The 144,179-nt window shown below is 36.2% G+C and overlaps 1 protein-coding gene across 1 annotated transcript; it reads right to left on the reverse strand.

The window, feature by feature from the left end:
- Positions 1-13,051: 13,051 nt before the first annotated feature.
- TUSC3 (tumor suppressor candidate 3) lies at positions 13,052-99,833 on the reverse strand. The gene is made up of 9 exons (XM_065633881.1): positions 99,679-99,833; positions 89,083-89,200; positions 86,672-86,812; positions 85,920-86,060; positions 76,240-76,329; positions 36,345-36,408; positions 23,591-23,665; positions 21,160-21,250; positions 13,052-13,101 (listed from the first exon to the last, which is right to left on the reverse strand). Exons 1-9 carry the CDS (start codon positions 99,816-99,818, stop codon positions 13,086-13,088), a joined length of 876 nt encoding a protein of 291 aa, XP_065489953.1. The 5' UTR covers positions 99,819-99,833; the 3' UTR covers positions 13,052-13,085.
- Between the last annotated feature and the right edge of the window lie 44,346 nt (positions 99,834-144,179).

Here is a 144,179-nt window from a genome sequence, read left to right on the forward strand (position 1 = left end):
TTTTTTTTCGTTCCCACAAATTTTCCAGTCCTTTCCAATTCAAGAAGTATACAAAAGCTTAATATTCAGAGTGGTGAGGACATTAGCATTCTGCATTCCTTAACGTTGTCAGTATTTTTTCTTATAGAATCATTTAGGTTGGAAAAGTCCTTTAGGATCGAGTCCAACCATTAACCTAACAGTGCCAAGTCCCGCTAAACCATCTCCCTAAGTGCCACATTTACATGTCTTTTAAATATTCCCAGGGATGGTAACTCAACCACTTCCCTGGGCAGCCTGTTCAAATGCTTTTCTCTGTTACTGTAAAGGAAGAAGAAGGAAATGGATTCAGTCACAGTGCTGTTCAACAGTGTACTACATCTCTCAACCTGGCAGTGAGGACCAGTACAACATACCTTATAAACAGTTACTTTGATGGACTGTACCCCGTGACACTGGCCAAGAGCAGCAATGGCAGGCAGTAAGTCCATCAAATGGCTTCACATTGAAAAAGCTGCAGACATTGTCAGAGATGCCCTAAGTGTAACAGTCTGACCATTAATTTCCTTTTCCTTTTCATTAGCAAAGATTAGTTGTAATTAAAGACTACCTGTTAGATCAAAGGGAATTAGATCAAAGAAGGAAAAAACTCAACACATTAATGATAAAGTATTTGACATAATACTTTCCCAACATGAAACATATATTGGTAGCCAGAGCACAAAAAACAGAAGCCTTGTGAAGCTAGAGTCCTGTAGACAGTCACCTATTATTTTTCCAAGTCATATAAATGCGTTTCAGATAAAAGTATCTGGTTATTGACAATCAACCTGGAAGTGGTGCCCAGCTTCAGTAATAAATACAAAATAGTCTCACCTTTGCTACAAATAAGCATCTCCAGTTTAGGAGGCAAGTGAATTTGAAGATGATTAAGTGGAAATCTGCTCATAGTTTTAAGAAGGATTTGACAAGAGAAGCAATTTTCCTTTGAGCTGGTATTCAGCTTTGAATTTCACTAGAACAGAGTTTTCAATTCACAGGCAGTCACTTACTGCACATCTGAGCTTTAAAATTTAATGAATGCACCCTTTGCAGGAGACTCTGGCAATAGCTCAAATACACTAGTAAAGGCATTGATGTCAATCCAAAAAAATCCCTAACCAAAATTAAAAAAAAAACCCAAACAAACAAAAACCAAAAGGAAGTGCAAGTAATGTCTTTCATTTTTATAATCATATTGATAGTTTCAAAGCTTCTGTGCTTTGAATTCTGGAACCATTCTGTATTTTGAATAGAATAGAACCACAGAAAAATAATATGAAAAATAGTAAGATTACATCTATTCTTTTCTTAATTATATTAGTTATATTAATATGCATATTCTAGAGGAAGTGTTTCCAATTTTAAAAAGCCAATGACAGTTTTCATTTGCCTACTCTAAGAGGTACCCACACCTCACATGTGTAACAATTTCACCTAGTGTTAGGGCATCAACTAATATATATATACATTGCACCAGTAGGATTTACAAATGTGCTGTGGCAAGGCTGGGGTTAACCTCACGAATAAGGCCAGGCTGAAGGAAATGGGCTCAAATGCTGAGAATAAAAGAGCAAGAGGAGGCAGCTAAATCTTTGCAGGTGTGTGGAAGCCTTGGGAATGTGAAGGGTATGGATTTAATGAACTTAATGGACTTAACCTCTCAATGTTGAAGAGGTTCTTCTGGAGGGTGGAGGCTGTCCTAGGTATAATCATAGGATCTCAGCCCACAGCTGGGACTGTACTGTCCTGTTGCCTTCTGAAAATTTTTCCGCTGTGAATATGCAGGTAAACCTCACCTCTAACTTAGCCTTGCTGTCAAAGCACTTATTGTATGTCTTGTGCACTCCGGGCTTTTTGTGTTGTTCTAGAAACAGATAGGAAGAAATACAAGTTTCCTTTGTGAGAATTGCTGTGTGTGGCACCATTTGAAGTGCTGTGTTTATCTGAGATTCCTGATTTTCTTGAGCTGATCAGAGATAGCCAAAATTGAGCTGTTTCTATCTTCTCCTTGAAGTTAGGATGCTAAAGGCCTTGCAGTTTTTAAAAGCTGAGTTTTATTAAGGTGCTCCAAATAAGAATGCAGAGCTGCTATGTAAAATGGAACAAAATATTAGTTATTGAACCTTGAGTTATCTTGCCCATTATATCATTTTACAATGGGTGCTCCTTGGACAGGAATGATCTCTATCATATCTGAGTTTTAGGTGTGGATCTGCTCTCTTTTTAAGAGTGCTTTAAACCTCAAGTCCATGCTGTAAATACCCTGCTTGCTTGGTTTTCCCCCACAGCCTGCCACCTGACCCTGTGCCCTAAGAAGCCTGTGCCAACAGAAGAGGCACAGCACCCTTGGGGAGGAGGTTGTGTCTGACTGGGAGAAAATTTACCTTTTTGTCTGTATTCACCTTGAACAAAAACATAGGGGTATTTAATATTTAGTAAATTGGGCAAATGATCTGTACCTTACCTTACAATATTCATGACGACTATGTCCAGATGAAGGGAAAACCAGTATTGCATTGGTTCTTTTTTATTTTCATTTTGATCAATTGATTTTATTTACAGAATCACAGAATGGTTCACATGCTGAGTACCTTTACCATTTTCTTGAGCTCACATCTGCTTGGAAATAATGGAAAATCATAAATTGCATTTATAAGTGGAAATGTTCCATGTTTTTTTTGTTTCATGTTTCGTGTTCTCTTTTGCTTGTATAGTCATGGCTTACTGTGTTGAAAGTAATAATGGAAATAATAGGTATAGGAGCTATAACTTGTAAAGTTGCTTTTTAGTATTAACTTCTGAACTTGATTTCATCTCTTTATCAGGAATACTATGCGCTTTTGTGCTTGCCGTGTAATTTTTTATTGGGACTTCGAAGTGTGGAAACAAGGAAAGCTTGCCTGTATATACGTACCTGTTAGTATACTACAGCAATTGCATGATAACTGAGAGCCTGGCGTGTATCAAGAGTACATTTTGTAGCTGTAATTTATCTATAAATCCACTGACATAATACTATAAATCTGCATATTGAGCAGTACTTCAGCTTTTAGACTTCTGACACTCATGGGAGTATTGCTGCTTGCTTTGCCCCATCTGCAAATTGTGCTGAAAGCTATTCTGTATCAAGGCATTCTATTATACATCTTCATTTATCTCTATTATCTTGCCCAGTTTTTTGTCTTTATTAATGCATGGCACACTAGAGCACCCTTCAGTGCTGATTTATATTAGTGGCACAAAAATTGCAACCTGCAAAAAGGAAATTCCCTCCCTCAAAACGATGATAAATATCTACTTAAGCCTGTAATGACATTAAATGTTAATGTCTTCCTGAAATGAATCAGACAGAAGAGGTGTTTGAAGGAAGAGTAACCCAGAAAGCATGACCAATTGAAACCAAAGTCTCTTAATGCACTTCTTCAGGTATCCCTCAGTGTGAATGACACTTGAAAGTACTAAGCCACTTCAGAAAAAATAAGTTGTTATACTTGTGCACTAATAGCAGTACAGAAACTTTTAAAGGAAAAGTGAATGTTGAGGGTTTTTAAATATGCCTGAGATTCAGCAATAAAGGAAGCTGAAAGAAAGACCATGAAATGGGGGTTTTATCAGAAGACAGGTCTAATATGGCATATTGGACACCTTGACTTATTGTGCACTGGTTATATATTATGCCCTTCTTATGTGCTGGTGCTGAAGAGCTCTTAGTGATCAAAATGTTTTTCATGCAACTTTATTTCATAACAAACAGAAACTCCAGAGGCATTCAGATGTCCTGGAATATATAGGGAAAGAGGTGTAGGTTGTTTGGGATTGCTTTGAAGAAGCAATTTCTGGCGAGAGATTTACAAGAAAAAGAAATATCAATGTTAATTTATCTCAATAGTTCTTGTGTTGTATCAGCTGGTTGGCCTGTTGATGGTAAATGATATATCCCTGAAGAGCATAAGCATCTAAGTGGTGGTGTTGTTTTTAATGGATAGGAACACTAGGCTGTGAGTGACTATGACTTGTCTGTCAGAGGACATTGATGTCATGAGCATCCCTGAGAAACCATGCAGATTTGAGATTTCTCCTAGCAGGAGTCTGTGTGGGGACAGAGGTCTTGGACCTTATGACACTTGGATAACTAAGTATGTAGCCATGTAAGAGTAATTTTCTTGACTCCTTGAGAACTGCCTCACCTGGCAACAGTTTAAAACATGACAAACCCTGTATCCAAAGCTGTGGTGGCTAGATTTTTTCCGTGCTGCCTGTCTACCTTAATTATAAATTATAGTGGCTTCACTTACTACTGTGCTGCACTGGCATGAATGCTTTCACTGTTTTTATTCTGTGAACTAAAATGTAGTCTTAGGACTTGCTGTGATGTGTGTGCCTGTGGCTTACACACTTTTTTGTGTGTGTGGAACCAGTCTGGGGAAGGAGCTATATGCCCAGCAGGAAATCTTGTCTTCCTTTGAGAAAATTCCTCTGAGATTGTTCTTATATGAGAACTGGGCAGTGCTCGGCTAAGGCTTTTGACAGATATGATTACCAAAAGAGATGTAGGATGAAGTTGTACTGTTACTATCTTCAATTTCTTAACTCAAGGCATTTTAAATGCTCATTAAAATTCTCAGAACTTATAAAAATTCCTGAGTAACTGAGCTGTGAGGGTAAGTTTGACATCAACCTACAATGGCTTCAGGATAGAGGCAGCATTATAAAGCCAATGAACTGTGACTATATCCTGCTCTCACTGAATGAGAAGTGCTGGAGAAATGCTTACTCTGCTCTTTCTACATGTTCTCTGTAGTCCAGTATTTGTCACATGATATGCTAATTGAAGAGCTTAGATGCAAGTAATTGCAGTGTTTGCATGAAAAATACTATTTGTCAACTTGATTTATCTATTTATATATTTCAAATCTGTATCTGTTTTTCTGTTGTGCTTTCAGCCTGTCCCTTGGAAACAAAGAGGCCACTAACTCAGAAGGCCTCTCTGGACTGATGTGATACTGTACAGCAGAGGCTGATTTTTAGCTTTGTTTCTTCTCGTGGTTCTATAATATATAAGCTGTGAAAAGGCAAAGACCATTCTGCTTCAAAGGGCAGGGACACCAGGCAAGCCAAGCCCTCTGCGCTGGTGCGGCCTCACCTGGAGCACTGTGTGCAGTTCTGGGCGCCACAGGATAAAAAAAGATATTAAGCTACTGGATAATGTCCAGAAGAGGGCTACGAAGTTGGTGAAGGGTTTGGAGAGGAAGCCGTATGAGGGGCAGCTAAAGTCGCTTGGCTTCTTCAGCCTGGAGAAGAGGAGACTGAGAGGAGATGTCATCACGGTCTACAGCTTCTTCACAAGGGGAGAAGGAGGCGCAGGTGCTGATCTCTTCTCTTTGGTGACCAATGACAGAACCCAAAAGAATGGCAGGAAGATGTGCCAGGGGAGGTTTAGGTAGAACATTAGGAAAAGGTTCTTCACCCAGAGGCTGGTGGAGCACTGGAACAGGCTCCCCAGGGAGGTGTCACAGCCCCAAGCCTGACAGTGTTCAAGAAGAGACTGGACAACTCCCTCAGACACATGGTGTGACCTGTGGGGTTGCCATATGCAGGGACAACAGTTGGACTCCATGGTCCTCGTGGGTCCCTTCCAACTCAGGACACTCTATGATTCTTCTGAGAGATTATCATCTTAGGAGGACACCAGCAGGGAAGCTGGAAAATGTGAGAGGCTGCTTGGGTCAAGTGGCCATGGGAAATGCTGTGTGTGAGGGCAGGGAGCTTTGGCCTGTGGTTGGATGCCTCTGGGGTTAATGAAATTCTCTGAGAAAAGTCACAGTCCAGTTGAGCTCTGTGGCTCTGGCTTAAAAGTGGCAAGTTAGAGATGCAAGAGGAGAGCCTGGAGAAAACAGGGCATCTGAGCAGCAATTAGCTGAGGAGGATTTTAAGTGCTACGGTAGTAGGGACCACCAACCTGCCATGACCCTAACCAAGAGGGAGGAGGGGTAAAGCATTGGTTAAACACAGCTGAGGAAAGTGAGTAATTATAGAAAAGGAAGGGCAAAAGTCTGTTCTGCACCAGGTACAATTATTCTTAGCTCTAAATACCTTGACTAGGGAGGACTTTCTATTGACAGAGATGGACGGCCAAATCCAGCCTCAGTACCGAGGTGATTCATTACTTGCCATCAGATGTGCTAGTGGTAGATAGCCCTCTTGAGGGCAAAAACTGGCTACAAGCTTCCTCTGATCCTAACAATAACTTCCACTAGCTTTGACCAATAAAAATGTTTTCAGATAAGAAGTGAACAGTTCTGTTTGCCTCCATTCTGCAAAATGACTCCATTGCTAGTGAAAATACATATGACTATAAAACAAATTAAAACTGAATAGAACTTGAACAGCTCTTCTTAAACATAATGTATACCTTCCTGTTTTCCATCCTTAAACCCAGAGAATGAAACTACTGCACCAAGTGCTACTGGAGGGGAAACAAATACTTACAGAGACATGTGCGCTACAGCCTAGATAAACTTTTTCCACTGTTTTTGCCTTAAGTACTCCTCAGTAAAGACTCACCTTGAGGCTTTTTGTTTCTCTCGAGTAAGACTCCTAAGGCAAAAATGTAACTATTAGAAGATAAAACAAAGCTTTCCAACTTGGGAACTTCTGAGACTTCTTCGTTACTGTTTATACTTGTGAAACATTTTTAAAATGCAAGGCAGAAAGACTAAATACAAACCAGAGAAATATTTCCTATTTATTTCAAGTAGTTTTAGAGGAACCAGCACACAGCCTAGTGTTATGGAAGTTACTAGTCTCAAAAGTGTACTGATCTATGTTAGTGCACAATACAAACCTCCCTTGGAAATATCAGAAGGTGCTTCTTCAGCATCATACACTTACTGTGATGCAAAAAACCATTTTGTTTTGCTTACTTGTGTTAGCTATATCTTGCATAATAGTATAGCTCACTGAGGTAAATGGAGGACATGGAAATTAATTTTTTAGCATAGGTAACATAAAATTAAAAACCGTTCTATAAAGGTTTGTTCCCCTGCAAATACTGGTTTTATATGACAATATCAGAGAAAGCAAAAGACTTCAGTTGTTTGACTTAACCTTCCTCTGTGGATGGTATTGGGTTTGGTTTGCCACACAGCAGACAATGAGCTCTGAACCTGAGTAGCTCTTAGTGTAGCACATACTGTAGTATACAGTACGCCTGTTCATAAATGGACTGTGCATAAGTGAATGTCTACTTTTGGATTTTAGAGGTTCTAATAAGAAGTCAGAGCTCCAAATCTTTTTAATTAAGAACTCCTAACAAGGTGTTCTTGTGCATGTGTCTGGGATAGATACGGGGGTGAAATTATTTTAGGATAGAAAATAAAGTGATGTTAAAAAAACCCAACCAAACAAAAAAACCCAACCAAACTCAAAGCCTCAACAAGTGTATAAAATCTTCAGCTCGTATTAGAACAGACAGGAATAATCTATATCACATTTTCATCACAGGCATAAAATATAAGCTATTTTTCTCATGAATATTGTTATTCAATACTATCAAACACAAAGAGGAAAATCATATTCACTTGTTCATTATATTACAAAGAATTGGAAGAACAACTACCAGAGTTTTCAACTTGGTCTAAAGGCATCTTAAATATTATAAGGATGAGGTCCTAAGTTTGTGTATGACTCTGCCTGACCAGACCCCTGAATCCATGTGGAGGTCTGTTCTATATCCTTAAGAGGACACTGAGCCTTGTTAATGTCATTTACACAACTGTGGAGAGTTTTATTTGGCTGTTCTGAAGAGCATCTGGAGTTGAATTTGATTGGAAAGAGAATGGTGTGTTGTGTTTTGTTGTGTGTGGTGGTTTTTTGTTGTTGTTTTTGTGTGTGTGTTTTTTTTCCTCCAATTTCTTCACAACTTCGGTTGCAAGGTTTTGCTGCTTTAAATCTTTGTTTTGATCCTCAAGTATGGATTTTTTTTTTTATAAGTTTATTGGTCCCTACAGCTGCAAACACAAACTAGTGAAAAATGCCATCAAGCTTTTTAGTACCACACTCTTGCTTATTTAGAATCTGGGTACTTTGAAGAGACACTGCTTGCTTATCTTCACCTTCAGATTTATACATAATTTAATTTTCATCTAAATGATCTCTTTAATGACAACACATATGCTATTCCTGTTATATCAAAGTTAAAGTAACTAACAAACTGTAACAAAACAAATCTGGAATTAGGGTTCCCCAAACAACAGTTGGATATGTGTAAAAAAAAGTTTTTAAGGCCTGTGTTATAGAAACAGAACATGAGGAAGAAACTGCTGGTACACAAGGATGGAAGAAAATGGAGCTAAGGTGTTTGAAAGTGCTTGCTAAGGTCTATAGAAAAATATCTTAACCTGGGTGTGGGGAGGAAGCATATGTGCCAGGTCGCACGCAGCAGAGCAAGCATAAGAAATGGAGGGCACTGTGGTGCCTGCTGCCTGTAGACTTGCAGCTCTTATTGCCTCTGATATGGCTGTGTTGTTTCTCACTGCTTCAGTTTGTTCTTTAACCGAAACTCCAATGTGTACCAATACTACTGTGAATGCTGTAGTGAGGGTGGTACATTCAGAGCACTGGCAGTGATCACCTATGGAATATGACAGGAACTGAGTTATCAGCTCTTTATGAACATAACAGGCAGGAAAGACTTACAACAAATAGCATTCACCCTAGCACTTCATAAAATGTTGTGCATTAGCATCAAAAGAAGATCCCAAGATTTTTGCTGCATCACACGTGATGAAAGTGTCTTGAAGTTGTTAATGATACATTTCTGTATATATTAAAAATGTAGTTGTACGTGATCTTGTTGCTCAGCACTTGAGATCTAAATACATTACTCTGTGCATTTTTGTTCTGCTAAATTTTGTACTTTTTTTCCTACAGGGTTTGCCTGACCACACACTTTGTGATTGGGGTCTTTTGAAATGCTTTTTCTCCTCCTCAGCTCTGCCAATACCTGTTTCTGCCTCTCCTTTAGAATTTCTTGTGACCATGAATTTTCTGACCCTATTCTGAACCTGCTGATATTATCTAGCTCCACAAACTCCTATGGCAGAGAATTTGAAAAATTAGTAAGGATGTACTTCCTTTTACTTTGTTTTAAATCAGCTGCATACTGGTTCTAGTATTGTAGGATTCAGTGAATGTTTCGTAATCAGCTTATCTAATGCGTTTATATACTTGTAAGCCACAATCGTAGCCATTCCTCAGTTTGTTTTTTTTTTTCCAGGTGAAGAGTTCCAGTCTTCTTAGTGTCCCTTCATAAGGAGAGACACTATGTCCCTGATAAGTTCTCAGTGCCTTTTCTGTACCTTGGACTGTCCTGTGTCTTTGAGATGTGTAGATCAGAACTACAGGCAGCACTCATTCAACAGGAGTGCATAGAGATTTTGTGTAGTTGTGGGGTGTTGTCCTCTGTCTTGTAACCTGTACCCCTACTGATGACACCAAGCATCTTTTCTTTGGCTGCCATTACACACTGACAATTCTGTTAAAATCTGTTCAGTTATAAGTTTCCTGCCTCTTTGCTGAGTTTTAGCTGATTATGGCATTTATTTTTCCCTACTTGTGTTGATGCTTACCTGTCAGCTCTTTACCCATTTGTTGAGTTTTGTGAAGTTTTTGCGGACTTTTCTCCCTATCAGCACAGCACCATACGAACTTATCTGTAATGCAGGTTGCACTGCATATGCCCTTCTATAGGTCACTGAATATGTATGCAAGTGGTCCCAGCACCAGCCTTCAGGAAGGTCCCATTCCTGACTCTCTTTTATCATGAGAAGTGACCAATAAGCCCTATCCTTTGCTTGATACCTTTTAGTTGGTTTTCAAGAAGACATTTCTCTCAATTCCAGATTAGGTTCTTTAATAAAGCCTTGCCAAAGAATTTTTATCCATGTGCACTTTATGACACTATTTTAGCCCTCTCCAAGGTTTGTGAGCTTAAATTCTTGTTTATGCAAGTCCTACAGCTTTCTTAGATGACTATGTTTACCCTTGCTCTCAGTAAACTTACTCTTTATTGCAGACTTGACCATCCTGTCAGGATTGGAAATTGTTCATTGGTCTGTAGCTCAGTCTTCCCTCTAGACTCTCCTTTTTATAGGTGACAGCTGTGTAGGCAATCCATCAGTCCTCTGATACAGAGGCAATCTATAATGATAGGTAAAGGCACCTTGCTTAGCAGTTCTGCAACCTCACATCTGACTTCTTTCAAAGCTCTTTGATAAATGCCACAGGATCTAGCTTATCTCTTTCAAGCAATTACACAGAAGATGCTAGACCATGTTGATCTAGATCTTCTGGCCTAGCTGCTACAGAGAATTTGGTGTCTCTGTCAGTGTTTTTATTAGTGAGTGCACCTTCTTAAACTTTTGTCACCAGTGCTCTCACTACGCTCCCTATATGGTCCCCTAATTTTGACGTATTTAAAGAATTCTGTGCTACCATGCTACCACCTTGAGCATCAACTTCAGATTCTTTTTTTTGACCTGTCATGTTTACAGTTGACTTGTGATGTGTTGTGAGTTTTCCTGTTCCTCTTGCCAGCATTCGAAACACAGAACTCCCTCTAAGTAAATTTCCTATCATGCAAGTAATTTTTCTTTCTTTTTTTTTTTTTGAATTGCAGCACATCTTTTACTTGGGCTTCTAACATAGTATTTAACAGCCCCCAGGCTGGTTGTATGCATCTTGCTATTTGGACTGTTACTTTTTTTGTTGTTGTTTTGTGGGTTTTGTGTGTGGTGGTTTTTTATTCACTGCATTTGTTTCTACATTGCTGTAACTTATTTGTTCAGATTTCACTTCTGACTCCTCTCTTGCAACAGTATTAACCCTACTGTATTGTGGCAGTCCTTCTCCCATTAATAAATCTTATTTTAGTACCCATGCACTACTCAAGCTGTTACTTTTTATTTGGTTATTATTTGAGACTTACTAGATGTTCCAGGAAGCAGTCATGTATCACTGGAATACTTTACACCTCATCACAAGCTGAAATACTTAATCCCATTAAGATGTGGTCTTGATCTCTCACTACTACTACCTGTCTGAAACTTCTAGTTTCTCTAGTCTCACTTCCTGATCCCTATTGTCATCCTGATCAGGGGTTAGTAGCACAGTTCTAATTCTCTTTTAGAATCAGATTTTTTTTTTTTTTTTTTTTTTTAACTAGGTCAGTATAGACTTCCAAACATGGAGACCTACTGCGATGGTTTTTTTGTGTGTGGTTTTATTTTGTTTTGGTTTTTTTTCTCCCCTGTAAGATGTCCATGCCATTGCACTCTATGTAATCTTTCACATATGGTACCACTTTGTCACCCACATGTCCTTCTGGGCCATTCTCAAGTCAATAGCCTGGCAACAGTATAATACTGATTATTTTTTTCCCCGCCAGGTCTCTGAATACCTATTATACCAAGGCTGTTGTTAGATATCACACTTTCTAATTCCTCCATCCATTTCATAAGCTTCTAGCACTGACACAAAGATCTTGCAAATTCTGCCCTAGCTTCACCATTCTGTCATGTGCCAGTCAACTGGCATCATGGGCGGTCTGATCTGCCTTCTCCAGACAATGTGATATGCCCTCCTAGCTAACAGCCAAAGCACCTCTGCAAAGCCCGCAACTCCCTTCACAGTCCCTATCAGTCTGTGAAACAGGTGTTTTGAGTTTGTCAGTTTAAAAGCAGTCTTGCTCTTTTTTTTCTTTTTTTTTTTTTTTGGTGTGTGTGTGTGTAAGATAAAATAGGAAGGACAGGTTATTTCTTGTTTTAAAATGCTTTCCAGTTCTTAACATACTGGTATTTTCTGGAGAAGAAACAGCTAGAGCATTAGATGAAGTGAGTTTTGTAAAATCTAGTCAATCTTATCCTCATATTTAGAGGCATTCCAATATAATGAATGAAGAAATTCCAACTTGTTTTCATTCCTGGAACAGCAGTGACTGTGAACTGATGCTTGGAAAAGTACCAGCAGAGAAGAAAAGAAGAAGCAGGACTGAGGTAAGAGTTTCATGTAATTCTTCTTGTTTTCTGAGCCACAGAGAATACACTATGTAGGCTTATGCAAAGGTTTACAAGCAATTCATGTAATATGAAATGTGAGTAGACACAAAAATGGCATTTTAAATGGCATTAAAAATTCCTACATAAGCTTTTCAGAAAGCTGGGTGAACATAGAAAACTGGCAACTGCTGTAACTCTGGTTCAAGCAGACTCATCTGTACTGCTTTATAAAGATAATTTTGGATAGTACATTCCTTCCGCAGCTACTTATGAAAATAAAAAAGCATGTTGTGGATTATGAAATATTGGTGCCCTTCCATCCTCCCATTTTGACCCCAAAGAGTCAGCTTAAAAGGATCTGAGTTCAGACTGATCTAAGCCTTCATGCCTTCAAGATTCCACAAACCATTTTGAATTGCATCCTTTGGCATGTGAGATGAACTGGCAATGTATGTACTCGGATTACTGCTGAGTCAAGAAAAGAAGAAATCCAGGATGAAAATATGTAGAATATAATTTTATATTAATAGCTCAACATGATACTGTTTCAAAGCAAAGTGCATGTAGTCATTGAATTACAGTTTCCACTATGGTATTTCTCTTAACAGTAGTTGAAGAATCAATGAGATTTTGTTCAGTTCTAAACCACATCTCAAAACCTTATATAAAACTTCAGGTGAAAAATCTTGGCAATACCATTTGGATTTATGTACTAAAATTAATGAGGAACCGCTAAACAGAAGCTCATTATAATGAAATTTATTTAAATTCTTGAGCACACTATATTCATAACTTTTTAGCGCTTCCCAATGAGGTGTTTACTGTAAGTTTCTATAAATTATGCATTCATTGCATGAAACTGCATTCACTATCAGCATAATATATAAATTATCACAAAAACAGATGAACCAACAAAAGATTCTTGAATACATGTAACATTGGTGGGCAGGTTCTATCAGTTATAGCTTATCTTCATGGTAAGCAGCTCTAAATGAATCTCTCTTGAATTCATTTAATTAAGAAGCTGAAAAGAAAGAAAACATGATTAAATGCTAAAAAAATGCATAAAAACCATAGCATCATAATTATTTGAAATGAATAAGCAAAGGTTTCAAAACATTCATTTGAAAAGTCATTTGACATTTGTGTAATAATCTCTTAAGTTTTTATATCCCATTTAGTAATTACTAAGCAAGCATGAAAGTTATCAAATAAAACTTAAGTGACTGAAACTTTAATTTGCCTATTTAAAAAAATTAAAAAGGAAAACGCACTTCAAACATCTGTTCTCTTTAATCAAGTTCTGCATCTGCTCTTACTACTTAAACTGAGAACTACCTTTCCCAGGAGATGTTTCAGATTTATTTAAAACATTCTTCTTTTCCCGTTGAAGTGTTCCCAGAGTGGGGAGGGTATAGAGGACTTCACAAGCTTCTGTAGGGTTGCAGACTCTTGAGCTTCTTGTTTTGTTAAAATATGAATATTTTCAGATTACACTGATGTTTCTTTAACCCTGGAGTGAAGCTTTGTATTTTTTAAAAAGTAGATATATATTGTGTGTTGTATTTTTCTGAGTACTTTACCAAAGGCTTATCTCATAAATTGGGAAATGGGAACACAGAAAGACTTGTGCATGCTTATAGACCAAGTTAACTGTATGAACACAAAAGCAATAAACTACTGAATGGAAAGGTTTCTTCACTGCCTCTAGCTTTGCATGAAAGATCTCTCATCTCCTTATAGGTATGCAGTGTGCTCTAGTGTACACATTGTAGTACTTTCATCAGTTTTCCATTCATGGCATAATTAATTAATCATTACAAAACATAAACACAAGTGCCATAAGCTTAAAAGACTGTACCAATATAAAGATGTTCCCTGCTGCAAAAAGTTGACAAGCTCATTAGGCAAGACATACAAACCAAGGCAAAACAGATGGCAACTGGCTGGGTGCTGGAGAGTGACGTGATTGTCAAAGGGGAAAGGCTAGCAAGAGCAACTGCAGGAAGAGGTGCAAGTAGGGTGCCGAGTGGAGAAGAGAATGCTGAGCACGAGACTAAAGAGAGAACTCAGGTCAAGGACAGCTGTGTGAGGTGATGTATGGGAAAGAAGGAATTAACGGGAGAAGAGAATAGAGAGGATGAACACTGGTAGTGAAAAAGTTTGGGGGGCAGAGTGTGAAGGGTTGAAAATTACAATAATCAGGAAAGGTAGCACTGATAGGCTCAGGAGGGGTAGAAGAATGAATGATATAACTGTAGCAAATACAAATACAGCAAAGTCACTTAAGTTAATACATCTATTGTTCCTTACTGTCTGTCTGCAAGCGAACTGCATCTTTAGCAGCTAAGAGATATACTATGGAATAAAGGTAATGTAAACACTGATAGTTACATCAAAGTTATAAAACAAGTTTAGGAGGCTAGATACACATAGAAGGAAAAAGTCCAAGGTGGAAAACCCACAAAAAGCCAAAACACCATAAAAACTAATGACCTAGAGAACACCCAAAACAAATGGTGTGTGGGTGGGCAGAGTTTCTGAAAAATCTGGACTAACAAATTGGACAACATCTATTGGGATAGATCTGCAAAAAGAAAAAAAGAAAGTAAGTTCCCTTACACAAAGCAGGGGGAAATAGAAGAGGGAAGGATGGTCAAACTGACATCAACTAACCGGAAAGGGTAAAATAGGTAGGAGTAAATTGTAAACTAGAAGACTTTCAGGAAAGCCACAAAAGCAATGAGACATGCTTAATGGTGCCAGCCAGATAAGGTAGGTCCTGCTCATAGAAGAGCATGCAAACTGTTTGCCACAGAAGAAGTGCACCCTTGTTAAGACATCTGCTATGGGGCCAGAACACCTAGTATTCAGATTTCCCATTCTTTAAAGGACAAGAAACCAGCACTGAACATGGACACTTTATGTAGATGTTCATGAATTCAGTGTCCTGTTGGATGGTTTGGATGAACAGAGGAGACTGAGCTGTTTTGTCTTCCATTTGAATGAGCTCTGGACGTGGTGTCTAGCCACATTAAGAGAAGTAGTATAGAAAATGATAAATGTAAGATGTTTTGACAACTGTGTATTATCATTTTCTTGTCTTTTAAAATAACCCTGATTTCTTCCATTTAGAAGAAAGTAGCTTATTTTGCTGAGCACTAAGACCTGAATGTGAATCTTGGTGTTTATCAGATGTAGATTTACCAGTTCATAAACTTCAGGTGAATCAATTTGATTATGCATGAAATCAACATAGAAGACCTGAACAGTTGTTAGTAGTGCTCACGTTTATTAATAAACTTAATTTTATATGTCTGCAAATATTATAGTATTCTACTTACTATATTTTACCAGCATATTTTGAAGAAATAACTATTCCATCTCATTCACTTGCATTTAATTTCAATTGCTCAGTGTTATACCAGATTTCTTTACTGAAACTAATTCCATTACAATGAGGACAGACATCTCTTGTATGGTGTATACCATGAATGAGAGGAATTTTCAAGCTCTGGGGCATCTTGCAATTTGTTCTTGTTGCATTGACTGTTTTTCTGTAAGCAATGAATGAATACTTCATGTCTGACTTAACATTTATGTTTTTTTGATGAAAATAAGGCATCTTCTATCATGCTTTCTTGCAGTTTAGTTCATTTTCTCTTCCCATCAATGCAGAATATGTATTTTCCATTCTACCAATACATAGTTCAGAAGGCTGATTATTACTATTATTTTTTTTTTTTTTAATGGTTTAACTAAAAAGTCTTCACATTTTTCTTTCCAATACCCAAATACAATGACTACAAGGGTTAATCTGATAATGAAACACTCAACCGCAGGCACCAAAAATTCTTTAATAAGCTATTTCATGTAAGCTAGTTAATGAAAAAAAAGGGGGAAATTTTTTTTAACATCAGTAAACAGTGGATAAGACTTGGGTCTGTCTGTCCTCTCAAAGAAACCAGTGTTACAAATATTTACAGTCCTAACATTCCCTATAATACAATACTGTGCTAGTGTACTGATGTCTTCTGATTTGCTCTTACTATCCTTCTCATTCTTTTTAATATTCATTGTGGTTTTTGGACTGAAATTGCCTAAAGCGAGGTTTCCAGAGAGTCCTCCAAGCTCTTCCCTGACTAGCAAAGCTAAATCGGAGTTCATGCTTTTGGCTTATAGTTAAGAAGAGTCTCTGTATTTCCCATGTGTATTAGTTGACAGATAAAATTCTGTGTTGATATAAAGAAATTTTATTGCTCAATCACTGAGTATCTGATACTTAATATATCACTTATTCACTTCAAATATCGAGGTGAGAATGCTTCCAGAAAAGATTCTCTCAGATATATCAACAATCTTATCCAGAAAGCATTATAAAGGGGAAAATGTTCTACAGTATAAAATAAAATTATTGCATTATCTTTCAACAGTTAATGACAGCAATTAAAATGAAAGTTTTAGCAAAATGAAAAATTTCATCTAGTTCCCATAAAAAGGTGGATTAGTGCAGGCATGAAAAAGCCCTGCCATCATAAAAATGACTCTAGCAGAGAGATTTGTTACATGTTAGCTCATCCATCACAATTGTGTTTGCTCAGTAAGTAACCTTCATGATGACCTCCGTTTTACATCACCTCTCCCATTCCAATGCTTTATTGTATAAGGGTATTTTACCAGCATTTTAATTAAATCATTTTTTTCCTAACCCTAGCCTTCAAGAAGAAAATTCTATGGAAGTAGGAATCAAAACCTTAATTGGAAAATGTCTGAAGTGGATGAAAAAAATGTAGACAAAATTACTCTCCCTTCCCACATACATGCCCTCTAAAGAGCATGCTGATAGACCTGTGCGCTTATCTAGCAGTCCTCTGGACACTATTCTGTTTGTCACAGATATTAACAATGACAATGGCATTACCAGGGTCAAAGAAATAACAGCATTCCCAGTACTTTAATTTATACACACTAGAAAAGGAAATAACAGTCTTTGTTCTGTTTTTGACTTCTGCTTTATGTTTATCCACCTCTGTTTTGGTTTATCTTCAGTACGTAGAGGTCACTGGAGAGAAAGAGGATGCACAGCAGGTTGTGCTACTGCTTCACTTTCTATTGATGCATGCTGCTTCACAAAGGACTTATTTGGTTGTTCAGTGCCAGAGAACAGAAACGATTTAGCATATTTGACTTTTTAAAAGTAGAACAGTGAAGTTGATGCTTGAGATAGGGCATACAGCATTAAAACAATTTCAGTTCTCTTTAACTGTTGCTTTAGGCAAGCCAACATAAACATTCTTTTTTAAGACAGATCATTAGTATGCATTGTTGTTAGTATTGTTAAAGGCAAAGCTTTACTAGCCTGAGGACAATTTGTCACATAAAGACTGATAGTTTCAAGGTGAAATCTACAACCAGTGAAAGTAAAAAGACAGACATATTTCACATCTTAAGATATATCTACACTGGGATTGATTGATGGGACATGGAACTCCTTGGAAGATCCTAAGGAATTGAGACAGATTACTATATACCAGCATAGATGACTGAAGTTAAAATGCAGGATATTAAATTAAAAGGGGAAAGAGAAAATAACAAAGATTATATACTTGGTCCTCCTTAGTGTTTTGCAGGTTCACTTCATTAAAAATCATAAGAACTATGCACATAAACCAAAGAGGCTTCTCCTAGGAAACAGTATGGCATTGCCATGAAGATGATATGGATAAGATCACTGAAGTGTCGAAGAATCAACAGTATATTTCTTCAAAATAACAGGAAATGGGGTCAGAACTACCCAAAAGACCAACAGAAACCTGAAAGATTTAACACTGGAAAGGACCAGATAAGTAAATTACACATTTGGGAAACTAGCAAATGAAATTTGATAATAGCAAAGCAAAAGGATCAGTTCTAGTGATGGTTTCCAGTAATTCTGCATTGAGTAAGGATTTAAGATTGAATGATTAATTTATACCGATGAAAACATGAAGAATCTAGGACAGTCTAAGCAAACCTGTAAGATCTTGCTTAATTCTGCAGGATCAGTAACAATATCGAAAAAAAAAAAAAAAGCTGTGATATTGAATCTACTTAGCTCCTTAAGGTGGGATTTGGTTTATGGATCTAATAATTCCTTCACAGTAACAACACGATGCAGCACTATCTATTTTAGCAGGATTGTAATGTGTGATGAATCATTAATTTCAGCAATATCCTGGATTTCTTTTCTTTCTTTCTTCACCAGCTTTAACATACTAATAGGTGTACTTCTTTTCTACATGCATTGCATTTAAACTAAATTTCTTTAAACTTTTATTAGAATTCAGAATTCTCTTCCTCTTCCCCCCCCAAAGCCCTGATGTTCTCCATATCATTTTTTCTCAGATTGGATACTAACAGAGGAGTATGAAATCTACACAGGGCTCCAACTTCTGCTAGACACTCTAAGAAAAGACGTCTGATATTTCACTAAATACAGGTTCAGTTGTAAGGGGGGGCGGGGAGTGGAAAGAAAAAGATCCATCCCACCCAAAATTTAAAGCAAACAAATTAGTGAGAAATGAAGGAAAACCCCTACATTACTTCAACTAAGATTCTTAAATCTTACTATACATGATACTACAAGATATGTAGTAGAACTGAGCAATTAGGTCTGCAAGAACATCAATGGTACTGTGTACATATGCCAACTCACAGAGGATACTAATGCTCACAAGGTACTGTTCAACCTCAGACATCCTTGGTATCATACAGCAGTCAAAAAACCTAGTGCAAACATTCACAAAAGACATGCAAGGTCTGGAAATTGGCACAGTCATATAAACATGCTGTTAACAGGTGATAAGAATACTCCTAAGATGAAAGAACTAAAAATGAAACTAGTATGACTGTCAGATTTCTTTAGTGGCTGTTAAATTGCATGGCAACGAACACGACAACTGCTTTTTCCTTTTAGTAAACTTGCTATGAGAAGATGCAAGTGAGCTCAGACTGTGGGTTGACATTCTTTGGCAGTGCAAATCAAGTGAGCTTATGAGCTGCACATCAAGCTACTAATGCCTCCTTCTTTTAAGTTCAAGACTTAAGCACTTAACGAGAAGGATGAATAACTCATGCTTAGGAAAACTGGATCCTGTCTTTCACCCCAAGTCAGTTGAGTTAGAAGGCGGTCTCCAGAGAGGATGCTGAGAAGCCATACAGATTATCCTAGATGACAAACTACTAACTCCATACTGATGAAGTCTTGCAATATGATACTATTGGGCCCTTTACAGACTTCTTTCCTTAGCAGAAAGGAGTAAAAAGCAGGAACACACCTTCTGTGCATATTGCAAGAAGAGTTCCTTTGTCTTGAGAATGATGTTATTAAATGCTAAAACTGAGGTGATCCAAACTAAATGTCAATTCAGCTGCATAAATTTACCAAGCTCAGTAAAGAAAATAGTTCTAAAGTCTCACAGGAAAAAGTAATAGAAAAATTTTATGTATTAGCTCAAATGTTACAACTAAATTGGCTTTGCAAGTTGGAGTCTTTACCAACATAACATTAAGTGGGCTGCTGCACTAATCACAAGACCTGATAATAGAAATCAATAATAAGTAGTAGCTGTGAAAAACTGTAGAAGTATTCCTCATATGATTCTTTAACAGTGGCTATAAAAATAATAGAACTGTTAACATTAATAGATAGTTCTTTTGTTCTCTACTTCAAAATATAACTTTCTGAATCTGCTGTACTAATGTTTCTCTTACATATATATTAGTTGATATTTCATCATGGCAGATCTTTCAGTAAAATGTTACTGTATCTACATTGCAACACGTCATCCACTTACTCTTCCAAACATGGTAATAGTAATGTGGAGTAATATTCTGTGAAGGACTAGTCTACTAGTTCATAGAAACCAATTTAACTGGAAATAAGGAGAAACTAATCTTTTTAAATGCACTGTGGCCAACTAGAGGGGAGGAAACAGCAGTCATGCATATAATCTCTATTGTAAAGCCTAGTATTGCATGTTAAGGCTATGTCAACTGTATACATATATTTATGTACATAAGTATATATAGAGAACTCTACAGGAAAAAAAAGTTTAAAAGGAGGAAAGACTGAAGCAATGGGAAGAACAACAAAATTTCAAATAGAATCAAAAGTCAATCAAACAAAATTCCTGGAGAATAGTGCAATAGAAAAAGCGCTCTTCATTAAATTATTTAGCCATCCTACAACACAAAGCTTTGGGAGAGAAAAATCAACAGGTCTCTGTCTTGTTCCACAAACTTGATGACTCAGGAAATGTCACTGTATTGCTTTTAACCCAGTAGCCTGGTTTGTCGTTACTATAGTACTGCAGATTTCCTTAACCGCACCTTTTCTTTTCATCTAGCCAGGGTTTTTCATGTACATCTGAAAATGGTACCAGGATCACAATAAAATGGTATGGGCCATCTGTGGGCCATAGATAAAAATATATATAACAGATCAGCAAGAAGATGTGAATCAGAAGTCTAGACTACCTCTGTAGGTGACCTCCCAGCTGAAAGCATCCACCTACAAAAGGCAAGAACTGTGTTTTCTTTACAATTTTTCTACTTTTTCTGCTTCTCAGACAAATTGTAACTGTTTAATTGACAGTTGTCCCTATAACTCAGAAATCCTACAATGCTTTATTTCCCCTCTGGTGTGACTGACAATAAAAGAAGGTACTTTTAGTGATTTAGCACTGTACACTGGTTTGGTGTTTTTGTGCCTTATGTATATCTTAGTTATAAAGATATGCAAATAAATACCTAATAAAGGTTTATAAACTCAAGCACATTTTATTTTGTATTTTTCATGGGGCAGTGTGTATGCCACACGTGTGTGCTTAAACTCATTTAACTGATCTGCCTTATCAGTCATCTTAACAACATTATCTTTCCAGTCCTTTTTGGTTTGCTTGAATTAATCATTATTCTTCCTGCTTCTTCCAGCTCTCATAGACTGCAGTGGTAAAAATTAAAGACTGTTTACCTGAAAGCTATTCTTAAACTTATACAAAGCTATTAAAATCTATAAGATGAGAATCTAATCAGAGATTACCTGTATGGGTAGCCATGGTATTTGGAGCGAAATATCGACAACAAGAAACTGAAGAAAAAGACGACCAGGCCCAGGCCTACCAGACATATTACTGGAAAGAAAATAACTTTGTTTATTAGCATACAAAAGATCTAAAACTGGAATATCTACACAGAATATTATTTATGTCAATCATTCATGGAGAATTTTGACGCAGTTAAATAAAAACATGTTACTGCATTGACTACTGATGCCCACTATCTTTTGACAGGATTTCAAACACATATGGAAATAATATTTATGGTTATAAAGAAAAAAATTACTTGACAGTGTAAATGTATTTTCGAGAAAAAAGAGTAGCAATTTGCAACTCAAATGTATTTGGATGCAAACACCTTACTGCTGATAATGGATTTAATAACCCTGTAAATTATATGTATCAAACAATGTAATTTCAGGTATTTGCTTGTTCTTTTTGGAAAACAATTTTATCTTTAGAAAAATGCCCCTTCACTAATGGAATCATGTTATCTCTAATCAACCACCTAAGGCTGAAGCAACAGCAAAGGCGGTTTAGCTACTACTTTATCTAGTTCTTAGTAGCTAAAACATTTCACTGTTTAAAGTTCCAAAGCTGGTAGCAAAATCACTTTTAACTTGATAGGTATATAATTTTTTAGGTTTTGAAGATAAATAACAATGATGCAGACCTTCTGATAGCATCCAGATGCAAGAGCTTTGAGCCTTTCCTGGCAAAAAATGAATTAGCAAAGTAAATGCTTAAATTAGCAAATAAAATTTGGAACACCAGTTGGCACTCTGTGTAAAACCTTTTTGATCATGACAGCTTGCTCAATTGCATGTAAATAAATTTAAAAAAAAGGCAACACGTTACAAGCTGATGCATATAATTGAGATGCAGCTCATCTACATTCAGTAATGTTTTGGTTCTAGTGAGCTACTTTGATTTTAAAACCTTTTCTTCTTATACTATTCCCACTTTAGCCAAACCTTTGCTATTTATGGTAATATTCATGCTTCAAAAGTGTGCTGGCTTTGAGAGAAGGACGAGCAACCATGAAGCCAGGGAAGCCGACAATGACGCACTTTTTCATTAAAACTGACCATGTGGAAACTGACACATGTCAATTGAAATATAAAATTTCTGCAGCTATTTTGAGAAAACTAGCCATGTACAAATCTTATAAACACACTTCATTATAAAGAAATTACCATTCACAAATATGATTTCAAAGCATGGATGAATAGATTGCAAAGCACGACCAGTGCAAGGCAGGTACATGCAAAGCATTCACATAATTGCCACAGCAGAGAGTCTGAATTTGTACTGCAACGCTTTCTCATTTTGCTATGTCCAAGTTCACAGACCCAGATCTCAATCGTGATCTAAGATCATATTCCAATTAAACTCATGTCACAGTCTCTTTTGACATCAGTATTAAAGCTAGACACTGTAGAAGATACTCAGTATTAAATTATACATCTACAGCTCAATAAAGTAGACTCGCAAATCCCTATAGATTAGAGACCTCCAGCTAACATTCAACCAGCTATTATGAAGAATTACATAATGCTTTTATAGAAAATAGTTGGCCAGCCCAATTTGCAATACTGTGTATTACATAGAAGCAGCTAAAGAACTGATCTAGAAAGGAAGAGGAAGCAGCGTGCAATGTCTGGTGGCTTTCAAAATCTTCAACACCTTATGTGACAAAGAGGCAGGGGATATGAAAAAAACATAAAAGGTACAAAGGCAGATGGGCATATTTGTTTCAACCTATGTCATACTCAGGAAAAAGTTGGTTAACATAAGTTAGGAAGTTTAAATCTGGATGAAATATTTTCATACTGTATGTTTATGCAACTCATTGCCAAAAATTCTTGCAAATATTCTGAATGACAATAACATTCAGAAAAATGTAAAACTCGCACTTCAGGCTAAGAATCTTTATGTTGCAGATTAGGATATGTTCTGTATTACATCTTCTGTTGGGCTTTCACCTTCTTTTGGAAACATGATACTGGTGAAGCGTACCAAGTAAAAGAATTTTCACATTCCTTTGGATGTTGTCATCTTAAGCATCTTAAATGTCTAAATTAATTTTGAAAACAATGTTTTGAAACTCATGTTCTTTATGCCACTGAATTTCAATATAAATCAAAAGTCAAAAAGCATTTATACAGTACTATGTGGCGGAGATATTGTGCCAAGCTGTACTATGCTTAAAACATTTATTTTTACTGTTACAACTTCATCTGAATGCAGCTTTATCAACAGATATTTTTTTTTAACTTTCATCTTCTCCACCCCAAAATAAGTAAAAATTGGCTTAAGGTAGAGACCTTCTACAAACTTAATGAGGTATTCATTTGTAATTCTCAATGTCTTCTAATTGTCTAAGAATTGCCTTAGTTGTACTAAATAACTTACTTCTCCTTTTTCCAACATCCCCTTTGGAGGTAGCAGCTTCATTCAGGAGTACCATTCCCATGGTGATAGCAGCATCTGTATCACCATCGTCAAGGAAAACAGCAGATGTGTGGATACCTCAGAAAGCCACAAAGGTACATCTACGAACTAAAGCTTTGAAATTCATAAGATGAAAAACTGTACTTATATATAAAACTGTGTATTGCACTCTGTACTGTACCAATACACTCACCTGTGGCAAAAATGTGTAGTAAGGTTTTCCTTTGTGTGTTCTACATAGAAGAGGAAAGAATATTCAAAAAGCTTTAAAGGACGAGTTGTCAAGAAGCGCACACAAATTTTGGACAGTTATGGGAATAGCTATTCCCCAATATCTTACAATATTCTGTAAATTGGTAGTAAAGGATTTTTTAAAATGAAAACTATAAGAATCAGAAATCATTCGATGTTATTGCACACAATTCATTGGTTATTTATTTGATGCAAACTGAAGCAGTTGGACTGCTTTATCTTTCTCTGCTTTTAGATAAGACATTAGCTTTCTCTTTAGTGTCATATTGCTTAATAGTTTAGCAGAAAAACTTCTCAGAGGCAAAGTCCAAGTCACTTTCAGTGTTTTATTGTCTCATTATAACTGTTACAGATGTGAAAAAGTACTTAATGATAAAACAATTTCACTAATTTAGCAAGATCTTAAACCATTCACTTAACTGTTTAGCTGAAACTGTATAAACAAAAAGAGATGGTTACTACTGTGCGTAACATCTGTTCTGAAGAGGAGACTCGCCTGAATGCCGTACTGAAGCAGGAGTGTATCATGGGAGCACAATTTCAGGAAATACAAACTTCACCAGAGTTAACTGATTCTTGAATAGGGTTGTTTTTTTAAGCATTACTCACCCCAGAGATGATTACAAACTTTAAGAACTGTAAGATGTTTCTATTTACGCACACAGATAATTCATGGGAGATACTTCAAACATGTTACATCCATAAATAATATCTGCACCCTGTAACAATATATTTGCATTAATCCTATCAATGTTCATATTAACATTTTTATGTTAGAAATGTTCAAAATTAGACCCAAAATACTCAGACATCTGAAATTTCAGTTATACAATTTCAATTAACCTGAGCATGAGTAAAAGGATTTAGAAATGTCAATGCTAACATCATCACACTTCATTAGAGATTAGCAGCCTGATTCAGGTTTGAGAGTTCCAAACTTCTTATATATACAATGATAAAAGTCAAATGAAGAAAAACAGGATTAAAGAAAGGAAAGACTGATGGTGAAAGGAGGCAGATTCCAATAGGCAATGTCAAGGAAATACAAGTTTCAACACCACCTCTTTGATATAGACATCTCCCTACAGTCCTAAATTAGACACTGGTTAGAAACACACTAGTAGCCCAAATTACTTTCCTACACATGCACAAGGTATAAGGCACAGGGTCAGTCTTATGAATAAATGGCTATATTCAAGTCTTCCAGAAGCTTATCAAAAGCTTGTACTTGTACTTGACAAAATACATTAAGAAATTTGCAAAATATGAAAAAAAAAACCCAACCCTGAAATCCACTAGACTGCAAATTGGAAGGGAAGGCAAAGATTACTTTCTAAAAGTCTTGCTTGTTAAGATGCAGATTCATGAGCATAAGAGACTGGAAATCTCCTGTGCTACTGCTATGCTTGAAGTAGGAAAAATAATTGGAAAGAATCATTCAGTTCTCTGCTTTCAAAAGTTACATAAAAATGAATTGAGGAAGCTGCAACAAGAAAGGCTGAGAAAAAAAATTCCATATGTATTTCTACTCTATTAAGAAAAACCTCTAATGTAGTATTATCTAATAACTTTATTTTACCAATACCTTACTTAGATTTATAGTAGCGTTTTTCTTCTTAGTTTAAAAAAAAATCCAGCCCCAAGATGTGAGGGTAAACCCACCAGACCCTCTCATGGAAGTGTTACTTTTTGCAAAAGTTTTTGACTACTTTGTAAATTTATGTGCTTGATTACCCCATGCAATATTGGACATAATGTGGTCCTTTGCTATTTCCCTTACCTGGCTGCATCTCAAAAACAAACCAACCAAGCAACTACACACTAAAAAGCCATTTGACGAGACAACTCTTCTGTAATGTAATTATTATTTTCTTACCAGATCATAAGTTTAATTCACATTTCTTACCATTAGGAATAACAGTGTCATGAAAGTAACTGTTTGCTCTGCAACAGAGAATTTTAGATCTGTAACCAGCTGAACTGTGCTGTAGTGTTGTTTTGTGGGGTTTTTTTCTTTTCTTTTTTTTTTCTCTTTTAAACTCTCACATCATTACCCCTAAAGCTTCCCTCACATTGTCACTATTTTTGCTTCAGTTGTTGCTTTCTAACTTTGGTCATCATTGTTGAGCTTTCGGCATCACTGCCTTTTAGCTTCAACATCAGCTTTGTATCTTCGCACTCCAAGCATGTCACTTGCCTCAGCTCTGTGATGTTGAAGTAAAAATTCAGTCTTACTGACCTGTGATTTCAATGCAATAATTAGCTTGTTACCACAGAATATACAGAATACGTAGTTATATATAGAATATATATCTATAATACATAGATTATATCATTATTTTTTGCTCCTGTTTATAACACAGGATGTAATGTCTTTACATTATTTTGATACTCTAAAAAAGAAAGCAACAGTTCTAGCTCTGAAAATAATCTTTTACAGTATCATATTTCTCTAGCAGTGCAGAACGCAAAATTTTAGCAAGTGGTTATTTGGACAGTTTTCTATCTGCAAAAAATGAGATGGCATGAAAAGATGTACTTATTTTCTAATTTCTCTATCCCTCTCATTATTCATTAAGAAATATTCTGAAAAGATGGGTGGAATGTGGCGCTCAGACAGACCATTGCTAGCATATGATTTAAATTTAGATGATCATGTTTTCTGATGAATGTATTTCTCTGTAGCATTTTTTCCTGTGTAAATCCAGCTATATGTCTTCTCAAAGTTGGAATTATTTCACTTTAGATATTAAACTTCTGCTGCTCCTTTTCGCAGCTGGTACATGTTTTTCACAGAAATTGACAACATATATCATTTAGGTAGTGCTTTTGAAAAGGTTCTGAATGTTTTAATACATAAAGAAGAGTTTTAAAGCAGGATAAAAAAGACAGTTATCAAAATTAATGAGATTATTCAGAAAATAGCAATAATAGCAATAATATTCAGCCCTGCAAAAAAACAAGATGCCTGATTGGAAGTATTAAAAAACTCACAACACCGAACTCAAACAAAACAAAAAAGATTGGATCAATAAACTCCAGAATGATAGATACCCTACGAAATGAAAGCAATTACTAGTAAATTCTGGACACTTTTTATCAGCATACTTAAACAGAAAATTTAATCGCTGTTAATTCCAGCCAGAACGTCCAAAAAGAAGAAAACCTGATAGTTCGTAAGTTTATTAATGTGATATATGATTTATATTTTTACTTTACAAATTTAGTAGTGAACGAGAAATAAAAGTAGGAAAGAAAATAGGTTGACTAACACTTGGTTACTTTTGTGAAAACAGTTTGGTGGTCTCATTCTTATTCTGCTGTGTTTCTACCAAGAGTACAAAATGTGGCATTATACACATAAAGAAACAACTACCTTTTAGTTGCAGATCACGCAGTTGTTTAATAAGACATGAGCAAGAAAAACTAAAGAACAAAATATTCATCCACTGAAGTCTGTGCTCAGTTTACTGTTAATTAAAATGGGGAGAAATTATCACACAAACTTTAAAAACTTCTGGTTCACTTTATCACACACAGAACAAAGAAAAGCACATACATGTTTTGTGAAGGAATAATATATATAATATATATAATATATATTATATATATAATAACAGGAAAATCTATGGTGGTTTTTCTTCTTTTTTTTTTTTTTAGGGTTTTTTTGGGGGGTGGGGGTTGGGAAGTGATGATTAGAACATGAGAAAATCTTTACTGGCTCCTTATGAGAGGGCCGCATTTTGCTGTCTTAACTTTTTTCCTACTAATACTTAAACCTCTAAAATACCTGCTATAATTTCAGAAATACCGACCACATTACAGGTTCTTTACCTGAACCATTTCCATGTGAATCTAACTTTCCACTTACATTTGAAAAATCCAAACATAACATGCATTCCAGCAATTCTACTTAGGAAATATTCTTCAGCTACATGCAGTTCTTGAAAACAAGGTGTTAGCCACTTTTCCCAGATCGAGAATCTGAGTTTTTTATCATAGGTTCACAAAACCAACGAAGACAAAAAGTATGGTTCTGTAATGAAACTAGTCTCATGGTTTCTTTCAAGACACTGCTCCAGTTCAGGAAGCAATGAGCAATGATTCTAATATTCCACTTACCCTATTCAATGTGCAATCATTTCTCAATTAAACCATAACCATCCCAGTGGATGATTCAACAGGCCTTGAGGGCTGAGGAAGGAGGCACATTTAAGATACCAATCACTGTATGTCTCATCTCAGTGAAGACAGATGATTCCTAACTAAGAAGTTGAAAAAATGGAGCATAGTCTGAAAATTATTTATTTGAATATTAATTTAATTTAAGCATGAATTGTACACAATCAAAATGTACTTCAGTATTTTTTTATGGCCTGAAATCTCATTGTACTGATACAATAACCCTGAACATGCTTTCAGCTTAAAACCTTCCGGCTTCAGCTACACCAAATGGCTTTTCAAGAATTTTAGGAAATATTACGTAAGTCTTGGCACTGGAGTTCCCCTCAACTCTTTGGAATACACAACTCACAACAGTGAAGTAGCTGGAAGTTTGCATTTCAACCATTTAAATGCCAACCAAACGATACCACTTTCCTTTTTTATGCCTTTTCATCATTTTAACAGAGCAGAGAATCAACCTGCTACTAACACAGGATTTCCAGAGTGAAGAAGTTTGTTATTCATCCGATTAGTTTCAGCTTCAATTTATGAGACTGTCTTTCTAGTCCATGGACAATCTGATGGAACCATTCCTCTTGTGATGCTCTTAGACACTTGAGAAGGGAAAGGCCATTTAAAAGCTTCAGGAGAAGAGAAAGACACTGGAATCCACTTTAACTCAACTGCAACAAGACAGCATATAGATACCTAAGTTTGTGCTAAATCACTAATCAAACATTGAGGGATTTTCAGCCTGTTTTACATCCTAATTATTCATATTGCTGTCATCTTTTAGGATCACCTAAAACTAACTCTGGGGAGATGCGGTTTACATTTATTATTGATGACATTTTTGACTTTGTAAATTACATCTGATAGAGTTTCAAGGTGAGTCCTGTCCATCTCACAAATTCTTATAGTGTGGTTTGCCACTGTACAAAATAAATATTTTTTTCTAACCTTATTTACATTTTATAATTCGTCTCTACAATTTTTCTTGCCTACATACATAAAAATCACAGAAGTATAGACATCTCCAGAACAGGTAGATATATAACAGTAGTTTAGTTTCCTTAATGTTAAGTATATTAGAGATTAAAATAATCGAAGGATTTTTATTAACAGCTTCATTTCTTAAACTTTAGACACGGATGCATTGCCTAAAATAAACTCTATCCGAGCTTATGATACTCCAGAAAAGTCAGAAGAGCCTACAAGGTTAACAGACAGTAGTGGTGGATAACCCAAGTAAAGAATAGAAAACATGCAGAATGTTTTGCTGCTTTGGATATTGATTTTCACAGTTAATTAAGAAACATGCTTAAATATGCTATAATTTTGTACTTTTAGTACTATCTATTTGTCCACTGTGGTGTTCTTCCCTTTTTTCTTATCCTGAAGATCAAGCATATAAAAACCTCATCTCACTGCTTTAGTTGTCATCATCTCTCTCTCTTACGTAATCTCTGGGGAACACAATTTGATTCCATTATGCATGACTGATAGTGTCTTACTACCGAGAGCTAAATTAGTATTGTTCTACAGACTTTGACTCAAAATTTCAGGTTCTTACGCTCAGTAACTTCGCATGCGTCCTGATGATGCACAGAAAGACATCTCCCATTTAAACTCATTCTATGGTTTAGTTTCCTTACACCAAAGAGGCACTTAATACGCTTCATTTAAATTCACTCTGTAGGACAGGAAATGTCTTTCATAATAGGTGTAATTTTAATGCTACCGATTTTTCTTTGTAACCAATCAAATTTCTTTTTCCTACTCAATCAACATCTCGTCTCCACCCACACAGCTGTCACATTAAACTCTGCCTTAGGTATCCAAATTAATAAACTGAAAAGACATTTCCATGTTTACTTACGTGCATGTGTTTTATTAGCATCAAAGTTAACTAAGTTTAATAACAATAATGAGAAAGGTTATCAGGTTAATATTAACTGCTAATTCCTATAATAATGTTTTAGATTCATCTCCGATACAACAAGTAATTTGCTTAATAACTGAAACTCTTTTTATAATGAAAATATTCACTGGAACTTTCAAACTTACTCCATATAAAAAAGATTTACTGTTATGGCAAAAGGAAAGAAACAGCACATTACATTCAACTCAGTTTTATTTATAAAGGGAATGACATAATAACCTGATGAAAATGGATGCTCATTACAAGTATTGGTTATTGTCTACCAAAGGGAGAAATGAAAGAATCGCAGAAATCTTTCAACTTAAGTACAGACTCTCCAATCTTACTATTCCTTACCTTTCTTACTGCATCTTCACAGCCAAAGCCATATTTACAGCTCAACACTGCATACTCCAATGGATGTTCAGTTCACAACAGTCAACATACTCTATCTGTATTAAAATATATACAACAGTAGTACTGATCGTACAGATTACTTCACATTTTTCCTCTCAGAAAATGACAGATCTTAATTCCACTGTTATATCTCTTCTGTCTCTGTGTCTTAATAACTATCCTCCCTAACTCTAGCAATAGGAGTGACTTATTAAATAAAGTTACACATACAGTTATCGTGCAAATTATAGGCTAAAAAACACCAAACCAAACCAAACCAAACCAAACCAATGTAAAGGAATAACTTCTGCATACTATGTGAAGTTAACACTGAAAATTCATTGCTACAGAATGTTGTGTCATAATTAATTCAAATAAGGATTTAAAAGAAATAAGAATGTATTCATCAGTGGCTAGGAGCTATAATATTCTGTATGCTAGACCTGGCTCAAAAATCCCTAAATCATTGATTATGGTTGGATGTTTTGTTTTGCACAATCATTCTCTAACTATCTGCTTAACAGTCATTGCTACAGTTATACACATGGATGTAAACTGTGATGATAATTTGAGAAGATGCTACACTCTATTGCTAAACCATAATGTATTTAGATATGTGCTCTTTTTTCTGTGGTGGAATTAGACATCTAGCCAACAAATAGATTGTCTTACCAGGATTACTCATGCGAACAAAGTTATTCCTCTGTGTAAATTATGCAGTCCTATGGTCCTCAGAGATATTCAAGCTTTTCAGAAGCAAAAACCTAGCACTGCAGGCTGCACAAAGTCTAGCATGTTGATATCTCCACATAAGTTACTGCTTTCATATCCATTTAACAAAACTGATTTCTATTTAAATAAAATCTATACCATGCTCTTATTTAAATAATTTTTGTTTGTGCAGTCTAACATATAATATGTATTCCACAGCAGGTATATATCCATTTCTGTGATGACTTACTGATAACACTTCTACTTCACAGGACAGTCCAATATTGACATAATTCTACATAACCCGCAAATTATAATGTGTGTAAATTATACCCAGTTGCTTGAAACAGTGATCATCTGCCTGATGTGGGTATAAACACCGTTATGTATTACATAAAATTTCCTTCTCAATTGCAAATGATAATAAGGTTCTGTTGCTCCTGGGAAGGAAAATCAAAGTTGGTCAATTTCAAAGAAAACTGAAAGCAGACATTTAAAAGACCAGCATATTTTTATGGGTGATTAAATGCAACCTCAAACTTACACCTAACTGCTATTCAGTATTACTTTTTCTCTGGAAATAATTATTACAGCATTCTGTCTGCACCAAAACAAAAAAATATGTACCTGCCAATCTGTGGGTAGGAATGAGCTGTAAAGTAGCATGAACAAAAGCAAACATTGCCTTTTGCTTTCTTCCTAGGCAATAAAAAACCTAAAACATAATTGATCTCATTATTCTCCCCCCTAGAATGTTCCGTTCATTTTTGAATGAAAACATTACTGAAGACTCCACTAATTCCACAAGGCTGGCAAAAGATCCAAAGAGAAGCCAAAATCTCATGACTGACAGACAAGACTGTTATAGACAGCAGCACGAGATATGAATTGCAGTTTGGGAGGTTCAGACTGGACATTAGGAACAACTTCATTTCTGTAACTGCCCTGAGAGCTTACGCAATCTCCATCCTTGGAGTTTTTAAACACTCACACTAGACAGAGCCATGGAAGACCAGATCCAGTGTTGGTGATAATCCTGCTTTAAGAAGAAGATTGGAGTATATGATCTTCAGAGGTCACCAGCATTTATATGATTTCCATAATTATTTCTTGAACTTAATTCTCCAAGACAAGAGGAAAGGGGAGCTAAATCATGACAAAAATGAATAACAGTCATATTGTCAGCATAACATAAACCCCTCAAAGCTTCTGATTAGTAATAGCCTGAAAGTCACAGAAGTGTGTAATATAACAAGCACCATCATATCCACGTGTGTTCTTTCACTGTTCTCTGCTAGGTGTTTACCCGCAAGGACTTTTACTAGCTCAGACACAGTTTTGGATGTCAGTTCTATGTATTTCCTCCATACTTGAGATAACAGCCTGCTCCAAAGTGCCTTCTGAGTGACTGAGCAGGCATCGGTATGTGTGCAGCAAAGCTTATCAACTCTGGATCAGTTTCAGCATGGGCAACCAGGTACTTTGTATTGCATTCCTACTAATGGGAAAATTGCATTGGGATGCCAAGCCAACTCTCTGGATTTGGATATATCACAGTTTAGATAGATGAGATCTCTGTCTTGGCAGGGTACAGCTAAACTGTTGTGGACTAAAATGGTCCTGGAACAAGAACAAAGGCAGTGATGCCATGCTCTGCTGGAGTTTGACTGGAGCTGCCTCTGTAGTCAGCCAGCCCATTGTAGCCCAGTGGCTCCACATGCTCTGGACCACAGAAAAAAATCACCTCAAACAATGCAGTCGAAAACTAGCTTGGGCAAGTGATTCTGAAAGATATAAATCCTCATTTAATAAGGTAAAAAGAATATCAGAATCACAGAGGTGACTTCTTACATGAAGGGCTGTTTCTCAGTTTTTAAAAGTCTACTCAAATTTGTATTCACTATTTTGCAGCCTGGAATTCAACCAGGTTTTTGTCAAAATATGGTGATATTTTTCTTCAATTTCTACAAGGTAACTTTACTCAAGGTATAAGACACTATGGACTTGGTAAGATGGCTCCCATCAACCACTTCTACGTTTGGGACTTTGGAAATGAAATAATGCCTCCTTGTTCTGAGGAGCTTGCTTATTGCGAGTTTTTAATCTCTTCAGAAAGTGTCACATCTAATCCATTTCAGTTACTCTGATCTTCTGCTAAATGTAATACCAGTATTTTGGCTGTTAGAACACATTTCACAAAAATAAAATCAAGTAAAAAAATAATCAAAATGTTTTTTAAATTTTTTTAGGATTGTTTTACTGATGTAATGTTGTACCTGCTGTATTGTTACAGTGATTTCCATTATGTTACTACTAATAACCATCTGTTAGGACTAAAACTACTTGTTTAAAATATTACAAAACTTTTGGGCATACACCTGGTAGGTAAGCAGTAACATTGTATAGGTTTTACTGAATTTAATTTTGTAAAATTATGTATAATTGAAAAAGACTATCTGACATTTTCACAAGTCCTCCTCACCCATATCCTAATTATGTAGCTACAGGTTGGGAAAAAACAGCAGATCTTCATATGGAAATCATCTAGCAGACTGGATAGAATCACTATCTAAAAGCAAGTATAGAAATGCAATGGAAATTCATATTTTCTCATCAGAGGTGTTAAAAATACACTTTATAGAGAAACACAACGTTGCATTTCAACATCTAGTATGAAGTGACAACCTTGTCCTTGTTCTTACTATTACAAAGTGAAAAGAAGCAAACAAATGAAGCCTGTACATTACCAGCATAGTAACGTGTTGGTTTAAAATTGAGTGCATCTTTTAAACTTTAAAGGATAAAGAGAATGTATGACTATTTATCAATCTGGCATACTTTTTTCTAATTCCCACATTTTCTATCAACATTTCCTGAATAAACAAATAATGAAGAAGCAATGAAGCAGCTAATAATTCCTATCAACATTGAAAGGATAAAGAAATAGTAATTCTTTCATGCATAACTTAAAATCTGTCAAAATTTCATGTCACTTGTGAAACTTCTGTGTGGCTAAAAACTCAGCTTAACAGTATTGAGCCATGAAATGAAACCTTAAGAGAATTCATTTTGCAAGTGGCAATGAACAACCTCACTGAAAGGATTCTTTCAGCCAGCTGCTTCAATGTAGTTAGCCAACTTCCCAGTTTAAAGATTGTCTCTGCCAACAAAAATATATCACTTTCATGCCTGAGTCAGACAAACAAAGTATGTCATGAACAAAAGTTTTGTTTATTTTTAATCATAGCTGGTTTTTGCATTTACTTTTCCCATTCTCAAGGAGCCAACTGGATTTTTTTTTTTAGATAACAAATTTGTTTAAATTGTGGCAGTTTGGGAAAACCAAAAAAAATTTAAAAAATAAATGGTGGCTATACAAAAAGAAAACAAAGATTATACTAATAAGATGCATACTATCTATTATACAAGAAACTTTTCATCTGAAACATAATAGCTGTCTCTGTGTACTTTTCAGAAAATGTAGCAATTAAATTAACAATCACTTGGCAGTTTTCAGGTAAGACTATTTATCTTTAACTCTCTCTTCCCAGGAAAAGGAGCCCAAATTTAGAACTAATGAACATAAAAATATGCTTCCAAAACTTTTAACAAATACAATGTGATTTTGACACAACATTAACTAGGGCATGATACCAAACCTGGAGAACTGACAGAATCACAGAATGGTTAAGATTGGAAGGGACCTCTTGAGATCACCTGATCCAACCCCCTCTGCTCAAGCAACCTGCATGAGCAGGTTGCGCAGAACCATGTCCAGTCAGCTTTTGAATTCTTCACAGATGGAGACTCTACATACGGTCTTTCTGGGCAACCTGTTCCAGAGTTTGGTCACCCTTACGCTAAGAAGCATCTTCTTGTCTTCAGACTGAATTTCCTGTTTTTCAATTTGTCCCACTGCCTCTTGTCTTGTCAGAGGGCACTACTGTCTCCTCCTTCATTTCCTCCTGTCAGGTATCTATACACATTGATTAGATCCCCCTGAGAGCCTTCTCCTCTCTAGGCTAAACAGTTCCAGCTTTCTCAGCCTTTCCTCATAGGAGAGCTGCTCCAGTCTCTTAATCGTCTTTGTGGCCCTTTGCTGGACTTGCTCAAGTCAATCTGCATCTTTCCTGTGCTGGAGGACCCAGAACTGGACACAGAATTCCAGGTCAATTGTGAATATTGCATTTACTCTGCAAAATATGACAACTTTGCAATTAAATTTGTAATGGCTATTTACAGAGCAAATGAGGTTTCACAGGAAGCAAAATTCATGCCAGGGAAATTAATGTCATGAAGCAAAAAGACATCATTATGGCGTTCTCTTTGGATACTAAATGCCAAAGATGAAGGCAGACAGGGAAGCCAGAGGAAGCACAGGACTGAAGCCAACATAACTTCAGGGAATGAACAAGACAATAGCTATGATCATCGGACTCTAAGGTCTGGTTATTACTTCGAATCGGGAATGTTATTTCCTTCCTCTTGCTCTCCTTAGAGGAAGGTATTTATGAAGGAACAACTGTATTTTAATAGTGGTTAATGGTGAATGGAGTTTTCACTCAATGAACAAAGGTGATTAGAAGCAGGATTTAAAGAAACCAGATAGTATATGAGTTTTTCTTACAGATTTTTAAGATATATTCAAAAAAACCCAAACCAACCAAACAAAAAAACCAACCAACCAATAACCCAAACAAAAAACTTGCTCTTATTCATTAAGAATGGAAGAGTAAAAGTAGGTCTGAGTCCTTCTGTGAGGAGACAATGTCAGAACAAATGGTATTGGGTTATTTGTTTCAAGAAATAGTAGTAAACTGTTCAGATTAGGTGGGAAAAAAACCTCAAACCAAAGACTACTGGAGAACAAATTATCTTCATGCATAATTAGTAAATTGCAGTACACTTTCCTTATCAGTTAAAATAAATTTTAAAAATTTAATATAAATTTTTAAACTTTTACTATAAAGAGTGAAATAGAGAATAAAATTAGTTTCTGCTACTGAAAACACTGAAAGGAAAAACATTCTGATTAGCAAACAGGCATAAGAGTAACAAACGAGATAATAAGGTACACATAAGTGAAAAGCAACGCCAGCTTCAGTTGGCAGTAAATAGCAATGACATTGACTATCTATTTAAACATACAGTAAGCCAAAATACAATACCTGCTCAAAAGTTCAGTGATATTATCTGTCAGAGCAATTTTATTTAACAGCATACTGTGCTTCAGCTTGCTTTTTTTCTATTCATCACCAGTTTGAAGGATACTCAGCAGAAGAATAATATGTGATTCTGCAACAAACTGAGCTTGACTGCTTCCATGTATGTAACTCTGTAAAATAAAAATGAAGAACAACCCTCTTTAAAACAAAGAAATCCATTGAAAATGGCACAATTGGATATGTAAGAATCAAAATAAAACTTGTTTTGCAGAAAAATACAGACAGCAACAGCCACAATTTAACAGCACAGTTTATGCATGTATAGTGAAAAGGAGTGTTAGAAATAGTGTATTTAGGCAAAGCACAAGTATACAGTAAATGTAATGTTTCATAAACAAGTGCACTATGCTGGACTCTTTTTCACACTGCTTCTAGTGTGGAATAAAGAACATGCATTTATTTGCTCAGGAGAGGGAGGTGATGAAATCAAGGACATGCCTCAGCACAGTTTTTACAGAAGTGAAAACTGAACCTTGCCTTAAAAAAATCATTCTACTTTAGTCTTACTCAGATTGAGTGAAGTTTCCTCAAACAAAATCTACTCTGTGTTTCTCCAGGAAGGCACAAATGTGTCCATAAAAAATCCTAATTCATAAAATGCCTTGATTATACGGAATTGTAGTAAAAGCAATCACAGATGTTAATACTAAATGCAAACCTAACATAGTCTACTTTTTTCCCCTAAAATAATTATTCTTAATGGGCTCATTTTGTACCTCTATTATTAAGAACATATGGCATATTATTCAGTTGTTGTTGTGTTCATTGTTAACTAGCTATGATAGCAAAAAAGGAAGCAAAAATTTGAAGGGCTGCAAGCATGCACAAAATGAGGGAGATTCTCTCTTTTCATCTACTATAACCATTACAAACATTGAGTATATCTTGTCATACTATTCTATGTGAAATTAAATACATCCATGTTCTCAAAGTATTATTTTCATATATCCTTTTTAGGCATATATACAATTTTCGCCCCAATTAAATAGAAAGAAAAATGCTCACTCCTGTTAACGTAAAGAAAAAGGAAAATTTTTTCCCTCCTTATAGATTCAGGGTTTTGTTTGTTTATTTTTTTAAACTCGTATGCTTTGCTTTAATTCATTTTACTCTGAATAATTCTGCCTGAATACCAGCCTTGTCAAGATTCAGATTTGAAATAACCTGATACTTCAGCATATAAAAGAGCACCTTCATCCACACTGGTTAAATTCTGGTTGATGCACTGTCAAAACATGCAGTTTGTAAGATATTATAGAAGTTTTTACCCAGTAGATGATTATCTGTTGTTTTCAAAATTCAATTATATTGTGCTCATTCAAACAACCAATTCAAAGCTAAACCAGGCAAGAACTTCATGTATCTAAATATTCCATCTCTCAAAGACGACATCTTTTTTATTTAACAAGATAAAAACCACTGATCTCATAAGAATGTCTCATTGCAGTATGACATGATGATGAGCCAATCTGTATTTCCTGATTTTTTTCAGGGCCCACTAAAAATCTCACTAAGGCTATATGCATATATATATATATACACACACACACACACACACATATAAAACAAAGAAAGGAAATAGGAATATTACAGGTTAACAAAAACAATGATGAAGTTAAAATGCTTAATAGATTGTGTACTCTAACTCAGTTGTGACCACAAACTGCAAATATTGACCCTCCGTCATTATTTCTCATGCAGCTAAAGCAATACATATATACACATAGGCACACATATACACTTGCAGGATCTGGATTCAAGTGTGCCTAACAAATGGCGAACATCTATTTCTTCTTACAATCATAGTACCAGCTTACGATTACAAGACATACTGTATTTCTTAATACGATACAATAAGAACTGAAATTAAAACTGTGCATTTAAATATAATGCCTACTACTCTTTCTCTACACGCATTGTATAAAACCACACGTTGTATAAAAATGCACATTGGGAACTAAAGAAATGCATTTAACATTGAGACCACATTATTATAACTGATTAATAAAACTGGTTGTCACATGACTCTTAAGACTGTAAATGCCTTCTGTATTTGTAAAATGTTTAGATGAAAGTTAAGATTTTTATTGATGTGCTTTCTACTTTGTTACAGTAAATTACATTTCTTTTTATGGTAGCAATTTAATTCCTCATAAAACCATTGAAGGAACAGAATCCAAAGTATGTACACAAACACATACAAATGCAGAGACTACATAGAGAAATCATTCCTTTCCTCAAAATAGTTTACTAACAATTAATTGTGTAGCTTTCATCCTAATTGGGAGGAAGAGTCTTACCTCCAAAAAACCACAAAATCTTATGTTACCACTTCTGGTCACAGAAATCTGTTCCACACTGGGGAGGAATAATATTTTAGGTGCTAGTCATCATCACCCAGCATGGTAACTTTGTTTAAAAATATCACTAAAGTTTGTGTGACTTCTGGTTTCACTTGAAAATATCAAATAATTACAAATGTTTTTTTTAGTGAAACGAGACAGTTTCACAACTATCTAGCCATCAAACCCGTACATTAATGATGTTATTAAAAATGTCAGCAAATGTGCTCTCAATTCTGAAAATTTCAAGTATGATTTTTCATTAGTTATTCACACTTGAAAAACAGACTGAAAAATTCTCTCTCAATCTGAGGATGATTAGAGTTCACAACAGGCAAACTCAGTTTGCAGTGCTGTACATGTAGACTGCTTACAATGCGGAGTTGAAACACCACGAAGACTAAAAGCTATAAAAACTGAGTAGATTGTTTATGTTTTTTTAATAATATTCTGATTAAAAAAGACTTAAGTCCACCTGAGAAGGCAAGTTTTTATACATTCCAGCAGCTGTACGGTGATTTGATCTAATCTGCTAGCAGGGCTGGTATCGCAATGATATCACAAGGATATGGCTATTGGAAAGACATTCTCAGTCAGAAATCTTTGCCTCCCTGTTCCTTAAATTCCCAAAGTAATCAGTTTTATTGCGTGATGTAAAATATGTATATTCGTCTCAAGATTTTTTCATTTGAGGCTTTTCTAGGAGCTCTTTGAGAAGCTTTCAAGGTACAAAATGAATCATCAGACCAGTCTCTCAGAAGATTAAGTCCTTAATAAGCCCAAATCATGAAAACAAAGATATTCTCATTATTGCTATTAATTAAGTGATAGAGTCCTAGCTACCACCTGATATTCAGTATAAAGAAAAAAAACCATGGAGTAGATACAGTTTATTTGCAAATGCTGAAACTTGAACCAACCAAAACCAAACAAACCGAAACCTGAAACAAACAAAACCTGCCTGGAAGACCTGAATCAGAGACTGTAACTTGAAAACTAGCGGATGAATATGAATTTCTGGTTAAATGTCTCATAAGGATTCATGTTGTAACTATATTTCTTCAAATGTGAGTTGCTAAAGGCATAGCCTTGCTTGCAAGGAAGTGGAAGTTCTTTAATTTAGTTCTGGAAACATTATGTGTATATTAAAAAACTAGTAAGAGACAATTGTTAACTACTGCTCTGTCTCCAGAGAGGGGGCAGAAATGGATAAAAGCAAAGTGAGTAGCCACATTAAAGGAAAAAAACAAATCTCATCTTTATTTGAGAAGGCAAGAGATTTCAGTTTAACTTAGAGAGACAGTGTGCTAGTTGAAAGCCAGTTGGTTAAAATGTTAAATAAGGCAGATGTTTACTGTCCCATACAAACTTAAAAAAAAAATCATTTTAACTGTTAACTTCTTTGTTTTATCACAAATGTCCTTAGGTAGATTATTCTTTAAAGTTACCTAGTAACAAATCTGTATGTGATCAATAGGTTCCTCAAACGGCTTCCCCAGACATTGTTCTCCAAATACTCAAAATAGCAGCATGGTGCATCTCCTTCATAGCTGTGGGCGAGTCAGAGCAATGGTAGCGAAGAAGTGAAGAAAGTGAGAGACTGTTCCAGTGATGAAGAATAACCAAAATAATTTGCATTCAACTATATAATGTGAATCGCCTGAGTTTACAACAGTACCTCACCCCATTTCTAATGAGAAATGGATCATAACCCCTTCATGAAGGAATTACAGGGTGCGTTTTTTTCACAATGAATTTTCAAACCTATGTTCTAAACAACAGAAAATAATCAGAGTACAAGGTTTGAGAAGACAGAAAACCAGTACTTAATGCAAAAATGATGGCAAACCGCTTTTCTTGAAGACAGAATAGTGAGAACTGTGGGACATTTGTCCTTGTGTTTTTCCCTAGAGGAATGCGACAACACCATGAGGCTACTTGAAGCACAGATTATATTTGTATGGATACATATTTATGCAAATGTACCACACACAGCAGTTTTGTATGCTGCAACGGTCAATGACTCATCAAATTTTGAAATTCATAGCCATCTGTGGCTCATTCTTACTTAAACAGAATACATTTAAAGATCGTATGTTTTTAAGGAATTTTGACAAATTTGGTTTTCAACAGTTCGCGACCAGTTTTCTCCATACTTTTTTGTGGTTCCACAGCAGATTTTATTTGGGTAAGGTTCTTGAAATTATATCCATATAAACAAAACAAAGGATCTGGTCACATGTGAGGTTTCTTTATTTTCAGACTTCTTTCCCTCTATAAGAAGATTGCCGAATGATGTACACGCAAGGTGCATATTCTAATGAAATTTTATTTGAGATTACAAACTATTAAGGGACTGAGAAGTAAGATTTCTGGTTTTGCTATCTTTCCTACATTTTGACACTGAAACCATTTAATATCTGGAAGCTCTATGAAGTCTGGTTGCAAATGATCTAGGCAAATGCTTTAAATACACTTATGCATAAATCAGTACTTCCCTTTCATTTCAGAGGCATCAAGAGGGTGTGCCATATAAGATGCAAAGCTAAAGTCCATCAGAGAGATGCAACCGTGGTTGGAGCAGAAGAGCTGTGCAGCCACACAATGGATGCAACAGCAAATGCTACACGGGTAGGACTAATAGGGGGAACCAAAGCATGAGTGATCGACACTTTGAAAGACTGGTCCTTTTCCAACTTTAACATTCTCCTTTCTCAGGTCTGATTCCACAGAAGCGATTTGAATTCCTAACTGAAACAATCATGTCCCCAATTCAGGCCATTTTCTTTAGCAGTGACGAACAATTGTTCAATGCATGCAAATTTCTACAAAGCTGTGTTAAATATTTATCTACTACTCGTAAACTCGTTAAATATTTAGTGTTACTGAACTGCAGATGGCCCATGTATATAATCCCTCACTAGGATAGTCAAAGATAACAACAATGTAATACATTTTCAAATTTCCCTAAATACAGCATATGCTTGTGATTTCCCTTCAAGAGTGATAGCTGTCATGGTTCAGTAAAGTACTTGAGTTAAGTGTAATCTGTGCTTTTTGCTTCCTTTCAGTTAATGTAATGTAAATAAAACAGAAATGAAGTAAATGGAAATATGGCCTCTGTGAGTTATATGCTAATTCTTAAGGCAATACAATTAACTTGTGGAGCACCCAAGATCAAGACTGAAAGATGATTTCAGTTGCTCCAGTACTATTCTCTAAAATAAACATCGTGATGTTTATTTTTTATGACTATGTGAACAATGGATGCTGAGGCAGAGGGACTGGGTTAAACTGTTGCATTTGGTAATAGCATAGCATAGAAAGCTACTTCATGAAGTAGCTGGGTAACTAAGAAATAACTTGTCCTGTCTTTACAGGACACTCATCTAATAAAGTGTATTAGAAACCAATCAAAAGCAGACAATTTTAATAATAATTACCCTTTTTAGTGATAAGCTGAATTTGGATTTTATGCTGAAGAAACCTCCACATGTAGACTAGCCCTTGGAGGAGACAACAGGAGAAATTCAAGCTAATATATGTGGAAAGAGGTGAAGCAACACACTGGTTAACTGCCCCCAAAGACAGCGAGTTACGAATTCCACACAAATAAGACAAACACTATTAATTTGTCTTCCTTCACTACATTAACATTCAAGATGAAATTCATCAGAGAGAGGAACATTACAGAAGGCCATGGATTGTTTTATTACGATTCAGCCTTCAGAATGGTCTATTTCAATTAAAGTCCATCAATTTTGCCAACAACATATATTAGCTATAAGAATTTGTTCTTTTCTCTTAACTTAGAGGGGATAAAAAGAGAATCTCACAACATTTTTCATTACATCAGTGTTTTATATGTTTTCAAATTAGTTTCCAGGACTAGAATGACTTTCATCAGTGTTTAAGTGTTTAAGGAGCAAAAGTTCTAAAACATTTTCTCACAATACCACTTTACACACCTTATCATTGTAAGTGTGAATACAGAAAAGCATTAAATATGTTACGGAGAACAAATATTTCTTTCAGTAAAGCAAGCACTTCGAGACCAAACATCAAAGTATATTAATTTAATGTTTTATTGTGTGCTTTCATGATCATATTGATACTTCTCCAGACAAGTACTTTTTCCATGTTAACTACGTAACACTTCTTGCCCAGCAAGATTAGGCTAAAATTTTATGCAGCTCAAAAAACCCCTAGCTTTCAGACCCTTTACACTCTTAGACTTGTTTAAATACTATGTTTTCTAAAGAACAGCATAGCTTCACACAGCTTCACTTGAGGCAATCCTCTCCAAATATGCTGATTCGATTACTACACGGTAGAATCTATTCAGTTCATATGGGCAGATCGGAGTTTTAACTTGCTTAAGAACCCAATAGGGGACTTCATATGAAGTTATTAGCCTAGGCAGGTCTGTGAAAATCTGAAAATAGAAACCTAATGTAATTCCCTGTTTTCTTTCCATCATAGAAGATACTGTTATCTGCTGGAGATAGTACATGTACAGTAGCCTATTTTCCGTGCAGCAGCCAGCCCTCAAAAGCCCTTACCATGACCACTGATGTGAAAAACATGAGATGATGCTGTTTTGGACCCAAGTTGTTCACACGCGTGAGAATGGCTGCCAACTTGGAACATCTGTTAGCATATGGACACGATTTGCCAAAATAATTTTAAACCTTTTTTTAGACTGGGGATGTAGTATGGCTATGAGTTTATTTTAAATAACTTAAACAACACTGAAACTGATGAATTTATGTATGCTTCATATATAGTAATATAGGAAGCAACATCTCAAAAGCTAAAGAAATGAAAAATGTCTTGACTGCAGTTCATTTACTAAACAGCTCAGAAACCTCTGACTATTCTAATCACATATTTCCAACAGGATAATGTGCAAGTGTTTAATAGGCAAATTTATTTTATTGTAGGTATTCTTTCATTGTAGATACCCAGTTATAAAAGGGCATATCTACAAATGACGCTTCACTGCTTCCAAATTTAATGTAGTGTTAAACACAAAATAAATCTAAACTCACTGCTAACAGAAATCCTGAATTAATGAATTTGTGTTTCTGGAAAAATGAAGACCTTATATAACTATAGTACGAAATGTGCAGCCAGGTATTTGAGCCAGTAGTTCTTTCAGGGATCTTTGTTTTATTTAACAATGAAACAGAAACAGTTTAGCACTAACCCACTTGAAATTGACTCTTTTAGACAGTTATTAGCTCTACGAACAGCTACAATTCAAATATAAGCCAACAGATTGCCATTCTGGTGAAAATTTCATTTATTATATTCCCAGTAAACAAATGCTCTAAGCAATGTCTCTATATGAAATCCAATCCAGCTCAGTTACAAGTAAACAAGACCAGGACTAAGAAAACAGCTAAGGTGCACACACCAGTACATCCAACATGGTGAAGAACAGACAGTATTACTAAAGGTGGTGACTACGCACTTTTAGTGATTTTGTTCGGCTTAAATTCAACTACCTCACTGTAAAAAGTAGTAGGATAATCTAGAAAATCAGCATTAGACCCCGCAAATAAAACTCTGTGTATTTTACACCTGTCTCAGCATCCGTGGTGTAATACTGCAGGTGTTCAGACTCCCACTTACTGAACGTGAACATAAATATTAGCCACTTCTGAGGGCAAATTTTAATAGCTATGGATAAATTTTACCCTATTTAAGAAATCTGATGTTGATTTTTTTGTAATTTATATAATACCGATATGGTAATCTCATTCAGACTCCTTAATTCACTCATATATTAATTCAATGAATACGAATTACATCTTCCCTGAGCTCACTGCTGCGTTCACCATTGCCCCAAACCAAAACAGAGTCACGAGCCAGCAGGCAGTTTCCAGAGGCCTGGCTGACTGCAGCGGGCTGTGCCGGCTGCCCACCACAAAGTCCAGCTGGCACCGAGCATGGAACATGAGCTGGGTCCCCAGCCCTAGAGGAAAAGTGGAGAAATTGCTGCCTACTTTTGCAGACCAGCTGGCTGGAAAGGGGAGTTGGTATAATTTAAGATACAGGGTGTTTCAAAAAGATGGACCCAGTTTGAAATTACTATTATCTCTGCAGCCATGAATCACCCGTGAATGAAACTCTTGTAGTCTGTACAGCAAGTGAAGAGAACACAGAACATTTATAAAAAGGTTACTAAAACTTGATAACTCATTAAAATGTTTGTAAAGTTTTGTGTAGTTGTAAAATGCTGGGTCCATCTTTTTGAAACACCCTGTGGTACACAAATCCTAGTTTATGCTGCTGCTTTGGTTTTCCCTAGATGGTTTTTATAGCTCTACTGCATTATTTTGGGGTTGTCTTATGCAGGAACAGGAGCTGGACTTGATGATCCTTAGGGGTCCCTTCCAAATCAGGACATTCTATGATTTTATGATTTAGGATGTCTAGAAGGGCTATCAAGGGAATTAGTTAGTAGAGGTGATCTCTCAAATCCAGAAACTGTGAACACTACGCTCAGCTATACAGAGGCTTTGATACAACTGACTGAATAAGAATTTATTCTGAGGACTCATCCCACATTTATCAATTACTAAATAGTAAGAGGATACAGCAATCCTTCAATGATTACTTTGTGGGTTTCAGAAAAAAAACCAAAACTTAACCTCTCATTAGGAATAAAAACATTGCTACCGTTATAGTACTTAATTCCTAAATTACCCAATAGACTGGCATGCAACAAATGTCTTCACTCTTAGTGGGCATTATGACACACAGCACACACGTGAGAGACTTGAACAGAGATTAAGGTATGATTTCCAGGATCTCTGGAACAGCATTCTGATAGTTTCAGGAAGTTTACATGACACTGCTTGGCTTAGTTGCCTAAGGAAAGGAAATTTGTGCACGTGTGATACTTTTATTAACAATGTGACAACTTTTAAACCAACTTCAGAGGGCAAAAAAATCTGAGAAAACTGACATTCCTACACATTTCATCACAGCCAGACAATCAAACCAGTGATTTTAATGAAAGAAAAGCTGCAATTAAAGTTCAGCTGTTGATACTGGTTTTAGAGTACGGACTGCTTGCCTAACACATGGAATCCAAACCATGATACTTCTTCTAATTAGAAAACAGAAGAGATTTTGAGAAGTTTTTCATGAACAGCATTTCCCTAAATACATGAACGCATTGTTATTTTCTAACTCTAAAATACTCCTGCACTTTTTGCCCTCATTGTAACACTAAGTACAATATGGGATATATCTCATTGCTCATTTATCTTTTTTCCCCCATCTTTTTTAAAAAAAAAAAATAGGCAAAGGTAAAATATTCACCTAAATGGTGCCATGTGCCTACAATTACTTTCGAATAGGGATTAGGCAGCACTGACACAAGTCCAAACAATCAGATGGTTAAGTAACTTTTCCCCATGTCCAGCTGTAGGGTGAGAACTCTTCTTCCCCACCCCATCTCCTGAATCCTTTTGTCCAAAATAGTGTGGAAGCGTGATGATCTGCATACCACTGGTGGGCTGACAAATACTGGTTATGGCGTAACACAGGAAAGACAGCTACCATATAGGAGACTCAAAGAAAGTTTTCCATATAGAGATCATAGAATCATAGAATGTCCTGAGTTGGAAAGGACCCACAAGGATCATCGAGTCCAACTTCTGTCCCTGCATAGGACAACTCCACCATTCACACCACATGTCTGAGGGCGTTGTCCAGTCTCTTCTTGAATACTGTCAGGCTTGGAGCCGTGACTGCCTCCCTGGGGAGCCTGTTCCAGTGCTCCACCACACTCTGGGTGAAGAACCTTTTGCTAATGTCCAACCTAAACCTCCCCTGGCACATCTTCCTGCCATTCCCTCGGGTTCTGTCATTGGTCACTAAAGAGTTCAGCACCTGCCCTTCCTCCTCCCCTTGTGAGGAAGCTTTAGACCACGATGAGGTCTCCTCTCAGTCTCCTCCAGGCTGAACAAACCGAGTCACTTTAGCTGCTCCTCATACGGCTTCCTCTCCAAACCCTTCACCCACTTTGAGATGGAAGAGCTGAAATAGCAATGCAGCCGAGATCGTTTTGTTGCTGTTATTTAACTGTTATTTAAATTATGGATTAGAATCTAAGGCTAGTGAAGTGTCACATTATTGCAGATATCCAGGAAACATCTATACCTTTAAGTTTCCTTTTTTTTTTTTCCTGGGTCTGTAGTCACATTTTCTTTTGACAAAGAAATTACAACCATTTCAGATATAGCCTTCGCCATAACAACGTATACCTTTGGGTAATATTTATGAATTCAGAGATGTTTTTAATTTTTTAGTCAGGACCTACAATATTTTCTCTTTTGAAATCTCAAAGTGTTCTTTCAATTGGTTTCCAAGCTGTGAGGCCAAAAAGGTAGTTTGATCGGAATGCCAGTGCTAGAAGCAGAAGTGAAGAAAGAGATACTTTACTATGACACTAACTCCGAAAGAGACTTTGCTGAATTCAAACAGCAGTGAGAAACAGAAATAAAAAAGTTTACTTTGTAGCAGAAGGATGTGTAAATCCCAAATTATCCCAAAGCCACAATCCAATTACCAAAAATAGAAGAATGTGAAAATAATCCTATGTTTGATGCAGTTACCTACTCCAAACAAATTGGATGCTGCCCCTAATTCAGCCACACATAGTTTGGAGATATATATTAAGTTATTGTAACTACAGGTTTTGCATATGACTGCAAACTGCAAGTTCCATAGTAGGTTAAATCACGTTTTGGATTTGCAATAGCAGAGAAACTTGTCAAGTATAGTGGAAATACTTGTATATTTGGAATGCTGCTTTTTAAATGTTAATTAATTAGGAAGGTGACACATACTAAGCAGGCACGATCAGGCACGCAAAATTGAGCACGAAAAATTAGTCTATATGATTGAGTAGTTAGATAGACGCCAGAGAGGAAAAACCATGGTAGTCTTTCTTGCCAAAGTAATTTTTAGTACCATCTGAAGCACAGCCTATATATCAATTTATAAACCTTAACACTTACTTTAGAAAGAGGTATCTTAGTGAACACTGTATAAATTAAGAGATTAATGAATTTAAAAGTTTATTTATTAAGTACAACTGTGGTACTCTGGGCCCCTTTCAAATTACACTTTTTAGTAAAAACCACATTATTCTTGAAAGGAAGATTGACAGCTAGTTGACAAAACACAAACACAAGAAAATGAGGCTACGAGCTGCCATTAAAGGACAAGAAGTAGTATTTGTAGTAATGTATTTGCTTTCAGCTAGTTGTATTTCGGTGCGAGGAAGGGGAGGCGTTGGTAAGAAAAAGAAAATGATACCTGTGTGAAAAATATAACTGTTTCAAAAACTCTGAAGTTTTATCACAGTTTTATAACCAATTTTTTACTACATGTCATATAGCATATACAGTCACATATATACATGCATGTCCTAGGATTTTATATCCTCTGGGATTTTGTCATTATGTGACAGTTTGCCAGACTAAAACCTTAAAAATAAATATTCTTTATTAAAAACAATTTTATATACCAAAATATGCAAGCACATAACGTATCGAAATTTAAGTGAATAAAAAGAGGAAGTATATTTTCACTACAGCAAGAGTTTATTATTCTGTTCAGATTTAGGTGTAACTTATCATCTGTCATTATTATAAGACGATATCATTTCAATGATCTAAAGCTCGAAATACTGAAATTTTAAATTAATCACATTCTATCACTGCACAGCATTATATATTAACATTACTCTTGGGATAAAGAGAACATCTCATCAAATTTTTAAGAAAACAGAATTCAGGCTGGCATGCATTACTTGAGGGAAAGTTATTTACACTCCTCCTTTAATTCTTCTTTTTCCAAACCCTTTTTTTGTATTTAATCTCTCTTTTCTTGTCATTCCTCTACAAGCTAACTTATTAACTTCCATTATGATGGAAAACTCGAATCTACACTCAAATTTTCTCAATGGAAAAGAGGTATATGCTTGCTATCTTCTTCCCAGTACAATCTCTGTCATTTGGTCTTTGTTTCTGCTAACTAGCATTTAGGATTACAAAGAAACAGTCTTTTGGAGAAGGGGACTAAGCAAAAGGACAGGCGTTACATGACTGAACAAAAAACTCAACCAGAACTGAGTGCATAGAAAAAAGGGTCAAAAGCAATTCAAATCCAAGTTTTGCTGTACTGTTTTTAATCTTCATATCAATATTCTAGAATAAGCCTATATTTTTCAGAATTGTACAGCTGAGTTATTAAATTGTTGTGTGTTGCCCAAAACAATTTTTTGCATGGTATAGTAGTTCTAGTTGGCATGTTGGAAGAAGTAGTGCTGACATGACATAGAAACCGAGCAAAACAAAGCCTTTACCAGGACAAATTGAGAACAAAGGAATCACTCCATGTTTAGAATATAAAATTTGAAAGTAGGCACACTTGGCAAATAGGAATTTATTTTGCAATAACAAATGCTTTCAATCCATGACTTATGAAGGCTGCTGTTGGATTCACTTATTTAAATTCAATGTTTAATGCACTGGCAGATGCTTCCTAATTATTAGAATATAGGAGTGAGAACATTTTTTTCAATGGATGCATTATGCCATTAAACATCCTGTACTTCAGCAACTATCAAATTTGTGATGATGTATTTTATGAAGTTCTGTTTAGGATGGCAGACATTAATTTAATATACCATAAAAGCCAGTAGCTAAAAATTTTATGTTATGACACAAAACCTCAGACCTATTTGCTGAGCTATCCTTAGCAAGTATTCCAGCCTGCAATGAATACAAATCAAATACTGCTGTCAGCAAGACAAGTTGCATTTCAAGTTCCTTCTGTCAGCTGTCTCCAAAAAAACCACCCAAATAGTCAAGAACTGAAAATTTCCAGGACTGCCAAACACAACACAAGTCTTAGAGACATTCAGAATGATCATTACATTCAAGCTTATATAGAAATAATTAAAATACTAGCATTACTAAAGAAGTGATAAAAATTAATATCTGGAATAGGAAAAAAATCAATAGAACATTGAATGCCCTTGTCCATGGGACAAAGAAACCTAGGAATTACTTGAGGCCAAATGAAAAATTCTCTTAAGACATAGTAAGTGCTTGTGCATGTGAGACTTTGACACTTGTACTACAGCATGCAAGGAAGTTAAAACAATATTACAACTATTGAATTGTGAAATTGCAGAGTTTTCAGCTCAGAGAGAATAAGCTTAGTCATACTCTTCAAATATCAGAAGTTAGAGTTTTTCAGTGCTCCATTATTTTGCCTAAATTCATAAAATAACAAAGTTGTACTTTCATGACATATTTAGTGTTTTGAAATAAAAACAAACAAACAAAACCCCCCAAATAAAAAGGCCACTGTGGACAAATAAGCTTTTAGGTCAAAGGCAAATGTCATTTAATGAATTTCATTAACAAAGTAGACTGAAATACCAAGTAGATATTTGAAAGAGCAGATACAATACCTCATGATAAATGATTCTCTTTAATCTGCAGTAAGTAACAGAGAAGAAATAACTTTTCTTTAGTAAATAATGGCTTTGCAGAAATGAAGGCAGTTTGCAAATGAGTACTATTCATTTGGGCAAAATTGTTGAAGAGCAAAAACCTTAGATGGTTCACTTTTTAAAATGGGTATTAATTTACTCAGAAAAAGGGACAATACTGATGTCAACAACAAATTTTATCCAATAGCATTCGTGAGTTCCATGGGAAAGCACTATGATGCCTGAAAGAGGTAGATGAGAACACACTAAGAAGAAAAGTAAAAGCAAAAGTTCAATACCTTGTCTGAGAAGGTCACTATGAATGAAAAAAGACAAGACAAGGCTAAATAAAGAAAACAAAACGATTGCAGAAGTTAAATTGCTCACAAGAATATCTGAAAAACTGATATACCATGAAGCAGACAGAAACAAAGTGACTAAATCCAGTGAGCTATTTAAGATTTTGAGGGCTCTCATGGGTTAAACTGCAAATTAGCACTTTCAGGGTGGTGGGGGGTGAGGGAAGCGGGGGAGAGTGAAAAAGAGAGAGAAACAGGGATTAGAATGGAAATAATACTGGAAGAAACCAAAGAAGAATCACAACACTACATGATGACTATGCAGATGAAAAAATACCACAGTGAAATATAAACATAAATTTAAGGAGAGCACATACAAAACTGTTCTTCCAATCAAAGTAAGAAAAGAAAAGTTTCAGATCTGAAAACTCTTTCTATGGATGTCCTCAGGCTGAATGGAAGTGAAAAGATGCTTTCAGTCTGTGCAGCTTAGATATCTGGAGAAAACTGACACACCTCCCAAGACCAGCAGTAAGTGAAAAGAATTTACAAATCACGGAATATTCTTTTGGTGCTTTGTGTATTTAGTGCTTTATGTTGAAGGTGGTTATGAAAAGAATTTATGAAACAATAAAAGCAGAAATATTAATTGAACAGCAAGAATAAAAAAACCTGAGGAGACTAAAGATGCTATAGCAAGCGTCAGAGCTATAAAAGAACCCCAAAAACCATTGTACCAGAATTAAAGCATTCTTTGTACCTAACTAGGGGCATTTTATTTGGCGACACTTAGCAATGCTCAACATCGGATTTCTATACACTATATTGGACCATTCATTACACTGAATAGTCTGCTGCCAAGTTGCCAATAAAAGTTGCAGATATAAAAACATCAAAGTGATGTGCTGCCTAGGCAGGTGTAAAATAAAGCTAGTACTATTATGTGAAATGCTGAAACAGGTTGAAAAGGGAAGCCTGGGAGGCTTTAAGAGGCAACAATTTTCTCAGCAATTTTAAGCATGCATATAGTGCATGGGTTGCTTCATTGTACGACAAAGTGCAAGAATAGGTCAATAGTTTTCATGCACAAGGAAGAAAAATTTTACATCTTAAGACAAAAATAATCACCAAAGCGAAAAAAAGAGTGAGATTTGAAGAAAGAAGATGAAGAGGAAAAACTGAACAAGTTAAGAGCCATATATTATCTGTCAATTGACATGAAAAAAATTGTTCAAATTAAAATTAATGTACAAGAAAAGCCTGACAAACTGATCAAAGATCTGGAAGCACTGTCAGATTTGTGTTCAAGGAGATTTTTAAAATGGTCTAGTTATGAACCATGGTGTCTTTTTTTTTTTTTAGGTGGCTTGAGTAGTTACAAATTTAGCATTCAGATACTTAAATGCATCACAGTAGCAGATGACTGAATGCTTTGAGAACATAAAGAAACTTCAACAACTTTGAGGGCATTAAATATTATTTTCCTCTCTTCTTGGAATCTGGAAAGATCCAAACTTCTAGACTTTCAAAATATCTACATTACTGTTGAACTGCTATAGTTTATTATTTCTGTTAGAAGTGTATTTTTCCCCAAACATTTGTTCCAAGCCAAAAACTTTTGTACTGTATTGTGGCACCCGTAACAGTTAACTGAAAATTAATAACAAATAAAAACATCTAGCATGGGAACACCTATTGCATATACGGTGAGCCCAAGACATGGTTCTCTAGTAAAGTGGCAGGAAAGAGCATGATGTCTGGGCTTACAAAGTTAGCATAAAGTAAGGATGCAAAACACAGCCTTCACAGCAGCACAGACAGCAAAGAATTGTTTGCTTAGTCACTGACTTCCGTAAGTTTAATTCTGTCGTACATAAACTTGGACAATGTATGTAAATACATAGCATTTTACAAATATTTTTTTATTGATAGTTCTGTCACAACCGAATTTCAAAACAGCATGTGAAATCTGATTAAAATTTAAGACTTTTACAATACATACAGTATTTTCTTAATACTTTCGGAGTACTTGCAGCCCACTGAATCTAAGCAAAAGCTCCAAGTTTGCGTTTTAGATGTGTGCTGGAGTGAAACTTATTCACTAGCTGAGCCTGAATCAGGGTCTCACAGGCAAAATGCTGCCTCAACCTGCTGTATTTCTCTGAATTTAATTAATTCACTAATTTATTACTGACTGAGACAAGCAAGTTCTAGTGTGGTCTTTCTTGTTTTCTCTAAATGAATTACAACAAAACTCCAGTCAACAATTCCAAGAAATCTCAGTGGTTTTGTCAGTTTTCAAAACTCATCAATACAGGCAGGTTTGTCTTTAATTTAACAACATGAACATGTAATCTGAAGACTGTTTCTCCACACATACCACCACTTTAGTACACAGGCTTGTTCCCCATGTTAGAGGACCAACTATTTGCTTCATAATGAATTTTGTTGCCTTTCACTCTTCTGGACTTTCATGATTTTTTTCAGTTCTTATAGACTAATTAGGCAATTCTTTTAACACAACGGGTGATTTCTCGAAGTATCTTTATTTTTAAAAAAAAAAAAAAAGTTTTTGCCACATACCTATTTCTTTAGTTTATACATGGTATGAAGCTCTAGTTATAAAACCTCACGGTGACTTTGACCTAAGCAGATTTTCAGTCCCATGATATCTGTAGAAGAGCAGAGAGGTTTCTTCTCTGTACCTAAAATAATTTGTGTGAAATGCTGATTCAAAAGAAGTCAATAAGCATTTTTCTATTGATTTCAAGAGAACCAATATTTCATTCTGATGGTTTATTGGTAATAGAATTTCAGAACATCAATATTTAGAAAGATATATAGTATACAATAAGCCACAAAATTGCACAGAACAAACTATGAAGTGAACCCTTCATATTAAAGAATTTCAATCTATTGTATTTATTTCTACAAAACATTTAATTTAGCTGCAGAAGACTAAACTGACTGACAGAAGAAAAAAAAAGTTTTCAATATAAAAGAAAGGGTTCTGCAAATAACCTCAGACAAGAGATCCAGCAGGTAAACCGCCACACATATTTTTGGAGGTTAGAAATGCCTCCCTCCAAAGATCCTTCTAAACTGATATGGAGAGAGAATTATTTAGAGAACCAAAATATGACTAACGCTAAGTGCTTGAATGAGAAAAAATATCTAGGAGACACTTCATGACATCCTCACAGTAATGCTTCACATCCAGCCCAGTATCCCATTTGTAGCATTTGAAGTTTCTCTGGGGTGAGTTCTTTGCTCTGTCCCTTGTAAGAATATACAGATTTTTCTCCCTCATGAGGGAACTACTCCTTGATTCTTCTGAAAGGCAATTAACACCCAAAGCACTGACTTTTACTGGAATGTCTATCTCAACAAGGAACTGTGATGGCTAGAAGCTACTGTATGTAATGTATGTATGTGCTCACTCTTTCAAAGATTATGAAGAGAAGAGGATTTGATCACACATCAAGAGGAAAACAGTAAAGGTAGTACTTAGAGGACTGTTACTATCTCTCAACTTCTGCTAGGAGGAGGTAAGTTTCTCCCAGTTCAATCTAAGCATCTTTTACATGTCCTAAAACTCCTTCAAGTAATAGGGAATGCAGCATTTGCCTTTATAAAGTACTCCAAAACGTAAGTTATTTTCAACACTAGGTAGTACATTTTTTACCTCTCTGCTTAAACAGTTTAATAGCCCCCTACTAGTGAACATCTTTTCTGTTTTTAAGTATCTCTCTCCAGTGATCCATATTCTCTTGAAAGCTAGTCTGAACAGCTGGCTTGCATTGCAACTGCATGTATTAGCATGACTACGTATTGCTCCCTACCAGTACACATCTCATTTTTCCATCCTCTTTAAATCTGGCTAGCTCCAAAGGATGGAAATTAGTATGTACACCATGTGAATGATGAGGGTATTCCGGTGTGACACAAAGACGGCTCTAGCCTGACCGCACAGAAAACTCTTCAATCTTGCAATGTAACAATAAAAACCTACTGGTTTCTTTTTAATGACCAGCTACTGAAAATCTTCATTCTTGTGACAATGCTTCCAGTATTTTTACATCTCTTGAAGTAGACACACTTGAATCATTTGCAGTCAAATTTTATCCTCTTATTTTATTAAATGTTGTGGACAAAGGAAGAATGATTTTGCACTTGATAGCCTTCCTTTCACATACTCAAAGACAGATGCTATGAATAACACTACTGTTTAATATTTATGTTGATGTTATGATCTAGAATGGTCCCCTTAAATCTCTGCCTGAGATGCTACCTCCCAAAACATATTCCTGGTTTTCAGGCAGACTATCTTGAAGCTACCACCTCAAAGGGGTTTTAGTAGCTATAAATTCATACAGTAACTTTTTGAAAGTGGTAAAATTCTAATATATGTGATAGCCTGCAGGAAAGAGTTCCACAGCTGTCTCTGCAACATGTAGAAACATTTTATCTGAAAATATCACTTTCAAATTTAATTCAAATACATTGAAAATTGCTCCCTTCACACTTGTCTCCACGTCAGTCATTATTTAATGCACCTCACTCAAATCAGCCTGTCATAATTCCTTCTATAGATGCACTTCCATACTTTAGCTCACTCTGTGTCATCTCCTGAGCTTTTTCCAGACTGTATTCAAGCTGTGCATAACACACAGAATTTATAGCATTGGAAGTGTTTTTCCTTCCTAATAATTCTAAACATTGTTTGTTCTTTTGTCCACCGAGTATTTAGAGGTCATTTTGATTACGTTATTCTAACCAAAAGACCTTACTCCTGAATAGAAATAGTCTGCTGAGCATCAATCATTTTACCGGCATTTTACTTGCATAGGAAAAATGTATGATTTGCTTTTTCATCCACATCGCTTTACAGTTATTTGCAAGAGAGCGATAAAATGGCAGATAATAATCTTGCACAGTTCTTCTGCACAGAAGTCTCTCTGTACTTCTTCACAGCTGGCCCGCCTCTGTCATTCCCAACTTAAGGCCAACAGCAAACTGCTAAGGTCTTGGAAAAGGATGAACAGTAAACAGCAAAGATCATAACATAAACCCCCATGCAAAGCACTTATTTCCTTTCACCTTGAAAAGTGATAATTTATATCTGTCAGTTCCTTATTAATTCATGAGAAGAACTTATTAGGTCTCATTCTGTAACTTCTTCAAACCTATTTGATGACAAAACTTTGTCAGTTCAAGTGGACTGTCAGCAGTAGCTCTCTCATTCCTGTCAATGCCTTCATGGAACTTGAGTAGATAGAAGGCAAGACTTCCTTCTATTGCCACGCATTGTTTTTATAAAAATGTACTTCAGTAATGGGGTTTTTTTTGTTTCAATAATACATTCCTATATGTGGTAAACAGTTGCACATATCTGTATCAGTTGCATATATCTGAATGTTGACTGTTTCCATATTTTTAAAATATCTAGAAGTTCAGAATCAGCATTAAGCAGTAAGTTGTTGAAGCATATAAAGAGATGAAGAGAATCAAAGAAAAACTAAATACACTGATACAAAGTTATTATGGACAGGAATTACAGTAATGAAGAAGAAATGCATAAGGATACATAAATATAGATGCACATACACATCTTTGCACATGCATGTGAAAGTTTTTATAGCTAGTGTATTATTTTTAGATAATTCATTAACCATTCTAAGAAATACACCACTTTAGCTATCAGGTGGATTTTTTTTCACCCTCACATCCACTCCCTCCACTAAGTTATGTATTTCTTAAACTAGGAATAAAGAATGCGCAATAAAATACATGTTACAAGCTAGTAGAAAAGTATCTTTAAAATCCAAAAACCAGTTCTGGAAACTAGAAAATATAATGGTACAGTAATCATAAGGCATAAATACTCACAGAAAGTTTCAGGTAACTTCAGGTTTAACTCTATTGTCATAGTCAGAGCCTAGTGATCAAAAATAAATTCTTATTCTTTTGGCTTGGTCTGTGACAGCTTCAGATAATCCTTGAATAGAGGTGACCGATCTGTACATCACTGACTCAGTATCAATGTTTGACTTAATATCGGTATTGATACAAGCTTTTTGGTTTTATGTTAAATGTAAAAATATCACATATTAGAGAGTCAAAGCAATCATATTTAATCATATTTAACAAGACCACCTACAACCAAAAATGAAGAAGGCTATTTTTTCCCCATGTTCAATGACATATGACTTATTTTGCAATGCTTGCTATAAAATACTTGCTAGTGCCATTCTTTAATTCAAACTCCCCATTCCACTTTCAGAAAATGCTCATTAGAATCGCTGAAAATGAATTATGGTATGCTTTTGGAGAGAAGTAATTTCAGATATTTCAGACTTATTCTAATAGTAATTCAAGATTCATGACATAGGTTCCTTGACTTTTATTTATAATGTCCTCCAAAACAGGTAAGCTAAGCTAGTTAACAAAAAGCTAAGAACAACTTCAAATATGGATGCCAATTGTTTAGCTACCTTAAAGACACAATAATTTTATTTTTAAAAATTAATCTGTGATGTCATAAGTAAAAAATTTTACCAGTAAACCTGTGCTTTTGTTGAAGCATTTTAGATAAAGTTCCTTCACTTCCTTAGGTATCTGGAACAGTCTTTAGCATACAATTAGACAAAAAAATTACCTTCTACTGCAGAAAAGCTGAACTGAACCACTACTATCTGAATTACTCTTCAGTAGATGACAGTCTTTGGATATTTTCTCAAAGAAGATTGCACATTATCGTTATACAAGCTAAATAACAGGAAGAAAAGTTGGATAATAGGTAAAATATTTTTCAGTCGTCTTGCTTCTGCATTTTCATTTGTTCCAATTGTTTCTTTCCTTCCTTTTTACATTTTGGATCCTTTTAGAACTACAAAAACTACTGCAATTCAACCTGCTAAGTAAGGTATGCTGTGAAACATGTAAGTATATATTTGAAAATAAAACTGGTTTAGATATTGGACTTTAGCTTTTTAGTTCAATGAATTACCCCATCAGCAACAGGAAGATTGAGAAAGAATGCACTTAACCAGTGCTTCAACCATTTTTGCTTTCCAGAAGACAGGTAGATTGGCAACAGAAGAAATAAAGCAACTAAGAAAATCAAAGTGGAAATAAGACAAAATTTAGTCCTTGTTACATAAGACGAATATTATAGCCTAATCCTTCATGTATATTATAAAATATATACTACCGGCTATGCAGCTTGCTAAAATCAGTAATACTCTGACACAGAAGTTTTCCACTGGCGGAGTTCTCAGCACAACATCCAAAGTTGATCTAATGGCTATCGTATGAATTCATTTGGAGTCTTATTGTCAAAAACAATGTGTTTGTTATCAGCTTCTTCAGTGATGCTAACAGGGAAACACAGCCAACTTTATAAGACATAGGCTACTGTTAACACCAAATGAAGATCTATATTCACTAATAATTAGTTCCAATAAAAGGTCTAACTTTCAGCAGAGCCACAATTTTGCCTACACAGAATTCTCCAGGCACTTAGCATATTTGATGGTTTTTGGATTTTAATTGTCATGATGACGTATTAAGAGGTATTTTCATACACCGGAAATATTTGAGATTGTTGGTGAAACTCTAAGCCCTGACACACTTGTCAATCTTTATTTGCTAACCTGTACATTAGAAGATCAGGGATGAGAATTTCACTTCAGTAAAACACAAATATTACTTCAGAATATCTAAATGCAGTAATGATTCAGAAGACTATCTAAATCTGGCAGTGGCGATAACACGTATTTCTTGTAGAAATGATCTTGAATAATTGAATTAATTGACCTACTGCTAACAGTGACCTACAAGTCAGTGGAAATGAAAATAAATACTTTATAGCCCTCTACAGTCCACTAGCAGTAGTTAAGCCCCTGATCAATTTCAGTGTAAATATCAACAAATTTGAAGTGGGCCACATGTAAAAGTTTAGTGCACAATTCTATTATCATGCAAAATTTGCACAATACTTTTGAATGCATTAAGATTTTGCACATTAGCTAACCCACAGAAAAAAATTACAGTATATAGGAATAAAAGTAACAGGCCCATGAACAGCAGTTCAAACCAATTCACACAGTCAGCAGGTAAAATAGAGGGCTTGAGCGCCTTATCAAAGGAAAAAAAAGGCATTAAAATTCATACTATGGTGATCATAAATAGATTGTAATGGTATTTGTATATTATACAGTGTGCTAGCTTTTATTCTGTAGGTTTACATTCCACTGCTAAACTTTGAATTTCCAACTGGCTGACAACTCAACACACATCTCAGAAAGAAATGCATATTTAATGTAAATTTCCTAAAAAGGAAGTTAGAAATATGTTTGAAAATTACTTTTTTTTTCCAGAAAATACCTATAAAACTCTCTGAAAGATACCAGAGTGGAATATCAGGACTGACAGAAACATTCAGAATTTAGTTTAAAAGTCTGACATATTTATCATTATACTAATATCTAAACTGTATTAAAAACTGCATTGCAGTACATGCAATGAGAAATTGGCTACACTATAAAAACACTGATAATGGTGTTATCTCTTCTGTTCCAGCGAATATAACCTCAAAGAGGAAGCTTCCTCTATTGACAATTCAAAGCGTTCTTGAGTATTCACATTATGACTCTGACACTTGCATGACTGATAAGAGACAAAGTCAGAAAAAGTTTGAAGGTTACTCTTTTTTCTCCCTTGAAACTGTTATGTTTAATACCATCCAGCAACCCTTTTCTGGCAAAATTTCTGTTGAGAAATGCTCTATTTTGGGCTAGATATTAAAACACAACTTCTGTATGTTTGAAAGTACTCTCCATTTTTTTTTAGCTTGGCAAAAGAAAATAAAATCATTAGAAATAATAGAACTGACCTTTACTATGAAAAAATGAAGCCCTGCAATTAGGAAATATATCTATATACACAAAGGTATTTGTAACTTCTGTTAAAAGACTGATCTTTTTTAATTGTTTATGTCTAGGATCTAACTATTAACTTGAATATGTATTTTTACTAAAATTTCAAAAGAATTGTAGAGGATTATAAAAATATTAAAGGACTGAATATTGTGTTGTAAAGCCTTAAACAAGAGGATATAAAAATATTTCTATAGTACGGTCTGTTAAATACAGAAAAATTATACTCATGGCATATTAAGAAAGCACATTATCGTCATAGCATATGAAAAATTAATATAGGACAAAAGGGGCCAGGATTCATCCACTGTGATACTTGAAAATATGACATAAAATCATCATTGAGATATTTGTACAAAGGACACAATATATTTTAAAATTCTTATTATCACACATTAATGGCATTTAGGTATTAAGTTACTTTTATGGTTTCTCAGTTGAGAAAAATCTTGATTTGATAATCAAACAAAAATTGTACCAACCTTATCTCTACAAGACCTGAAGTAAGTCAAGAAGTTGAAGAATACATTAAAATTTTTGTGAAATTTGAGTTAGCTATTAATTACACAGAGACTCTCCTATAACATATTAGTAAGAATCTCTTCTCAACATCAAAATTGTTTTACAAATTTAGAATGAAAAAATCAGTTTACCCTTTGGTTAGCATATTTTGTAAACATTCATTCAAAGTGGCATACAAACTGTCAACAGAAAATTACAAGATATGAAGACAAAAGTTCTTCAGCTTAAGGAACGTCTTCAGAAAATATATTTGCTCATCTGACATATAGTCTAGCAAAGCCTTAAAAGTATAAAAGCAAAGCAGGCAGCAAAGCATTTAAGTCAAGATTCTGAGAAGCCTACTGAAGTTGGGTCTTTTCAAGCAATAGACAAAAGACCAGTATGGAGCTACTAAGATAAAAGCAGACATGACCCAAAGCTCTATCTAGCTTTCATTCATATATACATATATTATTAGCAGGAAATAGATATACATTTGTTTGATGATCTATTACCAGAATGTGTCTGATAAAATGTAAGACATACCTTCTCCTAGGAAGAGGGTTATCAGATACAAATCTGCAATTGAAATGTCTTCATGGAAGCAGAACCTCATGCTCAACATCACCCTTTACACCAGAACAAATTTCAAAACTTGACTGGAAGAATACCATCATTACTGATGGAAAGATGCTTATGTTGAGCTGCTAAGGACTCAAAGGCTATGTTTATATTAGTGACTAGTGCATATTAATTCTCCAAACCCAACATCCATACTATGTGCATCTCAAGTGATTCTACTTCACATCAGTTCCTCTTTGGTCCTATAGACTTCTGAATAAAGCAGCAGCAGCTGGGAATGTACTGGCTGAACTCCTGGAGTTCACGTTCTGGCTTCATTTCATCCAAAAGGATCACAATCTATGTGTCCTGTGTAATGAGAAGCAAAGTATAGGAGGTGGGAATGAAAGTGGCCTGGGCTTCAAAAGAACACCCCTTATTTGAACTAAGCACTGATGTGAGTGAACTCATTAGAAAAATGCAAATGAAAAGATAAGCTGAGCCTCAGTGGAACATTTCAGGCTTTGGAGGAGAACGAGGTCAAGAGGTAACTCACAGCGTATTTCTCTGCTCACAGAGAAGGATATTACAAAGTAAAAGAACTGAAAAGCACTCAGAAAAAGAACTCCTTGTGGTAGACTGAAGACTAATTTTCTAGACAGAACTGAAACAGATACTACTAACAATAAACCTCATTGATTCGTATATGACATCTGGTAGATTCTGTCCTCAGTTACCCACTGGTTCAGCAAGAAGCAATAATATTTTAAGTGCCTTTTTCACAGAAAGAAGGTCACTGTAAAGACACAGGGAGTATAAAACAATTTCAGATAAAATGACCTGAGTTGATTCAGTAAATTAAACGGAAAGATTAATATTCACACATTTAAAACTTCCAATTTAAGATTTTTACATTTCAAAAGAATTCAACTGAAGTAAAAAATGAGGGAAGTCATCTACTCTAGAAAAATTTGGTTAATTGAATGACTCGGACTAATAGTTTAAGTTTCTTAAGATGCCTTGAATGTGTATGCCACACTTTATAAATAAATAAATGATTTTGTGACCTTTCAGGGAAGGATTCCAGACCTAACTGATGAATAATCCCAAATGGAATACAATGAACAACCAGAGCTTAGAAAGAATGGAAAGCAACTAATCAGCAGATACGTTTCCCTCTTAAAAGGTCAAGAAGATTAGCAATAAAATGAAAAGTTGTCAGGAGGTAAAGCTGAGGTGGCCCCACAAATGAAGTGAAAACAGGTAGCTCATTAAAACAGAGAACAAGCAAAGAAGTTGATACACAGTAAAGGGTGGTAATCACCCAATTTCTGAGTTCTGTTTTCAGGAATGCTTATCTCATGAATAAAAGGGATACAAGGGTCCACAGCTGACGGAATGCAGCTATACCACATAAAAAGCAGAATTCCAAAACTAGTACACATCTTAAAGCCTAGTAGCAATTTTAATTTTTTATGTATGTACTCTAGCCAAGTCTGAGCATGTTAGTCTGAAGCTATAGAACAGCATACATAGAAACTAAACCCATTCTGGAAGGAAGTTAAATTTCAATGACAAGAAATGCTTCTGAATAAATTTTGAAATGAAGAACAATTAAACATATGAAGGAACATAAAAAATAAGATGAAATACAGCACACTTAGTCCAAAGACATAGAAACTAGATTCATGAGGCACAATCTCTTTCTTATGGTAATTAATCCTCTTGACAAAGAAAATGTGCTACTCTTTATCTGGACTTTGGCAATTCATTCTGTTACACGTAAAGCTGAAGAAAAATGGGTTTGGAAAAAACACTATAAGGAGGTTGAATAACTGGCTCAACGGGAGACAGAACAGTCTGTTTAAAAACACATAGAGGAACTCTAGATGTTGGGACTAATTATTAAGTTTCAAGTTGATGACCTGAGTGCAAAAATAGGTACTAATGAATTCATCTAATGTCAGAAAGGAACTGAGGAAAAAAATACCACTACATTACATGGGAAAAAATGAAAGATCTACACTTCAGAAGTCAGAACAATTTCAACAAATTATGTTCTCACTATCTGAAAAGAACTCAGCTATAAAAAAAAAAAAAATCTACTATATAATTACAGACTGAATATGATTCATTAATGTGATCCATCTATTAAAAAAATAAGTCAAAAATCAACGTTCAAAGTATTGCACCTGCAATCTACCCAACAATTAAAAGAAGTTTCATTTGAATACAAAATGTGGTATAACAGCACTGTACAACAAATGCACTTGCCCATGACCGAACAATGTACAAGGGTCCTCCTAGTGCTGTGTACTCATGCACTATGAACTAAGCATTAAAGTTACTTGCAAAGGGCAAAGGAGAATGAAAAAAAACTCAAGCCAGTATTACGCATTTGGACTGAAATTGTTAACTTGCCAGTATATTTATGTTAATAAGTCAACCTTACATTATCCTTTAACTCTCAAAGGGAATAAATTCCACAGAAAAGAGGGTTCATTTTAAAGACATTAAATATATCAGCAGTCACATACACTGGTCACCTATATCAGTAAAATGCAGGATGCTGTTGGTAGTTCTTTCTGGTGATTTGGTGGTGGTTTTTGTTTTCCTTGCTGTTGTGCATATACTATTTCAGTCGTGTTATCTATTTTCACAACTCATTCTACCCCATACTATATCTGCTATTCTTTTTGGAAGGTATGTTCTTCAGTTTACACAATTTTGAACTTATACAGAAAATAATCCTCTAAGTAACAGTGATTTGAATGTCTCTCTAATCTGTTTTTTCTAGAAATTTTTCCCTCTTCTTTAAAAAGCTTTGTTTGGAGGGGTTTCAATTGTTTCTTCTTCAGTAAATGAAGCTTTCCAATATTTTAGTAGGGTCAGGGAAAAGGAAATCAAACAGTAGAAAAAAGCCAGAAAAATACAAATTAAAGTCTGTGTACTGTTTTTAGTTTTCCAGTTACTCAAGGTTTTAAAAATATTTTTAGGCCTGAATTTAACATAGTGCTTTTAAAAGATGAGAGGGATACAGTGCAAAGACCACAGCAGCAAACACACTATGGTCCCACTGTGACCACTATCTAAAGTGGCATATACATTCACATCACGTCGTTGTGGTTCTGCATTTTCCAGAAGTAATTAATAATAATGCAAGTGATCAATTATTGGGATATTAAATGACTAGCAGCATGAATTTAATTCAATTTTGTTCTTAATCGATTCTTAAAATGCATTCTTAAACTGCACGGCTGATCCAATGCTTGCATTGTTTCCGCTTACTGTAGCATACATCTAGTTGAATGTACATTCAGAAGGTGAGGTAGCTACCACTGACAAAGCTCTCTCCAGTTTTTTACAGTGCCACACAAAAGTTCTAGGAGTACTACTATGCCCAAATATTTCTGCACATTTACAGAGTTCAGTAGTAAAGTTCTGGTCTAACACACAAAGTATTTTAATGGTAGTATACCTGCTTGTGTTCTAAAGACAATCTGTGTCTTTTTTTCCCCATTTCCAGCATTTAAAAAGATCTTAAATGACAGCAGTGGACAAGATCAGATGGAGTTTATTCAGCCATTACACCATTAATTGAATTGCTCTCTGTGTATAAGCAAATAAAATAACAATTTAAAAAATTGTTTAAAAAAAGTTTAGTTCTATGATCCTGGTATTTAGCCACAGAGAAGACTACAACAATTTCTTCTTTTATCTGAGATTACTCAGTCTGATTAATATGAACTACAGAATTATGGATGTGCAAAAGGCACATGAACATTTTTTTGTTTGGAATGTTTCCTAGAACAGTGATTATAAAAAAATTATAGAACAAATTAATTTTTTTATTCCTTGACTCATATATATAAGAAGTGTGAAGGGCTGGTAAATGCAGACAGCCTCCCTCTTTTAAATGATAATGCTGTCTTCACGTAGAGCATTCTGCTATGCTAAGTCACCTCAGGACCTGTGAACATGAAGGAGGTTATTTCATGGTTTTGTTTAGTGCTCAAAACCTAGATTTGCAAGACTTTCAGTAAATAACTCTTTTTAATTTGTATTGTATCTAAGGTTAAAGCGCTCCAGACTTTAACAGCTTTCATACAGATATTAATGATAGACTTTTAAGGGGAACAGTGAAAAAGACCTCCTCTTTGCAGTAGAAACACACACAAAAGAACTACAGTCTATTTCTAATAAGTGTGAAAGTTTAATGCCGTAAGCACTAAATAATAAGCAAATGAGATGTACATTAAATCAGCTCCTCAACCCCTTCTGGAGCATCATATTAGCTTAGTGCAAGATGCCTTTAAAACATTTAAAGAACAGATCAATCTCAGTTGTGTTACACAGAAGTAAACTCTCCTAAGAAGGGTTCTAGACCAACTTTTCTAACTGATACATGTGGCAGTTCTGCAATGGCTTTTCAAGTGGCAGACAGTAGTGTGCTTATCTAAGGGGTAGTGCAAAATGAAAATAATTCCTTGTTCTAAAGCTTCTGGAAATCTTGCTCATTTTGTAAACTTATTTCTCAACAACGTGATCATAGAGTTAAATTCTCTCCTACTCATCTTTCAAGGAAGATGGACGGAGGAGCTGGAAGATTGTACTTCCCTTTCAAACATTTTTGGTGACTATTTTAAAAATATAGCTTATCATTTACATAGCCACAGCAAGACAATTGACTTAGCAATGTCTGCTTCTCCATATAAGCACTGATAATATAACAGGAATGTAAGCCATCCTTATGAGCAAAATCTAATTGAACTAATACAAAAATCATTAAATAAAATAAACTTTTCACCAGGATCCTAAACTATAAGACTACAGTTCACATATTAGAGTATATTCTAGAGAATACCAACAGTTTAGTTTGAATTTGTCGTTTGGACATAAAAGAACAGTAGAAAGCTTTAATGTTAATAACACATGTTGGATGGCATTCCGGACAAGATAAGCATTACAGATTCAGTGAGTACGGTCTTTTGGAACAGCTTTTATATTTTCAAGATATATTGCAATGAAGAGTATTGAGAAGATGAAAGTATATACATACATTCAAGTTATCTTATAATTACAACAGAAGTACAATACCAATCAATGAACATTAGATAAACTGTATAATTTGATCTGAGAAATATGAAAGTTGAGGAAACAAGGTCCTTAACTTATTTAAAGATTCTCATTGTTTATTATAAAGCTAGACCAAATTTTGTTTCTGCTATTGAAGCATTCCTGTGCCAAAAGAAAAATAAATACATACATGTTCCTTGGATATGATTTTCAGAAGTGCTTTGAATAGGTCTACTGTTCTAAAAATTTTACCACTGACTTGGAAAAGAAACAAACAAAAAATCTAACACAAACAAACAAACACCAAAACCTGTTTAACCCAGTAGTCAACCCTTGCCTTTACCAGAGCCTGTACTCTCACATTCTGCTTCTCATTCTCGCATACAACCTTACCAAGTGCTAGTTTATTCTCTTTTAATTTTAGCACGGGAATAGGTTTTGCCTATCTGAGCATACTATATGATGACAAAACTGGTTTCTCAGCTCCCTGGGTTCAGACTCTGTTGAATTCTTATGTAAGTATGCTGCTATGCAATGGGCAAAAAACCAAAACAAAACAACAGGACACTTCCAAATCTCAATGTGAAAGGTACAAAGAACAGTAGTGGTATCATCACTAACCTTGGAATGTTCATAATGCTTGAAGAGAATTTGTAAGGAAAATAATGAAAACAGATATGTGAACCTGTCACTCACTAGATTATCTGTGAGGTCTGGGTGTAAACATATATAAATAAATAATTAAAAAAGGAAATTATTACAAATGATTCAAATAACAGAAACCAAAAAAAACCATAGACGTCCTACCATTTAATGCCTAGGAACTCTGAAGAAATATTTGATATCTAAAAGTTGGGATGTATAGTACTATCTTACTGCCTTTTAGAGGCTCAGAAGAACAATCTGCATGTACAATAAACCATTTCAGTTTACTTTTCAATTTAGTCCTTATGTCTTTTTCTATTGTTTCTTCCTTCCAGAACAGTCAGTAAACATGAAAGGTTAGCCAAAGAAATGAATTAACCTTGGCAACAGAACTAGACAAAAAAAAGCATAATTTTTGTTTCAATGAAAACATACAAAAAAGCATTTTGTATTGATCAAAATATCAAGTATCAAATAACTGTTGCCTTGCAGATTTAAAAAAAAAAAAATTATCGAACATTCCTTGTGTTCAGTAAAAAATAACCACCATAAAAGAAAAGAATAACCACAATAAAAAAGTATGTCTCTGAACCAGAGATTATAGGTGAATTAGCCCATGAAGGACTGTCTGAAGTATGCTGTTTCATTTACATTGACACACTCAAATGCATGTTCCTTCTCTTGACATTGTTCACAGGCATAAGAGAAACCTTATCTGCTGCATTGAAATGACAGCTTTAGAGCTTACTAGCAACACTATGCAGAGAGGCAAGAGCTCTCCAATGGAAAAATACACCAGGTCTGTAATTCTGGAAGACTCTGTAGGATAGAAAATATTTTGATACTTGCATAGTAATTCACAAGGCATTTCTCAAATGCTGAAATTTTACTTCAGCAAAAGGAATACCTTCACCCTTGTACTATGGATTTTGTTCGAGAAGGGAAGAGGAAAGATTCACAAAATCATCCATCTAAAGGAGTGAAAGATTGTGTTGTACAATAGGGAAAATATGGCGGAGTTCTTTCCTCTCTTTCTCCCTTCCTCACTCTCTCAAAATTGTTGAAAACTTGTAAGACATTCTTAAGTTATTTTTTAGCTACAGGAAGAAGGTCTGCACAACTCTATTCAGAGAACGGAATCTATAGAGAGAAAAATCTCTGTGACTACTCCAGGCTTCATCTTTTCTCGTTTACGGTGTGGATATTGCAGCGATGTCATAATAGTGCTAGTACTACTTAAGCAAACTTATGCTGTCAGGAGCTCTGAGAAGGTGTACTGCTGGGCTAAGTCTCATTTTATTAAAGTCAGTGTTAAATTCTAATTAAGAACTCAGCTAAATCAGCTTTTACTGAAGAGAAGGATAAAATCTATCTCGACTGTTCCTGGGGGCAAGGGAAAAAAAAAAAGTAAAATTAAAAAAATTATACAGATGGTCAAACACTGGAAAAGGTTGGGGAATCTCTAATCATGGAGACATTCAAAATTTGCTTTGATAAAGTCCTGATCAACCTGAACATCTTTGAGCAAACAGCAGGACTAGATGATCTGCAGAGGTACCTTCCAATCAAAATTATTTTATTAGAGAAGGCTCTTACCTTTTAACATCTACACAACCAGTAAAGACCAGGAAGACAGAAAAACTAGATTCTTACCTGGTGCTCAAGCTGGTTTTAAGAAAATGGCTCTTGTTCTAGTAGTAACAGAATAACATGAGCAGGTTTTCCCTTGTGTCATTCTGGTTTTCTGTTTTAAAAAAGTGTATTTTTCTGCATTGCATTATCATTCTATTTTCAGACACTTCATAATTTCACATATTCCAGGTCTTGCTAACTTCTGACGTAAAAAAAATAGGAGTTCTGTACAAAACAGTTCTTTCAAATGAAACTAAATTGCTTCTAGGAGTCCATCTACACTTAGGAAAAGATGAACAGGGAGAGAAGTGTTTGTTACTTGAAAGTGGTATCGGTCAATTAAAATTGGATTTCTGTTGTTACAAGCCACAATTAAAATCTAGCACTTTTTTTTCTTATTGGATTTTGTCATGACAAACTACTTGCTGCCTGATTACTTGTCTAAAATCCAGTTTAGTTGATGGGAACACCTTCTATCTTTACTCATCCAAAACTACAGTACTTGCAACACAATGGTACTATCCAAACTTTTACAGCATGTATGCTGCAAGAATTGCATCATCTGAGTAACCTTTCTGTCATTACCATTTTCTCATTCCCTTTTCTTCCCACAATAAAACACGGTACTAAATATTGCATAAATTTTCCCTCTTTTAATATCAAGGTAGAAACAGTTGTTACACAGAAGGTTATTCAAATGCCAGCTATGATCATAGGACAGAAGTCTTATACAGGTTAATAGTTTTCCTAACACTAGTTTAGCTATGTTGCCCATTTGTTAATGTGCTGATCTGTTACAGAATTTAGATTATTTTACACCAGTTCCACATCTTACCCTGCCAATTGTGAAATTGACTAAATCACGATAGAAGTTTAAATTAAAGGCTTGAGAAACCCTTTACTAGTTGCAACTTCTGAGGAGACATACGGCTTTGACGAACACAGGAAAGGTATTTCATTCAATACACTAATAACATAAATAACCTACTTCTTATTTCTATCAAGCCTATTAACATCAATAATTGGTTAAGAAGTATATTCAATAGCACTACGGTTGTGATTACTGTTGACAGATGCATCGAAATATTGCTGTGGTAAAAGCGATGCCAGTCTGGACATCTTATGTTAGATACTGATATAATAACCTGCATGAACCTTTTTTATCCAAAATCAAAACAAGTATATAAGGACATATCACAAAGCAAACTGACTTTTGTATGTCTTGAAACCAGCACCAAGCAATGTGGCCACTTTCAGAAAAGTCAGGCATTACAAATACAATCTTGGTGACCTGTACCTCAAACATGCTTCCAGATAGATTGAAGGCAAAAGGACAATGTATTTACTGTGACTTACTGAACTTGAAAGAGAGAGTCATTCTTTAAAACTGTTCCAAGGAAGAATTCCATTTATTTTAACTAGACTCATATGAAAAAAGTCATGTCAGAAAACACAGAAGAATATACTTTAATAAACGACATATTGGCCTGCTTAGTAGAGGATTAAAGTGAATTAAGGATCTTGATATTCTAAGCATTTATTTTTCACACAGAGTACCCTAATTTTGCATTGACAAATGCAAAAATGATACTAGTAGTCAAATATACTTTTCATTTAACTGAAGAAACATACAGATAACCACATACTCATATCAGCAAGATCTCTTGAAAAACTGATATTTTAGAGATTGTTCCTGAACAAAGAACAGTGTTTATAAAACAGTGAAAGGTAAGCAGGGAAAAAAAGGCTGTGAAAACTCCATAAGTGAATATTTATATTTGATCTGATATTGCAAGGTGTTCTATCTAAAAGATCTGCCAAACAGATATAAATGACTTCTTAAGGACATAAATTGTGTTATGCTTAAGCTATTTTAACAAGCTTTTAAAATATAAGACATGTAAAAAAAAATCAAATTTATATAGTGGCAAATAATACCATTATCCATTTCACGAAACATCACTTATATTGGAAAACCGTCTAATATCTGACAATAAAGATATATTTTCCTCTTCACACAAAAACTTTTCTAACTTCTAATAATTTATTCTCAGAGAAGGAAAGAAAATTATGAGCTTTAGAAAACATCTTAACTCAGTATTATAGAGCTTGTCCTTTGACCTGTTCTCATTTATAGTAAACTCTTGACTATTTTAAAGATGCAGCCCTGAGCATACTGCATAACAAAAATTGTAGAATTTGTATCCAAATAAAAAAAATGGCTGCCAATCCCTGGATACACACACATAAATGTCTTCTTAGCCATTGCTGCTATTTAATTAAAAGCTTGTGAAAATCTACTGAGAACTCTTTGCTATTAGGTCAATTAAACAGCAACAGAACTACCTCTGCAGGAGGTTCAAAAATATGTAATTGCTTTCTCCAGCTTTCTACTTGTCTCACCACCAGCTCTATACAGATCAAGCTCTGAATAAAAATGAGAACTCTCCCAAGACTGTTTATATATAGACACCAATGGGATGTTTAGTTTTTACCGATTTTAGTGTCACATAGTCAGTAAGGGCCTAATCTTAAAATTATTAGGCAAAAGATGAAGAACTCCAGAGTCATAGAGTGTCTTGAGTTGGAAGGGACCCACAAGGATCATCGAGTCCAACTCTTGTCCCTGCATATGAAAACCCCACAGTTCACACCATGTGTCTAAGGGTTGTTGTCTTCTTGAATACTGACAAGCTTGGAGCCATGACACCTCCCTGGGGAGTCTGTTCCAGTGCTCCACCACACTCTGGGTGAAGAACCTTTTCCTAATGTCCAACCTAAACCTCCCCTCACACATCTTTCTGCCATCTCCTTGGGTTCTGTCACTGGTCACCAAAGAGAAGAGATCAGCACCTGCTCTTCCTCCTCCCCTTGTGAGGAAGCTGTAGACCGTGATGACACCTCCTTTCAGTCTCCTCTCCTCCAGGCTGAACAAACCAAGTGACTTTAGCTGCTCCTCATACGGCTTCCTCTCCAAACCCTTCACCAACTTTGTAGCCCTCTTCTGGAATCTCTTCAGTAGCTTTATATCTTTTTTATACTGTGGCACCCAGAACTGCACACAGTGCTCCAGGTGAGGCTGCACCAGTGCAGAGCAGAGTGGGACAATCACCTCCCTCGCCCGGCTGGCAGTGCTGGGCTTGATGCACCCCAGGACACGGTTGGCCCTCTTGGCTGCCAGGGACACTGTTGGCTTATGTTTGACTTGCCATCAACCAGAACCCCCAGATCCCTCTCTGTGGAGCTGTATGTACAGCCAGGGTTGCTGTGTCCCATGTGCAAAATCTGGCACTTGCCCTTGTTGAACTTCATGCAGTTGGTCATTGCCCAGTTCTACAATTTGTTCAGATTGCTCTGCAGGTCCTCTCTGCCCTCAAGAGGGTCAACAGCTCCTCCCAATTTTGTGTCATCAGTGAACTTAGTATTCCCTCAAGTCCTGTGTCCAAGTCATTGATAAAGACATTGAAGAGCACTGGCCCTAAGATGGATCTCTGCGGAATCCCGCTAGTGACTGGTTGCCAGCCCAACATAACCCCATTTATTAGAACTATTTGAGCCCAGACCATCAACCTATTGCTCACCCACTGCATTGTGTGTTTACCCAGCTGTATGCTGGACATCTTGTCCAGGAGGATGCTGTGAGAGACAGTATCAAAGGCTTTACTGAAATCCAGAAATATCACATCAACAGGCTTCCCTTGGTCAGCTAGGTGGGTAACCTTGTGGTAGAACGAAATTAAGTTTGTTAAGCAAGACTTTCCCCTCATGAACCCATGTTGGCTGGGACCAATGACTGTGCTGTCATTCAGATGTTTTTCTATAACTCCCAGAACAATCTTCTCCATGATTTTGCCAGGTGCAGAAGTGAGGCTGACAGTCCTGCAGTTGTCAGGGTCATCCCTGTTGCCCTTCTTGTAGATTGGGACAACGTTTGCCAGCTTCCAGTCAACTGGAACCTCTCCAGATTGGCAGAAGCACTGAAAAATCAGAGAGAGGTCCTGCTATGATGCCAGCCAGCTCTTTAAGCACCCTTGGATGAACCCCATCAGCTCCCATCAACTTGTAGGGATCCAGCTGGAGTGGCAAATCCCGTACAAGTTATGGATTGATTGGGAGTTTACTGTTCACACAGCCATGTTTCTCTAACCTAGGGCCTGTAGGGGTCCCCAAGTCCATCTTCGGTGTTGAAGACCGAGGTGAAAAAAGCATTAAACGTCTCAGCTTTGTCTATGTCCCTATTAATAAGGTGACCATGCTCATCAAGTAATGGGCCAATGTTATTTCTAGCTTGCCTTTTGCCGTTAACATATTTTAAAAAGCCTTCACAGTACTGGCCAGCTTCAATTCTAATTGAGCTTTGGCAGCACAAATTTCCTCCCTACAGTGGCAAGCAGCATCTCTGTAGTCCTCCCATGACACCTGACCTTGTTTCCACTGACCATATAATTTCTGGTTTTGCCCTATTTAAAGAAGACCACCTCTGGTCAACCAACCTGGCTTTTTGCCTTGCCTGCTAGATTTCCTGCATTTTGGAATTGCCTGGTCCTGTGCTTTTAGTTGGTGGTACTTAAAAAGTGACCAACACTGATGGACCCCAGCACCTTCAAAAAGCTTCTTCCCAGGGAATCTTAGTAGTTCTCTGAGCATCCTGAAGTGTGCTCTCCTCAGATCTAGAGTTGAAGTCTCGGTGTCAGTTTTCCTCCCATTAGCATAGATTTTAGAATCATAGAATCATTTCGGTTGGAAGAGGCCTTCAGGATCATCGAGTCCAACCATAACCTAAGTCTAGCACTAAACCATGTCCCTAAGAACCTTGTCTAAATGCCTTTTAAACACCTCCAGGGATAGTGAATCTACCACTTCCCTGGGCAGCCCATTCCAATGTCTGACAACCCTTTCTGTGAATAATTTTTTCCTAATATCCAACCTAATCCTCCCCTGGTGCAACTTGAGGCCATTTCCTCTTGTCCTATCACTTGCTACTTGGGACAAGAGACCAACACCCTCCATGCTACAACCTCCTTTCAGGTAGTTGTAGACTGTGATAAGGTCTCCCCTCAGCCTCCTTTTCTCCAAGCTAAACAGCCCCAGTTCCCTCAACTGCCCATATAAGCCTTGTGCTCCAGGCCCCTCACCAGTTTCATCACTCTCCTCTGCACTCTCTCTAGTATTTCAATGTCCTTCTTATGATGAGGGGCCAGTGACTGCTTTGTGGTCACTGTAGCCAAGGTAGCCACCAGTTGCCACTTCTCCCACTAGACCCTCTCTGTTAGCAAGTAGCAAGTCTAGGTGTTTTCACTTTGCTGGTTGTTTCCCTGAGTACCTGTACCAAGAAGTTATCATCCAGTTGCTTTAGGAATCTTCTGGACCTGTTGGTGCCAGCTGTGTGATATTTCCAGTTGACATCTGGCAAGTTGAAGTCCCCCATAAGGACAAAGACAGATGACTTGGAGGCTTCGCTTAGTTCCTTAAAGAATAACTCATTAGTGTCATCATCCTGGCTGAGTGGCCTGTAGTAGACTCCCACAAAACGACATCCGCTTTTTTTATTCTGTCCCTTAATCCTTACCCAGAGGCTCTCAACTTTGCCATTGCTAACTGCCATCTCCATGCAATCCAGCCAACTCCAGAAATATAACAGAGATAAAAAATGTGTCAAGATAGAAGACTAGCACCAATTTTGTCAACCTAAACCAGAACTGAAATATCAAATGACAGTACTGTGTGATTCAGTTTTCTGCGTAAAAATTGATACTGCTACCATGTGGACCCAAAAACCTAAAATTAGCTGACAGCAAATGGGGAATAAAAGAAGTAACTGCAACAACCTCAATAAGAGACCACATCACCTTCACAGAATAGACCCACATGGAATTACAAAAATATGGTTTAAAACTTTCATTCAAATAAAACAATCACAGAATTAAAGTTATTTAGCTAATCGAGCAAAGAATCACAAATGGCATGCACAAGCCAAAAATTTAAGAACTGGTAATGTTACTTGTACAAGATACTGGCACTAGCAAGTAGAGTTGTTTAAGCAAAGCAAACAAATGTCTTTTCATCTTCTGAAAAAATAGCAATTTAAGGAAACAAAATGAAGTGTCATCTAAAATTATGACAAGAACAAAGCAAATAATAGTAGATATCTCAGGCAAGGAAAGTTTATTAAGACAGAATGTTATCACTTTCAATGTCTGGTGGCATATCAGGCTCTGCAGCTAATACAGAACTGAACCACTAACTCCTATGAAATAAGAAAAGCTAAGAATTAGTAAATTTGAACCTAACAATAGATCAAATAAGCTTCGTGGGGTATTCTATGCCTCCTCTTAAAAACAGAATTTTACATGTTAAGACTGTTAAGAAAGTTTCAGAGTATTAAATACAGGCAATCCTTGTACAAAATTGGCATGCAAATTTGGAATTGGTACTAAATCCTAGAGACTGGAAATAAAAGGATGAGTTAAATTCCATCCAGATGTAAAGACAGCAGTTGCTAACTTAATGCAGAAGAGTGTTACAGTGAATTATCATGGTTAAATAAATCTCACAGAAGTGTTAGGTAAGTACTTTTATGACTTCACATTCACAGGAACATAGATAACTGCTAGAAAAATGGAAGAGGGAAATGTTCAATAGTGTTATTAGAAAAAAAAAAGGCAATGCAAAATAGGTAAAGGTTTAAAGAATACTTATTAAGCTTCTAACACTGGTAAAAATCAGAGTTTTAAGTTGCAACTTAGAAAACAATGTTACCTTAAATAAATCAGGAACTTGGTGATCCTGCATCTATACTTTCTAATTCTTAGAATATGACTGGTTTTACTTATGACACAGACATAGCTCCAAGGAAGTGAAAGTACTAACAAATATGAACAAGGAGAGACATGTGAATCAGAGGCACAAAATAACTTACCTGAAGTCATATAATGGAGCAAAACCAGAAAAGAAGGTATGTATGTTGACTAACACAGTAGGGTTAGTATCTAGAACTTAAAACCATCTTTACCATTATTTGCATTATTTAGTTGTGTATGCTAACACTCCCAAAACAGTAGTTTTTCAGACACTCATACAGGATGGGAGTTCACACGCTGAGAACTGAGACAAGATGACACAAATTAAGGAACAATTAAATATAATATATTTTAAAATTATTTAATGTAGGGTATACTTCAGAAACAGGCCTTTAAGAACAGCAATATGTATAAAACTCGATATGATAAAAACTAATTTGTCATGAATGGTTCTTTTTCTATGCAGTTTCCCCTTTATGTCACTCTGTAGGAAAGAATCATAAATTTAATACTGCAAGGCAGTAATGAAAAACTCTAAATCTTCAAATAGACAGTGTTTTACAGAGATTATTTATTACATTATCAGTTCTACTTCTGCATAACAAAGTTGACGGATAAAATCATGTCATTTAATGACATCATTATGCTGCTACATTCCTGATAAAAAGCAGATCAGTAATCAAATTCAAACCATCATTTTTTACTACTCCAATTTAAGATACGAGCCAGTCTCCTTTAAGTAGCAATGGTCAAAGCTGAAAATAGCTCAACAGGCCACTAGTTATGAAAAAGCTTCCTGACAACCAACTTTACTGCAAGTTTCATAGATTCCATCCCAACAGCTTGCTTGAAAAGTAGTAAATAACAGAGTGGTAGAAATTAGCCAAGGTCCTGTTTTGCTTCGCAGTAGTCAAAGAGTTTCTCCTGAACTCTGATGAATGTTTGCTAATTTGTGAGTAGTAAGGAGCATGTAAAAGAATTCCTTCAAAGACAGCAGTAGCAGGATAGAACAGTAATTTTGGCAGTAGTAAACTAGTGGTAATTTCTTCGTAAAGCTGATAAGGAATTTAAATTGAAGGACTAAAGATATATAGGAAAAAGCATTCTGCAAAGGTCAGTGGAATGACAGAAAATGGTACAAATCACATGAAAATATTTGCCATTTCCTTTTCTAAATAAAATTCTCAAGAAAGAAGATGACAAGAAGTTACAAAGCTCAAAGGTTTGTATAAATGGAGCCTGAAAAGAAATTTAAAAAAACAAACTCACTTTTCACTTTGTGAGAGAGCACACTTCTACAAAAAGACACAATATTCATTTACTTTGGGCAGTGGCAAATGTGTGGTAAGGAATTATTATAACAGATTCACTACAGTTAAGAGCCTGATAGAGAAAATTTTGAAAAACATGGCCACTCATTTCATTGTTCAAATCAAACATGGTGGCACTTTCTAAACATCTTAAATTCCAAAACTTGCTTGCAACTGGAGACTTAAGACTCTGACAGACTGTCATACAGTGCTACAGAACTGCAATTATTTGCTATTGTAGACTTGCTGTAGGCAGCAACTATCTATATAATATTTCTCCTGAAAATAAAAATAAAAGAATCAACTCACCACTTGTCCATTCTGAGGATTTTTATGTGCATATGGGGGTCCCCGGATGTGGTTCCACATCTGACCAGATGTCATAGCAAATACAACACACTAGAAGAAAAAAAATTTTAAAAAGAATACTCATTCATTTACCCAGAGGAACTGAATAGAAAACCATTCTGCTGTTGATGTTTACTTTAAATACATAATTGTTTACTTAACCAGATACAGTATGTACCTCTACTTGATTTTTAGCATGGAGTTTTCAGATGTGTTGCTCTCATAAAATTCTTACTGACTTCTATTAGAAAATGAGTTAGCTCAAGATGAAGGTTTTCTAAATCTCAATTGAAATAATCCTGTCTTTATGTGCACTCAGAATTGCCACAGTTACACATCTATATGGCAAAAAGCATTCATAGTAGTAGAAGGCATTTATTGTAAATATGCTGCAAACTAGCGTTCAAGTTTTATACAACCTTTCAGGAAGTTATTTCTATCTCTAATCTAATACAAATGTTTAGCTTGCCTGTTTGTTTTCAGCTATATGAAATGATATATAAAATATAAGAAAAAAATCCAATTACAAAAAAAACCCCCTCTGTCCCATTTAATTAAATTCTCATTGCGTGTCCTATATGACTGTGATGCATTTTATCTATGACAAATAACAATGGTTGATTTTGCAGAAAATTGAAATTCCCTACGGAAAGAAGCATGAAGTTAGGTTAGGGATGTATAGCAACTGTAAAAACTGACATTAATTTTTGTAGAAGGTCATACTGCACAATCTACATAACAAACATCACAGTCATGGCAAGTCGTCATGACTACCTTAAAGAGGAAAATAAAGTATCTTTTGATTACCAAATGAGAAAAACAGGAATGGGAAATATGGATCATCTAAATATGTCTTCTGACTTATCAGTACAGATAATCCTTACAAAAACACCAAGATAATTTAAGCAGAATTTTTACATATGTGCTCACTTTTACTGCACATCAATATTCCCACCCATGCAACACAGTCATAGTGATTTAAGCAGATGGATCACGAATGTAAAAGTCCATACCATGATGGTTAACTAAACCAGTGTTTAGTTACATAGGAGAAGTAAATGCAAGCTGGTGCAGCTCTGTGTTCCCATAAACCCAGCATTGCTACCTCTAGCAATATGATTTTAACAAACTTCGCAATGCCTTAGGACTGAATCATGTCAGGCTTTTTCCAAATCTGTCTTGGCTTTCCTGGAATTTTTTTTTAAACTTGTTCAGCTGAAACAGCAATTTTTCCAAAGACCAGGGGGCTAGGCCTACTTTACATAACTTTCGCTTATCTTTGTATGGCATAATATTTTTTTTTTCTATTCTAATTAGGATGAAATAATTATGACCAACATAACGATGTAGTGGAGGCATGGGATGATAGTGGAGACAACAAAAGTGGAAACATAGGATGCAGTGTACCTGTATGGAATGATATGAAAGAGGCCACAGCATTACACTGGAGACCCCAAGCCTATAAATGTTATGCCAATAGTGATTTAAAGAAACATAGACATGGGAGCTGGCCCAAACTAGTTTTAGAGGTAACAAACAGAAAAAGGACAAGCATGCAATGCATCCAACGTATCTATGACAATTTCCATTTACCCAGTAAATTTTGATGTAAAATGTAGTTGCAGATCAGTGAAGAAAGGACAAAGTGTATAAGTAGCCCTAAGTGAAGCCTAGAGCAAGAAGGAAGAAAGCAGCAACCTCATACTCCTAGCAAAGAACCTGGAACACTGACAATTCACCATAGCATCCCCCCGCCCCAAATCGAAGCCAATGAATGAATGACCTCAAGATCCAGAGAGAAATGGTGGAAGTGCTGGTATTACTGAGACTTTTTGTCCTGATAATAGAAAGAAAAAAATAATGAAAAAAACATGTTTGCGTATCTAGTTTCATCATAATTCTTTGTTGCAGTGTTAAGATTTCAATTACACTAAGAACGGATTCTTGGCTTTAAATGTAAGGTGTGTTTCATTTTGCCCTTAGCAGGATTTGGAGTGTGACAATATAGTAATGAATATGGCAGATGAAAGAATACTGGTAGTGATTATTAGCAAACGGCTTATGTTTTCATTAATAATATGCAAAGAGGTGAAGAGAATATATGCTTCCATTACTGGAAAAGGGTAACACATAGTTATTCCAATAACTTGCAGATTGTTTCAGCAGAGAAATTTATACTGCAATTTTGGTGATGAATCACACAGGAGATGGCTTATGTGAAAGTACAAAAGTGTAGAAACCAAAGATGTGGGTTACAAAAGTGCAGTGAAAGATATTTTGAAAGACCAAAAGTTAGATGAAAACTAAAACGTCAAAAGAGAACAGATGCATAGATTGCACAAACTGTGGCTCTCTGAAAGTGAATTTTCTATGAAAAGTCATTTTACTCATTCTTAAATTACTATATTTAATTTACATTCTCTGGAGTGAAATCTGCTACCACATGGAAAGATTAAAAAAACCTCACCCTAGTTTATATACAGTTATATACTTAACAGATAAATCACTCAAATTACTGAAGATCTTTAATGCTTGCCAATGCAATTACACTGCCTCATAACATGGTAACATCTAAGAAAAAAATATCAAGGAGACACAATAGTGGTGATGAACAAATTCAATGTATTAATGTTATTGAAAAGTAAAGAGTTAAGAATATGGTTGTTTATCCTGAAGACATCTTCCATACTCTGCCAGTTCAGACTAAGAGAGTATTTCCATCATATCTCTTAAGCAAGTATTTGGTATGCTACATATAGCATTTGACATTCAAGCTTATTTTGCTGTGCTCTATGTTCTATTATGATCATCCAGGTTAAAATAAACATCGGAAACTACAGACTTCTACTGTTTGTAAAATATACTTGAAATACACACCTTTATCTGTTGAAGAGATGCATCCATCTATGATACACAATACATCACACTGACACACAATGTTTACCATTCCAAATCCCATAGTTTCCATAGGATCCCATGCTTCGGGATCCAAAATTTCCAAAACACCTAGTTCACTCATCATTACTGTGAGTTGGTGTTTCTTCGGATAAAACTTCACCAAATTCATTCCTATGAATGAGTGCGCTAGTTTTGGCTAGGATAAAGTTAATTTTCTTCATAGTAGCTAGTGTGGGGCTATGTTTTGGATCTTTGCTGGAAACAGTGTTGATAACACACGGATGTTTTCATTATTGCTGAGCAGCACTTACACAGAGTCAAGGCCTTTTCTGCTCCTCACACTGCCCCACCAGCAAGTAGGCTGGGGGTGCACAAGAAGCTGAGAGGGGACAGTCGGGACAGCTGACCCCAACTGACCAAAGGGCTGTTCCAGACCACAGGACATCATGCTCAGTATATAAAGCTGGGGAAGAAGGAGGAAGGGTAGGCACATTTGGAGTGATGGCATTTTTTTTCCTGAGTAACCATTATGCATGATGGAGCCCTGCTGTCCTGGAAATGACTGAATGCCTGACTGCTCATGGGAAATAATGAATGAATCCCTTATTTTGCTTTGCTTGCATGCACGGCTTTTGCTTTACTTATTAAACTGCCTTTATCTCAACCCACGCGTTTTCTTACTTTTACCATTCTGATTATCTTCCCAATCCCACTCTGGGGGGAGTGATTGAGTGGCTGTGTGGTATTTAGTTGCCAGCTGGGGTTAAAACACAAAGATGAGCAACTTGTAACATGTGATTCATGACTTCATATTTACCTTAATGGTTTATATTGTATTTATTTCAATGGAACAATTCATATGCAGAGAAATGGCCCCTTCTTGCAATTTTCTTGGATCTTGTCGAAGTAAAAAGGATGGAAACTGGAGAACAGAAGACTCAAGCTGAGGCGCTTTTCTCTGAGCATTTAGAAAGATTTTCAACTCCACTTATCCAGGCTAGCATCTGTACTTCAGCAGTTCTACAGAGAAGAGTATTACAGACACCCCTTTCATCCACCTGCTCCCTCCTTTCTCCTTGTCAGACCCCAAGGACACCACTTTAACTGCTGCATGCCACCTGAATTATCAGGGGAGTTCAGAGTAGCTATTTTAAGGGCTTCCAGATTTAGGTAGCTTCTTCTGCATCCAGATGATAAAAGCAAACAGAGTAGATTTATTGACTGTTGTAGTACATAGAAGAGGGAAGGCAAAATGATTTGCTACAAGACGCTATGGTTCCAGGATCAAATATCCACAGGATGTCTTCAGTGGCAATGAAGTTCACCCCTACTACCAATCCTAGGTGAGACACACTGCATGGGTAGACAGGACTACTCAAGGACCTTGTTAACAAATTGCAAGTGGTGCTATCTTGATGGCTTCGCAGAGCATGACTTCAGCCTTAGTTTTGCTAAGAGGGAAACTGCTTTGAGCTCACCCATGGGACACTTGTGTGTGTACCACAACGCTCCCAAGAATAGACACAAGGTAAATAAGCATCAAGAGTCCCACCACAACACTGAATTTCTAGCAAGATGCATCTTTAAAAGTACATATGCAGAATTCCTCAACTGTTCTTGGTCTTGTAAGGTTTGTCAAATGATTTGGCCTTTCTCAAAGGCATAAGTTTTTTTTAACACTATCTGCCAGATTATTAAACATAATTACTAGAGACTTAAAAAGCCATTTGCTATGTATTTTAAAGTGAAGCTTCCTACTAGCAGACACTAGACAAAGCAGATTATTAGATTTCTCTCTGTGAGTTCACACCCCCAAAAATGGCAAGTACTTTGCAACAAGAAAAATAATTTAAAATTAGATTAATTTACTAATACAGTCAAATTCAAGCATAATTTTTAAAAGAGAGGAGACATAGGCAGACAGTTCTATACTTAATTTCTATACTGTTCTGTATATATATGTTTTAGCCATTTCAGAGTTATTGTTTTAAAGAGATATAACCCTTTCTACTCAGTTTAACTTTGCTTTTGTACTCAAAGGCTGCAGAGCTGCAAGATCTGTATTCAATTTTCAAATAACAATCTGTCGCTTATTAGAATCTCCAACAAGAGATACACAATTCAAGGACAGGGAGTACCAAATGGAAGTGAAGAGAATGGGTTTCTGTACCTTTAAAAGGTAATGTGCATCTCTAAAACCTCAATGGGAAGGAAATTGCTGTTCTTTTCAGATGCCTATCTAGTCACGTTGAGGAGCCTAACTTTTTCTAGCTGTATCTTTGAATAAAACACATTACTCTCTGTTACTGTTTAACTCTGGGTGGTGGCTAAACAGTAAACAGCCGCTCTCGCTCACCTTTCCTTCCCCAGCAGGAATGAAGGTAAAAGGAAGAAAGACTCGTTGGTTCAAACTGAAACAGATTTAATAGAATAATAATAAAGGATGAGTGAATAAAAAGACTATCATAAAATACATAAAGCTATACAGAGCAATGCTTAGCTGCTGGAACTTGTGCTCCCAGCAACAGACACCAAAGGACGGACGGTGCGAGCACAGAAAGTCCAGTAAGACATGGAGTTTACAAACAGGTGTAGGGAAGTCACGGATGAGGCAATGGGAGCAGGAAGCAGAACCCCTCACAGACATTGGCCATCGAAGAAGGGCTGTCCCCTGTAACTTCCCGCTCATATATGGAGCGTGACATTCACGGTATGGAATAGTTCATTGATCAACCTAGATGTCAATCTAGGTGCTGTCCTGTTATGTTCCCTTGCACCTGCAGCTGGGCAGTTGAAAAGTCCTTTGTCCCCTTGGCAACCGCCAAGTTATCAGTGAGTTCTTACATTCTTTTCATACCAAATCCCAAATACCGGAAAGCTACTGGAAGAAAACACTAACTCTGTCCCAGAGTGCTATCTTATTATTCTATGCTTATCTTATCTTATCTTATTATTCTTATTATTCTATGCTAGCCATTAAGACAAGATTCTCACTGTATGGAAAATCACCTCGATACAGCTAACCCAGCACACTTTTTTATCCTCATTCCCAGAAGGGTGTAAAGAAGCCACTAGTAGCCATGATACTCTTCAAGCTCTTTTGGAGCAATAACTGATGATGAATGCACTGTACAGTACAGGTACCGTGGGGTGTATCACCACAAAACACATTTCTCATAACCATTAACTGTTATGACAACAGTAAACACATGCTTTCTCTCCTCATTCAGGTGACTTATTTTGCCCGATAGAGCCAATTCCTAGGCAGCTGCCTTTGAATCTGAGCACAGACTTTGCCTTCCCAGATTCCACAGATATACAGGTAAACCTGAAATATACATATAAAATAAAGCTGCAAATCACATGCAGAAAACCACAGTGGCAGCCTGGTAAAGAAAAGTCCCCTAGTAGCCCCATTCTAGCCAACTGAACAAATAAACTCTCAGCACCAGTACTGTTGTCTAAAATTTAGCAATTCCTTATCTAAAAACGTTAGAAATTTGCCCAGTTTATATCGTCTGACCTTTTATGCTCTCTGCTTAAGAAATGAAGAGTCTTAACGAGAATCTGAATTGCTTCTTGTTATCACTATAAAAGGACAGGGCTCTGTAAATACCTGAGGACTGAAGCCTTTCCTCATCTTCGTGCTAGCATGTCAGAGGAAAAAAATGTCTACAGATGAATAGTAGGATTTGAATTAAAGTCTAAAATAATCTAGGGGATAAATTTTGGATGTGATCTCAAAAGACATTTTTGGGGGATATTATGCACTATGACTCAGTCATCGTGGTTTGCCATTCCAAAGGTCTTCTGGGTAATGTTGCAAGTAAAAATGCCTAAGGCATACAAGGTACTACCAGAGTCTGCAGTGTTTCTACAGGGGGATGAAACCACTAATAGCATTGCAGTTGTGCAATCTAATGTTGAGGACAAAACCAATTCAACAGTCTTCTGTGAGCTGGCATTAGAATCAATGTATGAGATGAAAGCTCTGGTCTTGCTTCTAAAAGTCTATCAAAACATTAGATGGGTCACTAAAACCTGCATTCCTAAATATTTTCCTAAAACAGTGCTGGAACTATTACCTATGACACACAACTTTTTGGCATCAATAGAGATGTCAAATAAAAATTCAGTCTGCATTTCTGTGATCCTCTGTTATCCTGCTGGTAAGAACAGCAGAGGCAATTTATGCTGAGAATGTTTTTCTAATTTTTAGGAACAGATAATTCAATCAGGAAGAGAGGCACTGCCCATTTCTCATTTAAATAATTACCCAACATTTCAGAACATGAAAACTCTTCAAAACAAACTAAGCAGCTCTGAAAAACAAGCAAAAGAAAACAAGAGACTTGCCTGTGTGCAATGATATAGTTTTCAGTTACTGAATTCTAGAATATCTGTGAAAGAGTTTCAGCTGAAATGAAAAATATTATTTTCCATATGGTTAACGAATGCTGGCTACCTAGCAGTACAACACCTCCCCAAAACCAATCAAAACTCAAAACTACAGCTTTCAGAAAAAAGCTCCCAGTTCTCTCTTCTCAGTTCTGCAACCACCATAAAAAGAACGGCCAATAAGGAACAAACTAATTCCCAATACTGTCAAAAACATGGGCTTCCTGTAGTTTTATGCATCTTGCCAGGCTTTCCCTGTTTTATTTGGGATTCTTTTTTAAGTTCAAAAAAGAAAAAAAAAAAAGAATAATATAATTCTATAAAATTAAGTATTTATTAGTTATTTATACACTTCATAAAAGCATTTTATTAGGCATGACTCGCTCCGCTTAACTGGACACCATCTTCTCCATATTTCCTTTTAATTAGCTTTTATGAAAAAAGAAGCTTTAAGTCTCACTGGTAGAAAAAAGCATGATGTAAGAGAATCATAACTACACAATATCTTAGAATGAATATATTAATGACTGTTTTCTTCTGTGGATCTTTACATATTCTAGTTCTTTCACAGAACTGAAGTCGTCTGTACAAAAGCCTGAAATCAAGAGTCCCTGCTGATTCCACCAAGAAGAACTTATAATACTAACTTGTATGTGTGTATAGATCTAAATAAAACCAAAATGACTTCTGGTAACTCCATGATCTTTGCTAACACATTTTACAGTATGGGCCTTTGACAACATTATTAACAGAAAAGAACAGTAATGATTTAAAAAGTGAAGCATCGGTTCAAAGACAAGATTAATTGCTGTATACCTTCTGATATAAGACTTTTTTCTAAAATAATCTCTAAGTGCTATTCTTTGTTAAAATAAACAGAATGTTACAGGAAATATATTAGCAAAACTGACTTAATAAAAGCTCCAAATGGGTCCATCAGCTGAAAGTGTCACAAAAGAAGGTATCTTTTCATATTTTTTAATCCAAGCAGAACAGAAAACCATCAATATGATGTGGCTTTGAAAAGGCAAATATGATTATAGGATATATCAGTAACCTACTTCTAGTAGAGCTAAATTACACAGAATCATAGAATAGCTCAGGTTGGAAGTGACCCCAAAAGAAAACCTGGTCCAAGCTTTCATGGGAAAGGGAGCCCAGACAAAAATAAAATATGAATGCTGCTGCACAAGTAAATTCATATTCCAACTATAATCCTAGGCATGTGCTTTCAAGAAAGGTTAATTCATATTGACACAAATTGAGAAAAAGTCTTTAAAATGATGAAGTGAATAAATAATCATTTATATCAAAACAGAAGAAAAGCTTGGCTTGTGTTGTACAAAACACATGGAGAAAATTTTTAAAAGTACTGTTCTCAATTAACATATTGCTAACACAGAAGAAAGGAGCTCATTTAAGCTGTAAAATGTTGGATTGGACTTGATAACCCCAGACATTACTCCAGTGTTGATAACCATGCTCCTGACTCTGTTTCCTTGAAAATTAGGCCTTAGATGCTGCTTCTCAGATTTTTCCTCTTCTGTCAGTCACAATGATGTCAGAGTAATCAGTACTTTTTGATACACCTTAACCATCATCTACCATCCTTGCATGCTATTTCCTATCTAAAACAAAGACAGCTGACTATACAGCACAGTCCACATTTTGCATTAGTCTACTCAGTTATTTGAAAACTATGATGTAAATAAGCACACTGCAATACGCTATTAAGCAGGTTAAACCTTAATTTGTTATTTATGGCCTTGAGGATTTAGTTGACTCATATTTCAAACGAACAACTGGCTAGCTTTAAAATCTCCTCGGAGTTAACCCTGGAACAGTATCCTAGTCTTATTTAGGTTAACAGTGGAAAGTTAAGGTCAGTACTACTGATACCAGTTTTGGAAAGAATTCCACCTTTTTCTTCATTTCTTAGCTCTTTTATCATTTTGTTACAAACATATAAAAGCCTTGGTTACTTTTCTTAACCTTTCATTACTCTAAAGCGATACAGTCTGACATGAATATACACACTAAACCAATCATGACATTACCACTTTTATAAAAAAGGGCAAGTTGAATGATAGCAGTGAGCATTAGTACCACAAATAAAAAATATTTTCTCGTTAAAGTTCAACTAAAAATCTGCAGCTATCAGAGAATTTGCTAATTTTCAGTGAATCACTAAAAGTAACTGCTTATGAGAATTAGCCCTCAAATGTAGTACCATTCTGAAGAATGTGCTAATGCAATGTTTTTTAATTTACTGTGGAAGTAATGAAGACACGTATGCTAAGATAAGAAACTAATAAAAAGCATATTAGTAAGGAAAATCTGCATACCAGAGCTGCCATGGCCCAGCCAGTTTTGTTGTAGATAAACTCTAAGTTATTTCTCCGCAGATATAACAAGCCGCCAACAAGAGATACCAGAAGAGCCAGTGCAATTGTACCAGAATAGTTAGGAGGCCTGAACACTCTAATCTGGAAAAGATAAATGCAAACACAGATTGCAAATAAATGCCTACATACAGATCACTTTCCATATAAACAAATAGGAATCATCTGAAATCTAGTTTCAGAGTCAGAAAGACTAATCCCTAATGATATACTTAAATAAGAAAAAATTGTACTTCCTTTAATAAGCAAATAATATGAAAAAAGTTTTAAGCATCACTTTGAACTGTTCAACTCCAAAACATTATTTCTTCAACAGATTTGTACATAGTGTCTGAATTAGGAGCACCTACCTTTGGATCTATTTTGTACATAGTTTTGCAAAGCACATTTTATTTATTAACAACTAATTATCATAATATCACTGCTTGTTTTCATCCAGAATAAGGGTACATAAACTTTAACAAAGCAAGAATGGAAAATACTCTGCAAATTGCAGAAGTTACCACAAGTACCACGACTATATATACACTCAACTCAGGATATTCTATGATATATTTTTTTCCCTTTTTTTAATGTGTTCTAGAACCTAGCCTTGAGAAGAAAAAGTACTAAGGAAAGATGGAATTTGTCATCAGCCTGTCTCAGACTACAAAGATACATTTAGCTTCAACTTTTAAAATTGTTGAAAGACTTACATGAACATCTGTTCTGTCAGCTATCCATTTAGCTAGCTGCTCAGCTGCAAATCCGATTCGCTGCAGGTCAAACGTGTCAGCTCTCTTGGGTTTACCTTTTGGAGGAAAATGCATGAAAGTCGGAGCGGAGTTCATATTCAGCTACAACACCAAAAAATAGCAGAAAAAAAAATTAGTAAGTCTATCCTCAAAAATATTTACCTTTTTTGTATAAAACAAGTCTAATTAGTGTGAAAAATATTATTTGCCTCCATAAGTTACTCTTTTCTATACATCTTCATGTATAGTTCTCCAAAAAAAGTGTTCAGAATGTTCCTTCCCACAGATTCTTTCGGATGTTTAACTTTTCAGAGTATTTTACCCACAAGCTTTTCTGAATATCTTATGCTTTAAAGTTCTCACGCACCGTAAGAATTTTCTTGTAATTAGGAAATCAGAGAGCCCACACTCATCCATTCTATTAAAGTATATTAGGTTATAATTCTAGTGGAGGAAAAAAGTGTTCAAAGAGGCTGATACTGTTTCTCTTACCTAGCCCTCCAAAGTTAACTAGACTACTGACTAGTCCTTTTTGAATCCAGAAAGGCCTAGATAACTAGCTTATACACATAACTTGCCCTAGAAATTACATGACTGTTAATGCATGTGTTGTTGTCACTGGAACTATCAACATTATATCAAAAAACTCAAGGGTGATAAACAAATAGATTTACATTTGCCACTTTAAATTTTGACTTTAACTTTTCAAGGTGGTACAGGAGAACAGAATTTTACTACATAAAATTCAGTCCATCTCAGAAATAGTGCAATAAAACACTTGAAAAAAATGAAAATGAATGTGAACACAATCAGGTGAAATACTTAGAGATGACAAAACACTATATTTAAGCAACTACAGAACTGAATTTTATCAATAGAAATTATGAGCTATTAAATTATTTTCCATCCGTGCCCTCTTTAGTGAACTGATTTGAAAATAAAAAGTATTCTGAGAAAGGCTAAGACTAATGTTGTGAAGCAATTTAATAAAATATTTTACAAGACACAGGAACATTCTGAGATACCGAAGCCTTCTAACATTGTGTAGAGTGTGGGGGCAGTTACTCTGCAACTGCTCTGTCATGTCTTTACAGACAGAGTAAAAGCTGAAACAAAAACCAGTCACATTACTTTCTGGGATTTTTTGTTATGGCATCAGTATTAGATGACTGGTTTGCACACATAAACATAAGGTTAGATTTACATTTCCCACCTTAAAATTTCCATTGGTATCACTTCTTCTTAAGCACTTTTTTTTTCTCAAAGACAGTCAAAAATTACATATTTTAACCTAATTTGGTCTAACTTTTACTTGCCTTTAAATGCATGCCACCTGAAATAAATTGAATCTGTGCCCTTTTACACAAGGAATAAGTTGGACTGGACTATTCTAATATGTATTGATTGGCTTAAGGCAAGATCAAAGAGGCTATTTTCTATTATTGTAACCATGTAGGATAATGTAAGATGATTTTAAAATTTGTATGAACTAAAATTTTTAAAGCAAAATCTTAAGCCATTATAGCCATTCTTTACATAATACATTCTAAGATGTCAATCGAAAGCAAAAATATTTACTAAACGCAGTAATTTAAAAATAAGTATTAAACTTTTCCCCTGAAAATTTTGAAGCATACACTTAACCAAAAGGTGGTAAAAACAGAGAACTTCAAAATCTGTCACTCTCCTATCTGCATTTTTAGCTTCAATCAACAAATAAATATCAGAGAAAAGCACGTCAGTATTTAGTATTAATTTGCCAGGGATGCATTTTGCCTTGACTACTCAATTTAAGAGGGAGCTTTAGACTGTTCTCTAACAATTGAATTTTCGCTCTTCATAACCAATATATAAAATCTAAACCAGTCTCTTCTCTTTTCCCTGAAGAACTTCCAGATTAATACAAATATTACTGGAGTTGAAGAATACTGTATTATGTAAAAGCAATTAAAAGGCTCTTTTAGTTAAGAGCTTTTTTCCCCCTAGAGAGAAAATAAAGCAAATCTGTAAATGCAAATGTTAGTTGCATTGCGATTAATTCTAAAAAACGACATTAACAAAAAAATGAAATTAAAAAAAATCCACATACATATAATGAAAAAATGAAATGAAAAAATATCGCATACATATAATGTAATCTAGAAACAAACATTATAAAATACACTTGGAAAATACTAGAAGTGGCTAGTGCTATAATCTGTCTTTGCTAGTGTCATAGAAACTGCAGTGCCTGGTGTTTTTAACCAGGAAGAATTTGTATACAAAACACAGAGGTACACACCTGCATACAAAAAATAATTTGTCTGGTATCATTTGGCAAATCAACATGTAGTTCTAAAAATTAAGAACGTTTTATAGTATCCAACATTTACCTGTTGAAAAACATCTGCGCCTTCATCATAATCCACTATTGTGAAAAACAGTTTGTTTGAAAAAGCAGATGAATAGCGCCATGAATTAGCCAGTACTTGATATTCTTCATTAGCTTGCCTGTTAAGGAAAAGAAAGAAACATACATCCACGTGGCATTTGCTGATTCTCTAACCAGATGCAGCAGTTAGATGAGTTACACTTGCAGTACTATTCTCAACACCCATACCATCAATTAAAGAAAGTTTCAGCTAGTTATAGAGCATTTTGCTTCAAACTTGCCTTCTCCAAAATTATAAATCTGTTAAGTGAAACTATACCAGAGACATTCCGAGATGATAACATAAAGTAATGTTTTCCATATTTAAAAGTCTCAGAAAACAGGAGTGGCCTGAATGGCAAGCGTCACGCAAATCTGCTACGAAATCCACGCAAGGAGATGCTTATATGGCCCTTGAGTACCGTATCAGGATTTACTTGCTGAAGGCAGCTGCACATAACAAATTCTGAAAACAGCAGAAAAATAACACAGAAACGTGACAGTAGTGATTTTCCAAAAATAGCAGAGCCATAGAAAGAGCCACAGAAACTGCCAAGCACTGTTGAAATGATACCAACTAAATTAACAATAGGCTTGTAAGTAGTAAAACACACAATTTTCATAAAACTTGTTTTAAATGTTCTAAAAAGGATGATTTTGCACAACATATAGGATTACATAATCTCTCCTGTCATCACTAGAAAATCATATTGCTGCTACTCAAATTTGTCAGAAAGCCTCCTTTTGGCTTTACTCATGGTTCTATACTCAGGTGAGGTTTTTTTGGCTGGTTGAGCTTTTTTTGTCTGTTCATTCATTTTAAAGGAAAAGAAAACAAAACAAACAACTTTGCTCCGTCTGCACTGAGGGGAAAGGAAAAAAGTCATTCCAGGAGAAGAATTCTGGGATCCTTACCATCAGAGACATTCTCTAAACACACAATCACAGAGCCATAAAACCATGGGTTGTTCCACAGGACAAATCCGTATCAACAAATAATTCAGAGAAGGAGGACAAAGACAAACTGAAAGAATCCTTGCAGTACTTTTGGCTTTACACAGGCTCCTTTGCTAATTATTTCCATATTACTAATTATTCATATCTGCTGTAGAGTCCAAATGAAGGTTCTACCATTTGGAAACTTATCTTCGCATGTTGTAAGATGCCGAAGCTGTATAAATAAAATTATTCTGCAGCTTTTCTCAAAACAGTGTTTCTACAAAACCAGTTCATGTATTTGATGGTGCAGAATGCTGTTTACTTAAAAGTTGTAGATGCAAAAATCTGTTGCAAGAAAAACTCCACACTAAGCATACATAATACATATTGTATTCTGAGAGAGCAAAGAGTGGGGAGAGGTTGATAGGACCATAGATGTCATAAGACCTTTCCCATTTCCCCATAACTGAGATCAGCCTTAGGCTTGAAATATATTACACACAACTCCAGGAGAGTTGTGTTGTATCAAGGAATACATTGTGCACAAAAAAGTCTGTCATAAAAAAAAGCTAAAATGAAATTTTATGATGCCTTACCCCACTAAAGAATAAATCTTATGAAGCATAACAAAACTCAACTTTCACCTTTATTACCTGATCGAGTAAAATTTGCTACTTAACACACTTATTCAACATGCAAAGTTGCAATTATAAAAAAATGTAATTTAGACATTAGATTGGTTATTTCTAGAAACAGATGCTAACATTAAGCAGACTAAGATATTCACTGTCATCCTGAAGAGGGCAGTCAGACAACATCAAAGGAATGCTGTAATATCTTAAGTAGTATCTGTAGGACACTGTTCTGTTAAACTTGCTATATTAAAGTTGGACCATTTTTATTATAAGAACACGATAAAAATCACTTTATCTTGATTCCATCATTCTTCTTAGTCTACCTTTTACTCGTGATGAAACAGTATTTCTGGGAAATTCAGATACTCCAGTCGTGCCTCCACTATTTGAGAGAACACTCTTGTTCCTATTGATCTCCATGTATTTTGCAACTTTAAACTATTTTGAATTAATATAATAGGCAGAAAGTATACTTCGGAAAGTATAAGTCTGCAAAAGGTGGTCTTAGATTTTTCTATAACAGATTCAAAGCACAATTTCATCCTCAGATCGAAGACAGCAAAGCATTTTGTAATACACCCTCATGGCAGCTCTTGAAGAGAAGGGAGAGTGAAACAAGGAGGTGCAGGATTCCTACACACAGAACTGAAGAACATGCTACAGTTCACTATGTATTTTCCAATTAATACAATGCTGTTGCAATCACACTAATACCTTTTTGTAGTGCTGGCTATTCCTTTTCAGACACAATAATAGTAAAAGGCATGAGCACTTGGCTGAAAAAAATTCAACCTCCAATCAATATCAGGCAATATAAACTCTGTTACTTCTTATCCACCTATCTCTATCATTAGTTAATATCAATTCTATCAGTTTGTTTCTATGAAGTAATGTTAATTATATGACATTATTATAACAATTATATGAAATACTACAAAGGCATAGGGCAGAACTACACTTGGTATGAACTCACCAGGATAATAACATGTTAGCACTGCTCTTGTTAGTTTGACAGGATTTTTTGATAGATAAGATTTAGCTGTAAGTACTGTTACAATCACCTTTTAAGAATTTCATCATAACAGCAACACGGGAACTAGCACAAAAGTAATATTAACCAGCTACTAGAAAACAGTGGCCAGATCAAAATGGAATACTACTATTAGATTTACCTGGAAAATTCAACATACAAAAAAGCTGCTAAGCAAATTCTCTACAAAAATGTCTTATATTATGCAAGTGGTGCTCAAGAAGTATTAAAAGTTTTGTTTAAAAAGATTAATTATGTGGATGTCTATGGCAGATAATCAGATTTGCATAGCTTGAACTATATTAAATTAGATTAATGTATTCTATTAGTCCAATGTTATAGTAAGGAAAACACAAATGGAATATGAGGAAAACAATAAAAGAGACTCTGGAATTATTTGCCAAAGAAAGCAGTAAAGCATTATTTTTTGGCACTACTATGGACTGTACAAAACACAAATGTACAATTGGCAAAGAACGCACTACCAGGTCACCTACCCACTCTTGTCCATCTGTTTAAAGTAAACTGTGATTCATACTACAATTTACCTCTAAAACAACTTTTGGGTTTTGTTCAGAATGGTTTTCCCAAAACGAAGAGAAGAAGGGATTAAGGGCATATTTTAACTTCTCAGTATCAAGAAGATAATAAATTCAGGATGCTTATTTGTTTTCATTTTTGTTTTAGGGGACTTATAATGTCACAACAAAAAGCACTGAAGAATCTATAAATGTGTCCAAAAATTCTCCACACACAACAAAATGAAGAGAGTATAGACACTAGTTGAAAGATACACTGTTTATGCAATCTAGATATCTACATGAGGAGAAAGCAAGCTGATATCCATGCTATTTTACTTGCAGCATCCCATGAAATTTTCAGTATTCTACAGATGAAAAGTAGCTATAAGATCATATATTGTAGAAGTTGCAAAGTAAAAAAAAAAAAAAAAAAAAAATTGACCACAGGAAGAATAAAGAGTCTCTTATGAGCCAAGTATAAAATACTGTTAAACAGTATTTGGAGGAGGGCAATGAAAACAGTAAAGGGTCTAGAGAACAAGTCCTGTGAGGAGTGGTTGAGGGAACTGCGGCTGCTTAGCCTTGAGAAAAGGAGGCTGAGGGGAGACCTGTCTACAACTACCTGAAATGAGGGTGTAGCATGGAGGGTGTTGGTCTCTTCTCCCATGTAACAAGCAATAGGATGAGAGGAAATGGCCTCAAGTTGTGCCAGGGGAGGTTTAGACTGGATATTAGGAAAAACTTATCCACCAAAAGGGGTGTCAGGCAAGGGAACAGGCTGCCCAGAGAAAGAGTTGAGTCAACATCCCTGGAGGTGTTTAAAAATACAAGTAGATGAGGTGCTTAGGGACATGGTTTAGAGGTGGACTTGGCAGTGTTAGGTTAACAGTTGAACTCGATGATCTTAAAAGTCTTTTCTCACAAAAATGGTTCTATGATTCTATCAAGATCCTGAAGTGCACTGAAAAAGCAATTGCAGAACTTTCAACTGCTCCTTCCACATCTCCTGTTCCTTCTTTGAACAGAAGTTCAAAAGATAATTCCCCCTCAGTACAGTTAAGAGACATGTCAATGCCCTTCTCACTACCCACTCTTGATCAACCAACAAAAACCTGAAAGGCAGAGGATCTCGTTTCTTCTGATGACACCTCCTTGATTGTCAAAATTCTTTTTGCTGTTGACCTAACTCTTCAGTCAGCTACTTGAAAATAATTTTCTGATACCTTCTTGACCAGGGAAAACAACAGAATTCCCATCTTTTCTAGATTAAAAACCCCCTCTCAGAAGTCTCATTGATAGGGTAGATGTTAATAAAATTATGTGGAATCTCTTCTCATATATTTTATCATTTACTTCTACACACTGTGAGTCAACAGCAGAAGGCAGTTACAATCATAGCCCTTCGTGAAACACACACAAACTATATATTGAATTATACCCTACCTTTTGTATAATCCTATAAGAAAAACATAAGGAATAGCTTAATCAGTTGACCGGGAGCTCATTCTGCAGCAGGCTTTCTGCAGTAACTTGTTCCAATAGATGCCATTAATAATTTGGCAGAATTCAGCCTTGTCACACAAATGCAACAGAAGAAGTCTTTAGAAAACGTGTGTCACATCTGCAATCTCCCTCACATGCTACATAAATATTTTATGTATATACTTCATATGTGCCTTTACACACACGTGTTTATAGACACAGACACTACTTCAGCTAATGGAAGTAATCACTGCTGACACTTTTAAAAATACAATAGTCTAGTCAATGTGGGGGGGCGAGGAGAATTACTGGCTACGCAAATTCCTGTCCATTACCAGCCATTTCTAGCTGCTTCTTCATAAATACTGTCTGTACAAAATTGTGTTTTCCAAGAATCTGGAACGAGGCTTGTTACTTCCACAGTAAAATACTATTAATCATCATCCAGGACTGAAATAACACAAATTTCAATTTAGTGCAGTTTACAAGTTTGTCTCCTCAAGTGATCACCTGCCATTACTATAGTCTTCCTTTGTTGCATTTCTCCATTTTCCTCCCGATCATTTATTATGCTAATTCTAGGCTTTAATCTTAATTTGCAATGATTCAAACAGGCTCAGTTATATCTTTAAAATAAATATTGGGGAATTCATAGACATAAACAAGCATAGTAGAAAGTATGTAAAACAAAATCCATTTGTTTCAGGTAGCTTGAAATTCACAGAGCGATGTATGTGTCTAATTTACACGTTTTAACCTTTATCACATAACAAACTAGTGGCAAAAGTCAAGCTATAGACCCTGTCCACTGAAACAACACACAAAAACCCCACACAACACAAAACCAAAACCAACCAACCAAACAAATAACAACAACCACCACCACCAAAACAAAACACACCACCAAAAACAATGAAACAAAATATGAATCTTTTTGTAGATGGGTTTCAGCTTTTGGGGATAAAACTCAAATGACCAGTTCCACTTCTCTGACCCAAATATCCCTTTCTCAATGAAAATACCTCAGCTATGAATTTGAAAAATGAACCTAGACAAAAACATGATCTGTTTGGCAAAAAACAGGACATCTCTGATATGCACCCATGTGCAAAGCAGAGATGGTAGCTTCTGTCAGTGAGATGAGAGAAGTAGAGCTTAGAAAGTAAAACAAAAGACCTCATCTAATTTGCTTATGGAGCGATTAGACGTTACGGCAACAAACAAAAAGAATGAGTTAATAATAACTATGAAAGATGCAGAGGAACAGTCAACACAGTGATAGTTTCAGCAGGCTAGACCCAAAGCCCATGTGCAGCCGAAAATCAAAGCACTAATAATCGAGTGGAGCAGGGGGACACTCATTGAAGTCTGGTTTGTAAAATGGTGCTGATCCCTTTGGAAAAATGTAGTGATAACAAAATGGGGGAACAGATTGCAAGAGGCAAGAGGACGAAGAGCAGAGAAGCTGGAAGAGAATTTTCACATGAAAATGCATTCAAGTCAGGCTAATAGTTACTATTCGCCTGCATGTAATACAAAGTACAGGCTGGGAGACAGTCTTCATCTCTGTGAAGATGCTGTTGTCAGAGTGACCATTGTTTTGTTCTCCTTCTTACATACATAAGTAATTTTTTTTCAGAAGTGCAACTGAATGATGTGGGTAACAGAGAGCAACTATCTAGTTGAGTGAATACCTAAGCGCAAAGGAAAAAGGGAAGCTGATCTTATATCCTAAGGAATCATTGTTTAGAGTTAGATTATTTCTGACTGTTCATCCAAACAAAATAATCCAAACTCATTCATCATCACAGTTCATAAGAGACCCTTTTGTATCTCCTTCCATTGTGCTTTTGCTGAGTATATACACCAAGAATAGTAATAACACACGTTATGTCACTTAAGACTAACCAAGTTTAATTTCCTGGGAACAAAACTGTTTAATCAAGCACATTTCTAAACAGGCATGGAAAAAAACCCACACATCTCCAACTGTTAGAAACGCATCCCACTCTCACCAATGACTTCACATTTGAGAGCACATAGGACATCTAATCTGTTGTTTAATTTGTCTCTCAATACCAGCTACTTCATATTGAGCCTAAACAAATGTGTCAACAGGAACACTGACATTTATGCTACCACTTACACAGTTGTGAAGGCATCAGATGGCTTTCAACAGTTCTTTGGACCAGAAAATTGAAACTTGCTTGTCCACAAAGCTAGATGGAAATATTGTGCTCCAAAATTCGCTTCAGGATAAAGACAGAATTTCCTTGAAAAATACTCCGGAGGCATGATTAGAAGCACTACAAACACATATACAGAGCTGCTGGTTTACAGAAGCCTTCATGTGTTAGGTTGGATTGATTCATATAGCCTACGGATATATTTTCTAGTCCACAGTTTGTGAAAATATTTCATTAAGATGAATACTGTCTCAAAGATGACAAACTAGTAGTTGTCTTTTAGAAACATCTGTAAGTCAACCTAATTTGTTTTGGGCAGAGTAATCAGTAATGCAGACATATGACTTCTAACTTTTAAAAGTGTATATTGAAAAGGGATAATACCAAAAATTAGAAGCAAATCAAGCAAAATTAAGTAAAGGGAAAGCATTAAATACAACAATAAGATGTATATCAGGAACAAACAAGTCTAGCACTGGATGAACAGGCAAGTTTCAAAAAACTGGCAAATAAAGCAGTCAAAAAATTTTTCTAATTGATCTTTCTCAAGATGCTACATAAGATCATCTATTCATCTCCTGCAATGGTAAAGAAACCATTCTCATTCCATTGGAAAAAAATCTTATGTTGAGTAACTTTTACTAGAGAACGAACTACTATAAAACAATATGCTTTGGTTTTACTGAAAAAAAGATCAAATCCTTTCACTGAGAAGTTTTATCCAAATATCTGGAGTCTCAGAGACTCCTCTGTATGTGGCATTTTAAGAGCAAGTGATATCTCCATATACTTTCACAAATCATAACTGTTCAGTGATTTAAGTGATTGATGTTACAATGTCCTTGCTATGCACAGAAAAGTCTTGGATTTCCTGAGACAAATTTGGTCAGCTTTCCATATGCAGGCCCTTGCTATGTAATAGGTAAGACTTTTAAAAAAGTTTAAGTATCATGCCTCCAAGTGTTTTAAGACTTGGCTAAGATCACCTCAACCAAATTTTATCCAAAATTTGGAGCTTCTCCAGCATTAAAAAGGATGATGGTGTGGGGAGAAGTCCTTTCTTCATACCTTCTAGACAACATTCAAACTATAGTACTTTGCACAAATGGAGAGGCACAATAGTCCTTAGTCTGATAGCGAACTTGGACCACCACACTGACTTCACATTTGCTTTGAAGAGTGCCAAAAACATCACTAGCTTCCCAAATGCCATCTTTGGTGGCACAATCATCCAAAACACCTGTCAGAAAACTCATATTGATTGTACTGTAAGCAGGGGCTCATTTTAACAACAAACATTCTAAATATAACCAAATGCAAAATTAGCTATACAAAGAATAAATTTTATTTTAACAATATAGGATGCACATGATCTCTCTGGCCTCAAATGTCCAAATCTGCAATGGTCTACTCTAATGATGATCAACTTCCACGGCTCTTCTCCAGAGGAGGACCACATTTCCTACCATTGCTCCCCATCCTGTTATCTTTTTGTATAATCCTGTGGTTTTTATGCTTAGGATTTGATGTAGCTCTATGCAACAGCAGCATACAAACATCTTCTTTTCCCTTTCGAAAATACTGCACCCCAGTTCTTCATAAACTGGACATTTAAAAGAGAAAAAACACTGAAATGTCAAATCTAGACGTCAAAGAGAAAAGAGAAAACCTTTTTTTTTTTTTAGATGATCCTGTGCTGCATAAACTAACCAGGCTCAATTTATAGGGGAAAAAAAATACTAATTCTTGTGACAAAGTTATTCAATGCAAAGATTTTAGTCTAGGTGCTTTTCGGTTTTGAAATATGACATTGGTTTTTTTTGTATGCAATTGTTCTGAAAATATTTTGATGAAGAACAGTTAACTTAAACCTTGGACAAAAGCATCCTCACAGAACATTACAGATTAAGTTAAAAATCTATTTTTCCTTTAGGCAAAGTGTCTAGTGAATAGCTAACAATAAAGTAATGCATGCATTTGAGTTCTGTATATCCTTTCAGTGCTCCTGTCCATTAATTAGTCATTGATTTGAAAACATCAATTTTCCTGATAATGGTTTTATGTGCACTACGATCAACCTCATTAAATTCCTTTTATTTGACACGAAAAAGTGGATTACAACTTCACATTTATTTAAACAAAACCAACTGAAAGCAGCATGTTGATTTTTTTCCTTTGTTTTATGCTTAAAGATTTTCAGTTGCTTCTGCACATAAATGGCTAGCCTGGCATATTACAGGATGAACTTTATAAGCTCTTTTCAGCACAGTAAACAATATACAGTTGTAAGCAAAATTAACTTCCTTAAACAATATACAGTTGCAAGCAAAATTAACTTCCTTAATAACAGCAATATTTATGTTGTTTTCAGATGCCCTACAAAAGAGATGTACATAACACAGGGAAAAAATTTGCTGTGGCCATTATAATGATGAATACACTGACCCTTATAAAGCTGAACTTAGTGCATCTCTTGTAGCTTTATTTACTGACTGGAAAACAAGGAGTGATTTAAAACAATAAGGTAAACTTTCAACTCCTATTTCATCTCCTAAAGTTGAACTCTGGCAACACAAAGAAAAAATAACAGCAATCAAGTGCTGGAAGTTTTAAAGAAAAATCTCCTTTGACTTCAGAATGTTGGAAAGCTTCTGTACCTACTCCTTCACCTTCACAGTTCAGATGTGGAGGGAGAACTCACAGGAATGCAATTTATATACTCTCCCTCAAATCCGACCAACTGGTTTCAATGACAAACAGTCTACAATTAAAAAAATCTAATAAAACCCACATGACTACAGCTACAGACGTTAAAGTCTCTGTTGTAAACATCACATTCCAACACCTAAGCAATCTAAAAAGATGCTGCATTTACCAACTTTATGTATTGTTTAAACTGCACCTATTTAAAACCAAGAAATAATACTTCTTCATATATAGATTATGTATTTCACAGTTCTATGGAGTATTTTGCTGCCTATCTAAATACTGTTTAGAACTCCCTGCACAATAATCTCATATATTACTAAACAATAATTTCTAATGCATATTTTTTCTGAATAAGGTTTTATTAGCTCAGCTTCTGATTTAGTAAGGTAATTAAGTGCATGACTACCTTTCAGTCTCTTGGCCCTATTTCCATGCCTATCATTAGTCATTTTTCGATTAACTTACTGAACTAAGAACATGCAGAGAAAGATCTTGAACTTAGAAGAATACCAGAGCCACTCTAACACTTATTTTAAAAGGAGCCACCAGAACATATCAATGTGCAGTGTCAGACAGTATTCCACAATAAGCACGTCCGTGTGGAAAAAGGTGCTTGCATGTAAGAACTGTCCAAAGCTGTGAAGTTACAGGGTAACTCCCATCTTCATCAGAGCCTTGGACATCTCTTAATGGAAGAAATCAGTGAAATGTCATATTATTAAATCGTAGTGAATCACTTCTGTCATGAAGCATCTTTGCAAAGATCATGGTCAACCGATGATAAAATAAAGGAGATTTCTTAAAGTCTTCCTCAGTTGTGTACTTTTTATTCAACTGCAATTTAATAACACCCAAAACTAGGAAGGCTTCTAAAATTTGGCATATAGACTAAAAGGCAGTTGAAAAGATGCTGTAGCAAACAAATGATCCTGTTAAATAGTAAGCATCTATCCCACGTAAAGAACAATCCTCAGTGTATTGCACATTGATTAAAGTGTTCACTTGAAAACTGTGGTGAGGAAGATGAAAAAGATCACTAAGGTATAAATAAATTACCTGCAAACAGAGCACTGCCGCTGCGGCTGGAGAGCAGTGAACATCACTATCACAGAGTAGTTACGAGGTGGAGCCTTCACAAATCTTCGGAATTTGTCTCCGTTCATACGAATGACTGAACGCCTTGAGCTCCACTCCATCAGCTGCTCCACCTTCTCAGCCAAGAGATTCTGTAATTGAGGACAAGGATAAGGATTGTTTAAGCTTAAACTTCAAGCACTTTGTACTCATATTCTGTCTTTGCATTCTCAGAGCTCCTAGGGAGTTCAGCAGGAGGTTGGGGGGACCTCTATATAGCCTATAGCACAATTTAGTGTTGTATATAGACGAGCAGATTCTAGGTGATTAAAAATTTAACTTGGTGTGGTCTTAAACAGAAAGGATATATGAAATGAAATCACACAGGTTGCTACCAAAGGCAAAGGAGTAGAGTAAGGCTGACTGTCTAAACACAAGATACCAGTACAGCAACTTTTAACTTTCATTAAAAATTGGAAGCTTTGGAAAATGCTGCATTATGTTATATTTTTTGTGATTTAGACAAAATCACAGCAGGATATTGTCATTCACTCAAATATTTAGATGAAAGAAAAATGTAGCTACAAATAGAGATAAATGGTTATTATGTTCAGAATTTCCATACAAATATGTATTGTATTGAATTTAAATTAATATAAGTTTTATATTTTACTACATACAAGGGTGCACTGTCTTATAAACCCATCTAGGCACATTCTATTGTGAGATCAACATTTTTAGTTGCTTTCAAGATTGAGATCCTCAAAATATTTTAGCTGAAATCTAAGTGTAGAAGAAAAAAAAAAGCTTCTGTGTAGCTTTTCTTTTGCATGAAAGTATTCCATCACATGAATAATTTAAAAACAGGCTATGAGACATATTAGAAGGTGGCCCTCATGTTAAATACATTCATCTAACTATTTCTATGAAAATCTATTTAGAATTTTTTTTTATCAAGTAAGCCTAATGTCAAACATGCTCAGGAGAGACTTTTTAGTCTCCTAAGTTACCTAGTTTCAGTGAGGTTGCACTGACCATGCTCTAGGTGAGTTGCTACACCTACAGCATATCGGGATCAATGCAACAATCCATCTTGTTTTAAGTCTTCAGTTCCCTGCTCAAGGACACTGTGGAAGCTGCCTATATCTAACATGAGCTAAAAAAAAGAGTGGATAAAACTGGAATATTATGACTTGCACAGAAGCTGAATGCTGAGGGAAGGTGGGAAGGACAGACAGAAACAGAGTGAAGAAGGAGCACCAAACAAAAGAGAAATTAAGTTCAAAAAACTGGAAGGTATGAGACCTCTGATAAAATATACATGAGTTAGTGAAAGGGTATATGAACTGACGAGGGTCCGCTGTGGGAGGGAAGGAAAAACCAGCTTTACAAAACATATTGAAATGGGGACGCTCTGAGAATAGAGAACATGAATACAGGCAAGACAAGGATAGAACTCAAATACTGTGCAGGAATAACTGAGCAAGGAGACAAGGTGGCTTTTGTAGAACTTCTAAAAAAAAAAAAAAGAAATAGAAAAATTAGCTCATTTAGTAACATTTTGACAAATCAGTAAGGCTATAAATAAGAGCAGAGATAGATATATGAGGGGAAGGAAGGAGTGAACTACAAGGATAAAGGAAAATGACATTTTGCCTGTTCAATCTTCCATCTTAAAAATTAGCAGAAGATCCCCCTTGGAGTTCCTTATAAGGCATAGCTGGGTCATCAGAACTTTTGATTCAAAAAGAAGTTTTGATCTGTGTAAATCATGAACAGTTTTGAGATAGCCACATTTATTTGACCCTATAAAGCATTTTAAAAAAATATTTTAGGTTTTCATTCCTATTCTCAGAATTTAGCTGATATTTGTCACCACAAATGTGAAGGAGAGATTGCATCTCTATCTACCATGAGAATACCAATGAATCAAATACTACTACAATTTTTCTTCCCCTAAAACACATGGGTTTTGGTAGTTTTGCTTCAAAAAGCTATTACGTAAGTTCTTCTCCTTAAAAAGAATCAAAAAGCCGATTACACAAAAATGAAGCCTACTCATTTGTAAGATTTCCTTGGATTAGCAGTGACTGGATTAAATTTTTCTGTTCATTTCAAAATGCATCAGGCACTCCAGTTGGTAATATGCAATAAAACATAAGGAGCTAAAAAGGATGTTTATTTGTATTTGCAAAAGCTTTAATAACTGAAGCAAAAAGACAAACTAAAGAGAACTAATAAAAAGACACAACTTTTAAATTAATACAAGAAGGACATATCATATCCTACCTGGTACAGAAAAACAAAGACTTTTCAGAATAGGCGTTATTGAGAGAAAACAAATAGAAATCCATGAAGTACCATTAAGGGCATTGAAGACAAAGCATGATCTTGACAGAATAAACAGGAGAGAAGAAACAAACAAACAAACAAAACCCAAACAAACAAAAACCCAGCTCTATTACTGCTATATAATTTGTTTCTACAAAAGAATCAGTGATATTAAAAGAGTGTTACTCAGGGAAGTCCCATACAAAGTCTCACTTGGAAGCCTGTTGCCAATAAGCAATTGCCCTGTTTCCTTCATATTCAGCCATATATAATGTCACCTTCACACAGCTCTTGTGCAATACTGTGAGGTTCATCATAATGGGAAGGTCTGATATTGTTTTACTACTTATAGAATATTTGCACAATATACGCCACTGAGTAAGTTATCATTCTTTTCCTCATCTCATTCAAAAAGGAAGAAATGAGTCCAGTGTTAAATGACTTTCCATTTTAGCTGTGCATTTTAAAGTTTAGTACCCGTGTTCAGGAAATATGGCACATTTCAACATACCAACTGTCTACTTTCACTTTGGATGAAAAAGGAATTCGCTTTTCAGACACTACACTCAGAAAATTGATCAGTCTGTTAAAAGAGGGAAAAAAATAAAAATAAACAAACATTAGCAGACCGACCTTATGGATTTCATAATTCAGAATGTAATTTCAATATTTTTATAATAAAACTAAAAATTTGTAAAATTGTATAAAACCAAACAGAGAGTGTTGAATAAAAGTACAAGTATGAGCTCTACCTCAGTCAAAAATTTTCTCTTGTGTGAAAGAATAGTGTTAAAAAATGGAAAAAAAAAGACAAATAATTTAGAAACAAAAGGCAGAATTTTCCCTATTACACTAATGGAATAATAATAAAAATAAAGATCTAAAATAAAGACCTATTAATACCCAGGAAAGCACTGTTAGAAAAGACAATGATCTATCCCTAAATATTCTTGTCATGACAGTATTTTCCAGTATTTTTTCCAGTATTTTTCCAGTATTTTCCTTTTACTAGTTGCCGTCCAACTATAAAAACCACACATAAGACTGTCATCAAGGTAAATCTCCATCAGGATTCTAGACATTTGCAAAAATTTTATTAACTTGGCTTGTTCCAATCCCCAGGGAAACATTTTCCAGAGAAAATCTGGAAAAAAGATGACTAAATCAGACCCATTAGACAAAACACATCTCCTGATGACTGAGAGACATGAAAAATTGTTGCTCATGTCCAGAAAATGAGACCACTATCTCATTTGTGCTCTAGGATGCTCATTTTCTGCTCCTTTCCACTGTCTCTACAGGTAAAGATCCTACGTTTGTTTAAACCCAATTATTTAGAGAATTCCTTTGAGCATTTACTAGCTTTATGCCAGTGACTTAAAACAGCTGCTTTAGCTGAAACACACAAAACCACAAACCAAAACAAAACCCACACAAGTATAAACCTGAGAAGGGAAATTCTTCCTTTAGAAAGAAAATTGCAGTTTTGTTGGTGCGAATAACTACAAAAAGGTCAACAGATAACAGTCTACTTATAAAAGCATAGAGAACGTTTAAATCAATGAGTGAACAGGCAGCTATGTATCATTTATTTGTTTTCATTAGCCAATGTCTCACGCAGAATAAAACAATATGTGTGATCCATGTGTGGAAACAACATAAATGCTAATATCTGTAAACCAAATAGAACTAGAATATTACTTGCTGTTCCTACACTATTTTGTAACAAGCGTAAACATATGGCACAACAGCATTTTTTCAAAACTAAATAGCTCTTAAAAATGTAACTGAGAAAATCCAGAATCCAGGAATTTTCTCATGCAACAAGGAAAGCAGCTCTTGATTTAGGACAGTGATTTCTCCATAAAGAAATCACCTGTGAAAATTATTTTTGTTACTAGAATAGGGGTGGAGTCACTGGTAGTTTGGCCTCAATCCCATTAAGCAGGATAAGCAAATCCCCACTGAAATAAACTGCTTGGGACAGCAATTCTGAACAATTCTGCTTTTGTCCCTATGGGTAGCATTCTTTTTTTCCATTTGAAGTTGTCCATATCACTGAAATAAGAATAAAGCAAAAGAATAAAGTTAGAGGTCATTTATTATAGACCTCAGCTTCAGTGATGTGAGGAAAAAAACTATGCCACCTGTCAGAAAAGTAGGCAAACTGTAACAAGTTATGAAAGAGAAGAAGCTGGCACCTGCCTCTGGAGCAATTCCCTGTTAGGGATTGCTTCCCAGTGATCCCCTGTATCTCCTCTCCACTTCTTAACCCCACAGAGCTTGGCATCTACAAGCCTTCCCTTTCGTACTCTGTTGGCTAGCAGATTAGCTACTCAAAACACAGCTTTATTTATTCACTCTCCCAAGACACAGAGCCTAAAAGACAAAGCATAAACAACAATAACAACCACCCTATATACACACATTTTGCCTCACTTGACTGTTAATCTTCCTTGGCCAGATTTTCTAAATTTCTTTTGGTCCGAATAAAACCATGTCTCTTGTGGGGGGTCGGGAGATGCGTAGGAAGAAAAAAACCACCAAACTAAACCTAACACAAAAATTGACAGTTTTCCTAAATGCTGCTGGCCCCATCTGCCCAATGGGTGCCACTGACATTTTCAAGACAAACCTCTTATTTTTAAAACAAACAAACAAAAATATTTAAGATTTAAATACTTGATTTAGATTTGTTGATCTGGGAAACATACATCATAGCAAAATAGCTGGAGTATGGCAAAGGGAGGCTGCTTCTTATTTCTCACAAAAGTTTTATCAGATTGTCTTTACCATATAAAAATATTTCCAATGGGTTTACCTTACTGAAAATGTATTTTGAATTAAGTTTCTTCTTTAGAACTCTTTTCATTTACTTGTCTTCAGTCAGAAAAACATCACAAAGGCAATTTAAGGCATAAGACACTATTAAATACAGCAAAGAACAAAGTCCCAATGACACTACACAATGCGTCAGAGTCCAAACAAGCTTCCTTTCATGTGAAACACAACCGCTCTACCAATTTGCTTCTTTCAGGTTTCAGCACTTTCTGATGCAAGAAGGTGCTTCCTGAATACTATCAGACATGAACATGGAAGACTCAACTCCAGAGAGTCAGGGTCAAGATCTGTAAGATGAGATACCAGTACTAGGAAAAATCCTCAAAAAAATTAGGCAGACACTCAATCTACTGTTGACGACTAGTAAGGCTGAGGCATCAGTTATTACTAAGCCATTCTCGTTTCCTGATGAAAAATTCTAATTCAGTCCAGTAGCTCAAATTTCACAGTTTCTGTAGTGAAAGAAATAAAGTTAAGAAATTCTCATTAATTCATTGATACTATATTTGCTACTGGAGACAAATTAACTACAGATTTTTTTTTAGTATTTCTTAAATGATGTCGCAAATAAAAAAGATAATTTAGGTGGCTTGACTTCCATGTTTCCTTTATGTGTATCTTACTAAAACCAGCTAATGAAGACTGAATGACCACCCTTGGTAAAGACTCTGCTTTGTTCACTTAGGTGCACCAAATCCCCAAGAAATGTTAGCTTTGTAGGTAATTATTTCAGAACAACACTTATTGTAAAAAAAAAAAAAAAAAACCAAACACCACAAGGTTGTACTGATAAGGCATTTAAAGGATCTCACAAGTCCCTCAGTCTGATGTCTGTAGCTAAAATTACAGTTTGTCTTCTTTCTTAGTTCTTATTTACACTGAGAAAAATAGCATAGAGAAACTAACCATACTAATAAATGCATCTGAGTAGTATGTTGTAAGAACAGTTAACTCCTCTAGAAATGTGTCTGATAAACGTTCACAGATATGTAATTACTGACTCCATTACATTAATAGCAGAAAGACAATGGAATTCACATTCAAAGTGTTGTTACAGCCTATTTACATTTAGCCATTCATTTGTTCATTCTTCTGTTATCGCTTGTTCACCTGATGCCTGCATATAAATGTAGTTTACACTACCAATACATCAGTATCCTTGATCAAAAATAGTTTTATCATTTGTAAGCCTTCACAAAAAACACTTCCATATACTCCAGTAGTTTTATGTGTTTGTATAATTTCCTACACACCAAAAGGAGAGAAGATAGATGACTACTTTTCTGCCCAAACCTTCTAAACAAGACCTCACATGGCTCATGGACTTGAAGGTGCTAAAAAAGAGTAATTTCCTTGATCTGTCTAAACCTTCACTCTCTTCTCCAACACCTCCTAGGTTATTGTGGAACCTGGTAAAAAATTAAAACATATTTCATTTTTATCAAAATTTAATCCTCTTCAAAGTAAGACAGGCAGCAACAGTAGCTTTATCCAAAATATTTATTCCTTATTTGGAACTTGTCTCTGATCAGGAAGAGAGACCATGGATCATGTCAAATTTACAACTTCATCAAATGTAATTTCTCGATTTACAACACAAAAAACTCTAGGTCTGATGGAGAACTCCAGAATTAAGTACCTGGATATTCTAGGGAGCAACACACTTTTCTGCAGCAGAAGTTAGCAACATTTACATTAAGTTCTGGAGGCATAAGAAGTACAGTGCAATCTGTTCTATAATGATAAGGTCATAAGCTAATTCTTCTGTTGAGAATGGCTGTACCAGTACTGCAAATGCTTCCTCCTCTGCAGCTTTCCATGATCTTTCAAAGGTTGATTTTTATTAATTAAAAAAGAAAAAAGAAAAGAAAAAAAAAGATAAGAGCATGAGTTAATGCAAATATTACTAACCACTAATATAACTAATATATACAGAAATCTATCAGGATACATTTTTCCCCTTTCAGATTATTTATTAATATACAAAAGGCCATTGCCTGAACATAACTGAGAAGCCATGTAAGCTGGCATGATATGACTGACTTGACATTACGCTCCATTGACTTGAAGTCATTTAGCTGTGACTGAAGATTTGCTCCTTGGAATCAGACATCTTTATGCAAAATAGCCTAGATTTTGTGGTATTAAGCCTAAAAATGACCTTTTCAGGCTGAGTAGATAAATGAACAGAGAACTAAAAGTACAGGGCTGTTTTATTTTGGCCCATAATTTGCTCTAATAGCAATTTAAGAAAAAGCTGGTTGATTTCCTGTTACACAGAGCTGTCATTTTCTGATCATTATACAAGAAAGTAATAACAATATTTTTTCCACTGTAGAAAACACAAGATAGAAAGTAACCTGCATAATGGTTATACATGGATGTATTTTGTCCAGTTGATTTTAAAAAGATCCTTAATTTCCATGCAGTACAATGCTAAATTGACAGTTTCTTTCAAACTATAGGAAATTCATCCTTCTTTGTAAGTAATAGTTTTCAAAATTTTCACAATTTGTCACAAGATTTTTTTTTTTTAATGAATGTAAGTATTCATAAACTTGACCTAATTTAAATAAAGTCTGTCAACTCAACAACGTGAGTTACAGAGTAGGACTGTAAACAAGCATACAGTTTACTTCAGGAAAGAGAATCCCTATTGTATTGAATTAAATAAACACAAGTTAAACCATTCAAGAGTTTATAGAAATAAGCCTACGTAAGATGCCTTATACAACTACAGGCTTTTTCCCCTCCTGGTTTGTTTTTTTTCTTTCTTTTTTGTTTTTGTTTTGTTTTGTGGGTTTTGTTTGTGTTGTTGGGTTTTGGTTTTGTTTTTTTTGGGAGGGGAGTTGGTTTGGTTTGTTTGTTTTTACAATCATGGAAGTAATTAAAAACATAATGAGAAATATTAAAAGGATGAATTATGAATTAGAGAAAAGATACTACAACAAAATCATCAGCTAAACCTGAAAGTACATTTTACTTAGGTCACCTTTACACTGAAAGGATATTAGTCTCGAGAGAGCATAATATAGGACAACTAGGATGATTCCAAGAGTCCTTGTTATATAGAAAGGCTAAAAAAATTCCATTTATTCTCAGCGGAAAACACTTCAGGGTGACCTACCAAAACCATTGCAAAAGTTCTTGATTAAAACATTGCAAAAAATACTTAGCAAAATATTAAAACGATGCAGAAAAAGTTAGAAAGTAACATATTTCTGCACAGATATTTCAATTCAACAATAACATCAACCTCCTAATTCTAAATGACTATATTTTTTCAGTACCCAGAATCCTCCTGGAAACTGGATACAACCATGCCTTTTAGAGTGCTAAGCTTAAGATTTTTAAGCAGATACTTCAAGTTAATTCTATGCACAATTATTATTTCACAAATAAAAACTGTAAGTCCAGGAACACAGCTACAGATTATCAAGGTGAGACACTAACATACCCATTCTGCCTGCCATTTTCAAGTATTTGTGAGTTTTAGGTAAGACTAAACTTAGCTAAGACCGCCTTTTAAACTAATGCTATTAGCATTGCCATTCTGAGTTTCAGAAATTCTTCCACACATCCTTCAAGATTTTTTTATTAAGTTCAGCTTGCTGTAATACTCATCTCACAGCGTTCAGCAGCCTGGCTGAGTTTACCATGGAGAATTACGAATTAACTACTGCAAGCCATTCGAGAACTACTATATGCTTTGAGTATCTCTCCTCTGCTACAAAGAATATTGACTTCTCAGCCACATCATTAATATTGCACTTACTGTCAAAAATAAAGTAACTTCTGATCCTGTTCTTTTCCATTCACTTCTTTAATATTTGCTGTAATCAGTAGGCAGCCTTATTTAAACTATATAGATCATTTGAAGAAACAGAATTTCTCTGCTAAAACCAAACTTAATTGTATAGAAAGACACAAGCCATTTCTCCTTTTTTCCCCAAAAATGTCATTTTTCTGTTGTTTTGTAAGACTAGAAGCCAAAGTGTCTTGGAAAACATGAAAGTGAGGTCTCCCTTTCTTGAATTACATTGCTCTTGGACTGCTCTCAAGCCCTATTTTGTGAAGTAAGTTGAACATTTCTCCAAACAGTGCTACATAACTGACTGTTCCCTGTTAACGTCATTGCAAATTATTTTATTCAGCTGAATCTCTTTAAAATAAGAGATCTATTAAAGAAAATAGCATTACAGAGCAAGCCATAAGAACACAGTAACAAAGAATCAGGTTGTTCATATACTAAATAGTTTTGTACATATCATGTACTTTATGGGGAATGTGGAGATGCTGCTCAGGGAGAAAGGCAAATAACTTAGATAGTATGATCCTTTGCAAAAAACATGAAAAACTCTCCAGAACAATTTGTCCTGTAATACTTTCTGTATTCATAAGAAAAAGACGAAGAAAATTTAAAAGTCAATGTTGACTTGAATTTGCTGCTTCTTTGAGATACAATACAGGCAACCAGAATACTGACTTCAAGTCTGAACATGGAGAAAACATCTTGCATTTCTTCGCTAGTCTGGTTGAAGGTTCAGCTTACAACTCCAGAGCAATTTCACAGAATGGTTGAGGTTGGAAGGGAGCTCTGAAGGTCATCTAGTCCAACTGCCCTGTTCAAGCAGGGCCACCTAGAGTCAGTGGTCCAGGACCATGGCCAGACAGCTTTTGAGTACTTCCAAGGAGGGAGACTCCACAACCTCTCTGGAGAACCCTTGCCAGCACTCGGTCACCATCACAGTGGAAAAAGTGTTTTCTGATATTCAGAAGGAACCTCTTGTGTTTCAAGTTTGTGCCCATTGCCTCTGGTCCTGTCACCAGGCACAAATGAAGAGAGTCCAGCTCTGTCTTCTTTACACTTTACCCTTCAGGATCTCTCCTGAGCTTTCCCTTCTCTTGGATAAACAGTCCCAGGTCTCTCAGCCTTTCTTTAAAACATTTTCAATTTTGGAACATTAGATGGAAAGCATTATATTTAAAGGATGTGTGTGACAAGACATTACTGAACAGTATTTCCACTCAATTTTTTGTTCTTTGTGAGAGTAAAGCAAGCTCTACTCTATAGAGAAAGCAGAATCTAGAGGAAAAGAGACTTGAACAAGCATAGAGACTAAAAAAATTGCCCTTTTGTTCAAAGTGTATTTGTTCCCTTTTTCATTATAAAGTAATTCAGAAATCTACATTACTGGAAAGACTCTTCCTTTCCTAGTGATATGTACACCATGCTGTTGAATGAGTGTAGCACCAGTCCCCTTCCTGCCTCCCACCCCCCATCTGTACCTGCACATTCCTCTGCATATTTGTGGAGCAACAAGATTTTACGTTGAAAGATGATATACCAATGATGATGGTAACACCACACAGAGGTAAATCACTTTAGAAATTTGAGGTTGCTTTGCCTTTAGTGGAATGCTGGCAACAAATCACAATTTGAAAGACGACAAAAGAGCAACAAAAGTTCATGGTATTACCGAATTTTTTTTCTCCAAAAATTTAAAGAGCTTAAATGGCATCCATATCTTTTCACTCTCTGTAAACAGGGATTCTAGAGAGACATTCTACAAAGCCACTGATAGCTGAGCTCTCTTCACTGTGGAATCATCACAAAGATACTAATCTCTCAAAGTCCTGAAGTACTGTGCTACCGCTGAAGAATTACCCAGCAATCAAGCCAGACAACCAAACTATTGGTAATGTTAAAAAAAGAACTTTCTTCCTTTTCTCCAATTTTCTAAGTTATTTAGAACACCAGGTTAAAATACAGATGCTATATTTTCAATCCCTGAAAGTACAGAACAGATGACTAAACTGCTACAATGAAAACAAGTTTTATTTAAAAAAATAAGCTTATGAACTGCTAGCTATGGAAAAAGCATCAAGACTTTACAGTGAATTAGGTCATAAAGGAAGACTGGGTAGGGGCAGGAATATGTCCTGTTAAAAGAAAACAGGCTAAGAACAAACTAATACAGCAACCATTTCAAATTTAAAATGGATAGTGAACACAAACCAAATCAGAGGTGCTTTGGTTCCATAAATGAGTGAAAACACACTAGAAGGAAGATGAACAAAAGGGCAGAAATTAAATTGTTGTAAGGGCACTTAAGCACTGTTTTGTAATCAAAAAATAACTGCTTGAACAGTAAAGCAATGAGACCTCAAATCAAACATACTGAAATAATTTTGCTAGAATGCCCTTAAGAATAATAAATGATTTTTTTAAATTGTTCCTTCAAAGAATATAACAGTACTTTACCTTACTTTGTTATTATATAACAGACATTTAAAATGAGGGTATATAACATAAAAGAATTTTAGATTAAGCTAAATGACCTTTAACTAAATCAACACATCAGCAGAGTTCTTGTGAATATGTTGCTCCAGACAAGCATAGAAAGACCAGTTAAACTGATCTAGAGGCCACACAAAGCATCTAGTTGAAAAACATTCTGGGTATGAGCACATTCTGGCTACTTCATCTCCCAAAACTAAAAGAAACAAACAAAAAACGAACACATAAGCAGACGTCATGCATTTGTCTTTTTGGTATTAACAAGAGGTTTCTCAAGTACCTATTCCTTATTGGCACCCTTACTATTAATAAGAAAGGTTACCTTGCTGATTAGCACACTGGAAAGCTGAAAAATAGAACTAAATTTGTCATCTGCTTCTTCACAGCAACTGAACAGTAGCAAATTAAAAGACTAATGGCAGAGGAAAGATGTGGTGGTGATAAGCAATAAACACTTTCTATCTTGTGACAAGCCAATTAGGTACTTTCTGAAATAAGGTCTAACTACGCACACACTAGTCTACGTGCAAATAAAGAATTTCAAAGATTATAATCAAAAAGTTGCAGGCAAAACAGTTATCAATCTTTAGAGTGGAAAACTTATTACCAAAGACGCTGAAAGATCTTCTATCTACCTACCACAGATTTGACTTGCATTTTTTCCTTAAAATTCCAGGTGTTCTTCATGTTTTACCCATAAACCCAAGTACCCATAGGATTAAGCTTCCAATGTACAAACATGGTAGAAAATAAAGATTACGTAAAATATCACTAGTACTCTCATTACAAAAAAATCATAGGTCTTACATCTGCTAAGTCTGCAGTTATTTTTAACCCTGATATTTCCAGATTTTCCACATAAAATACTAAGTTCTTTTACTAAAGAGGAAAATTTCAAGACCTAAAGAAATCAAGAAATATTAAGTTTCAGTTCTATGACAGATCCAGAACAGACCGCTCATTATTCTGTATTTAAAGTTAAGGAAAACAGAAACAATACCTGTGCTTTTGAAATGTAGAGTGTTTAAAGACAGAGAAGAAAAGGAAATTAAAAAATTATTTGGCAGTTTGGTTTTTGTGGTTGATTCTGAAGAGTTTGTCCATGTAGAATAATGAAAAATATAAAACTAAAAAAGAAGGATGACTATAAAAGTTGATGTTCCGCAGACCTAGAGATCTGCTTTTCAAAGCAATTAGAAGGATAATTCTGCACTCTCCCTATTTTTTTTTTCAGCAGGAAAAGAGACATCACTGCTCCTGATTAACTAAACGCACTAAACTAAAGTATTCTGTGGATCCCAAATCCATCACCATAAGGACATAACAGAGGCTGTAACCAGCTCAGACCAAAAGTCAGCCTAATCCACACCTAACAGTGGACTCCTACAAAACACTGAGGGAACTGAGCAAACACATATATTGTAGCATATATTCTCCCGGCCCTCACCATTTGCATCTGAGGGACATCCTGAGGTAGAAAACATTATCTTTGTATTTAAAATAACTCCACAAAGTATGAACACCAAAAAAATACTGAAGTCAAAGGCTGTGTTATCTTTAAAGAACACATCCATACACATGTGAATAGAATTTATGAAAGTTCCTTTTTTAGCAGCTAGCTGAAAAGATACACTACAGCTAATTCAACTTATTTTGTCACATATAAATATTCTGCTTTTGAAATCTGCATTCTTTAAGGTCAATATTAACACACTAGTTAATCATGTCACCTTCCAGTACCCCACTTCCAACTCGCATCAAACCCAGATTTTAAAATCAGGGGGAGTGGGGGGTGGGGGGTGGAATGCACCTCAGAAACCATATTTTATAGCCTAAAGACACTGCAGAAACAGTTACCCTACAAAAAATTTGCCTTTATGAGTGAGAAGGTCTTCAGTACTCCCATGTGACCCTAAGATAGCCACCTCCTTTGTTTCCCCACAAATGCTACACCGTTCACCACAATCATGAACAAGCAAAGTTAGCTGCCCAAAAGATTCAGACAGAGTGTGAAAACAAATTATTTTAATCAAAATATAGAATACATTGCCATTATTCCTTTTTATGATAGTACAATAGTCTAGGCTAGAACAGTCATAACTTCCTACTAGAAGGAAAACCCATGAAAAGTGAAGAAGCAACTGACCAAAATGCATAGAATAGCTCTGAATTATTCACTTGTCAATTTACCAACTCATTTACAAAGATTACCTAAGAGGCCTAACTAGTCAAAGATCAAGCGAGAAAAAAAAATCTTTGATAAGCTCACTCCAGTTTAGAGAGCAGGAGGGGAAGAGGAGGGTGATACTTTTGATAGATTAACGATAATTGCTATTGAGAGGAAGATCACAAGGACCTAAGAACAAGATGCAATAAATGCAAAGCTCATCAATTTGTTAGGCGACAATACAGGTGAACATTCATTGAACACACAAGAACAAACAACAAGTCATGTCACTACAAGGATTAATGTCAATCAGGAACATTCACGGTCCCTGAAGTCAGCTGATCGGAGCCAGCCCGGCTGGAGCTGTTTCAGCGGATCCTGAGGTACAGGGGGGTTTGACGGTTCCTTGGGTTTTGATTTCATGACCTGGAAGCCCCTGGCAGCCTTTGGGAGAGGGGCTGACGTGGCTTGGGCATTACCACGGTGATGGCGATCACACTCCCGCCCCTCGCCTTGAAAAAGCATCCGAGAGGGCAGGGACGCGTCCCTGGGAAGGGCAACCAGCTTGTGAAGTGGGTGAGTACCACCCGTGCTTTGCCGCAGCAGCGGGTGTGGTAGCTCGTGTAGTACGGCACAGAGGTTGTCACTCCTTGCTTGTTAGACCCTCTCACCTATTGCCAGTGCCCCAGACTGCTGCCGACCATGGTCTCTTCCAGAAAAAGAGCTTGTCACAAAGACTGTGGCGACTCAGACAGACGCCCTGCCCCAAACTGTGGCTGTTCAGGTCTCCGGCTGCAGGGAGCGCCAGTGCCTGCAGCTACCGGGGGAGGGAGGCAGCATTCCACCTGCGTGAGGTGTGAGCAGGTGCAACATCTGCTCAGCATGGTCGTGAAACTTAAGGAGGAGGTCAAGAGGGAAACTTAAGGTCGCAAAACTTAAGGAGGAGGTCCATCAGGGAGTGTGAAAAGGAGATCGACTGGTGGAGTAACTCCTTGGTGTGCCAGTCAGAAAGGTCCCAGGGAGTTAACCCCCAAAAGGTGATAGACCCCCTGCCCCGTCGGGCAGAGAGGGGAGACCTGAGACAGCCCCTGCCCTGTCGCTGTCGGGCAGAAGGTAGGGGACCAAAAAGATGACAAGGGTTGGAAGTGAGTTCCAGTTCGGCGTCACAGGCAAACCCCCCTCCCTACCTTCTTTGCTTCCCCAGGTGCCCCTCCGTAATAAGTTTGAGGCCCTGGATCTTGAAGAAGAGGTAGGTGATGATGTGGTGTAAGGCCTGTCTATAAGGTCACATAGGAAGAGGCAGTTGACTCCACACCTCAAGACTGCCTCTAATAAGAAAGAAAGAAGGGTAATTGTAGCAGGCAATTCCTTTCTGAGAGTGACAGAGGGCCCAATATGCAGAGTTGACCCTCATCATAGGGAAGTTTGTCGTCTACCCAGAGCCCGGATCAGGGACATCACCAGGGCACTCTCCAACCTGGTGCACCCAACGGACTACTACCCGCTGCTGATCTTCCAGACAGGTGGGGAGGAAGCTGCATCCCGTAGTCTGAGGGGAATGAAGAAAGATTACAAGGCCTTGGGACGAATGGTGAAAGAGTCTGGAGGCTCAAGTGATTTTTCTGTTCCCTCCTTCCATTTTCAGGTGACGATGTGGGATGGAATAGAAAAATTCAGTCCATAAATGATTGGCTACAAGACTGGTGCTACAGGCAGGGCTTTGGATTCTTTGATAATGGCTGGTTTTATAAGACACCAGTCCAGACAGTGATACGTGGGAAAGGTTTATCTCGCAGGGGCAAAAGGATGCTGGGACAGGAATTAGCAGGGTTCATTTGGAGGGCTTTAAACTAGATTCAAAGGGGGATGGGGTTGTAGCTGGGCTTGCACCAGTGGGGCAGCACTCTAGAACAGATGAAGACCAAGAGGCCTCCCATACCCCTAGGGTGAAATTGGTGTGCTCAGCTCACTCCCTGAAATACCTGTACACCAATGCACGCAGCATGGGGAATAAGCAGGAGGAGTTAGAAACTCAGGAGATTATGATCTGGTGGCAATTACAGAGACATGATGGGACAGCTCACATGACTGGAATGTGGTCATGGATGGCTATGTCCTTTTCAGGAAAGACAGGCCAGCCAGGCATGGTGGTAGAGTTGCTCTTTACGTTAGAGAGCAACTACAATGTATTGAGTGCTGTTCAGGTGCAGAGGAGGAGCAAGTTGAGGGTCTATGGGTGAGAATTAAGGGGCAGGCTGGCAGGGGTGACACTGTTGTGGGTATCTATTACAGGCCATCAGATCAGGGTGAGGAAGTTGATGAGGCCTTCTACGGGCAGCTGAGCGTGGCCTCACAGTCACAGGCTCTGGTTGTTACGGGGGATTTTAACTTTCCTGATGTTTGCTGGAAGGACTACTGAGCCAGCCAGCCACAGGCCAGGAGGTTCCTCCAGTGCATTGATGATAACTTTCTGATGCAAATGGTGAAGGAGCCAACTAGGAGAGATGTACTGCTGGATCTCATCCTCACTAACAAGGAGGGTCTCGTTGAAGTAGTAAAGGTTGAGGGCTGCCTTGGTTACATGGAACTGCTAGGTAAGCTCAAGTGGAAGAGGAGAGTTTACAGATCATGGAAGGAGGGGCTGGCCACTTGGGAAGAATATAAGGCTGTTGTCAGAGGATGTAGGGAGGCAACTAGGAAAGCTAAGGCCTCCTTAGAGTTAAACCTGGTGAGAGGGGTCAAGGACAACAGGAAGAGCTTCTTCAAATACATGGCAGATAAAACTAACACCAAAGGCAATGTAGGCCCACTGATGAATGGTGTGGGTGCCCTGGTGACAGAAGATACAGAGAAGGCAGAGTTACTGAATGCCTTCTTGTCTTCTTGTCTCTGTCTACTCTGCCAGAGGCTGTCCTGGGGAGCCCTGTACCCCTACAGTCCCAGAGGAAGGCAGGAAAATGGAGGAGTCTGCTTTAGTTGATGAAGACTGGGTTAGGGAGCAATTAAGCAATCTGGACATCCATAAATCCATGGGTCCAGATGGAATGCACCCACGGGTGCTCAGAGAGCTAGCTGAGGTCATTACTAGACCACTCTCCATCATCTTTGCCAAGTGTTGGGAAATGGGAGAGGTGTCTGAGGACCGGAGGAAAGCAAATGTCACTACAGTCTTCAAAAAGGGCAAGAAGGAGGACCAGTCAGCCTCACCTCCATCCCTGGCAAAGTGATGGAACAACTTATCCTTGGTGCCATATCAAGGCATATCAAAGATAAGAGGGTCATTAGGGGCAGTCAACATGGCCTCACCAAGGGGAAGTCCTGCTTGACCAACCTCATAGCCTTTTATGAGGACATAACAAGGTGGATAGATGATGGCAGAGCAGTGGATGTAGTCTGCCTTGACTTCAGTAAAGCATCAACACTGTCTCCCACAGCATCCTCACAGCTAAACTGAGGAAGTGTGGACTGGACGATAGAGTCATGAGGTGGACTGGGAACTGGCTGAAGGAAAGAAGCCAGAGAGTCGTGGTCAATGGAACAGAGTCTAGTTGGAGGCCTGTATCTAGTGGAGTGCCTCAAGGGTCAGTACTGGGACCAGTACTATTCAATATATTCATCAATGACTTGGATGAGGGAATAGAGTGTACTATCAGCAAGTTTCCCGACGACACCAAACTGGGAGGAGTGGCTGACCAACCAGAAGGCTGTGCTGCCATCCAGCGAGACCTAGACAGGCTGGAGAGTTGGGCAGAGAAAAATTTAATGAAATATAACAAGGGAAAATGTAGAGTCTTGCATCTGGGTAGGAACAACCCCAGGTTCCAGTATAGGTTGGGGAATGACCTATTAGAGAGCACTGTAGGAGAAAGGGACCTGGGGGTCCTGGTGGACAGCAGGATGACCATGAGCCAGCGCTGTGCCCTTGTGGCCAAGAAGGCCAATGGCACCCTGGGGTGTATTAGAAGGGGGGTGGTTAGTAGGTCGAGAGAGGTTCTCCTTCCCCTCTACTCTGCCCTGGTGAGACTGCATCTGGAATATTGCATCCAGTTCTGGGCCCCTCAGTTCAAGAAGGACAGGGAACTGCTGGAGAGAGTCCAGCACAGGGCCACAAAGATGATGAAGGGAGTGGAGCATCTCCCTTATGAGGAAAGGCTGAGGGAGCTGGATCTCTTTAGTTTGGAGAGGAGGAGACTGAGGGGTGACCTCATTAATGTTTATAAATATATAAAGGGTGAGTGTCACAAGGATGGAGCCAGGCTCTTCTCGGTGACAACCAATGCTAAGATAAGGAGTAATGGGTGCAAACTGGAACACAGGAGGTTCCATTTAAATTTGAGAAGAAACTCCTTCTCCGTGAGGGTAACAGGAGGCTGGAACAGGCTGCCCAGGGAGATTGTGGAGTCTCCTTCTCTGGACACATCCAAAATCTGCCTAGACACATTCCTGTGTAGCCTCATCTAGGTGTTCCTGCTCCAGTGGGGAGATTGGACTAGATGATCTTTTGAGGTCCCTTCCAATCCCTAACATTCTGTGATTCTGTGAAATATAGTCAATTAGGGAAATTTTCATCATTGAAACTTCTTAACAGTCTTAAAAAGATGTCAGAGAAAAAGCAGATACCACTTATCAGCTCATTCGAATTTTAGTCTGGCACAATTTATACTCCATGCTGTTCAAGGGAGTCAGGATTTCATACTTCATGAACTGGACCCTGAAAAAAAAACAAACAAAAAAGCACCAAAACAACAAAAAAAAACCAAACCACACTTTTCTACAGAACTGTACTATTCTGAACTGTACTCCTGGAGTGTATGGAAGACAACTTCCTGACACAGCTGGTCAGTGAGCCTACTAGGGAAGGAGCCCCACTGGACATGTTGTTTGCGAACAGAGAAGAACTCATGGGGTAACATGTCGGTTGGAGGCCACCTTGGGCATGGCGATCATGAAATGATCAAGTTTTCTATTCTTGGAGAAGTAAGGAGGGCAGTCAGCAGAACTGCTACCTTGGGCTTCTGAAGGGCAGACTTTGACCTGTTTAGAAGGCTGGTTGGCAGAGTTCCTTGGGAGGCAGTCCTGAAGGGCAAAGGAGTCCAGGAAGGATGGTTGCTCTTCAATAAGGAAATCTTAGAGAAGCAGGAGCAGGCTGTCCCTGTGTGCCAGAAGGTGGGCCAGCAGGGAATAAGGAGAATAATAAAAGGAGAATTTATAACCTTTGGAAGGAGTGTCAGGCTACTCAAGAGAACTACAAGGATGTCATGAAGTTATGCAGAGAGAAAATTAGATGGGCCAAGGCCTGGCTGCTGATGTAAAAGGGAACAAAAAAAAAAAAAAGCTTCTATAAAAACATCAGCAACAAAAGGAGGGCTAAGGAGAATCTCCACCCTCTGGTGGATATGGGGGGAACAGAGACAGAGGATGAGGCAAAGGCTGAAGTACTAAATGCCTTATTTGGCTCAGTCTTTAACAGTAAGACCAGTTGTGCTCCAGGTACACAGCCCCCCGAGATGGAAGACAGCTATGGGGAGCAAAATGAAGCCCTGATAATCCAAGGGGAAATGGCTGGCAACCTGCTACACCACTTAGACACACACAAGTCCATGAAGCCAGATGGGATCCATCCAAGGGTATTGAGGGAGCTTGCAGTGGAGATCACCAAGGCACTTTCAATTATTTATCAGCAGTCCTGGCTAACCAGGGAGGTCCCACTTGACTGGAATTTGGCAAATGAGATGCCCACCTACAGGGGCCGAAGGAGGATCCAGGGAATTATAGGCCTGTCAGTCTGACCTCAGTGCTGGGGAAGGTCATGGAACAGATAATCCTGAGTGCTATCATGCAGCACATACAAGACAACCAAGTGATCAGACCCAGTTAGCATGGGTTTATGAAAGGCAGGTCCTGCTTGACCAACCTGATCTCCTTCTATGACCAGGACACTTGCTTAGTGGATGAGGGAAAGGCTGTGGATGTTGTGTATTTAGGCTTCAGTAAAGCTTTTGACACTGTATCCCACAGCATTCTCCTGGAGAAACTGGTAGGTCATGGCTTGGACAGGCGTACTCTTCACCGGGTAAAGAACTGGCTGCATGACCGGGCCCAAAGAGTTGTGGTGAATGGAGTTAAATCCACTTGGTGGTTGGTCACAAGTGGTGTTCCCCAGGGCTCAGTATTGGGGCCAGTTCTGTTCAATATCTTTATCAATTATCTGGATGAGGGGATTGAGTGCATCCTTAGTAAGTTTGCAGATGACACCAAGTTGGGTGGGGGTGTTGATCTGCTGGAGGGTAGGATGGCCATACAGAGGGATCTGAACCAGCTGGATTGTTGGGTTGAGGCCAATTGTATGAGGTTCAACAAGGCCAAGTGCCAGGTCCTGCATCACAACAACCCCATGGAGCACTACAGGCTGGGGAAGAGTGGCTGGAAAGCTGCCTGGCAGAAAGGGATCTGGGGGTGTTGATTGGCAGCTGGCTAAACATGAGCCAACAGTGTGCCCAGGTAGCCAAACAGGCCAACAGCATCCTCACTTGTATCAGAAATAGCGTGGCCAGCAGGACTAGGGAAGTGATCATCCCTCTGTACTCCGCACTGCTGAGGCTGCACCTCGAATACTGTGTTCAGTTTTGGGCCCCTCACTACAAGAAAGACATTGAGGTGCTGGAGAGAGTTCAGAGAAGGGCAACAGAGCTGGTGAGGGGTCTGGAGCACAAGTCTTATGAGGAACAGCTGAGAGAAATGGGGCTGGAGAGAAGGAGGCTGAGGGGAAACCTTATCTCTGTCTACAACTACCCAAAAGGAGGTTGTAGCATGGAGGGTGTTGGTCTCTTCTCCCAAGTAGCAAGTGATAGGACAAGAGGAAATGGCCTCAAGTTGTGCCAGGAGAGGATTAGATTGGATATTAGGAAAAAGTTCTTCACAGAAAGGGTTGTCAGGCATTGGAACAGGCTGCCCAGGGAAAGAGTTGAGTCACCATCCCTGGAGGTGTTTAAAAGACATATAGATGATGTTCTTAGGGACATGATTTAGTGCCATAGTTAGGTTATGGTTGGACTTGATGATCTTGAGGGTCTCTTCCAACCTAAGTGATCCTCTGATTCATCGAGACAAAATTTCCTTCCCCTTTTTTTTTTTGGGGGGGGGGAGGGGGTGGGAGAAGAAAGATCAATATTAGCATTATATATGTGCAGATCCCTAAATAAAGTTCTCAAGTTACACAATTCTCCCCCCCTCTATATATAGAAAAAAACAGTTATGGAAAAAACTCTCATTGTGACAAGGCTAGTGATGAAACAAAGTAACAGGAATTACATTCAGATTTAAGAATTCTACTGCAGACACTTCAACTCCTCCCCACACATTGTCAGCAAAATAATACATCAGCAACCACAGGGAGGAGAAAGCATCACCAGAAATTAGATGCAATTACTGTCCTAATCCCTACAGACACAAAGACTGAGAACACGTTTTATCTCCATTTGACAGAAACCTGTCCTTTTATACGAACATCACATGACTTGGTATAAACTTGTAGGTCTGAATCACATTTAAAATAAGTACATGAGGCACTACATTCCAATTTATTTTCCTGGTATGGAAGTACTTATCTCCCACTACAAGAATATAGTTCAACCGAACTGAATTTACTCTGCAAAACAACACAATTGTAATTAGGAAAACACTTATAAAATGTATAAAATTATGAAATGTATATAGGACAAAATAAATAGAAAATTTTTAAATAATGTAGTTAAGTATTCTGCACTATGTATACACACAGAGTTACATATGCAGGACTGAAACTGTATTAATATTAATTAACCATATAAATGGGTTGCTTTGTACCCACAATCCAAATAGCATTCCAACTTGACTGAAATCATTTGATTGCCTAATTGACATATTGTTAATTTGGCTTGTTGGGTTTCGCCAAATATTCAATAATTTATTGTTTTGTGAAAAAAGACATTAAATATTTTTCTGAAAAAATACTTCTTTGCCAAAAATCATGTAAATATACAGTTCAAAAGACAAATAAGAGTACAGAAATAAAAGTATTTAAAGACTCCACAAAACAGAACAGACAGGGCTTGTGGGCCAGATGGCTTTTTACCAGCTCTTTGTAAAAGGAGGGGAAGAAGTAATCTGTAGCGTGACTAAGTCACTTTGCATTTACACAGTTCTGTCTTCAGGATAAGTTACCAAAATCTGTAACACTAAAATAAAACTTAATATTTACATAAAATCAAATACCCTCTTTCAGGCATATAACAGTTTCCACTTAAAAAAGCATACAGTTAACACAAACGGAAAATCTACTCTCCTGATGCTTCTAAACGGTGTTTGAATAGACCAGCAGGGAGAAGTAACAAGACACAAATAAACAGTGTTCAGACAATTAAAACTGCAAATTTCAACAAACATAGGAAATTTCAGGAAAGGTTATATTTTAAAACATTAATGCAAAAAGCTATGTACCAGAGACAAGCCAATGCTTCCACAGAGGCTGCAGGTTTTAAAAGAAAGTTGGGCTGGAGAGAATTCTGCTCCTGAATTAAATGTAGAAACCACTTAGAAGAAGCTCCATTACCTGCTCATCTTTTTTCACAGTCCATATTGCCCTTAACAGCTCCGTTTTCTCTTTTCCCCTTTTCCATCACTCATTGACATGCAAATGCCCACTTTTCCCATGGAAATGAATGAGAAGGACTACTGACTTACTGCCACCCGATCAGGCCACCAGAATTGTAAATGGAGCACAGAGAACAGACAAGAAAGATTCAGAAAGCCATGGAATTTCCTCTTCTAGGAAAAAGAGATCCGAAAGATTTCCAGAAGATATTCTAAAAGTAACACAGGATCAAGAACAATAGAGGCAGAAAAGTAGACCTGTAAAATGGTCAAGAGGGTATAACTATAAAGGATGCAGGCTTCTGCCATACCCAAAGCATATGATTGAATAATATACTCTAATATGTGCTGTAAAGCTTAAAGAAGCAAGAAGTTACATTCAACGCCTTAAATTAAAGCCTGTAAAGAATCCCTGGCAGCTGTATTGCACTCACAATTGAACACACCTTTTAAACTGCAGACCAATTTCTTCTCCAATATTACATTAAGAATTTATAGACCAAATTACATTGTCCAGGGCACAAGCTTAATATCATTGGTTTCATTTACGCTCTTAATTAATTTTGTGTAAGGAATTATAATTTCAGGATTGTTGTTAATTTATATAATCAGAGTGCTAAGAAATCCTAGTCAAGGAGCAGAATTCACTTGTCCAAAGTACTGGAGAAGCACATAACTGAGACAATTCTTATATCCAAGAGTTCAGAAGCTATGACTCCAGGAAAACAAAGCAGATCCCATTTGATTATTTCTGTATGTCTGCACATAGAATACAAGAGACCAATGAAGACCATGGGCTAACATGGTCCACAGTTGCTTTGTCACATTTATTGTCTAACCACTGTCAAGGATTCAGAACCTTGACAGCATAGCAGACCTAAAGAGGGATTTAAGAGAACAGAAGTCTTTGCAATGCTTTGTGAGGTGCTGTTTCAACAGCAAAATATTAATATATTTCATCCAGAGATACTTGCTTTTAAGATTTAAATGAATGGACAATAAAGAAAGACTGCAAAATAATGAAGAGAAGGAAGTCAGTAAAAAGAATTTGCTTAGGCAGAAAAAGAGTAAAGTAAAATATCTTCTGTATCTTTTGTTTACTATCCATAGTTGCAGAGGTAAATGGTATGTCATCTGTCACAATATTGAAGGGCCAGAGCTAGAAGGCAAACAGAAGACAGACGTGGTAAGCAAAACACAATTTTTATAAGTTTTCAAAGCAGCTGTTGCTTTAATATTTATCAACTGTAGAGAGCCTTTATTTTATCCCTGAAGCCCTAATTATTGTGAACCCACACTGTCATCTACATTTTTTTGCAAGACTGCATCCTCTCTCTTTTTAGAAAACTTAATTAAATCTTTAATAAGCCAGTATAAATGTAAAGGATGTGGAACACAAAATATCACCTTATGCATATTTATTAAATTTCTGCAAACCCTAAAGCATTTCTCCCCGAATTAATGGTATAGAAAAAAATTGTTTCAGTTTACCTGCCAATTTATTTTCTTGTAATAATTCCACCTCTCAGTTCTCATGGCAGAGACCTTACTACTAAATACTGTATGGATATAGTCTCCAGAATTTGGTATCACCCCTACAGCCTAAACCACAACCGATCACTTCCTGAGGTAACTGATGAAAATAATGCTGTTCTAATCATTGTGTGCAATTAACTGTGAAATCTACCCATCCCCAGCAAGCAGTCAGCCTTGTTTCCACATTCTTGTTCAAACACTAGCACATCAAGCAGCCCAAGATCATCAAGGAAGTTAGCAATAACCTTCAAGTGTTGCTACCACCATACGGATATGAAATCTCATGTTGAAACTGGTGATAGCGTAAGTGCAGTTTCTAAAACTACTTAATCCAATACGTCTACTTGAGGTAATGCATTAGACTCATTTCGACAAGCAAAGGTGGTAAGACAGATATGACAGATCATTGAATTGAAAACTGAGGGTTGCATATATGCAAGTCATCTTGTCCCAACAGCGAATGCTACCTTCACATAATACAAGCATATTCAAATCATCCAGGGGACAGAGAAGGAGGAAGAATCAGAGAGGACAAAACAAAGTTGAAACGTTCTAAAGAAAACTACATTGGTTTTGGAAAAATTACATTAACTAAAACAAAACAAAACAACCCCACAACCTAATTCCAACTCTGAGGCTCATGATGAAAACTCTATAAATGAATTGATTGATTAGACATCGGTGTACTGTTGATTTTCTCAGGTTGTGGAAAATGCAACAGCTATGAAAGTATGACTTGCATCTGGTCTGACTTTGAAAAACACAAATGGCATTCAGAATGTCAGCACTTAATTTCAGTGCTGAGTACTCTGATAAAAACATTCAGCTAATATTCTAACAAACGGTATCCAACCAACTTTCAAATACCCAAAAGCCAATGATTAACAAGGTAACAGCATATCTATTTTGTCACTTTGCAATGCAGTTATGCTTTGTTGATAGAAGTATGTGGCATACAGAAAAATGACACAGCATACAAAATGAAATGCAAAACAAAAATCAGTTACAGAAATCATGTTGCTTATAGGTCTTTTTCATAGCTTAACCCAAAAAGAAGTGTTACAATCACTAAATCTAAATGACAAATACTACAAAATAAATTAAATCCCCAAGTTAATTAAAGATAAGCAAATGAAATATCTTATGATACAAAATTTGCACCTCATCTCTCGCCTCACTTTGCCTAAGCTGCAGCTTTCAGCTGTCAAAGCGAATATAAAATTTTATGATAGATGAGCGACATCTTTCTTAACACATCTTTCTTCATATAAGTACTTTTAGATTGTGGTCAAAGCCATCCTTAAAGTTTGGTTTTAGCCAAGGACTGAAGTCAAGCCTCTCTCTTCCAGGCAGATTACAAACGGAATCATAGAATTGTTTTGGTTGGAAAAGACCTTTAAGATCATTGAGTCCAACCATTTATCTTAATTCTTTCCTAAATAGTTCATTATTTGTCAAACATATTCTTCAGCACTGGTATCAGAATTGGCTATAATACGCCATCAATAGTCTCATCCAGGCCAGTACTATGTGCATATGCAATAATGTCATGGACTAATTATTTCCTCAGCTGTTTATTCAGAAATCACAGTTGCCCTCTCCACAACAGCTTAGAATTGGTATTCACTTTCAAATGGCTGCCATAATTTCTTCCCCATCACAGTATTCCAGGATCATCTTGTAAAAGTGACCTTCATACTTTGCTCCCAGTCACACAGAGCAACCAGGGAGGTCAGTTCAACATACAGAACAACTGCTCCATTAGTTTTTAATCACAGGAAATAACCCATGTCATATATAAACTTACTTGTCTCTCCAAATGACTGATGGAAGATGACTAATATATTGAACTGAAAAAAAACTTCATCTCATCCAGAACAGTCATGTGAAATTAGCATTTATTATTCTTAGTACCTTCAAGATCTAATGATTTGGGGAGCCTACCACTCACCACAGCACCATCCCTTCTATCAAGATATAATGTAGAGTCACCTACAATGCTTTTTAAAAATCACACATTCTTGATACTTATTGCTTCTACAGTTTTAACCACAAGTGCCATGAACTTTGAGTTGCATCTTTTTGTTTGTAATATTCTTGGTGTTTCATTTCATCTGTTGTCATGGTGGGGATTTTACACATGGAATGATATTTTGTCAGCATCTTTCCTCTGAAGGTGTAAGACCTATTCCACATTTTTACTACTCCATCTTTAATAAAAATACAATATAGACAGCTATTTCTTCAAAATAATGAAAGTTCATTTCTGTTACTAAGGCAGTTTCAGAGTTAAATTATGATTTAGGAACCAGGACACGGTTCTACCATTCAAAACAGAAAACCATAGTTTGTGATGTTGTAAACTGCTGTTATATGATCATAGTTCAATTTTTCAAGAAAAACTGTTAATGTACTTCAAAAGCAGTCGGGTTTCATACTGGGTTGACCTCCATCACAAGTTCATTCCACATTTTAAAGACTACCATTGAAAGTACTGTCTTGTGCCCTCACACAGGCCATCCTCAACACTAAAATGAACTTACTGTGTCATTAAAACCAGAATTTTTGGCATGCAATAAATACACGCAAAAGATCATCTTGCTGCTCGTTCAAGGAAGTGTATTTTTTTTCTTATAAAGCTTCAGAACAGATGGTAGGAGATTACCTTGCAAATGACAACTGTCATCTCTTTACCAATTGACCATATTAAGCTTAATATTTTTTCCCCACATATTTAAATCACTTCTTCCAGGCACTTTCTGTTACAGTTCATTCATGCTTACCATGAATGTATGCAGTTGTGCACTTAACAGGTTTTGGACGAGAAAACACAGAACAGTGACATTTCTCCAGAAACGTTTTTTCCTGGAAATTTGGTCCAGGCAGATTGAGGAATTTTCACATTTGTTTACATTTTGGACCTTTCAGAACTACTACAGACAACCAGGAATCCCAGATACACTCATTCAGCATACACAAATCCAATTAATTGTATCCATCACATATATGTTCAGTACAGAATTTCTCATGAGTAACTGTACTCTGATACTGCATCTAGAAAGCACACTTTTACAAAGTTATAAAAATGTGAAATGAAAATGGTCACTTCTCAGTTTACAAGCAAATGAAAAGTCCATGTAAAATTAGGAAGTGCATTGCAGATAATCTGTTCAGGGAATGCAGTCATGAGGATTTTCATCACTAGAACATATCTCCTAATTAGGTTTAAATCAACTGTTGAAGTACTGATGTTCTGATGGATACAAACTGCAGTGTTCTACACAGACATACACTTCACAGGACTACATGTGATCAAATGTTGTGTCCTGTCTCCTTATATTCCTATTACCCAATTATTTTTCCCCATAGTCACAGCAATCCAGGACTATCTCATGAAAATCTTTAAAAAGATGCATAAGAGCCATGGAAGCAGAAATGGTTAATTCAGAGTCAAGAAAAATAAGTTTAGTATTATGGTTTTTAAAAGTATTATGTTTCATACATAGTCCAAGAATCTGTATGATCCAACTAGTCAAAACACTTTCTTTTAAAATCTTATACTTACTACAGAAAATCTTGAACTTAGAGAACTAAAACTGCAGATGATACAAGACTCAGCTGATAAACCAGATGATAGTGCTGCCCATGAGAAGAACTCTTGACAGGCTGGAGAAATGGGCCAACAGAAATCTCAAGTTCAACAATGGAAAATGGACACTTCTAAATCTGGGGAGGAAAAGCCCCATGCACCAGCACACCTTACAGGACCACCAGTTGGAAAAAAAAGGATCTAAAGGTCTTGGTGGACAACAAACTGAACACTGAACCAACAATAAGCCCTTGCGGCAAAGCAGCACTCTGTCCTGCAGTAGGAACAGCATCACAAGTAGGTTGAGGGAGAGCATTACTCCTTCTTCAAAAAAAAGTTAATATAACAGTATTTGATAAATCAGAATATATCATGGTTTTCAAATGCATAAAATTATTACGCATGTATTCTCATTTCAACTTTTTGTGGTAACTAATTACTTTCCTTGAAGTTGTGAGAAGAATTAATTTTAGTCATATAGTTGCAATGGTGAAAAATAAGACCTATCTTTCTAAACCAAAACCTTCTTCTTTGCATAATGTACCCATTATTGAAGATGAGTATAAGTAGCTCAATCTTTCCTTAAGAAGGAATATTATCCTATTTATTATATAACCATGGTAAAAAAATGGGGTAAGAAGGGATCTCCAGAGGTTATCCCATCCAACCTCCTCCTCAAATCACGGCTAACTTCAGGAGTTGCACAGGTCACCAAAGGCCTTGTCCAGCAGAGTTTTGAAAGTCTCCAAGGATGGAGATTCTACAGCCTCTCTAGGCATCCTCTTCATTATAAATAACCTTTTCCTTCAAAATCCAGTGAAAATTTCCTTCTTACTGCACCTCATGGCCCTCACTGCCTGTCCTTTCACTATGCAAACTACTAGATTACAGATAACGTGTCCACACCTCAGGTTTCTTGGGAAAAAGTCAAGAAAGAAGAAGAATGAGCAGCTCTGCTCCTTCACCAATTCAAAAACTACATGACTTGCAGAAGGATGGTTATCCACAGGAGGGAAGAATGCCTGCTCAGAGCACATAAGGTATAATAATCTGAAAACCTGGCTAAGTCTGACATGCCGTATCAGCTATCTCTGTGTCAGTATATTGCATAGAAAGACCCAAACATACCTTTATCGTAAGAGTAAAATGAAGTCCCGTTTCGCAATTTTCAATCTGTTTCAAGATAAAAGGGTAGTGACCAATTCAAAGGCCAAATGACCAAAAGTTCTCTCCACGCTCAATCTTAAATTATTTACTCTCAGTTCCAGAAAGCTAGAAGACTCTGTTCACAGCCTAAGAATATTGACAGTAAAATGTCCAAATATCAGCCCAATTATCCTGAAAGAAATATGCCCTTCGGCAACAGAATGGGCTTTTTTGCATCTTAAGTAGAGAGGCCAATAACTTGGTAGAGTTTTGGTGCAGTGTATAGTGGAAAAAGGAGAACCTTACTCTTAAGAAGGCTGAACCTCTGTGAATAATACATTTTCTGTGGAATCATTGCAATTGAATTTGTGCATAGTTTGAGTCCAGACTGATTTGGTAGTTTCACCTCATTCAGAACTCAAGGCTAAGAAAGGGAAAAAAAAAAAAAAAAAAAAAATCTACTTCCTACCAGAACAGGGTCTTGGAAAAGAACAAATTAGCTACAGAGCAAGGTGTTTTGAACAGTAACTCTCTTCAGTAAATTCAGAGAGATGTTTAACAGACAATCCTACCCTAGATGATAGGGGAAAAAAAAGCTCTCACTTTCTTTCATATCAAAATACTTGGCAAAGACAAAGGTAAAATGACCAGGTGTGAGCCTGGAAGACTTGCCTGAGCTCCTCAGATAAGCCTGGAAGATTTGAAATTCAGTTTCTTTGTGTTAGTGTCTGAGAGGATGCTGAATGAACACAAAAACTAAACAAATTATTTCATGCGTGGTTTCACCAGCCTCTGGATTAAGACCACCACATTCCTGCAACACAAGGCATACGACAGCAGAATTCACATCTGATAAGATATTTGCAGTTTGGGGCCACGTCAGTCCTCTCCAGATACAGCTGTAATACAGATCTACATTCCTTAACAGTCTTATTCTGTAAGGCATTGAAAGAGACTTGCAAGATCTAGGACTACAGAATTAATCATGACCTAGCATTCCTCATAGAAAGTAGTAGCAGAAAACATTACACTAAAGAAAACCAGAGCACAAAACAGGTAAGGGGTAGGAGACTGCGGGTTGGTGAGGGGGCAACACTTCCTCTCCTGAGGCATTAATTTGTAGATGCTGTTTGAGAAAAAAAATATTGGGAACAGGTGAACTCAGACTCAATGAGTTAAGTCATTCTCACCCATCTTATATTGACATCTGAGCTGATTTGATGTTATGAGATATTCACAGAACAAGGTAGATTTTCACCACTGCTCAGGAAGGGAGGAAAAAAAAAATTCTTCCAATTATCACAATACGGCACACAGCTTGCTGTTCTGGAAAGAGATACAATCTGAACCATTTTCAACAGAACAAGGGAACAGGACAAAAATCACTTCTGTGAGGGCTCCTGTCAATAGATGGATAACATGAGAGGCAATGATTAGAGCTTAATGAATGAGAATCATCACTTTTATAGATTAATGCAGAAAGTGATCATGATGAGATCAGAATCCATTACTAGCCTTATGCATATCAGGGAATTGCCATAAGGACTGGAAAGAGAAAAATAAAAGCATCTAACAGAGATCACGTTCCTTTTGATAGCATTTCACACCATGTCATCCCAGTTATTTTTCTTCTCCAAGTGTAGCAAAGACATAAGTTTATAGAGCTAATTCATGCAGTCTATTTTGAATTTTCAGGGAAGAAACAAACTCAAGACCAGTCACAATGAAGACTGTCAAGCCAAAAATGAGGAACCTAATAAATCTCAAAGACAAAAGGATATAGGTCAGAGAGAAACAGAATTGTGCTGGATCTCTGACAACTTCTTCACTTTATGTCATTATTAGAAAAGCCAGGTCCAACAGAATTAATAAAACATTTTATCCTTCAGATTAACAATCTGTGTTGAGTATCTGTAAAGCTAAAAGTCCTTTAGTATCTTACGGTTAGAAATAGTAGTAGTGGTACTTGAAGGATTAATCCTTGTTCTTACCTTGCAGTGTTTGGAAACACCAGGAGAGCATTACACTTAGGTATATGCTATCAGATTAGAATTGCTAGGAATTTTGACTCACACGAAACAGCAACTGGAAAGCAGATTTTGGGTATTACTTTCTGCAGCACAAGCTGTAAGCTAGATAATAACAAAACTAAAAGAATAAATACCAAAAGAAAGAGGACCTAAATGTTAGGAAGCAATCCAGGCACAAAAACCAAAACCAACCAAACAAAACAAACAAAAAAGCACACACACACACAAAAAAACCTCCACACCCGACAACCAAAAATAAACCAGAAAAATAGTTGAGATACAGGAAGAAAATAAGTAGACTTTATCTAAGCAGACTTTTTTTTAAAGTAGACTTTTTGTTTAAGCAGGGTTGGGTTTTTTTCTTCACACGAAGAAAAAAAAGTAACTTTTTCTTTGATGAATTGAGACTGCAGCTAATGACACTGCATTTTATAAAAACTCAGAGGGTTTGGAAGACAAGTTATTCTTTGAAAAAACAAAAGATAAAACAAAAAAGACAATGAAAAACTGTACTAGAAGATTTGAAAGTTATTTCTATAAAAAAATCTGCAAAATCCCTATAAAAAGAAAAAATAAGATTATGAGAGACTGATCTACTATTATGTTTTTTCTTTATTTATAGGGTTTATATACAAATATCAAAGGACAACATGTATACTAAACTGCTACCCCAGAGAATTCTAGAGAAAGGGATAACAAGAACAGAAGGAAGAGAGCCAATAAAAACAGTCCAAATAATCAAAAGATAAATACTTTTCTGATCTGAAGTCATTTAAAGCCAATGCAAAAAGCAACAGCTATTACAGAATAACTGCATTCCTTACCATAAATTTAGGAAAAAAAATATTCTGAGTACACGGGGGAATTTCAAGGAGAAATTATAGGTCAGGATGACTATCAGATACATGAAGAAGAGGATCTGCTGAGATGGCACATTTATTAAAAGATCTAAATATTATCTAGACAATGAAACAACCTGTGCTTGGAAATTCCATTCTGTATCACAGAAGCATATCTATGATCCACTCATTACATACCTTCAGTTCCACTTAAGTTAAAAAAAAAAAAAAAATCCCTCTACATCTACTTTTTTCAGGCTTCCTTGGGAACCCTTGCTAGGAAGTGTTGCTTTTTGCTGTCTCTTTGTATGGTGCCATAAAAACAAGGCACACCTTCTCTCCCTTCTCTGTATCAAACACGTAGTGTTATGTGGCCATCTCTCTCTAGAGGACACACAGACATATTACTGAGCAATATTCTCAGTGGTCTAAATTTCCCCTTTCTACATAATAATTAAAAAAATAGAAGTCTTAGTAAACTACTTATCCTTTTTGAAAAATTAACCCAAGAGAAAATGGTTAAGAAACTAAAACATTTATGCAGTGTTAACAGGAGAAAAGGATGACTAGAGAGACTAAAGTAAGCAAAGGACAGGGATATACCCTGAATGCAAAAGAAGCCAATCTGAAATATGAGAGAGATATGGTAATTGTTTGGGGTTTTTTTCTATTTCATATCTACCTTATAGAAGATTTTTTTTGTGTGTGAAAAATGTTATGTATAATGTAGCTGACTACACCTGAGACAACAGACATACTGGGAGACACCAAGCTTGGGAGGCCACAAAGAATATATCTTTTAATTTAGACAGTTGTTCTCATAAGTCCAAAATTGAAGCACAAGATTAATTTTCCTTAAACAGAGGATTATTTAGATAAACCAGTAATAGCACACTAGTTTTGTCATCCATTACTGAAGGAACATTATAATTTATTGCTTCAGGTGGGTATATATCTACTGCACATATCTAAAATATATATTATTGTCATATACTCAAAAATTAACAGCACTTTGTGCTCCACAATTTGGTAAGTTTTTTGTTAACGGCAAGTTTAAATTAAATTATTTCAGGTATTTGTTATGTGATCCAGTATACCTTTCATGTGGCCATACGTGCATTTCAGGAGTACAAAGACATCTGACCACGGTGTAATACAGACATAGGAACTGCAAGAAAGGCTGAGAGTGACAGCACCAGTGGAACCATATGGATTGTTCTAACAGGTCAGATTGAGCCTGCAAAACACAGAATGTCTAACTCCGTATCACCAAGAGACCATTTCAGCAGTCAGCAACCTGAATGTAAAACAGATGCTGCTTTTCCCTGAGAAATTCCTAAGAATAAAAAAGTAGCCTACAGAACTGTATGATACCTTAGATCTGTTCACACTGCAGTATTTTGACAACTTTACTGGATATTTACCATCACCAAAATGAACAGAGTATTGGAAGCAATGATCTGGACCAACCTGTTTACGTTCCAAAGTACGACCTTTGAGAATTAAATAAGTAGCTCTTTGGTAGATATAATATATAGTGTCTTTTTAATAATAAACACCTAGAGCTCTACGTATTGTCATTAGTTTTAAAATACACAATTTCCAGCAAAAATAGTTTGAGTAGAACTTTATGAAGAATTAGACTTTAAAAGTTTCCTACAAGAGTTCAGAAGGATCTGCTAATGTAATTTATGGACCCATAAGTTTTAAATAATTAGAAGTCTTCGCATAAACTATCAAATTGTACATTTTGATGTTTGCATTGTAATTTTATAGTCCTCACACTGCCACAGCAACAATTACCACATTTTCCCCATCAGTCTGTAGAATGAATGAATGTATACTCTATATCCGTAAATTGTGTTAAGAGCATCAACCAACGAACTGTCCTAAAAAACGTGATTGCATTAAGTGAATTCCACACTATCAAATCATAATTCTAACTCCATAGCTGAGAAGCAGAGAATGTCTTGACCTCAGTGTGAATGCCCTGGATCAAAAAAACTCCTTAATATGTTAGATGCTATTGAGCAACACAAGTTGTAACTAGTCACTTCTACATAGCCCAGCCTCCAGATGAAACATTTCTCTTAAGTTACCATTTGTTTGTTTTGGTTTGGTTTTTTTCCCTTCCTTTCTTTTCCTTCACTATCAGCAAGAGAATATTGACAGTCAGGAAGCCTAGATTCTGTTCCTAGCTGTGAGACATAATAATGGCTAGAAAGGAGGTGACAAATTAGTTCAGTCACTTTGAAAGGCAGGATGAAATAGTAAGTATGATTTGGACAATCAGTTTTCAGTCCTACATCAGCCTTTTTTTTTTTAATTTGGAAAATATACCGCTTCCTACTTTCTAAGTATAATTTTAATTTTCTTGTTCCCATCTCTGGCATCATCCCTCTAGACAAGATGGACAGTTGGTAAAAATACAAGTATTTACCTCCTTTTTCATCCACAGGCTTATCAGGAAGATAACCGTATTTGACCCATGGCACATATATAGTCAAAATCCACTGGGCTTATCTTGGTAGATGAATTCTCCAGTATGGCGAAAACCACTCTGTAATCTACTTCATGTAATTGAATTGGCTAATGAAGAGCTGATCTACCATGTAGCCCAAACAGATTCCAGTAAGGGGCTTAGACCACATGTAAACCATCTTACAAAAGAAAGTGAGCCAGTACCCATCATCTCAGTGTTAAGGTATGTTTCAGAGTAGTATGCCTCCTAATACTTCTAACTTCTTTTCATCACGACTAATGTTCTCATTGTGAGAAAAAATTTAATCTATCATCACATTATTTCACTGTCATTTTATTACTAATAGTTACTCATACATTCTTTGCCATCTCTGACATTTATTCTGCATAGTTTTATTCTGTTATGCCATCCTTTTATTGGTCACTTTATTGTCAGAGCTTCCTAGAAAATTCTATTTCTCAGGAAGAAAAAAAAAAATAGAACCATTACATTTAGCATTCTTCTTCTCTATGACTAGTACCTCAACATTTTCAAATAACAAAACCTTTTACAAAGCATTCCTTTTTTCTGCGTCAGCCATCCAGATGAAGTTCTTGCATGCTTGCAATTACCCATACATTAAGGAACAGAAATATTATACAGCTACTTGAGCAGGAGTTCCTTTCATCAGAATACTACCCTCCCTGGTAAGTCATTCATTAGAAGACAAAGGACATAGCACAGTGCTAAATTAATGAATGGATTCTGTGGTTCAACAGGAGGTAGACAATCTCTAATGATAAAGCCCTTAATCCTCCTAACAGAATAATTACTTTGTAGTTTCAAATCTATTTCTGAGTAGTTTAAGGCAAGACTATTCATAGATATCATCACATAATTTTGATCTAAATAAAAAGGGGAAATTAAGAAAACTAAAGCAGAAGTTCATTGTTGAATGCTAAATCAAAACAGTACAAGTAGTAAGGAAGCTTCAACGCAAAACATAATGGTTTAAATACGTTAAGAAACAGCCATTTAAATAGCCGAGCTCGGAATTAATTTCTGTGTTGAATATCAAAAATTCAAGTACTTTATAGTGGATAACTCAATAACTCACATTGAGGAAACTGTAAGTGGAGTTAACATCTACATTAGAAAACTAAAAATGTGATGTGTTTACCAAAATAATGTTGTGTTCTCACAAAAACATGGACATATCATGAAGTCTAAATTTTTACCTGCTGAAATTAACTCCCAAAATCAACCTGAAATCAAATTTCTAAAGGTCTATGCATTTTTCATTCTTAGAAAAAGTGACTATAGATCTAATGATGAAAACCAGCTGGAAGTCTCTCTCTAAGCTCATTTTTAAAACACACTCTTTTAACTATTTGTTGACTCCAGACTCATTGTAAAGACTTGAGTAAAAATGTGTTTCCTCCAGAACATTTTTACATCAGAACAGTTAATTAAATTCAAAAAAAGTTCCATTTTCACTTCTTGGGAGAAGCACAGACTTCAAATTACTTTGGAAAACAAAGCTGCTGTATCAGCTAATGAACTTGTAATTTTCTCCCTCACAGCCAAGAAAGCAGGAGTTCTGCATGAGAGCACAATGCATTCATTGTTGAAAAAACTGATGTTGCTATAACTGAACAGCTTCAGCTAGATTTTTTTTTAATCACTTAAGATATATGCAAATAGATTAATACACTAACACATCCATAATTATAGGACTTGAACATTGTGGGATGAGAAAAATGCAATTAAAGTTCCATATGTCATCTTAATACACAACATATAATTGGACTTACGATCTCTCCATCATAGTTCACTTGAGGCTCTTGTAAAATGAACACGGCTAAGACATCAGCATGTTTGTCCTAGATTTATGAGGAGGCTGAGGATGGAAATAACATTAAGTTCTTATATGGGTGGAAATGTCTCCCTCAGTACCACCAGGGATAGCACTAAAGGTTGCTAAGCCTCCAATAACAATACCTCAACTATTAGTAAAAGCCCAGAGTCGGATGACTTCACACCCCATTGTTTTGTGGTATAGCCCCTTACTAATATGTTTTCTACAGTATAAAATATTTTGCACTAAAATAAACTTACCAGCTTTAGTGCCTCTCTCCCATCTAGCATACCATTAAAACAGAGTCAAATATGGTGATATTGGGCCACCTATATATTAAATCAAATACCACTATAATCTTGTGCTACACTCTCTTTCAGTTGGTATCTATAGGTATAACACAGTACTTAGTTTAACTAAGCCACACAGAAGCAGTTAACTGAGGAATTTGGATCTACAGCGAATGGGAACTGAGACCAGAGCTGGCACTGCCAGATTTGAATGAGCTTCTCCTGCCTGTCATCTGGGTACGTATAGTCAGATTTTGTGTAATCTCCTCCACATCCTTGTAATATACAAACAGCCTAGATCAGCAGAAGAAAAATGCTGATTTGAGCACCTTTATGTTCCCAGCAAGGTCCCCATTACCTCTAAATGTTCAGGGCTGGCACTTTGACCACTGGGCATAGTGCACTCATACTTCTCTCAGCCACCTCCACTGACGAAGGGAGTTCCAGCTGAGAAGGCGGTAGCAGCTTAAATGGAGAAAGTGAGCATACAGAGGTTATCCTGAAGAACTCTCACTACTTAAAATTAACCTTGATTTCTTTCACTGCCCTCCATATGTTCCCCAACTTAAAGGTTTGGCAGGCAACACTCACATCCAGATGGTGGAGAAGTAAACCTACTTGAACAGATTGTATTACAATGTTTCACACTAAACAGTTATTGGATTAAATGTACAAATAGTTGTGGGAACCCAGGACGTCCCTCTTCCAAATGATCACCATTCGGCTTGAAAATTATCTCCCCTCTTGTTGCTCCTCTGTGGCCCAGTGAATCCCTCCCTGAAGCTCTGTACCTGTGCAAGAGGACAGTTTGACTAGATTGACATTAGTGAGTAGTGCAAAGAGAACAAATATGTCTGTAGAACAAAACAGCTGGTACTGAAACCTTAATACCCACACCCTGCAGGATTTTGCTTCAAATTAATTCTAAGCTGGTTCCAAGGGCTGTATGTGGATTAGCAATTGGAGTACATTACCTGCATTTCTGGAGTGCACGCTTCAGAGTTATTTCAGTAATGGAATCCAGTTTACACACTCAAGAGACCATTTCAGAGCACAAACTATGCATTGCTGGGGGAAAACAAGTGATTCACTTCAGAGTAGGAGCTGCTGCTTGAATTAAAACAATAATGCAAACTACCTTCAGAGGATCCAAACACTCAGAGGAGCAGACAGTGAAGTGTTCAGGATACTTGACGTGAAGCAGGATGTCACTTCCCAGAAATCAAATGAGTATCAACTGCTCCCATTGTTTCAGTTTCCCAGACACGCTCTAACCACAACGCTACTGTCTAAGAAGTTGAGATGTCACACTTCATTGACAAATTAAATCCTACTGCGAATGTTACAAGTTCATACCAAACAATGACTTAAGAATGCCTAGTTTCTGTGCACAGAATCACTTAAAACACAAGATGCCAGTTCAGATAAGAATTCTCCTCCATATGTGAAAAAGCAGAACTTCAGACGTCTATTACTTTTAAAAAATTGAATAATGTTAGCAGCCTCTAGAACCAATACACCATTACACAAGAGCATCTTAGATAAAAATTTTACTCTGAAAGCTACATTCTCCATGAGATCTGTTTAGAGTTATAGGAAGACAAAAATTCACAGCTTTCAACACAAAGGTAAATGCTATTTCATACAGACCAGGGCAAACCAGTGTGTGTATGTATGTATGTATGTATGTGTGTGTGTGTGTGTGTGTGTATATCTATATATAAAATCTATCTCTATTGACTGATTTATGCAGCTTAGAGGAAACACAGAAAAATGAGAAAACCTACCATGCATTTTAAGTGGAAAATGATTAGCAATGTCTGAAACCAAAAAGCATAAAGGAAATGAAAAACAATGATAACATCTGGAGTCTGTCCAGCGGATATTAATAATGGTTTATCTTTGTTTCTAAACAAATTGCCCACTAAAGTAGTTAGTGCACTGCTACAAATAAGCAGAATTTGAAGAAAACTTATAGACAAGAGCTTCTATTCACACATAGTTTAGAAGAGAAAGTGTCTCACAATAGAAGGAAAATATTTGCACAATAACATCAGTATTAATGCACCACTCGTGTCAATTTCTGCACAATTTTTGCCTCACCCACTCAAAGCACTGCCACTTTGTCAGTAACTGAATCCATCTGCTGTGGACAAACCAGAGGCATTAACCGTTCTACATCTTGAATTTGGATTAACCTTCCTAGGACTGATGCTCGCCTTGAAATTCCAATGGAGCTCCTGCCACTCCCTTTCCACTTCAGGTGGAAGCTTTGGTAGAAATCAGACATAGAATTGAAGGATGAAAAATCTTCCAATTAAATGCATTTAAGCCAGGCCATTATATGGTTTCTAAGAGTTCAAACCATGACTAAAATATTTAGAAGTGTGATGCAAAAATAATAAAGAATTCAGACAACTTAGCATTACCAGTTTCTATCCTCTAACATTACTAAAAGATTTACAGACCCTCACTTTTAAACATATTTGATCATTGACCTTGGATTTTCTTAAATCTTAATAGTTAAACCTCATAAACATTTTTACTGTTTTTTAAGGCAAGGTCATGTCGTGTTTCCTTAAGGAAAAAGAATACCATTAGAACAATTTCCTGAATGAAATTAGCAAATATTGCCATCTAGATTTTGTAGTAACTACTTCTTAACTGTAATAAAAGGACACATCTAAATAGCACAATGAAAATATTCCTGCTGGATCAAAACAATATTTGTTTGGATGATCAAAGCTTGTCTTTTAGAAATGCATGTATCTTATTGTGTGCTTTTTTAATATTTTTACATGTAACTTGGGTGGCATCATATTTCACAGGCATTTTGCCTCAAATTCAGATCAACGGCTCATAGAAAATAAAAAGTTGATCAGATTCAACACCCCTACCTGATGAGGCCACTTACTGAGCAAGTCACATTCCAGCATAAATTAGAAGAATCTAGGACTTGCTGAGAGAACATGCAGGAGGAATATGGCTACCAACAAAGTTTCACGTGCCATTAACAGCAATTCTATTTAAGGCATATGACTGGTAGCTGATAAGAAGAAATCTTATCAACTTCACTCACCCATCACCATAAAGATTGATTCATTGCAAATTGATCTTTACAATACTCAACTCTAGATTCATAGATAGCCTGAAAGCCTTCTTACAGTGTAATGGCAACATAAATGGTTGATGCAAATCTAAAGCATTTTTAAGAAATGAGGTCAGAAAAATACAAAAGCAAATAAAAAGTTTCACTTATTCACACTTTCACAGTAGAAGCACTGCATTTAGTGTCATATTACCATATTAATATATCCATTAATTCTTCCGGTCTAGTTATTGTAGTAAAACAAACAAACAAACAAACAAACCAACCTGGTAATTCAGGCCCTCTTCACTTCAGGACAGCTTTCAATAGTTTCTATTTTCCCTTGTACTTTTTCTATACTCTAAGCCAATAATAACAAAAAAAGAGCTTTATCAAATAACTTAACTTCTGCAAGTTGCCTTTGTTTTCCAAAACACACTGTTCAAGAAAACATGGGATGGGATTTCTATTTAAGTCACCCGAATGCGTAACATTACACTGGACATAAGGTTTGCATGTTGAGGTAACTTGTTTTTCACTAGCTAGCTCTGTGGATAGAAGGTAATGAAGTTCATTAACCACAAGCGTCTGCAACTTGTAGTAATTCTGCTTTATATCCAACTACCAAATTGCATAGCCTACAAGTAAAAAAGTTCTCAGACAAGGCAGTAAAGGAGGAGGAAGAATTCTCAATGCTCTCCAGGCCTCTGAATGTGCCCTACATTTAAAACATGCCAGACTTTGCAGTAAGATAAAGTTACGGCCCCAGTAAAGAGTGATAAAGTAGGTAGCAAGTATATTAACCCCCCTAGGCATCTGATCTTAAGCACAATCTGAAAATACTAAATTGACACCCAAAATATCTCAGTAAAAGGCATCACAGAGGATTTACTTTAAAAGCATGCTTGAAAAGAAAACTGGCTTATTCCTGTGTGCATTTGTGCGCTCTTCTAAATTTTAGAGTGTTTGATCAAGTAAGAAGTGTAATGATCTTCATCAACATGAAGGTATTCAAGACCCACATCTCAGGAGAAATCCCTGAAACCATACTCTGTAAACCACAACTAACAGGCATGCTTGCATCACCTTACACGATCTGAACAGAAACCAGCACATACACCACCTTAACCATAAACACATCACCATGTGGAGAAAGGAAAAAAAGAAAGCACAACTCTAATCAAGTGACTACATTCTTATTTTGCTTTTTTATTGTTACAATTTTTAAGGACCATGTACATAGTCCTTGTTGAAAAATTATCATACAGTCATCACCACTATCCTTTCCTCCTGTAGCCGAAGTTGGCGCAATACTTTACCAGGACATCTTCTACATTAGGAAATTATACCAAATTCTGGAGAGCACAGCATGCACAGCACAGCCTTACAGTTCTGACTGTAGTATCCAAACTCTAGAGAAGGACAAGATTTCGGAAACATCCTTTTTCATTTCTATGCAGAATCCTGGTACTGCCCTACGCCTTCTGTTACTAAGTTGCTCTACGATTGCCCCACCAAATTGTAGCTTGAATTTCTCTTTTTGGACAAACACCTATACAAATCCTGGTAATTTATTCCTTCATTGTATGTAGCCCTAGCCCTGCAACTTCTGGGGCATATCAAAAAGCATTACCTCTGCCAGTCACCAGATTTCTACTTATATTTAAATACCTTCTTTATATTGTTAGATAATCTCGAAAAAAACAGAGTAGAGAAAGAAGCTGTATTTCAAAGCATCCTGTCTGCCCAGTTTTATCATCCCCAACATTAATCTCTCTTGCAGAGTCTCTAGTTATGTCTTTTATAGAAAGACGAAGATGCACATTAAAATACTTTAATAGGATTAAAAAGAATAATTATTTTAAGTTACATATTTTTAGTATATCAGTACCCCAGTGAATTTAGTAATTATGGATTAAATATAATTTAGATTTCATTCTAGTTTACTACCAAAAGTAGAGGAGGATCATATAGAGTTGACGATAACCAAGAGAGGAAAGAACAAATGTTTTAAGTAATAATTTGAACCACTGAAGTAAACAAAACAGCTACAATTACCAAGAAATGTTTAAGAAGCACCAACCAAAAAAATACCTCTCATCCTTTATTGTTAAAATACCCATATTCTTCAGCATACTGCAGAAAACCCAGTGCAATTTAACAATTCTTTATTTTAAACAAACAGACTCTTGGAGGACAGCGCAACTTTGAGTTAAAGGCTTAATTTAAGATTCACAATGTGTTTCTGCCATGACAAGATCTAAGAAACGAAATATGTGAAAAAGTCTGAATGTGTAGTCAGCAGGACCTGATAACATGAAGTACTAAGGAAATTAGCTAATTAATTAGCTGAACAACTGTCCATTTTTTTCATGACTCATGAAAAACAGGCTAAGTATCAACGGACTTCATAATATAATCAAGTTTACAACAATATTTAGTAGAAGTTATAAAATAAAACCCAGAAATGAACCTTGTACTTCAAGCAAGATTTTTTTTACTCTATTACCTACACCTTTGCTCTACAAGGTCAAAAATCTCAAATGAAGAGACATTTACATGGCTCAGACATGAACACACATACATCAAATCTAGAAAAGTTAAACAGAAATATAAATATGCAAGATTCAGGACTAGACCCTGTCATACTTGGCCTATGTAAGGCAACTGGATAAAGAAAGTAAAAACATGTTAATTTTGTAATAGTAGTGTAGGCAGCAATAGTGATATAGAATTATTAAAAAGACAAACTAAAAGCAGAGCAGAAAACAGTTTTTATCCTTCAAGCAGCAGATGCTATAGCCTACAACCTTGAGCAACTCCGTGAGCTCAAAATATAATTATAAAAAGAGACTGCACAACTGTAATTAGCACTTATATTATGAAACTGATATACAAATATTTTACACAATACAGCCAAACTCTACTAAGCTTAACAATCAGTACATCTGAAATTCAAAAATAAGTTGCTTTAGGTTCAGAAGAAATGGAATGGCATAATTAGGCAAAGGACTGCAACTGCTTAAGAGAAAGATGAAGGACTTGGAGTATTCCAAAATGGTATTATTGATACAATCATCATCAGAAAAAAAAAAAAATCATAACAGTAAATCCTATAAGGCAGGAGAACAGTCTCCCCAGAGAAGTGATAGAAGTCCTGCCACAACTTCAGCAATCATGAAGATGAGCGTTGCCACAAAGAAGCCTGCACTGGCAAGGGTGCAAATCTTTTCCATCTTAAATTTCTGGGCTTATTTTCTGTCACCAAAATATTGCCAGGTGGGTTTTTTTTATTCCCTCCTAAGAGAAGCAATCCACTCTATGCAAGTATCAATTTGCTTATCTTTCTTAGAATGTGAAGGACTTGTGATAATAGCATATAAAAACATGAGTTTCTCTATCTGAAATGCAGCTTTAAGGATTGCTATAAAATTTATTTCAATTTATTTCATGGCACTCTCTCATTAGTGAAAGTTCTAACAGAAAAAAAAAAAGAACTGTTATTACATTCAATATAGTTAAACATTACAGAAGATATTATATATATACACCTCCTAAATTATGTCATAGCATTAGATGAAAATATAACAATACTTTTTTTATTATGCCTGCTTTCAGACTTAATACAACAAGAGGAAGAGGCCTAAAACAAATACTAGGTAAAGTTCCTTTTTTAGCTCTGATCATTAGCTTAGCCAATAAAATGTGACCTTCAAAACACTTTTAAAAATGAAAAGAATAAATCTGAAGATCCAAAACAATAACAAAAAACCCTAATGCTTTCCCACTCTAGTTGTACTGACTGATTTTTCCAGAGTACTTAGAACTCAAGCAGATACAATCTGTATTTTCCATGTGGTTACACAGGATGTGCTATATTAATGGTTATAGAACCAAACAGGGAAAAGATCAATTATGCCACTGATCTGTCCTACGACAGCAAGGATGCCAAATGGAGACATCTAGGACAGAAAAGTTTCAGTAATCCAATTAGAAAATGCTATCAGGCTGCTGTAAGCATCCTTTATTTCACTTATTGTATGCAATCACTGAAGGAATCAAGGTTTTATATATGGATTTGTTAAAATAAGAACTCCTATTTAACTTTAAGTTTCACTAAAACTTCAGTTAATTAGGAATGGAAGACAGAGGCAAATAAAGGTGTTTACTGCTTGTAAAAAATCAGCAGAAAATAAAGAATTCTTGCAAACACTTTTTTCTCATTCTTCTTAGGGCAGAGTAGAGAAAAACATTTAGAATTGCATTTAAAGAATTTTACATTTTCAGCCATGACTCATCACTGTTATTTCACTTTGAACCCAGAACAGCTATTTTAAAGCTGTAAGCATTGATTGAAAAAAACTCCTCTCTCTACAGCAACAATTGATAAAATGGCAAATTACACAATTGCATATAAACCCTCCACTGAAAATACATCTTTAAAAAGGCTTGAAGCTGACTCTATAGTCAGGACTGAGCTTCCCTTCACAGATTCAACCTTTGTCACATCTCAATTTTTAAGAAAGTTTTAAAAGAGGAGTCTATACTCAGTAGAACTGCCAAACATTTTCCTGCATGCTGTTTCAAAAGGAAAAACATTCAGTGCTCCACAGTCTAAAGACCAAACCCAAAATTTTAATGACTAGCCAAAAAGACTTTATATTCAAGTTTAATGTTAAACAGAATTTCCAGAGATAAAGAGAAGAAACTCAAGTTTTAACTATCATTATTTTGTTGAACTAGTATAACAGATCCTGAGAGATCAAGAATCTCTCTTATACTACACATGCCATTGAACCTACGCTGAACACTCCTCATTCATCATCTATCTTTTTTCTTCTGCTTTTATCCATTCGCTCCACCACATATTTCTCATAATTTATTTCTTTCATTTAAATACGTAGACAGAACATTGCAGGCTTTGCAGTACATTTTGTGGGCCAGAGCTCTGAAAGGGTGACAATTGTTACATTTCTGGTGAAACACCACCACAAATTAGACTAGGAAAGGTATTTTAAAGAAGAAGATTTTGTGGCTACAAGGGAAGGAACACAGTAATAATCATCAATAACCTTGAATAAACAAGATGGGCTCAATATGTAAACCCAAAGGAAAACAAGAACACATGGTGCAGAAACAAGAGGATCACACCAATCTATCCCAGTTAATCTCACATAAAACAGAAGAATGTATGTTCAGGACTGAAGATTCTCTTAGGAAAATTGTCACATCTAATACACAAAGCCTTAAAACAAACAAACAAAAACCCTCACAGAACAATAACAACAGCAAAAAAAAAAAAACAACAAACAAAACAACAACCAAAAAAACCCAAAAAAACCCTAAAACAAAAAAAAACACGCAAAAACAAACAA

Source organism: Caloenas nicobarica, chromosome 4 (assembly GCF_036013445.1).
Source record: "Caloenas nicobarica isolate bCalNic1 chromosome 4, bCalNic1.hap1, whole genome shotgun sequence".
Taxonomy (NCBI): domain Eukaryota; kingdom Metazoa; phylum Chordata; class Aves; order Columbiformes; family Columbidae; genus Caloenas; species Caloenas nicobarica.

Bases quoted from the DNA above. Each gene is read 5' to 3' on its own strand.
- TUSC3 (XM_065633881.1), bottom strand. From the start codon at position 99,818: ATGGAGTGGAGCTCAAGGCGTTCAGTCATTCGTATGAACGGAGACAAA. The intron at 76,330-85,919 runs GTATGCAGATTT...TTTTTCTTCTAG, and splicing joins GCTGGGCCATGGCAGCTCTG to TGTGTTGTATTTGCTATGAC. The intron at 23,666-36,344 runs GTATCCTTCAAA...ATGGTGATACAG, and splicing joins ACATATTATTCTTCTGCTGA to ATGCTGCTATCACCATGGGA.